We start from the raw sequence: 123,545 nt of genomic DNA, 5'->3' as shown, positions 1-123,545 counted from the left end.
AAATAAATTACATACATTCTTCTTTTTATGTCAATTAATTTAATTAAAGAAAAATTGTTTTGGACACTCTGTATAAATAATTATCTTAAAGTTTATATTACTGCTTAATTACCTTTCAAATGAGCTAGCACACGACCCCTATTCTCATTAAAAAAATAGTCGATTACGTCATCACGCCCAGATGGATGACGTCACTAGTATGTTATATATGTCAAAAAATAATATTTTAAAATTCGAATAACTTTTTTTATTTAACACTTTTTTCTAATTCTGTAAATAAACCAGTATACAGGGGGGTCAAAATATAGTGAATAACCCTGTACAATATATATTTTTTGCTAATCATTATTCTATTTGGCAAAGCAAAGAGTCTTTGATTTTATAACTCAGTATCTGCTTCCTCAGTTTTATTTTGTCATAAATTTCTATCGGGTTATATCAATCACCTTTATCGATATGTCCTGCCTCACCCCTCATCCCGGGCTTCATTTGATCTTCATCTCTTACTTTTTCCAGGAACTTATAAATAAGCTATTGTTCGTATTTTCATATTACATATATCCTTGTAGAGCTTATTTGTAATCTTAACATAATATGCTCTTTCATTTTCGCATTTGCCTATTTCCCTTAATAGGTATTTTCTTCAAAGGCCTGCTAGTGCTAATGCTAACTATAACTACTATAAAAAGTTTTTCAAATTTAGATGAAAAATTATGCTTAAATAATGTTAATAATGCGCAGAGTGTGCAATACATCCATGCTTCTCTATGAGTGTTCCTCAACAAACGTTTGTTCCTCAAATTTGAACCACAGCGCAGCCGCAATTTAAAGTTACTCACATTGGCATTCACAGATCACTTACTCTCTTGGCATTGGGCTATTGGACACTGGGCACACAATCCATAATTCAATTATCAGTTTCAAATCTGAACATGACGAACTATCACAAATTAATCTTATGTGGAGTATATTTATTATTAATTTCTACCTTTCTTGTATACTTTACTTTTTTAACATTTATGATTATACAAAAGTAAATTATTAATTAAAAATCTTAAGACCAAATTTATTAAGTAAAATTTAAACTAAATTTTAGTGTCAAAAGTTTAAAATAGGGCTTATCATCGACTTTCTTTTGTTTCGAGCTTCTGTCATATATCATATCTATATATCTATATATCATTTCATTTCTAGTTTATCTATGTACATATATGAATATTATACACAGATTATACAACATATGACAGAAGCTCGAAACAAACGATTCTCATACCCGCTTTACACCAACAATAAATTGATCAAGAAATTGACGAATTTATTCAAGGCCAAATTTGACGTGTAGAAAATGTATGGTTTGTGCAGTTTGTGGTACAAAGCATGATACTATAAATAACAAGATAGTATCTTCCCGTAGCACAAATACGTCAGAGTTTGCGCATCTCATGACATAACTGGAGACCGGAACTTGAATTCTTGGTGTTAGGTTATAGTCCAGGCTGTATCGTCATCCTCGTTAGGTAACATATTCCGATTCGATTTGGTTGCTCAAACTTACTTAAAAAGAGTTCCTTATAACAAATACAAAGAGTGCCGGGAGGTGCCGCGGTCGGAAAATTATTGTTTAAACATTTTTTTTAAACAAATTAAAAAAAAAACAATTTTTTTACTTCGTATAATTTTCTTAGATTCTTTGGGTCATTATGAGCCAAAAATGCCTCTTTTAATTTTTCTCTAAAATTGACTGTTGTTGAGTTATACTCGATTTAAAATTTGAAAAAAAATCGGTTAAAAATTATTATTATGAAAGTCAAAAAGTGACTGAATCAAAGTTGAAACCCTCCCCCCCTACAGGAACCTGAAGAAATTTTTGTCATTATTTTAGTACTGAGCTGTTATTTTTAATTGTTAACCATGAGCGCTAAGTGAGGCGGCCGACAATGTGAGTGCAAGTGAGATGCACCATTAGACGGCCGGAATGGTGTATCTCTTTCGCACGCACTATTGACGGCCGCCTATATGCAGTTAGCGCTCATTGTTAATAATTAAAAATAACACCTTAGTAACAAAATAATGACAAACATTTCTTCAAGATCTTGTAGGGTGAACTTTAAACTTTGATTTGGGCCCGGTCTTTTCACCTCCGAATAAATATGCTCTTATCTGGCAGTTAGCTATCTGGAGGATAAATATTTATTCGCCAGATAAAAAGTACCCGTCTTTTCACGTCAATTTATGTTCCAGTTAGTTATCCGGTAGATAAGCTTAAAAGTAAGTTTGGATTCCGAACACACCTTCAGCTTTAACTTAACCTAACATAATTAGATTCAAAGTATTTCAAAGATGATTTTATCGATTTTATTTCCATTTTGGAAGAAGGAATGAAGGAAATGTAAGTAAATCAAAGAATTACAACTTAAAAAATAGGTATACAAAGTCATAAGGTTTAGAAATACATTTCCATATTTTAATCAGACAACAATATTGTTTTAGAAGGAAAACATTGATTATGCTGAAATAGTTTACTGGAGAGCTTGAACAAGAGGTAAATCCATTTTAAATTAGAGGAAAACTGTTGATTTGTATGTAAAATAGAAGACAAAGACAAGTTTAAATAAAGACAAGCTAGCTAATGAAATAGATGCAGTGGTAATTTTGTTTACATAATTATATATGTACATATTATATGATTATTAATATTAGGTTTGTTCTAGCAAACAGTCAAACTAGTCAGAAACCGTCAGCAATTAGTTGCTCAGTGAGACAACATAATACAGTCACCAGTGCTATCCCCTATCTACTCGCGCTGGTCGACTATTCGCTGATGGTTTCAAACCGTTTGAAACTGATGCTAGAACAAACCTAATGACTGTTCAATGATGTAAAAATTTGTTAATGTGGGGAAAACTTTTATTTAAATTCAATACTATATTTCTGTAAATATCATGCAATATGGCAAAACTTGATGTTACGTCTGAATTTAGCCATAATGAGATTATTTGCTTGATATGCTATTTAGTAACATTTCTTCAAGTTGGTATAGTTTGGTATGTGTATGATGAAGGTAAAACCCCCTTTGTCCCACATGTCCCCTTTTAACTTACAGTAGAACCCTAATTATCCGTGCTATGATTTTCTATTACTCAAGTTGCATTTTTGAGGTTTTATCAACATAGCGTCATTGTAAATCACTTAACGGAAACTCTATATGACGAAAGAGAGACTCATAATGAAAGATTTATTTTTTCTGTTATCTTTTTATGGTAGGTACATAATATTATAATATGTATGTGTATACATACTTATTATACATAAGAAATACATGTTCGGATTATCAGTGCCACCTTCGGTCCCGAGGAGCACGGATAATCTGGATTCTACTGTATTAGGTAGGCCAGAACTTGATATATTACTTGATTTCTTATGTTGATTACTTTTCGTTTTTGGGTTGACAAAACATGATTTAAACTTTCAAAATGCCCTCCTGAAAAATTAGGCTAGATGGACATATCAATCATTGTCAAAACGCTACAGATTTATAATCCATCCAACTGGTATATTGAATAGTAAACTAGGGATAAACCAACTATGTATATCAAAACACAATATTTTAAAGATTGGATAATTTACATGGTAAATTGAAGAATCCCAATAACAAGAATAAAACCTAATTTTAATATTTGTTATGGGTCATTCCACGAACATACGCTTGTTTTGGATTACTTCGACAAAGAATATTTTACGTTGCAAAATAAGAAGAACAAAAGTAAATTGCAAATTACATTGTTATTTATTGGAATAATTATTAGTGCCATTTACTTTCGTACTTCTTAGGTTGCACAGTAAAATATTCGTTGTCGAAATAATCCAAAACAGGCGTATGTTCGTGGAATGGCCCATAGTAGATATCTTTCACTTTTCTAAATAAAAAAAATTGGTTACAGATATGACAAACACCTAGAAGATGGAATCCTGTGTTCTCAAAGAAAAAGCTAGTTCCAGAAATAAGCTACCAATAATAAACTAGAGAATGTATTACAAGAAAGAACAACGCTAATACCCAACATAGCTCAATTGCTTCAGATAGAAAAAGAGGAGGAAAGGGTAGAACACAAGCGTGCCAGAGAAAATTAAAGGGCAGAAGAGACACAAAAATTCATTGATTTATTAAATTTAATAATTAAATTATACAAAGGACAATTAAATAAAGAATAAAAAATTATACATGTATATTAATGATCCTTCTATTTCCCCATAAAGCTTGTTACTGACCAGGAGGTATACTATAATAGATATATTACATCTCATATTGCTCACTATAATAATGAGTGAGCCTGCATAAACGGAACCATAATATACATTAGGTATAGTTCCGGGTATGCAGCCTCACTCATTACTATAGTGAGTGATATGAGATATATTTTAGTATAGTTCCCTGTGCGTGACAAGCTTAACACAAAAATTTTTATAAGGTTATCAAACATCATAACTTCAGTAAATTCAATAATTTAGCTTATTCCTGGTCTATACTTAGCAATTCATTTTCAAAATTGTCTTCATTTTCATCTCTCTCTATGTTATAAATATATTGCTTCAGTGTAGGACAACTGAATCAATGTAATCATTTTGTTTTCTGCTATATACAAAAAGGGATGTATTTGCGGACTCATTAAAAAAGTAACAACCCATTGCTATGATCTGAATTTAAACAGCAATAATACAGAATTACTTATATTTGGCACAAAAAAATATTAGTAAGAAGGTACCTATTTAAAACATATCCGGGGAGTATTACGAAATTCTCAGAATATAAAATCAGTCTTCCTATACTCTATTTTTTTTAGAATTTCATGATACACCCAGTATGTTTTGGATACTTAACAACAGCTTTTTTTTCAAGGTAGGTATCATCTACTGTTTCTGAGAACCATGTGCATACATAATTCTAGTTACTACCTACATATATCAATACCTTTCATTTTGGAATCGTAAAATATTTGGCAATTCAAAGAAATGATGGGATAAGAAACTATTCTATTTTTATTTTTTACAACTTGTTTTTCTTTGTAAATGAATATAGTTGGGTAGGTATACAATAATACATACCTATTATAATTTTTTCAAATTATAACCCATCTTTAATTTAATATCTAATAACTCTGCTTAAAAAATTACAGTAGGTAGGTATGTATAAAAACAAAATAACATAAAATTTGTGATTGAGAATTTTTAGAAAGAACAAAATTTTACTTTTGCAATAAATTCAATCAGACCCTCAAGATTTTAGGTTATATTTTTAGTTTCCTGGTAATCAGAAACCATGAAATATACGAAAATCAAAGTTTATCTGCCAGATAACTTCTTATTCGGTACTTTATTCGGCAGTTAAATATTTGATATTTAACGTCAATTTATCTGCCGGATAACTTTATTCCAGAGTGAAAAGACGCTACTTTTTTTATCTGTCAGATAAACTTCCCGTTAACTATTTATCCGGAGGTGAAAAGACCGGGCCTTGGTCACTTTCTAACTTTCAGGCCCGGTCTTTTCACCTCCGAATAAATATGCTCTTATCTGGCAGTTAGCTATCTGGAGGATAAATATTTATTCGCCAGATAAAATGTACCCGTCTTTTCACGTCAATTTATGTTCCAGTTAGTTATCCGGTAGATAAGCTTAAAAGTAAGTTTGGATTCTGAACACACCTGATTTTTGTGTTTATTTTTATAATTTCAGCTTTAACTTAACCTAACATATAATCAAGACCAAGATGATTTTCTCGATTTTATTTCCATTTTGGAAGAAGGAAATGTAAGTAAATCAAAGAATTACAACTTAAAATAAGAAGTATATAAAGTCATAGTCATAAGGTTTAGAAATACATTTCCATATTTTAATCAAACAATATTGTTTTAGAAAGAAAACATTGATTATGGTGAAAAAGTTTACTGGAGAACTTGAACAAGAGGTAAATAAATTTTAAATTAGTGGAAAACTGTTGATTTGTATGTAAAGAAGACAAAGACAAGTTTAAATAAAGACAAGCTAGCTAATGAAACATGAATGAAACAGATGCAGTGGTAATTTTGTTTACATAATTAATAATTTTAACATATTATTAATATCTATTAACTGTTCAATGATGTAAAAATTTGTTAATGTGGGGAAAACTTTTATTTAAATTCAATACTATATTTCTGTAGTGGTAAGGCAAAAATTTGATTTTATGTCTGATTTTAGCCAGAATGAGATTATTTGCTTGATATGCTATTTAGTAAAATTTCTTCAAGATGGTGGAGTTTGGTATGTGTATGATGAAGGTAAAAACCCCTTTGTTCCACATATCTTTTGTATAAAAGTTATGTCCCCTTTTAACTTACTTAGTAGAACCCCGATTATCTGGGTGGGCTTTCTATTACTCAAGTTGCATTTTTGAGGTTTTATCAAAATAGCGTCATCGTAAATCACTTGACTCTATATGACGAAAGAGAGACTCATAATGAAAGATTTATTTTTTTCTGTTATCTCTTTATAGTAGGTACATAATAATATCTATGTATACACATACATATTATGTATGTGTATACGTACGTATTATACATAATATGAAATACATGTTCGGATTATCCGTGCTTTTCAATTATCAGTGCCACCTTCGGTCCCGAGGAGCACGGATAATCGGGGTTCTACTGTATTAGGTAGGCCAGAACTTGATATATTACTTGATTTCTTATGTTGATTACTTTTCGTTTTTGGGTTGGCAAAACATGATTCAAACTTTCAAAATGCTCTCCTGAAAAATTAGGCTAGATGGACATATCAATCATCGTCAAAACGCTACAGATTTATAATCCATCCAACTGGTATATTGAATAGTAAACTAGGGAAATAACCAACTAAGTATATCAAAACACAATATTTTTAAAGATTGGATAATTTACATTACATGGTAACTTGAAGAATCCCAATAACAAGAATAAAACCTAATTTTAATATTTGTTAGTAGATACCTTTCACTTTTCTAAATAAAAAAATTAGTTACAGATATGACAAACATCTAGAAGATTCAATCCTGCGTTCTTAAAGAAAAAAGCTAGTTCCAGTAGTAAGCTACCAATAATAAACTAGAGAATGTATTACAAGAAAGAACAACGCTAATACTAAACATACCTCAATTGCTTCAGATAGAAAAAGAGGACGAAAAGGTACAACACAAGCGTGCTAGAGAAAATGAAAGGGCAGAAGAGAGACACAAAAATTCATTGATTTATTAAATTTAAAAATTTAATTATACAAAGGACAATTAAATAAAGAATAAAAAAATGATACATGTATATTATTGATCCTTCTATTTCCCCATAAAGCATGTTACTGACCAGGAGGTATACTATGATAGATATATTACATCTCATAGTGCTCACTATAATAATGAGTGAGCCTGCATAAACGGAACCATAATATACATTATAGTTCCATGTATGCAGCCTCACTCGTTACTATAGTGAGTGATATGAGATATATTTTAGTATAGATCCCCGTGCATGACAAGCTTAACACAAAAATTTTTATAAGGTTATCAAACATCTTCAGTAAATTCAATAATTTAGCTTATTCCTGGTCTATACTTAGCAATTCATTTTCAAAATTGTCTTCATTTTCATTTCTCTCTCTATGTTATAAATATATTGCTTTAGTGTAAGATAGGACAATTGAATCAATTTAATTGTTTTGTTTTCTGCTATATACAAAAAGGGCGATATGTATTTCTGGACTCATCAGTGGACAATCAGAATCTCCAAGTAACAACCCATTGCTATGATCTGAATTTAAACAGCAATAATACAGAATTATTTATATTTGGCACAAAAAATATTACGCTACTTACATTCAATACCACGTATGAGGATTTTTAGGTGAAACGAGTTAGAGGTTGATTCTGAGTATATTGCGCACACTTTACTGAATGATTCTAATCACAAGTATGAGAAATAATGTTTTCTCATACTTGGGAATATACTCAGAATCAACCTCTAACTCGTTTCACCTAAAAATCTTCATACGTGGTATTAGAATGTAGGTAGCGATTAGTAAGAAGGTACCTATTTAAAACATATCCAGGGAGTATTACGAAATTGTCAGAATATAAAATCAGTCTTCCTATATTCTATAGATTTATTGAAAATTTTGAGAATTTCATGATACACCCAGTATGTTTTGGATACTTAACTCTGCAGCTTTTTTTTCAAGGTAGGTATCTACTGTTTTGGAGCATACTTAATTCTAGTTACTATATCAATACCTTTCATTTTGGAATCGTAAAATATTTGGCAATTCAAAGAAATCATTATTTTAAAAATGAGAAAACTAAACAATTTTTTAACAAAACTAGAGGTAAAACTTTTACCAATTTCATGTTTCACAGATTATTCTAGTGGGTAACTTTAAGATAGATACTTATGCAAGATGGGATAAAAAACCATTTTATTTTTTACAACTTGTTTTCCTTTGTAAATGAATATAGTTGAGTAGGTATACAATAATACATAACTATTATAATTTTTTCAAATTATAACCCATCTTTAATTTAATATCTAATAACTCGGCTTAAAAAATTACACTAGGTAGGTATGTATAAAAACAAAATAACATAAAATTTGTGATTGAGAATTTTTAGAAAGAACAAAATTTTACTTTTGCAATAAATTCAATCAGACCTACAAGATTTTAGGTTATATTTTTAGTTTCGTGGCAATCAGAAACCATGAAATATACGAAAATCAAAGTTTATCTTCCAGATAACTTCTTATTCGGTACTTTATTCGGCAGTTAAATATTTGATATTTAACGTCAATTTATCTGCCGGATAACTTTATTCCAGAGTGAAAAGACGCTACTTTTTTTATCTGTCAGATAAACTTCCCGTTAACTATTTATTCGGAGGTGAAAAGACCGGGCCTCATAGTAATAATTTTTAACTAGGTTATTTAATGTTATTTAATGTTATTTAATGTTATTTAATGTTATTTAATGTTATTTTTTTTTTGTTTTATAAAAAATTTTGGAAAATAAAAAGTAAGTTTCAAGCGCGTATGACGTAAGAAACATATGTTTAACATCACAATCACAGATAGAGCACGATAGAGTTGACAAACACAGATGCAGATGATGTCAAACTTAAATGATTGTCAAAATGTGAAGAAATGTTTGGTTTGGATTAGAATAGAAACGGAAAACAATATGAAATGAACTAATGAAATGGCAGAAGATAAATTATTTGTGTCTTTTGCATGCCAAAGATGTTCTCAATCATTAAGATTAGATGAATCACTGAACTCTTTTAGTGAACATACCTCAGCAGAATTAAATTGTAAGTTGTATGTCCTTTGTTTGTACCCTTAAAAATAGCATTTATATTTCGTAGTGCCCATATATTCCAACCCTGAAGTTGATTTGGAGTCGCAGGCTACCAGTTTTGATCATTATGTACCTCCATGTAGGTTATCAGACTCTGGCAATGGAGCCAATGGGTTTATGCTAATATCTGATGAAAATGAGGTAGATTTGATCAGTCACCAATTCAAGGTAAGTTCAAACATAGTACATAATACATAATCATTTAAAACGTAAAGTTTATTATATAATCCCCAAAATAATAGATAATTTATTTCTAAATACAGCAGTAGGGAATAAGTAACGAATATAATACTCTCCTAGAAGAAGAGTTGAAATGGGAGAAATTGCCAGAGACTGCACTTGGGAGAAAATGGGAAAGATGTAGGAACGGAGCAATTTATCTTATGCATCCAGGCTTAATAAAATTTGGATGCTTTTGATTTGCAAATTGTTTTTTTTTCACACAATCTTCATTCTTAATATATTAAATCGTTAACTTTATAATTTTAAAACTTAAAACGGTACAAAAGGTATTTTAAAACGTAAATAGGTACCTATGAAAACTTCAATATTAAAAGTATTTTTATTATTACATGTAAATAAAATTTTATGAACGAAAACTTTTAGTTTATAAATTCGCAAAAGTGTGTGTTATTGCGTTGCCGCTCCTGCAATACTCAGATCAGATTTGTCGATGTATTCTTATGTAGTTTTTTCTTCTGAATGCAAATCTGAAAACTGCATTTCGATATCTCTAACCGTCTTCGAGATAATCGACCTCAAACTCTAAAATGTGACGTCACAATCCATTTATCTTCTGCCGACACACTACACCTCAGCTGAAATCATTGCTATTAAGTAGGCTAGTTTTTTAATCTCGATTTGTTAAGCAAAGCATAGGTTATTTACATTATTTGAGTTTGACACTTCGTGAATGTCAAACTAAATTAAGTATTAATAAAATATCAATGACATTTGATAGCGAATTTAATTAGGTATTATATAAAATAAATAAGATGTACAAAAATACAGAGTATATTTTAAATGCAATAATTTATTAACCGCTTTAACCTTTCAGTGCTAATGTGAAGTATTTTGACATAAGTGCTAATGTCCGTCTCTGGGACTGTATGTTTATACATGCCCTAGTACTGTAAATTTTACAAATTTTTAAAATTTAATTACTTTAAAGGTCTTATTAAATACTTTTTTATTTAAAATAAGTGAGAAAAAAACCCTAACATCTTAATATAAACAAAAAATTTGCTGAGTTATTTTTAAACTAAAGATGAAATTATCCACTTATAATAACCACACTTAAGCAATTCTAATAATATGAAGTAACTTAAAACTTAAAAAAGTCAATCTTTTTCCGAACATTCCACACATATACCCTTTATGTGTTCTAAGCACATAAATTTATTACACGAGTAACAACTGTACTTTGTTTTTCGACTTATCGTAGTTCATTTCTATTTCTAAAAAGTAAAAAAATAATATTTTATTCACTAAAAATACAACGCTAAATGTTACAATCCTTACCTTTAGTACAGCCGCAAAAGCTAACATCCGTCTCTGAGACCGAAATCTTGTGTAACGAACGAACTATGTATCTATGTTCAACAATATTTTAATACTAACAACGGTTAGGTAAAATATGAAGCTATTGAATGACCTAGCCTGAATATCGGAATAGATCGTTAATTATCGGTATGAATAGGTTAGCTCCATCTATGAGACCATGCGTTAGCACTGAAAGGTTAAAAAAGTTTATACGAGTATACGCCTTCCCCTTTAATGATAAATGGACTGTTCCATTTATTATGAAATGAAAATTGTTATTATAGTCAGTTCGTTAAACTCGACACAACTGGCTAGTGATTTTAGTAGGTAATTTATTTTTTTGCCAAATTGGCTAAATTATTGACTAAAATCACTAGCCAGTTGTGTCTGAGATTAGCGAACCGACTACATGAAATAATATTGTTTGGAATAAAAAATTATGGTCTGATATGTGCAATTACATCCTTCTAATGGAAAAAGAAGAAAATTTTTCTCAAATTATGGATACCAACAGCATTTTTATTTATATCTCTTTTATTTTTAATTTGACGAAGAAAAGTTATTCTTTATAAAAAAAGCTCTTCATGGTCTAAGATTTATGATGCAACCATCATATATAAAATTTTATTAATTTTATACGAGGTATATAAAAAATATGAATTTCGATCAAGAGTAAAGTGCCTTTATAGTTCATAACATTTAAATTAGAATGATATAATTGCACATTAAAACATAATTATTAATTCTAAACAAGTTTTCAGAATAGCAATTTTCCATATTAGGAATTAAAATACGTAAATAAACAAAGTTTTCGTTATGATAATGCTCGCATTTTCAGCTTGTAACTTTGAATTTATTTATTTATTTTATGGATATACCATTTTTACAAATTAACGTCAACCTTTACAAATCATAGGTTGCGTAAAAATAACAAACCAAAATTCAATTAAATTAGTAGCTTATGTTATTAAGTAATGCTTAAAATCTCAACTGATTTCTTAAATGTTGTCGTAGATATTCCAAATAACTCTAAACTATTGCTATGCTCATTGACAGTTCGTAAAATTCTTGTAATGTGATCATAGTGTGGAATCATAGTGTGAATTTGACCATAGTGTGGAATGGAATGTTGAAAGTCTCAGTGTTACGAGTTCTTCTAGTATTAACATTAAACTTATTAAACTTAGTAACTCTGGATCTGGATCTTGAACATATCCATTTATAATCTTAGAAAGGAAACATAAATCCGCTTCAAACCTTCTATGATGTAGTGACGAGATATTCATATTGACAGTATAGATAGATAGATAGATAAATTTATTGATCTTTTTGTATCATTTACATGACATAAGACAAGTCACAAACATGGTATGCTTATAGTACAATAAGTAGGTTATTAAAAAATACTACACTAAAGTAAACTAAAGTTATCTTATTAAAAACATTAATGGTAACAAACATTTAGTAGAGAACAAGATTACGAGACTGATAAAATATTGTTAAAAGTATAAAAATATCAGAATCAGTTGCTAGCTATTGTTCCAGCCAATGAATTCGTCTAGAGAATAAAAACAATGTTCAGTTAAAAACAACTTTAACTTGGTTTTGAACTTGTTAAAATGCAATATTTCTTTTATTGAATTTGGAAGCAAACTAAAAAATTGTCCTCCGGCATACATTGGAGACTTTTTTAGTTGAAATCGGTTGAATTTGTTTAGGTGGATATCACTTTTATTTCTCGTGTGGTAATTATGGACATCACTATTTATTTGAAACTTATTCTTGTTAAGAAAAGTGTAGGTTAATAGTTTGAAAAGATAGATGCATGTGCAGGTCATAATATTATTCTTTTTAAATGTATCTCTACAAGATTCGTTGTAATCTAAGTTAAAAATTAGGCGAATGAATCGCTTTTGAAGGACGAATATTCGCCCAATTTCCGTAACTCTGTCCCACACAATTATATTGCAGCTGATGGCGGAGTATACAAATGCATAGTACAAGTAAGTAGGTAATATTGATAAAAATTTGATTTCAAACTATTGAAAGCAAAGTAGAGTTTATTTAGTTTTTTACAGAGAGAGTCAATTTGATGATTAAAATTTAATTTGGAATCTAATTCCATTCCAAGGAATTTAGTGTGTTCGACAGTCTCAAATTTGCAATTATTTAATGTTAAGGTTATATTGTCACCTTCCTTAAGTGGAGATGTGAATTGGATAAAAATGGTCTTACTTTCATTTATAAGAAGGTGATTTATTTGACACCAATGAATGAATTCATTCATGGTTATTTGTATTTTCTTATGCAACTCGTCTAAACCATCAGCTACAATTACAATTGTTGTGTCGTCTGCATATATAAAAACACGTCCATTTGTTATACTTAAAGGTAGGTCATTTATGTAGAGAAGAAATAAAAGTGGTCCTAATACTCCACCTTGCGGAGTTCCAATAGGAGTACTAAACTCATCAGACAACTCATCATCAACCTGCACCTTGAGTGCTCTACCAGACACATATGAGTTAATCCAAGATTGAATTGGACCCCGAATACCCATTGCTTCAAGTTTTATTGATAAGTAGTGTTACGTTTTTTAGGAAATATTACGCGAATTGACTTTTAATTATTATTAAATAAATAAAAGACTTACTTGAAATTGTTTATTTATAACACTTACAATTAACACTTATTTAACAACAATATCTAATTTATTTTACACTTTCTAACATTTAATTTATTTACAAATACGACTTATCTACTTTAAAAATACATACATTTCAGCAACCCGATCAAACAATAAAACAATATATCGCGTCGAATATATTAACTGACTGACTGCTGCTTAAAAATCATCCGCTTATATAGATACGGCTCTGCTTTGTTAACAGTCAGGAAGGCCCGAGGCGGGTCCACGCCTATCATCGGGGAAACTTCTGGATTAGCGGAGAAAATACTCGTCGATGACGTGTCGCTGTTGTTTGTTGACTACTAGGGGCAGGGCCGGCCTCAGTTAGAAATTCGTCACATTGCCCCCTCCTTAAAAGATGGTTCCTCCTGGAACCTTGTCAGGACTGGAACTGGATGCTGGTATCGGCAACTGGACCCTCTTTTACAACTCCCAGTTGTATAAAAGTGACAGGGGACGGTCTTCTTTCCGCACCAGTAACTATGCGGATTGCAACAGACTAACACCTGGACCTCGGTGTCTTGGAAAATTTCTTCTACCATATTTCGGATAACTCTCCAGTCTAATTGGCTGCATTCTAACTTTGGTATGGCTAACTTTTGCACGTCGGACTCCAACACGTGCTCTCTCAATTGAATTAATGCATCCCATACATCTTGGTAGGTAGGTTGGTCACGGACAGTGTCTTTTGTTACCAGATAGAATAGGTAACGTGATGCATCTTGGAGTTTCAATGCTTTGCCAGGAGCTGGCAGTTGGCATTGAAGTTCTGCAACTCGACCAAACTTCCTTCGGAAGGCGGATGCCAACCCTCGTGCGTCTTTGATACTGGCCGGGATGGTATGGGCCAGCGAATAGTCATCGGGAAGTGCGAGAAGATCTCGCTTTTCTTCAGTGGTAACACCATGTCTTGCTTTACCGGTACCTCCGTAGGTACCCATGAACTCTTCAAAGGTAAGGTCAGGTATTTCTCGAACTTGGTTGACTTCCACTTCCTCATCTACGTCGTGGTCTCCCTCGTACGGCGCCAACCGATTATGGTGGACTATCATCGGCTTTCCCCTAGGAATCTTGCTTATTCGGTAGATAACGTCATTGATTTTCTTGACAATGAGGTACGGACCTTCCCAGAACTGCTGCAACTTGGGAGAACAACCTGTTCGCTTCTTTGGATTATAAAGCCAGACTTTGTCGTTCTCCTTGAAACATCCCTTCTCAACTTGGGTATCGTATCGTTTCTTCATTCGGTCGCTAGCGATCTGAAGATTAGAACGGACCAACTCATGTATATCGTCCATTCTTCTTCGTAATTCATTCACGTAATCCTCACCAGCAACATCTTCTCCAGGTCGACATCCAAACTCTAGATCACAGGGTAGACGCATCTCACGTCCAAATAGGACTTTTGCTGGTGTTTGGCCAGTTGATTCATTAACAGCAGATCTATAGGCCATTGCGAAGAACGGAAGGTACTGGTCCCAGTCTCGTTGATGATTGGACACCATCTTTGTCAAATACTTGCCGACTGTCCTATTCATACGCTCCACCATTCCATCCGATTGCGGGTGATAGGCCGTGGTTCTTGTCTTCTTCATGCCTAGTTTATCACAGATTCCTTGAAATAGATCGCTCTCAAAGTTTCTTCCTTGGTCACTATGGATCTCCAGAGGTACTCCGAATCGGCTGATACAGTCTCTGATTAGCACATCTGCAATAGTGGCGGCCTTCTGGTCTGGAATTGCGTAGATCTCAACCCATTTCGTGAAGTAATCCATTACCACCAACATGTATTTGCATCCATTGTCACTTTCTGGAAATGGCCCGGCAATATCCAAAGCTATTCTTTCAAACGGACTTCCAACATTGTATTGTCTCATAGGAGCCTTTCTTTGCCAGTAGGGTCCGTTACTTGTAGCACAGGTAGTACATTTCTTACACCAGTCCTTCACATCGTCGGAACTATTCATCCAATAAAATCGTTCCCGAATTCTCTGAAGGGTCTTCTTTACACCAAAATGCCCTCCTGATGGACTGTCGTGTAACTGACGAAGTACTTCGGCTACTCTGCTCTTTGGAATCACCAACTGTGTTCTCCTCACTGAACCATCATCATTTTCTATTACTCGTTTAAGCAAACTGTCTTCCAAGATAAATGAGTCCCACTGGGCCCAATACGTCTTAACTACTGAGCCTAGGCTTGATATTTCTTGCCAAGATGGTCGACGATTTTCTTCTTTCCATTTTCGAATCTTCTGTAAAACTGGATCTTTTTCTTGTTCTTCCTTGATCTTGGTAGGCGTCCACTCGTCGTTGACCACTGTTGTTCTTAGTACTGCTGCTTCCTTCGACTCTGTTTTGTTGCAATGGGAACATTCTGCTGGACACGGTCTTCTAGATAGAGAATCGGCGTTTCTGTGGCTAACTCCGGCCCGATGCTCGATCTTGAAATCATATTCTTGAAGTCGTTCAATCCATCTGGCTATCTGACCCTCTGGATTCTTAAACTGCATTAACCATTTAAGGGCGGCATGGTCGGTTCGGATTAGAAACTTCCTTCCGTAGAGGTATTGATAGAAGTGTTCCACTGATTTTACTACTGCTAGAAGTTCTCTTCTCGTGACGCAATAATTTCGTTCAGGTTTTGAAAGCACTTTACTAAAATATCCAAGGACTCGTTCCTGTCCTCCTTGGATCTGCGACAGCACTCCTCCAATTCCCACATTACTTGCATCCGTATCTAAGATGAACTCTCCTTCTGGCAGTGGATACCCTAATATTTGCTCTGTAATTAAATGCCTCTTCAAAGTTTCAAAGGCCGTTTGGCAGTCTCCATCCCAGCAATAATCTCTTGCTTCCTCTGTAAGTCGCGTTAATGGCTTAGCGATATCTGCAAACTTCTTAATGAACCTCCGGTAGTAAGTACATAGTCCCAGAAAACTTCTCACTTGATGTTTATCAGTTGGTTCAGGCCATTCCTTAATGGAATCGATTTTTCCTTTGTTCACGGCCACTCCTTCTTTGCTGACTATATGGCCTAAATAATTGACTTTACTTTGAAATAGCTGGCATTTCTTGGGATTTAACATTAACTGGGCAGCTTTAAGTCGATTAAAAACGTCTTCTAAATTCTTCAGGTGGTCTTCAAACGTCTCCCCCAAAACGATTATGTCGTCTAAATACACCAGGCATGTTTTCCAAGATAACCCTCTCAACACATTTTCCATCAGCCTCTCAAATGTCGCAGGAGCATTACAGAGTCCAAACGGCATAACGTTGAATTCCCATAATCCAGATCCTGTCGTAAAGGCCGTCTTCTCTTTGTCCACTGGATCCATTTCTACCTGCCAATATCCAGACTTCAAGTCCAACGTAGAAAACAATTTACTTCCAGCTAATGTGTCCAACGTGTCGTCGATCCGAGGCAGAGGATAACTATCTTTCTTGGTAACATTGTTCAACAAACGGTAGTCCACACAGAACCTCGTAGTTCCATCTTTCTTCTTGACCAGGACCACCGGAGAGACCCATGGGCTCGTAGAAGTTTCTATCACCCCGTCTTTCTTCATTTCTTGAACAATCCTTTCAGCTTCCTCTCTCTTCGCCTGTGGTAATCGTCGAGCTGATTGACGAATTGGCCTAGCGGTACCAGTGTCAATTTTATGTTTGACAACTGTCGTTCTTCCTGTCTTTCCTCCTTTCGGTACGAATATGTCACGATATTGCCTAAGAAATTCCCTTAATTTCCTTTTCTCCACTTGATTCAGAGATTGGCCTGCAACTGCAACCATTTGGTCGAACTTGTCGTTGGAATTATCTGATGTTGTTGTCTGACGGATTATGGACGTCACGGGTACACAAGTTCCTACTTTTGTCTCCTTCTTGATGGTCACCGGGTAGTCATTGACATTAATCAATCTCACGGGAATTTCTTTAGCAGAAGTAACCAATTCCATCCCACTTCTGACACCATTTTGTTACGTTTTTTAGGAAATATTACGCGAATTTACTTTTAATTATTATTAAATAAATAAAAGACTTACTTGAAATTGTTTATTTATAACACTTACAATTAACACTTATTTAACAACAATATCTAATTTATTTTACACTTTCTAACATTTAATTTATTTACAAATACGACTTATCTACTTTAAAAATACATACATTTCAGCAACCCGATCAAACAATAAAACAATATATCGCGTCGAATATATTAACTGACTGACTGCTGCTTAAAAATCATCCGCTTATATAGATACGGCTCTGCTTCGAGAACAGTCAGGAAGGCCCGAGGCGGGTCCACGCCTATCATCGGGGAAACTTCTGGATTAGCGGAGACAATACTCGTCGATGACGTGTCGCTGTTGTTTGTTGACTACTAGGGGCAGGGCCGGCCTCAGTTAGAAATTCGTCACAGTAGTTATGGTTAATCGTGTCAAATGCACGGGTTAGGTCGAAATATATTATCATATGTGTGTTGCTGTCTAATAAAACCAATTTTGTAAGCACATACTCTCAAGAATTTATTTTGAACTCTCTCGATACTGTAGATTTCACTATTATATGAAGGAGACCAAATGAGAGAACCATATTCTAAAACTGATCGAATTAAACTAAAGTATAACATTTTTAAAGTTTGGGTTTAAATTAAACCTGGGTGAATTAAAAATGGGTTTGTTCCAACACAATGAAAAACTGTCACATAACATTTTGTTATACTTTTGAATCACAATGTTGTTTATTCATTTCTAAAAATATACACTTATTAAAATTAAAAATATTAATATTTTATTTTCTACAAAAAAATATGGTAGGAAGAAGTAGGATTTGATTTGTAATTTTATAAAGTGAAAAAATTTAAGGCCTATAGTTTAAGGGGCTATCCTAGTGTAAAAGTACGAAATTCATATACTTTTTTGGAAATTTTTAAAATAAAATACTTTACCAATTGTTTTGAAAAGGACATCGCACACATCTTATGGAAAATATAATGTCACTCAAATTCAATAAAATTTACGAATAGATTGGTTTTAAATTAACGATCAAATCTTATCATTGCGCCAACTCTTAATTATGATTAATTACGGCGCAAATTGCAATTAAAGTTTATCAAAATCATATTTTGGGAGTTCATAAAAATGTCAGATACAATCACTATTACTCAGGGTGCTATTCAAAGCAGCTTAAACCCAGCGGGTCCTAAAAGCGGATTAGTGAAACTATTTATACTTTCCTACTTCTCACCAAATATTTAATTATTACATAGGCGTTCGTTAAAAATTATCAATGGTGAGTGGTTCGCCTGTTTAAATGTTGTGGAATACTAATCAATTTTTTATTATTTATGTATGGTAAGTATACATAAAATCTGTAACTAATTTCGATTAAATAATGCATTCATTAGTGAGTGGTTCGTCTGTGTAAATGTTGTGCAATACTAATCATTTTTTATTATTTATGTATGGTAAGTATACATAAAATCTGTAACTAATTTCGATTAAATAATGCATTTCATTTCCCCACCACCATTGAGGTAAAATGCAAGGCGCGTTTTTTTGCATGGTTTCCCCATTAGGCCTAATCCATGTTGTCATTAATTATTAAAAATATATATAAAAAAATTGAAAACCAAGTTGTGGTATTCAAAGAGTCAACAATTACTGATTCAAGTGCACGTCTCTATTAGGAGCGTCTAAGACAGAATGTAATAACTGTGTTGATGGATACCTTACATTTGCGTCATGCCTTGCATACCCTAGATACCCTAATACACTTGCAACATGAGCACAGCATCCAACAGTTCGTGCACCAATTTTGCAAGTGCAGTAGTAGCCGTCGATTGGTATATTGTCACCGTCATTTTCTAGATGGAGTGGTTGAAAAGCTATCCATAATTGATGTTTAGTCGCCTGACGAAATCTAGAGTAAATACGAGCTCTAAGAAGACCCTGTTCTTCTAAAAGTGCTTGAAATGTAAAATGTTCAATGTTTTCTCTCTGTAATTTATCTTGAATGTAACTGGGTGCAAGTTTTACTTGGTAGATTCCAATAGTCAAATCTCTAATCTGTTGTAACGACAAAATGGGAAATTCTGGTAAAATAAGTTCATCTAAATTCACCCATGCATCGTCTTGAATACGTTGTAAGTCCAAACGGTCAACTTCAACACGAGATTTTACGACATTTTCATATGCAGCCAATTCCTGCATTGTTTCTGCCAATTCTGCAGTTGCACCTTGCATTTGAATAGGTGGAAAATATTTATTAATTAAACTGCACCCAATTTTTAAAAATATTCTAATATTAGGCACATGATGGACCGGTATTAATCCACAAAACAATTTAAAAATACTTTTTAAATGTCCATTCCGAGCTTCAACTATCCATCTTGTTTTAGTAATTAATCGCGCTTTATTAGCATCTTCAGTAGACAACTGTCTTTGTCCTCTTGGTAGAAGTGGTGGCATATGACCTTCTAGGCCTAAATAATTTAACAAATGAATAGAATCACGATAGCCTCTATCTACAATTACAATATCATTTGGTTGCAGCCAGTTACGCAAGTTATTTACTTCGTCTTGTTCCTCATCTTCAAGGTGATGTTGTAAAATTGCAGCATCGTTATTTCTTGAATCAGAAAAATAGGGGCCTTGTACGTCCAAAATATATCCGTCAGGTCCGACTATTAAAACCGGTTTGATTAAATGAAAACCCTTATGTAGACAGTAAGTTTGGCGAAGACTTCGAAAATTAGACGATTTGGGAATTTTGAGATAGGTTCCATCTATGTAAATAATGGCTTGAGGATTGTCAGGATTCGGATTGTACAAAAAGTTAGCAAAATCTGTAACATGGGTTCTAATAAATTCTTGGCGACCAATTGCTTCTAAACCCAGATTTTCTCTAACAAATCGTTGACAAAGACTTGTACGTACTGCAGTTATTGTCAGACTAACGTTGGATCTGCTAGAATATGAGCACAAAATTTTTAATAAATCGTCACTTAAATTGTATTTTAACTTCATAAGAAATGTAATTAAATCCTTTTTAGTAATAACTCTAGTTCTATCATAAACTACGACCTCATCGCAATAAGTATAAAGATCTTGAAAATTATTTTTGCTTAAGTTTGTCAATGCTTTGAAGTCGTCCTCTTGAATACCCGTGTCTGTCTCGAAACGATTAGTAGTATTTTCAATTGCTGTCAGACGTAACGCTTGAAACCACTCTGAAACTTCTTTAGGACTTAAGCTAACATTAAGCATATTACCACGCAAATTCTCTATTATATTATGATCTAGCATACTGTCATCAGTTATGTGATCACTGCAACATAAAGCACCCTTTGCTACAAAAATCTCTCGTTTCATGTAGATATCTACTCTAGCTTCTAATGACAAACGTTCAAGATTTCTAGCTCTATCACATACAAAACATAAATTATTTCTTTGTAATACACACTTGAATCTACAAGCATTCACATTATCATCATTACCTTGTTCAATTTCTTCAATGATGTATCTGTAGCAGTTTATGTGAATCACAATCCCAATATCAAAATTGGCTTCCGGTAGATTGTTGTTCATGCGGCGACCCAATGCAATCTCCTGAAATATTGGTGGAAGATTATCTAAGTTCTCAACTCGACGAAAACCTCTAGCACGAACTCGAACATCACAAATATAACACTGCATTTTCACTAATTAAAATAGTTAATAGTAGAACAACAGTTCGACAAAAACTAACCATTTGGCGGAACGTAACGACCCTTTATAATAATTACTAGTTTACAATAATTACCAGATAAAGTTGACTAGTGACAAAAACTTTTGATTCTTTCTAAAGCAAACGATTTGCCTAATTTTCTTTTAATTGATCGATAATGTTAAAACACAGTATAATGCAATTTAAGTCGTAATTCAATAGTGTTAATTAAATAAAATTCTGTTAAATTCTCATTAGTGCGTTAAATACCCTTGTTTTACGGTGCGTCACTGGAAGTGCGTTGTCATTTATGATTTACAAGGTAAGAGGCTTAATAATCTTAGAAGATTTATGAACTCCCGATAATTTGGATATCTTAAAATATTTTTTCTCTCTAACTTATGTACCTACCCATTTGATTTCAGATTAATTTATATCAATTCCTGCTCTTATTACTGAAAATTCAGAGTTGGCGCAATGATAATAAGTGACCGTTACATTGAAACGAATCTATTCATGTAAGTTTTATTGAATTTGAGTGACATTATATTTTCCATAAGATGTGTGCGGTGTCCTTTGCATGAGCATTTACTATAAAAAAAAAGTACATACATCGAAAACAATTTTCATAAAAAAATATTACAAATTAAACGATTTATGAGCCATCTACTGGCACCGTGAAAATAAAAACATAGCTCCACTGCTACAGTGATTGAGACTAATACTGCCGTCCTAAGCCAAAAGGGCGTATCTCAAAATTTTTAGATTTTGATATTATGGTTCTTAACTCGCGAGTAGTCGCGCCGTTAGATAGAATCTGATATTTTATCCTTTCTCGCGATAACTTGATGAAAAATTTTGCAATTTTGAAAAAATTTCGTAAGTGCCTCGAGGAAGGGTGTAGTAATGCGTAGGAATTTTTTTTCTTCTTGTTCTTCTTTTTGTGGAATTTATGGCTTTGGAAAGAGCCAATTAGATTTAATAATAATTGTTAGAAATAATATTTCTAACATAACAAGTAAATAAAAATACTATAAAATAAAAATTTGTTGTAAATTCGTATTTTGATATAGAATCTAACATGCGACTATTCACGTTACAAGTGAGCGCAACTACTCCCGGGTTTAGGACCCCAAATACAATGTTTACCTATTTCCTAAGCGAAAAAGACGCATTGTAACTCCATAGTGCCTAAAAATTGGTAATAAAATTAGACGCATCTATAGTAGTACATACTTGTAATAAAAAACCGATAAATCGCAATAACTCAACTTAAAATATTAAGATGCGTCTTTTGGCTTAGGACGGCAGAATAGTGATCTTGATACATAAAATTTCAAAGTTATTATTGAAATATAAGTTATTTTCTATACCATCAACTAGGGGTTTTTTAATCGGATGAAAAATGTCAATTTGGCAGTTTTTGAAACTGAAAATGTTTTAGCTAATTTTAAAAAATTTTCAACACTTCGTCATTTTTCCAAATTTTAATATTTTTCAAAAATCCTAGTTGATGGTATAGGAAATAACTTTATTTCAATAATCACTTTGAAATTTTATGTTTCCGGATCTCTATTGGTCCCAATCACTGCAGCAGTGGAGCTATGTTTTTATTTTCACGGTGTCAGTATATGGCGCATAAATCGTTTAATTTGTAATATTTTTTTATGAAAATTGTTTTAAATGTACTTCTTTTTATAATAAATGCTCATGCAAATTTTCAAAAAAAAATCGCTCAGTGCTTTTTATTTTAAAAATTCCCAAAAAAAAGTATATGAATTTCGTACTTTTGCACTAGGATAGCCCCTTAAGGCTAAGTATTGTATGAACACAACCACATGGCATTTAGATAAAAAAAATATCAAAAGTGCTTCACTCAAGTGAGGTTGTTAACATTTGTGTTCGACGCCATGTTGAATACAAATATAGGGAAGAATTCTTCTATTAGCTTCTATATTCGTTGGAATAAGTAAGGGCTATTTTTATATTGTGCCATTTTGATTTTTATTTTTACACAGTGCAGTAAAACCTCGATATAACAGACTAATTGAGGGAACGAGGTATCCGTTAAAGTCAAAAGTCTGTTATATAAAAATAAGCTTAAAATAAATTGAATTTTTTTTGAAATATTTAAGTTCTATTTAATTGTTTCTGACATTCGTTGTTCTTTTGAAGTCTGCAGTGTTTTATAATCAACTCTCTAAAATTACTAAAATACATATAATATAGTTGAACTTTATTGTCTGATTGACATTAGATCATTGAAATCCAACCTTACCTCTGTTAACTTCATTTTTGGCACTGTTCTTTTGAATTTTTCGCCATCTTCACTTCCATCCTTATTTTTATGTTCATAACTTCATCTATTTTTTTATATCAACCTTTCGGCTATTTTATATCAACCCTTCTAAATCTATGTCTGCATCTTGTCCATTAAACAAATTTTTCCAACCATTTTTTTAATGTTTGCTCTTTTACCTCTTTCCATGCAGCAGCAAAATTAAAAATTAATTACACTTTTATAAGAAATAACTTTTTTATAACAAAACGTTTTTATTATTTATAGGAGAGAATATAAAATAATTTGACGATATAAAATGCTTAAAATTCCAAAAATTACACTATAATAAAAAGTACTTTTTATAATAACACGGTTTTGTTATATACAGGATACATGTTTCGAAAGAATAAAATACGAATTTTTAGTAGGTGTATTAACTGTTAAAATTATAATTCCAAAAATTACACTAGTATAAAAAGTACTTTTTATAATACCACGGTTGTTTAAAATGGTATACAGTAGAACCCTGATTATCCGTGTGCGGATTATCCGGGCTGCGGATTATCCATGCTATGATTTTCTATTACTTAAATTGCATTTTTGAGGTTTTATCAAAATAGCGTCACTGTAAATCACTCGACGGAAACTATACGCGGAGAGGGAGACTCATAATGAAAGATTTATTTTTTCTGTTGTCTTTTTATGGTAGGGCTATATGTATGGATATACGTACATATGTATTACAATAAGAAATAAATGTTCAAATTATCCGTGCTTTTCAATTATCCGTGCCAACGTCTGGTCCCGAGGGGCACGGATAATCGGGGTTTTAGTGTATATAATATTTATATATAATAATTAACTTATAAAATATGAATTTTAAGTTTATCAACTTTTAATTATTTATTAAAAAAAATAAAAAAAGATACGCAACAGCTGTGTTTGAACTAGGAAACTCTCGATCTGCAGTCTAATGCCACTGACCCACCATCAATTTGTAGATATCGATTTATTAACATACTTTAAAATATCATTGCATTAGTCACATTTTTAAAATAGTTTGGAATAAACAAAATCGATTTATCCATACAGGGTGATTGATTATTGGCGTAAAGCTCCGTAGATCCGTTATAGTAATAGATAGCAATAAAAGTTAATAACAAAAATTGTAGCCAATTTTGATTACAGATTGATAATCAGTAATCGTAAATTGTCAGTTTTAGACAATTCAGTCATGGCTTACCTAAAATTTGGAAAGATTTAGACCCGTAATTAATAATTTGCTCTGAAAAAATATCTCGAAAACTAATAAATTCAGACATAGGGAATGTTATATAAAAATTAAAGTACTGTAATGGTACTTTTAGATAGTGATATAAAATACAGGGTGTTCGATTTAAAATTACTGAGATAATAATGTACTTGCGTTTTGACTCACCCTGTATTCAATATAAAGAAAATTAGCACTACCTATCATTTATGAAAATTTTGACAATAATTAAAAAAATATGGCATCAATAAACTATTGCTGTTGTGCTTATTTTTATTTATACAGGGAGTTAAACTTGTTACGATTTTCATATAAAATTGGTTATAACTTTGTAAATACCCTGTATAACATACCAAACCTTTATATTTTTGTAATGGAGAAATTACGAAGATTTCGAATATAAAATAAAATATGGAGTGTTCTATTTAAAAAAACATAACTTTGATCTGCCCCTATGTTATCGAACACCCTGTAACATTCTAACTAATTTTGAAGCTCAAAGTTGGCTACAATTTTTGTTATTAACTTTTATCGCTATCCATTACGATAACGGATATTCGGAGCTTTACCTCACTAATCAATCACCCTATATAATAGCATTTAAATATTACATTGTTAGCTAGTTCTAAGCTATTCTGAAGATTTCAGGTACCTAGGTAGCCTAGAACTATTTTTAAAATGGATTACAAAATTTTTCAGAGTCCGTGACGCACACCAAGCCAAGTATATAAAAACGTTTTAATATAGAGGGATAATCAGATTTTCTTCACATGCCAATCCTATTACAGTGATCATTTTATTAGAAAGAAGTAGTGATGAGTACATATGACGTCATATTATATTTGGATGGAGGTCATATTATATATATATCACAAGGAAAAAAGTTCCTGTACTGGCTGTATACCATAAATCACAAAAAATAAAAACCTTAAACTTGTAAAAGGTATATTTAAAATCCCTAAAAAGGGCTGTATCACAACAAAACATTTTCGGAATCAATATTCCATCATCAGTGTTATCACAGGTTTACATGCTTTAAGCGATCAAAATGTACGGGTAAAAACCCTTAAATTGATATTAAACAGTTGGGGTTACATTATATTATCTGATTTTAAAGGATGTTAAAAATATTTTCAGATTAACCCCTGGCATCACATGACATCAACCATATTGGTTGGGAAATTGCAGTAGAACCTTACATGGCAGAGTTTAGGTGACAACTCTGAGTTGTCATGTGATGCCAGGTTGATGTCATGTGATACCAGAGGTTAATCTGAAAATATTTTTAACATCCTTTAAAATCAGATAATATAATGTAACCCCAACTGTTTAATATCAATTTAAGGGTTTTACCCGTACATTTTGGTGGCTTAAAGCATGTAAACCTGTGATATCACTGATGATGGAATATTGATTCCGAAAACCTTTTTGTTGTGATACAGTCCTTTTTAGGGATTTTAAATATACCTTTTACAAGCTAAGGTTTTTATTTTTGTCATAGTATATGTTGTTAAATAAATGTCAAATTATTGCTTTCAAATTATATTTCATTTATTTCTAATAAATAAATAATAAAATTCCTTTATTCAATTTTAAAAATATGGTCTGATTTTAAACCAAGAGGAGTGATTCAAATTTACCGCGCTGTAATGCTTGTTTGTAATTGGTTCAACCTCAGGCAAGTTTACTGCACTGTTATGAAATTTTGACACTAATGACATTTATGAAATTTTGACACTACTGGAATTTCCTGGGTTAATTAAGTTATATCAGTGATTTTTTGTTTTTACATTATTCCTTTAATTTTTAGATTTTTAGTCTACTTTTATATAACAAACACTTGTTTTTAGAACTCTTTAGCGATATATTAGTATAATATAATATATATGGATTTCCGTCAAAGGCCGATATGATCAACCAAAAAGAAGATGTATTTGGTGATTTTTCTAGTGACTTTCTTGGGTGTGAATCTCCCTTTTTAATTTACTCCTGCTGGTTTAAAAACAAACCATAGTTTAATATAATGTGCCTATATAATATAAATTGTTTAAAATATAAATAATAAAATTATTATCCCGGATATAAAAAAATAAAATGAAGTTTATTAAATGTCATTAAATGTTTACATATCGACAAAAATACCGAACAGACTGCTTGACTTGTGGCATTATGCTTTTATAAGATTAGATTAATGTGCACTGTACACTAAGTTATATTGTAAGCATTCAACATATGCTAATAGCCGTTCATGGTTGATGAGGCTTTATTTAAATAAAAAAAAAATGAAATATTTAAAATCTTCATCTCTCCTTCAATTTTTTCGTAAAATCTAACTTTACATAATATTAACAAATCAACATGTCTATTAATCAATATATTTTTAAGTATTAAGTTTAGTTTTACCCCTCTGTGGCGCAGTGGTAAGAGCGCCTACCTTTGAAACGAAAGGTCGGGAGTTCGAATCCTACCAGGGGCAGAAATTTTTCATTTTTTATAAACTAATAAATGAAAAATAGTTTCTGTCCTTGTGGGATCGGTACTCACCGGAGGGACCGCAGACGTTCGGAAACAATTAGCGTCTCTTTGCAAAGACAATGACGTCGACTTTGCAAAGTAACAAGACACTTACTCAACACACACACTACACATTACTCCCCTGACTTAGTAATAAGTTATACAATTACGTGGCTAAAGGTTCTAGTTCTAAACCAAAGCCAGAATCAGAGAAAAAAAAAAGTTTAGTTTAATAAATTGTAGCATTAAGTAACATAACGATATCAACAAATTTTTTTAGGTACAGGCAGCTCTGTTTGATACACTTTCTGGAAATTCCAATATTGATCATCCTCTGTGTGATGAGTGTACTGATAACCTCATCGAAATTTTGGATCAACAACTTCAAATTGCACAAGAGGATTATGATGATTACAGTAGATATTACAAAATGTAAGAATATTTTTCATTCAGTTGTTTTTAGATTTCTCTACTAGATAAGATTTTTTACTACATAATCAGAACTACAATAATTCTATAAACTATTTAACTAGATTCGAAAAGACTAGGAATACATTTTCGTAGTACACTCAACTCCCGATTAACCGGGATAAAGTAGGGTTAAGGCTTCCCGGATACGTAAGCTCGCGGTTAATCCGCAAAATACTATAAATTTAACAGGAAAGGGTATTACGAGTTTATCTTTATTTTTTAAAATATCACGCACTGTGCTATCGCCAACATTGTACTGGTTACACATATGTTTAACCGTGGATCCACGTTCAATATTTTGAACAATGTCCAACTTTTGTTGGATCGTCAAAACAACACGTTTACGCTTAGTAGCAGTAGCCATCGTACGCACACTCTGTGTCACACTCCACTGCTGTACTGATTGTGTGGGGTGGGCGGGGCGCGCGGGTGAGAGTGTGTCGACGTATCAGGAGGGATATGAGGGGAGGGGTCTATGACCTTGAGAGGGCCCGGCTGCCGGCTGGAGATGAGTGACTCGCCTACTGAGCTTCAAAGGACCGTCTCCAACTGCATTTTATATTTACGTATTTTTTCTGAAACGCGTCCCGGTTAAGCCGCATCACGGTTATTCCGATTACGGTTAATCGGGAGTTGAGTGTACTCATAATTATCACTAATTGTACTTTTACTGCTATTTCAATGCTTATTTTTTCTTATGGCTGGTTCTTCTTCGTCTTAGTTCAGACGAGATTAATGTTAATCTCTGGTACTTGGTCGATAGACGTTTGTACCATACCTTGTATTTTTTCATTGAACTCTATTAAACCTTAGAATGCCGATGACGCTTAAAGACGTCATACTGTTACTACAGTCAGGTGCACATGACGGCTTTAGGCGTCATATGTAGATATGCACAACATTCGTTTAGTATTAATATTTAGAGGTTAGTATTTGTTTGACTTTGACTGAAATGAGTTGCGTTTCTATTGAGTACGTAGATAAAAGTGTTTTTATAACGTCAATTTATATTGTGGATGAAACAATTCCAGGGCCATCTCAACCAAAACATTACAATGTAAACGCAACGAAAAATCGAGTTAGCACCAGGTCGGGTTAGGCATATTTTTAGTCTGGAATAGGATGTGTATGGTAGTCTCTTCTTCCATTCTACATTTTCTGCACCATGGGTTATTCACTGTACCTAGTTTGTAGAGGTGTTTTCTTAATCACCAATGTCCAACCACAATTTCATTGACATACTGTAAAAAACTTTAGAAAAACATTGTCAAAACTTTTTAGTTTAAAATACTTTAAAACTTAAAAAAAGGGGGTAAACCCCGTAGTTGGCTGTATACCTTCAATATAACAACGTGGAATGAAGTAAACACTTCTGTTGTATGAAGGCATATGAATTTATTAAAAATTCTTAAAAAAATTTATCCACAAGAGAGTGGCCAGTGCAAAACGTTTTCGGTCAAACTGACCATCATCAGTGTAAACGTCCAGTGTACAAGTAATTGTAACTAGCCACTTCAATAGGTGTAAAAACCTCTAAATATGGAATCAAATATATGGTATCCTAGATACAAATATTGCTTTTAATACCTTTTTTAATATTTTTATGTATCATTTTAACATAGATTTTCCTATTATAAATAAAAAGTCCAAATTAAATAGTAATAAATGGGTTAATAATGAGGTGAGACAATCAAGTTATCAATTGAAAAATTTGCATGCATTATCTAGGGCATTTCCAGAGTTGCGTGATTATTATAGACATAAAAAAAGAGAGCATCAAAAGCAACACCTCAGATAATCCTTCTAAAAGTGCTTGGAAAATTATATCTGATTTTTCAAAAGGTAAAAAAATGAGAGTAACATAACACTTTCAAACGGGGATAACTTAATTACAGATTCATTAGAAATAGCCAATAAATTTAACCTATTTTTTAAAAATGCCCCATGGGATGCAATTGCGACCATTCCAAACAAACCTGATAATACATATACTTGTAACAACACTGTTTTGGATGACCACTTTCTTCTACATCCGTACACTACAATAGAATTAAACAAATTATTAAACCAAAAACTAAAAAATAAAAAATCTCAGGCCCTTGATGAAATCCCTGGATTTTTAATAAAAGAGGTTGTTTCTTTTATAATATCGCCATTAACATATTTAGTTAATTTATCATTTTCAAATGGCAATTTTCCAGATTGTATAAAAACGGGAAAGGTGTTACCAATTCATAAAAAAGGTGACCCAAAACAAGTAAATAATTACCGTCCAATAACAATTTCTTCGGTATTTTCAAAAATTTTTGAATACAGTTGCATTCCTTTTATGATACTTTCACATCTTTAATAGATACTGGAGAGAGTCCTGTTGGGATATTTTGTGATCTTAGCAAGGCTTTCGACTGTGTCAATCACGAAATTTTATTTTATAAATTAAAAAATATCGGCATTTAAGGACGTGCGTTAAATTGGTTAACATCATATTTAACTGCACGTCGTCAATACGTCAGCTTAACAGAAAAAGGAAAATTATCAAATGCGACGCATAAATCCAACTATCTAGATATTGACATAGGTGTACCGCAAGGCTCAATTTTAGGACCTGTTCTCTTTCTTATTTATGTAAACGATGTTGTCTCGGTTAACTCGGATGGACATTTCACGATATTTGCAGACGACATAAATGTAATAGTCAATGGACCTGATACTTCTTTGAAGTCCAAATTTAATAGCTTACTGCCAGATCTTTACAACTGGTTCTGTAATAATTATTTATTGTTGAACACCCAAAAAACTCTTTTCATGCAGTTCCATAATAGGCAACGATGTATTAACCCAATTAACTTAAATATAAATAATAATGATATTGAACTTGTTTCATCATTAAAGTTCTTAGGACTTCATTTAGACGAATGTCTTAATTGGAGGAAACATTGTGATACACTGGCCGCAAAGTTAAACTCAGTAACGTTTTTGTTTCGAAATTTAAAACAAGTATTAACGGAGAAACAATTAATAATGCTTTATTGTGCCCAAGCCGAATCTCGTTTGAGATACGGGATTTGTTTTTGGGGATCAAGTTGCCATATCAATGAAGTCTTTTTTGCACAAAAAAGAATAATACGGACTATTGCTGGTATCCCTCATAAAACAAGTTGTAGGCAATACTTTCAAAATTTCAAAATATTGCCATTGGCCTGTATTTATATTCTGGAGACATATGTATGTATATATATTTAATAACCTCGAAAATTTTAAAACCAATGGGCAAATACATAACATGAATACTAGATATAAAGATACCTTGCGTGCCCCAATGTGTAGGGGAAATATATATTGCAGGTCCCCGAGTATAATGGGACAAAGACTATAATAGATTACCAACGCATATAAAATTGTGTAAGAGCCTGACAAGCTTTAAACTAAATTTAAAGGAATTTCTGATGACACACATTTTTTATTCGGTTGAAGAATTTCTTCAATTTTTAAATGTATTTTCATTGTTAGTTTGTGTAGTGAAATTGTTTATTTGTTTGTTATATTTACTTAATGTATTACTTTTGACTAATTCTATACAGACTCTGTCTGTCTAAAAGAAAATAAAGTATTTATTTATTTATTTAAATTGCATTATTGTTACATTCTATATTAAAAAGTAGTCGACATAAAGTCGATGTCTTAAGATTTTAAAGATCACATGTGAATGTATTTCATCCTTGCTCGAAAATTGCTGTACTCAAAGTGAGTACTCACTAGAACACAAGTACCTTGTGCAATTTTCGAGCAAGGATGAAATACATTCACATGTGATCTTTAAAGTCTTAAGACATCGACTTTATGTCGACTACTTTTTAATATAGAATGTAACAATAATGTAATGCAGAGGTTTTTACACCTATTGAAGTGGCTAGTTACAATTACTTGTACACTGGACGTTTACACTGATGATGGTCAGTTTGACCGAAAACGTTTTGTACTTCCACTCCCTTGTGGATAAATTTTAAGAATTTTTAATAAATTAATATGCCTACATACAACAGAAGTGTTTACTTCATTCCACGTTGTTAAAATACTTTATTTCAATACATATTTCAATTTGTATAAATATAACAAAAAAGGGAAACCCAGCTAAATATGCTTTTCGTATTATTTTGTAGGTTGCAAAGTGATAAAGACGAACCAAAACTATCTGATTTAGAAAAAGAATTAAGTGATTTAAAAGCTGAAGAAGTGAGATTATTGGACGAGTTGAGCGCCCTAGAACACGAGGAGGAAGAAACCAAAAAAGCTATTCAAGAACAAGAAGCCATTGCACAGAAAATAACTCAAGAAGAGGATAGGTATTGGAAAGAGTATACTAGACATAGAAGAGATTTTTTGGTGTTAGAAGAAGAAGCTAAAAGGTAAGTTTGTAAGTTAGATAGTATGTTAAATAATGTTCCTCTTTTTTTTTAGACATAATCAAGTCATATTCATTCACTTTTTTTCAGTTTGGAATGCCAGCTCAACTACACATCAAATCAATTAGACAAACTACAACGAACCAATGTTTTCAACGCAACGTTCCACATATGGCATAACGGCCATTTTGGGACAATAAATAACTTCAGATTGGGACGATTGCCATCCGCTCCTGTCGATTGGTCAGAAATTAACGCGGCCTGGGGTCAAACGGCGTTGTTGCTCTCATCTTTAGCCCGAAAAATCAATCTCACTTTTGAAAGGTTTCGATTAGTCCCATTTGGAAACCATTCACATATTGTGGTAAGAAAATATGTTTCTTCTATTCACTATTTTACTCTATAAATTATGATTGAGTAGCGTTATTTAAGTAACTTGATTTAGATTTTACTAACATGCTTTCTCTTGGTGGTAAATGTTTGAAAAAGTGGTCAAGTGGTCATGCCAGATCCTCATTGGACGTTGGCGATTATTCTGGTCCACATAACTTTGTTTACAGTGGTTCTAAAAAGTTCTAAAGATGCATCCCGCTCACTCTTTCTGATTTTTCAGCTAAGAGATTAATTCCCTCTGCTTCCTCTTAATTTCCCCGCATGATAATACTTCTTGTAGAATGTGGTATTTATCGATTCTCATTATATGGCCAAAATATGAAATGTTTTATGTTTTACTGTGCAGATCAGCTTTTGGTCTTGACCTATTCTTCGTAAAACATTTTCGTTGGTAACTCAAAGCATTCATGAGATATGCATCATTCTCCGGTAACGTCCCATTTGAAATGGTTTTATTTTCTTACTGCTTGTTTATCTTCTTCATCTTCATGTGTCATATCCTTTAAGAAGGTCGGCAATCATCATGGCAATTCACACTTTCGATACCGCTGCTCTGAACAGAAGTTCAGTTAAACCAAGCTTCAACTTATTTAACCAGCAGATGCGTCTTCTTCCACGACTCCTTCTACCCTGTATTCTTCCTTGTATTGCATGTCCTACATGTCCCAGATATTGCAATTTTCTAACTTTAATTGCATTCAAAACCTTTCTTTTCCCATTCTTCCCAACACCTCGATATTCCTGACTATCCACCCACTTATTTTTAATATCCTTCTGTAGGTCCATAACTTGAAGGATTCTAATCTGTCTGAAACATATTTCCTTAATGTCCAAGCTTCCAATCCTTAAAACAATACGGAGAACACATAGCATCTCAGAAGTCTTATCTTTAAAGAAATTGTAATATCCCTGATACTGAATAATTTTTTCAGTTCGGTGAAAGCATTTCTTGCCTGTCTTATTCTTGCTTTAATCTCTACTATGTATTCATTATTTTCATAAATTATGGTACCCAGATATACAGGGTGTTTGATAAATCATGGGCCATAGCTTACTCCTAGATTCCTGAGGTTAAAATAGGTCGATTTAAGCTAACTTACCTTAGTACAAAAGTTGATAATAACCAAAATACAGGGTGTCAAAGTTAAACTTTTATTTTATTTATTTTTGAATATTTCCTGACAGGCATGGGACAACAACGCGAAATTTGGTAAGTGGTGCTGGTACTGTACACCCTACTAAATTATGTTAAACAAACGTTTCTGGTTACTACCAGAGGCGTACGACGGGGGAACGTGAATGGTTGACCCTTCCCAAATTCTACGCCACTGGCGGAATTTCTATTTTAGTGCAATTTTTTGATTTTCCAATACTTTCAATGTAAATAATATACTCTTCAATCGTAACGATAAAGCCATTAGTTTTCGAGATATTTGAAGTTAAATATGAAGTTAAATAAGTGTGCCTTTTCATTTTTAACTTCAAATATCTCGAAAACTAATGACTTCATCGTTACGAATGAAGAGTATATTATTTGCATAGAAAATATTGGAGAATCTAAAAATTATGCTAAAATAGCAGTTTCGTCAGTGGCGTAGAATTTGGGAAGGGTCAGCCATTCACTTTCTCCTGTCGTACGCCTCTGGTATTAACCACAGACGATTATTTAACATAATTTAGTAGGCTGTACAGTACCTATACTTTCTGCCAAGTACTATAAGGATATGTCAAATAGTTTTATAGTACCGGGCACACATAGTTCTTAAAGTTTTAAATAAATAATAAATTATTAAAAAAAAAGAATACTTTAAAATAATTTGACATATCCGTGTGATACTTTGCAGAAAGTGTAGGCACTGTACACCCTACTAAATTATGTTAAATCATCGTTTCTGGCTACTACCAGAGGCGTACAACAGGGGAAAGTGAATGGCTGACCCTTCCCAAATTCTACGCCACTGATTTTTAGATTCTCCAATACTTTCTATGCAAATAATATAATTTTCATTCGTAACGATAAAGTCATTAGTTTTCGAGATATTGTAAGTTAAAAATGAAAAGACACATTTTTTTGATTAATGTATTATGCTCCTTCGTTTTTAGCTTCAAATATCTCGAAAAATAATGGCTTTATCGTTACAAATGAAGAGTATGTTTTTTACATAGAAAGTATTGGATAATCGGAAAATTGCACTAAAATAGCAATTCCGCCAGTGGCGTAGAATTTGGGAAGGGTCAACCATTCACGTTCCCCCGTCGTACGCCTCTGGTAGTAGCCAGAAATGTTTGTTTAACATAATTTAGTAGATTGTACAATACCAGCACCACTTAGCAAATTTCGTTTTGTTGTCCCATGCTTGTCAGGAAATATTCAAAAATAAATAAAATAAAAGTTTAACTTTGACACTCTGTATTTCGGTTATTATCAACTTTTGTACTAAGTTAAGTTAGCTTAAATAGACCTATTTTAACCTCAGGAATCTAAGGTTAAGCTATGGCCCATTCTTTACCAAACACCCTGTATGTATTGTTATATGTCTTGGCGCTGTTGGGCTTTTGTTATTACCATAAATTGTGTCTTTTTGTGTTTAGGGACAGTCTGTTTTCTTCGCTGACTTCTACCACTCTGTCAAATTGTAAATCTTCAAAACCTTCTGATAATAAAATAGTGTCGTCGGCAAACCGTGTATTATTGATTGGTCGACCATTTACTTAATTACTTAACTGTTATGTATTCTCAACTCTCCTATAGAGACCAAGGGTTGAGAGTACATAACAGATAAGTACTCGAAGTTTAACCCTCTCATTAGGGTTTTCGCTGATTAGGTAATACCATCGTTTTGGTTTTGTCTATATTGATTCATTCCGAAATTTCTTCATATTAATTTTTAGGGGGGGGGGTATGGTTTGAAATATTTAATTTTTTTTATTATTTCAAATAAAAGTGCACACTTTCAAGAATACTATCTGAAAATTTTAGATTGATCGGAGTAAAATTACCAGAGATGCAGCGTGTTGAATATCCCTACCTTCGACTCGCTTTGCCCGACTTCGCGCCACGCTTGAGCGTCTGAGAATCGTTAAACAACTGTTCGCCTTCTCTTTTGTAGATTACTCCGCGATTCAAAAAACATATTCCAATGTGCATCACTTAACGATTTGGCAGACAAATAAGAAGATGAAGGTGCAGTTGTCAAAACTTCAAACGCATTTTTCTCAAAACTGCTTTTTCAAATGCGGTGGACATTGTAACTGAAAAACTACTTGACCGATCTACCTGAAATTTTGCATAATTTAATTTAGACACTTCATGAGGTAACAACGTCGAGATATTTTTCGTTTTGAGTTTATTTTTTGTTCAAAAATAATAAATCTGTTGATTTTCACAAAATTTTTACCAAAAATTTCGTATTTTTGACTTCTGAGTCATGATAAAAATTCAAAAATTATTAAAAATAAAATATCTCGGCGTTGTTACCTCGTGAAACTCATAAGCTTATTAAATCTTTTTGAATTTTTTTTTCATATGATCCAGTGACGAGTTCTGATGTCCACCGCAAAATCCATATTTTTTTGAGCTGCCTGTCAAAATTTGTCACCAATTGCTTATGTTTCAATATATTGGATTTAATTTTTGAAGTTATACTTCTTTAGGCGCGATTGAGAGTAAAATTTTATAATTCTGCGTGCATGCGCACACAGACAGTATGTCGTTTAGTTGCTAAATCTTTCAAGTTATGTACAGTCCGTCTAATTTACTTACCGTTGCACGTCATTATCTACGCCAGAGATCTAAGTTGACATAGTTGCCAAAGTATAAAAAAATCCTGAATCCATTTTAAATCAAATAGATCACATAATTATTGTAAACGTGGATTATACAACAAAACAAATTAATATTAACTTTAAATTTCTGCAAGTCAATAAAGTATCTAGGCATGTTTCTAGATCAAAAGCTAACTTGGAAATTACACATCGAGTATATGCTTGACAAAAGCAATAAAGGTCTAAACTTTTTAAAATCCATTTCTAAAACTTGGTGGGGAGCTGATGTAGAAACAGCTTTACTATTTTACAAATCTTACATCAGATCTATTCTGGACTATGGATGTATACTTTATGGATCAGCAAGTAAACAAATTTTAAATAAAATTGATGTATTTCATCGTACTGTTCTACGTATCTGTATGGGAGCAATGAAGTCTACTCCAATAGCACCATTGCATGTTGAAGCTTTAGAACCTCCCTTGAATTTTAGAAGAGATTATCTGAGTGAAAAATTTGTTGTGAAAATTGCATGTATCAATAATTCCTTATATTCTAGCATAAGCTCACTAAACACAGATGATCTAACAAACAGTTACTGGACTCATAAAAATACACCAACCCTGTGTACAGCCTTTAGAACCATGTGCAACAATAAGTATATCAACAACCTTGATACTAACGACTATTTCGCATTTTTTTATGAACCTGATATACATATACCTACATATTATAATAGTTCATTATTAGATTCATGCATCTTGAATTCCTGTATAGACAAATGGCCCAAAGCAACTGTAATCTATACAGATGCATCCAAAACATCGGAAGGGACCGGATGTGCTTTCTACATTCCATCTAAGTCAACAGAAAAAATGTTCAAATTACCTTCTAATTGCTCAATTTTTAGTGCAGAAGCAATTGCAATTCTTGAATCCTTGATATATTTCGATAGTCTAAATAATAATTCAGTGTTAATAATATCCGATTCATTGTCAGTTTTATTATCTCTCAAAAATTCAAAATTACCCAATTATAATTCTAATCCTTTCATTTACCAAATTAAGAACATGCTTGTCAAGCTTAAAAATAAAAATAAAACTACTAATTTTATTTGCTACTAATTTTATTTGGGTAAAAGCTCATGTTGGTATAAAATATAATGAGCATGTTGATTCTTTAGCTAAAGCTGCAATAACCTCTTCAGCTGAAATTGTACCAGAGGAGAGAATTTGTATTCCTGACACTTTTTGTATCTCTAAAAGAAATCAAATAGATCGTTGGAAAACTTATTGGCAAACTTTTTGTAACCACTCAACAACACAATATATTTATATACAACCACAAATTCCAAATTCGAGATGGTTTAAGAAATTTAGTAACATCCGTAAATATATAACAACCTTAATAAGATTGAGATTTGGTCATGCTTGTTATCCTACTCATCTTGCTAAAATCAAAATTTACAATTCAGACTTATGTGAAACATGTCAAGAACAAGGAGATCTTAATCATATCTTTTTCAACTGTTCCAAATATATTCAGCATACAGGAACTCTTTTAAGCATCTTGCAAACGCTGCAAATATTTCCTCCGTACCAAATAAATAACCTATTGGCTACTAATGACAAAAGAGTGTATGATTGTCTAATCAAATTTATACATAGTACAAATGTATGTCTGTAATCAATTTTAGCCAATCTCGTTAACCTTTTTTTTACCCAATTGTTTATTTTCCCTCCTTTTCCCTATTTATAGTAATGTCTTTTAGGAATTTTTAAGAGGTTTTTTTTTTCTTTTGACTATTTTGATCTGTTTGCAATAGTAGGTATAGATAGACACTTTTTTATTTAGTATTAAGTAAATTAGAATAATATGTTTTTCTTTTTAATAATTTGTATTAGGTTTAATAGTTTTTTTGTATTAGTATTAATTATTATCAAGTTGTATCTGGCTAAATAGCTAAGTGCTAAAGTCACAAAAAAAAAATTAATATTCAATGTAAATAAATAAAAACTTAAAAAATAGAGAACAAGAATTAAATTATAATCATTAAGATTTGCAGTGCAAATTTTTTGCACTGCATTGTTTAATTATTAAAAAACGGCTCCGAACTCTTGGGAGAAGCCGATAGGTTTCTTCGTATATGTCTACAATAACAACTAAAAAAGTTGTCAGATACCTCGATTATTCCAAGTCGTGATAAAATTAGGTAAAATTTATATTTTTATAGTAGAGGATTTTTTTATAGTAAAGTAAATAATAAAAACAATAAATATAATAGAACGGATACTTATAGTAAAGAATATAAACAAATATGAAGTGTCATCACCGCAACTGTCAAATAAATGTTACCAATTTATTCTAAAATGTCGCCTTCATTCGATTACAGTTACAGTGTGTTCCGAACAAATGTGCTTCATAAAAACGCTTTATAATCCATTTATACAAATTATATGAAACATTATTGTGTATTTCTTTAGGTTAACATTAATAGAAATCTTCAAATATTATTTCTACGCGTATATAATAAAATATGTCTAGTGGCTGTAATCCCAGTGTACTCGGCAAAATGATTATAAAAAAGAACACACCTACCGCCAAATATTTCGTGTTGGTATCATGCTACGTCACAGGCTATGACGCGGATGACGTGCAACGGTTAGTAAATTAGACGAAGTATATAAATATATCAGTGCAAGAAAAGGCGTGAAAAGAATATATTAGTGTTTTTAGTAAATATATTTATTATAATTTTTGTGTCTTTGGATTTGTCTTCCTCAGGAGTAAGATGAGTATTATTAAAACATTTTATTGTATATTTATTATACTTCACCTTGTCTGTTTGTTTCCGTGAATTGTCATTAGGTACGTCCGAACCGATACAGACACAGTCCTCGTAGCGTATCTGGTATAGCATTCGGCCAGAGATCGAGAGATCTTGACTTCGAATCCGGAGCAATCCTATACTTTTTGTTATTTTTTTGAAAGCGGTAAGCACAAAATTAGTTTGGTGTTTAAAAAAAATTAAAACAAACTGTTTAAAGTATATTTATTTTTAAGAAATCATATAATAGAAGTATAACTTCTTACGTGCGTACAAATTACACACACATTCTTTTTTTTAATATTCTTTGAATTGTACTTAATATGTTTATTTAATTTAAAAATAAATTAATTCTACCATAGCTTCGAAAAAAATTCACTAAAATGTGCTTGATATGTTGATTTCAAACCATACCCCCCCCCCCCTTAAGTCAGTCCCGATAAACTTTCAACAATAGAAGATTTATAAGGGAGAGTTATTTTTATTACTTTACCATCATTTTTAAAGACCATTAGGCTAATGAAGGCACTATATTTGTGAACCTCTGTATTAAGTTAAATAGTAGCGTAGAAAGGGAGTCCCACTGTTTCAACCCTTTTTGACCCTGGATTTCCTGTATGTAAAATGTCTAGGGCTCTCAGAAGCTTTTGAATGTTTTCCAAAACTTGTGTTCATTTCACTTTATTATTTGTTTTAGTCTCTAGAAGATGACAAAGAATTTCCATTGTACGGATCTGGAGGGTTTAAATTTTTATGGGATACGAAATTTGACAGTGGAATGGTAGCGTTTTTGGACTGCCTTCAACAATTTCAGGAGAAGGTAGAAACCTTAGAGAAGGGAAGTAAAGCTTTTTGCTTTCCATATCGAACCAACAAGGGTAAAATAGAAGATAAAGATGCCAGTTATTCCATAAAGTAAGTATATGAAAACTAATTCTACAAACTGTTCTTACAACATGGGGTTTGATACTAGAGGGTATTTAACGAGTTATGACCATTTTTATTTTGAAATCTCTATATAATAAACACATTGTATATAAAGAAGTAAAACAAATAATTATTCATTTTACATAATAAGGTAAACAATATGTTTTATTTTAATATCTAGTTTTTAAATTAAGTTGAACTGAAATAATTAACAAATATTCGTATTAGACCCTGGTCACAGTATAAAGAGGGACAGTAGAACCACTCTCCGAAAAATTGGAAGTAAAATCTTTAGTCGCGCATGGCGACCGTGCAATGTTCCCAGTCGCATTTGCCCCACTCTCGCATTGCTAGTCGCATAGAAACGTACGTGTTTTAACAGGGAAAACCCGTATCCACCACTGGTGAATTACCAATTGCGTACTGCCGGTATTACTTCTTGAGATCAAAGTGCCGACATGGAAGAGGTTTTACTGTCCCTCTTTATACTGTGCCCTGGTGTACAGGATTTATATTAGCATTCAAAAAATAAGAACAATTCATATCGATTTAATTTTTAAAGGTCTTACACAAACATTATTGTTTATAGTAGAATAACTATGTGACATTGATGTCACAATGTAGGGCACTCGTTTCGAGAAAGACCTAGTCAGCTATTTTGATATTATGAATATTTCACGGTCGCAATGGTGTCGTCATCATAACAAAACAATAAAGAGTTTATTTATAGATATGGAGAAAGTAAAGGGATCAATCATTCTTTATTTATCATTCATTATTCAGACATCAAGTAGTTAGAATATAGACTTCGTCCGCCAACTAGTTACTATCGTATATAGTGATTAAATAAACATAGTATGAGTCATTAGTGTATTCCTGATATCCAACCCCTAGCAGAGGGACGTTCATCTCCCTTACTATAATATATATTATATTATATTGGGCCCACACAAAAAAATCATGATTACCAACTTCATGGAACTTCATTTATTCAATTATTCATGTCGAATCGGACATCTTTTCTAATACGGAAAATTTTAGGAAGGGGGCGGAGAGAAAACGCATGAAATTATCAACTTTGAAGGATCCAACAACTGGAGTACTCTTAAATATCGGATTATTTCATTTATAGAGATTCTGGCCAAGAGAAACCTACAAGAATAAAAATTACATCGGGAATTTTTTTCGATAATTTCCCGTCGTCAAGTATTACGTCAGATGCCCTTTGTTGCTACGCAAAAATGAACATTCAGTGACATTAATAACAATAAATATTTTACAATTTGTCAAATAGAGCACCATGAACAGGTTTAGCAAATATTCAGGCGAATATATCAATAAAGTATTAGTTAAAATGATTTAAAAAACAGTTTTATTCAGGAAATAATCTTACCAAATTACACTCGAGCTCTTAAAAATTACCGTTTTGTTTTGCTTTCGTGAAACTTAATTTCATGACCCGAAGGGGAGCTGTGAAAACTGTCAAAGTGTCACTCGGGTTACAAATCGATAATTTTAGAGCTCTCATGTAATTACTACTGCTTATTTCATTCATAGGAGATTCTGACCAATAGAAAGCTACAGAAATAAAAATTAAAGTGATTATTTTTTGATGATTTTAACTTCCAATCCTATAGTAAGATATTTGATCACGTGTTTAATTCTGTCCAATCAGATTAAAATTATACTGAGAATTATGTACTGTAGAAAATTACCGATAGAATTTTTTTAAGTAGATTGTTTCTGTTTAATGGCAACCAGTTTCCTAGTTTTGACAACTGTCACATTTAAGAAAATATCCATAATATACGTATTAAAAAATAATCTTACGAATATCACACGACAGTAAGAATAAATAAGAAAATAATGCTTCATTTTTACTCAAATTTGTTGTCATTGGGCAATAGCCACTCGAGCCCTGCGGGCTCTCGTGTCTATTGCCAGACAACAAATTTTCGAAAAACTGTCGCATTATTTTCAATTTATTCTCACTCGTGATACTATACCCGATTATTTCATTCATGGGAAATTCTGACCAATAGAAAGCTACATAAATCTAAATTAAATCGATAATTTTTGATAATTTCCTGTCGTCAAGTATATTACGTCAGATGCCCTTCGTTGCTACGAAAAAATACATTCAGTGACATTAATGACAATTAATGTTTTAAAAATTATAGAAGTGAGGACTTTCAACCGTCAGATTAATATTTATAACAACTGTGTGTTTAATTGTACTAATTTGTACTTACATAAATAAATTACAATAAAATTTTGGTGTTTAACAGTTTTATTCATGAAATAATCGCAACAAATTGCACTCGATCTCTAAAATGAATATAGAATTTTAGAGCTCTTGTGCAATTACCACTGATAATTTTTGATAATATTCCGTCGTCAAGTATTGCGTCAGATGCCCTGCATTACTACGCAAAAATGAACATTCAGTGACATTAATGACAAATAATGTTTTACAACTTGTCACAGAGAATAATAAGAAATTGTAGGGGAACCTAAGCAGGGATTTTTGCAGTTACTCGAGCGCGTCAAATTATCATATGGGGAGAAACCTGGTGCCCTGCAGATGTACCTCTACCATATATTGGCTCTTAATGCAGGGGAGTTCGTTAAGGGGGGCCGAAAAAAATCTATCCCTAGAAAAACTAGAAATCGTTAGATTAAGATAAGGTAAGTAAGTTAAGTACATGCAAAACAGCGTATGTTTAAAAAATCTGACGATGTGAGCGGCGCATAAGGAAATGGGTGAGTCCCAAAGTTTCACAAGAAAAAAGCGAATATTTCGCGAAATAAATGTCAGATCAAAAAACTAAAAATAAGTACTCAATATTTTTCAAAAATCTATCGAATGATACCAAACACGACTTCCCACGGAGAGGGGTGGGGGGTAAATTTAATATTTTAAATACGAATCCCGCGATATTTCGCGAAATGAACATGAGATCGAAAAACTGAAAAATACACTTATGTATTCAATATTTTTGAAAAAAATCTATCTAATGGCACCAAACACGACCCCCCACGGAGGTGGGGTCGGGGATTACTTTAAAATCTTAAATGGGAGCCCTGATTTTTTATTGCAGATTTGGATTCCTTACGTAAAAATAAGTAACTTTTATTCGAAACATTTTTTCAAATTATGGATAAATGGCGCTATAATCTAAAAGACGATTGTTAGAAATGGAAAATTAAATTAAAAATGGACAAGTCCCCGCTAAAATGGAAAACTTCACTTAACTTTTTTTGGTTTTAGGACCTACTCTTCACAACCCAATAATAGATCCCCAAAGCGCTCGAGTGACTGCACATTTAGCATACTTTGCTCCCCTACCAAAACAGGTTTAGCAAATATTCAGGTGAAGATATCAATAAAACATTAGTTAAAATGATTTAAAAAGATAGTTTTATTCATGAAATAATCTCAGCGAATTACCCTCGATCTCTAAAAGTATTATCGACTTGTTGTATTATCGACTATCACAACCCAAAAATTGCCATTTTTTATGAATCTGTAATGGTAATGGGTAGTCTAACATAATGCAAGAGTATTATAACTTAACATTAATATTGTTTAATAATGTCTTATATTAAATTTTGAGTTATAATACTCTTTCATTATGTTAGACTACCCATTACCATTACAGATTCATAAAAAACAAAAAATGGCAATTTTTGAGTTGTGATAGTCTTGCATTGATGGTGCGATAATTTCACTCCCCTTCGTGTCGTGAAATTAAAACTGTCAAAGTGTCACTCGGGAAGCAAATCGATAATTTTAGAGCTCTCTTGCAATTACTACTGATAATATTATGTACCAGTAAATTTTAAGTATTTTTATCAAACAATCCTGCTAAAATCAGCTGTGAGGGTATACATTTTATGACTCCATCACTTTGCTGTGTTTGGTGGGGCGCACGCATCATAAAGAGTCATAGAATGTATACCCTCGCAGCTGATTTTAGCAGGATTATTTGATAAAAATACTTAAAATTTATTGGTAATATTGTCCGACAAATTTTTAAGAGTACTCTAGTTGTTGGACCCTCTAAAGTTGACGAATTCATTCTCTTTCATTTTTATGAAGCATTTTTTGTACCTACCTAAACTCATTATTTTCCAATATATTTTTAGTTTTCTTCAAATTCCGGGAATGCCTTCAATTTATATAAGTATATATAAATAGTATACGAATGTATATTTTACCCTATATACGAATATTCGTCATTGATTTCTGTCAAACTTAATTTGAAAACAACAACATATTGTTTACCTTATTAAGTAAAATGAATTTATTATTTATTACTTCTTTATATACAGTGTATTTAATGAAAAAATATGTTTCTCTACGGCCGTTTAATAATATACTTATTATTCGCTATTTTTGAATAGATAATAACACCCATTACTTTACCCGTGAGTAATAATTCATTACCCACGGGCTGAAGTTACTCGCGGGTCATTACTCACGGGTTGAAGTTAGATTCAAGTGGTGCATGGCACTTTTAATATACCTATTAGCAAATAAAATTACTTAAACTTGTTTATTTAATAAAATATTCATTGTAATTTATATGAATAATTAAATTTGAAAAATGTTTAAAGGATTTTAAACTTTAACAATGGGGTTAGTATATTTTTTACGTTTAAATTTCAATATTTGACATTTTAAGATTGACGTTATAAAAAGGTAAACAATAAACAATCGATATTAATTTCGTAAAAGGACTTACGGATATGAAATTCATATCAATGAATTCTGTTTTACTTACTGTTCATTGTACAATAGATTTTAATTGAGAGCACACGTTATTTTTCATGTAATTGCCTTAAAATATGTCTTATTTTTAAAAGCCACCGCCATTCCATGACATAATGACAACTGTTTATTGTTTCATAAGCTCAACGAGTGTAATTCTAACAGTGTTGCCATAGTTATATAAAATATATTTTCTTATGAAAAATAAAATATTTCGTTTTAAATAATGTTAGTAGTTGATAATTATATTTTTCTACTAATCCAAATAAAAAAGGTCGTAGAAAAAGTATAGTATTCTACTTGCATGTAATGGCTATTACTCACTCTGATGAATTACGACACTCGCCAACGGCTCGTGTCGCAAACTTCATCATCGTGAGTAATAGCCATCATTACATGCTCGTTGAATAATATACTATTATATTCATTCTTTATAAATACAGGCTGTTTATTTGATAGCGATATCAAAATGAAAATGGTCATAACTCGTTAAATACCCTTTATATTATATAGTATACTGTGAAACTTCATATTGTAAGAAGTAGTATATGGGCCATTCCACGAACATACGCCTGTTTTGGATTACTTCGACAACGAATATTTTACTGTGCAACATAAGAAGTACGAAAGTAAATGGCGCTAATAATTATTCCAATAAACAACAATGTAATTTGCAATTTACTTTCGTTCTTCTTATTTTGCACAGTAAAATATTCGTTGTCGAAGTAATCCAAAACAGGCGTATGTTCGTGGAATAGGGTATAATATAGTTGATCCAAAAGATGGCATAACCCAGACATCCAAAGTGAAAGTTATCCTTCAACACCAAATTGTTCTATATGGTCCACACAATGTCCAGAAAAAAGTCACACCATTTTGAGAGTCGGGTTTGGGGGGAGAGGGGGGAGAAATCGGTAAATTCGTAGTTTTTTAAGTTTTTCGCCAATATTTCTAAAACTGTGCGGTTTAACATGAACAACCCTCTATACAAAATTGTTCTACATTAAATTTGAAATAAAAAAGGCCCTATGCATAATCTTTCTAAAATGAATGGTTCCAAAGTTACGGAGGTAGTATAGTATAACTGGTCCAAAAAAAGGCCTAGCCCAAACATCCAAAGTAAAAGTTTTCCTCCAACACCAAAATGTTTTATATGGTCCACATATTGTTCAGAAAAATGTTACACCATTTTGAGCGTCCGGTTTGGTAGGGAGATGAGAGAGAAGCCGCTAAATTAGTAGTTTTTTAAGTTTTTCGTCAATATTTCTAAAACTATGCTTTAGCGTAATCAATGTTGTATACAAAAATGTTCTACATGAAATTTAAAACAAAAAATGTTGTATACATAATTGTTATAAAATCAACGGTTCCAGAGTTACGGAGGGTGAAAAGTCGAGGTTTTCGATACTTTTTATATTTTTTGGGCAATATTTATGATATAACTATACCAAAAACCCAGATATCCAAAGTGAAAGTTATCCTCCAACACCAAATTGTTCTATATGGTCCACATAATGTTCAGAAAAAAGTCACACCATTTTGAGCGTCGCGTTTGGGGGGGAGAAATCGGTGAATATAAAAAGTATCGAGAACCTCCACTTTCCACCCTCCGTAACTCTGGAACCGTTGATTTTATAACAATTATGTATAGAACCTTTTTTGTTTTAAATTACATGTAGAACATTTTTCTATAGAACATTCCATACGCTAAAGCATAGTTTTAGAAATATTGACGAAAAACGTAAAAAAACTACTAATTTACCGACTTCTCCCCCATCTCTCTCCAAACCGGACGCTCAAAATTGTGTGACTTTTTACTGAACAATTTGTGGACCATAGAACAATTTGGTGTTGAAGGAAAACTTTTACTTTGGATGTCTGGGTTAGGCCTTTTTTTGGACCAATTATACTATACTACCTCCGTAACTTTGGAACCGTTCATTTTAGAAGGGTTATGCATAGGGCCTTTTTTATTTCAAATTTAATGTAGAACAATTTTGTGTAGAGGGTTGTTCATGCTAAACCGCTTAGCTTTAGAAATATTGAGACGAAAAACATAAAAAACTAGGAATTTGCAGATTTCTCTCCCCTCTCCCCCCCTCCCCCAAACGCGACGCTCAAAATGGTGTGACTTTTTTCTGAATATTATGTGGACCATATAGAACAATTTGGTGTTGGAGGATAACTTTCACTTTGGATGTCTGGGTTTGAGTCTAACTATACCATACTAAAGAGGGATTATGAGAGGAATCTAAATATGAGAAAATGTACACGGTGTCCTATTCAAAAAATTGTATGTTTGCTATACCACGTAGTTATTAATCACTCTGTAGAATTCGGAATATTTTCTAAGCCTGGAGAATATCATTGCCTACATTTTTTTCTAAATAACTTTTTTGGATATTCTGCACCATAATGAATTATCGACCAATGTCGCACTAAAAACTCATGCTGTATAGTGTATACAGTAACCGCCACGCTACTAGACACACGGGTACATTGAGGTAGTACAGCCCTGGACCCTTCACTGGAACTAAAATTGGAAATAAGATTGGCCTGGGCATCGTTCGGAAAACTGTCTTATATTCTAAAGAACAGAAAATACCCTCAATGCCTAAAAACAAGAGTATTCAATCAATGTATACTCAGTGTTCTAATATATGGCTCTCAGACATGGACGTTTACAAAAGAAAATATGGAAAAAATGGCAAAGACAGAAAGATCCATGGAAAGACAAATTCTGAACATTAAACTATCAGACAGGAAAAGAAACGAATGGATCCGTAACATAACAAAGGTGAAAGATGTCTCAACCCAAGTAACAAAGCTTAAATGGAAGTTCGCCGGACACACCCTACGGCAGAAGGATAAAAGATGGACTAAGGGTCGATTTCTCATACCTGCCTTAATCTATGGTTCAGTTGACCGCAGTTCACCGGTGAACTTCGGTTTTATTTGGAATGCATTTCTCATGGCACGTTCATGTCAGTGCATGTTCTACAGCTTTCGAGAAATGCCAATAGATGGCAAAAGGTAAAAAACTATCGCCATCTTTTATGACTATTTTTATGCTGTTTTTGAATAAAGTTAAATTTAAGTAGGACGAAGTAGTTTTCAATCCTAATAGTAAATTATTAATATTGAAAATATTAAAATATTACTAAAAGATTTTTAAATTGAAAACTTATTGGTACACTTTCCTGGTGACACCTCCAAGACTTCTACAATTTGCAAGTCAAATGGATGCTGCAGTGAAGACGAGAGGGAAGGAATTCTACACTATGCAATGCACATCCCCCGTCTGCAGCTGGTAAAGTTCCAACGGAAAAATGCACCTAGTTACTCTACGGAGTAATACGACTATAAAATAAAAAATGTATACCATTTTTATTCAGTTGCAATGGGAAGGCAAAACAATCTTACTTTTCAATTAGAATACGGAGTGCAGTCCATTCTAATTGAAAAGTAAGATTGTTTTGCCTTCCCATTGCAACTGAATAAAAATGGTATACATTTTTTATTTTATAGTCGTATTACTCCGTAGAGTAACTAGGTGCATTTTTCCGTTGGAACTTTACCAGCTGCAGACGGGGGATGTGAATTGCATAGTGTAGAATTCCTTCCCTCTCGTCTTCACTGCAGCATCCATTTGACTTGCAAATTGTAGAAGTCTTGGAGGTGTCACCAGGAAAGTGTACCAATAAGTTTTCAATTTAAAAATCTTTTAGTAATATTTTAATATTTTCAATATTAATAATTTACTATTAGGATTGAAAACTACTTCGTCTTTCAATGCCAGATGGCGCTAGCCACCTACTATCATCACTTCAGTTGCAATGGGTGGGAAAACCTGTCGATACGAATCAGTTAAAATATGGAGAACAGTGCCTACGTTCCTTCCGATGAAGGCTCCAATAAGAGCCGAAAATCGCGATTCAAGGGACTGGACTGCACTCCGTATTCTAATTGAAAAGTAAGATTGTTTTGCCTTCCCATTGCAACTGAATAAAAATGGTATACATTTTTTATTTTATAGTCGTATTACTCCGTAGAGTAACTAGGTGCATTTTTCCGTTGGAACTTTACCAGCTGCAGACGGGGGATGTGAATTGCATAGTGTAGAATTCCTTCCCTCTCGTCTTCACTGCAGCATCCATTTGACTTGCAAATTGTAGAAGTCTTGGAGGTGTCACCAGGAAAGTGTACCAATAAGTCTTCAATTTAAAAATCTTTTAGTAATATTTTAATATTTTCAATATTAATAATTTACTATTAGGATTGAAAACGACTTCGTCTTTCAATGCCAGATGGCGCTAGCCACCTACTATCATCACTTCAGTTGCAATGGGTGGGAAAACCTCTCGATACGAATCAGTTAAAATATGGAGAACAGTGCCTACGTTCCTTCCGATGAAGGCTCCAATAAGAGCCGAAAATCGCGATTCAAGGGACTGGACTGCACTCCGTATTCTAATTGAAAAGTAAGATTGTTTTGCCTTCCCATTGCAACTGAATAAAAATGGTATACATTTTTTATTTTAAATTTAAGTATTTATAGTCAAATAATCATTTTAATAATTATAAATGTTATAAAAACAAAAATAATGTTATCGTTTATAGTTAGGCTTAATATAACAAAATAGGATATATTTATATTATGACAGCGTTTCGTGTTAATACAACGCATGCGTAATCCATGAAATCATCTGAACTGGGTTCAGAAATCTTTGAACGGCCGAATTCCAGCTTTCAAGCATCGTTCAAGTTTAAACTGTCATCGGTTGAACGTGAATTGAGAAAGACGATTTTGACTTTAAACTGACGTTCACTAAAAGTTCAGGTTAAACTGGAGTTGAACTCGATATGAGAAATTGGCCCTAAGATGATTATACATTGGAGACCGTAAAACCACAAACGAAAAAAGGGAAGGCCACAGATGCGATGGTCAGATGACCTGAAGAAACACACTGGGTCAAAATGGATGCCAATTGCCCAAGATAGAGAGGCATGGAAGAAGGAAGAGGATGCCTATATCCAGGGATGAAAGTTTGGGGCTGATTAGATATATAGATAGTTGTTGTTGTATTAAAGTTGTAAAAGTTATTAAGTATTATAATATTTTTAGTGTTTGAATAAAGTTTTTTAAAAGCAGAGTAATAATAGTATAAATTAATGTTTTTTTTTGTTGGAAAAACAATTATTTTGAATAGTTTCATTACTAACCGAAATTTTTTACTATGAACCGATTTCCATGAGATTTTGGAATTAGGCTTATCTTACACTTAACTTCAAAAGTGATATTGACCCGAACTGCGTTTTTTATTTTTAAGGGGTGAAAACAACCCCTTAATAGAAAAATTTACATTGAGCCATTTTATCGCCAGAAAACGTGTTTAATAATAAAGAGTGACATTGTGAAGTGTTTCCTAACACAATAACCTCATGTTAAACTCATTTTCATCCCCTTGAAAACCGTACAACACTTGCAAACAACCCCTAAATCGAAAAAAATTACAAAAAATTAATTTAGTATGACATAAAAAGATTTAAATATAGAGTAAATGATATTTTACGTTCTTTATCTTAATTATCATATTGTTAACTCGTTTCAACCCTTAAAACAACCCCTAAATAGAAAAAATTAATTTGGTTTGACAAGAAGACTTAAATATAGGGTAAATAATATTTTACGTTCTCTATCTTAATTATCTAATTGATAACCCCTCTCAACTCTTAAAATCAACTCCTCGATTAAAAATTGTATAAAAAATTTCTTTTGATAAACTAAAAAGGATTTAAATATCGTTCCACGTTCTCGAAAAAGCTAGCTGGAAAATCATATGCTCAAGCTCTTTCACCCTTAAAACTACCCCTAAATTAAAACATTGAATATGTATGATTATACATTTAAAAATGTTTAGTTTACTAAGTAGAAAAAATACAATTAGTTTTTGGGCCATAACTACTTCAATTTTGAAGCTATCACAACTTATAAAAAACCATTTTGAAGGTAATTAAAAGAGCTACAACTTTTTTCATTATAATATGTAGCGAAAACCTTTTATTTTGAAACGGTGAAGGGTCAGAGGGCTCGAGAGAGACTGTGGTTACGCTTACCGCGCGCTTTTTAATTAATCATATCTTCGTCAATTTTTGTGTGATAGGAAAAACAAACAAACCAAAATTTTTGTCAAAAAAAACCTATTTTTTTATTATTACACTTTTTTACGTATCTTTCACTATTTTTGAGATATTATGAAAAGAAGGTGCTTTTTTTAAATTCGAATTTTTTTTTTCTTAAAATCGTGATTTGTTCAAAAAATATGTGTTCCAAAGCAGCAAAATTGCTAGAAAGAATCTATCAAACTCTTTATATTAAAGCTGATTCTAGACGGAATACGATTAATTTTAATTTTGGTGGAAATGGCATTTATGAAATCCATTGATTTAAAAAAAAAACCATTAGATGTTCCTCTTTTTTTTTTATTACAACTCACTCATTTTACATACAAAAGACTTTTAACAGTGCTCATTTTAAAGCTTATTTTAAGTACTATAAAATCCTTTCTCATTAGCACTGTCCACAATCTGGTGGAAATGACACTTATGAAATCCATTGATTTAAAAAAAAAACCATTAGATGTTCCTCTTTTTTTCATTACAGCTCACTCATTTTACATACAAAAGACTTTAACAGTGCTCATTTTAAAGCTTATTTTAAGTACTATAAAATCCTTTCTCATTAGCATGCATAAAATGTATTCGCCATCTGCTAGATGGCATTGAATACATCGATTAAATTTCACACAAAATAAAAAACGGCTTTGATCTTCAATATCTCGCTTAATATTGCACTTAGGACACTCTTTAAAAAAAAACAAATTGTTCATTTTTTTACCTGCTACAATTTTGTTCATTATGATATTATCGTTAAAATGCATATTTTTGGAGATATTTGCAAAAAACTGTTGAAAATCGTGAGAAAATTCCGAATTTTCAATTGCCAATAACTTGAAAAGTATTGGGTTTTTGAAAAAACTTTATACAACATTTTTTGCTTAAAATTAGGTCTTATATCGATATCTGAGGTTATTTAAAAAAAAATTCCACCACCGAAAAGGGGTGGCAACCACCCCCAGGATGAAAATGGAGTTCGGGTCAATATCACTTTTGAAATTAAGGGTAGGATAAGCCTAATTCCAAAATTTCATGTAAATCGGTTCATAGTAAAAAAATTCTGAGCCAAAAAGCTTCAATGACTGCACTATACAGTCTCATTACATGGCAGACATAAAAGTCACAGGTGAGAACGGTCCGGATTAGCCCATGCCTAGAAATTAGGTACCAGTGTGTCTACTAGCGTGGCGCTTACTGTATATTATAGCTTATTTATCTTTTATTTGTTTTTTTTTAGAATTCAATTAAATTCGGAGGAACAGTGGACCAAAGCTTTGAAATTTATGCTGACTAATCTAAAATGGGGCCTGGCCTGGGTCTCTTCTCAGTTCAAAAGCGATGGAGAAGAAATTCAATCTGACAATTAGAAATACAATTTAGAACTTACAATTTTACTGAATGTTATCTGTCTAGTTACGAATTTTATGCAATATATGATTGATTTAAGGATAAGATTATTTAAGTATATTGTATTTTTGTTAAAATATGATAAGTCTCATGTACATAACTCAGCGTATGTCTTTTATGATTGTTAATTTTCCAATTTAGTAAATTAATTTCATCTTTTTTAAAAAAAACCAGTTTTCTTAAATACCTCTATTCTATTCTATTCTATTGTAGCAACAGAAATAAAATACACTGAGCAGCAAAATTAACGCAGCACCTTAAAAATGGGACAATTTTGATGTCTCGAATTTTCTAAACCTGTTGTCCGATTTGAGTGATTTTTTGAGTGTGTTATATAGGCTTATTCTTTAAGAATATCGATGTAGTACTACTGTTGCTGGACACGTAAATGTCATTGTATACCGGGTGTAACAGTCATACTGTATTTTTTCCTTAAAGTTCGGAACACCCTATGGAATATTATATAGCAGATATACTAGATTATATATATTAATATATATTATATATTAATATATAATATAACACAGCCGATATACCAGAGTCTCATAATACTACGATCGCTTCCTTTGCTGATGACGTAGCAATACTAGCTGTAAATGAAGATCACATACAAGCCTCACAAGACCTGCAACACCATCTGGACATACTCGGTGAATGGTACAAAAAATGGCGAACAAAAGTTAACAAATCGAAATCATCTCAAATAACGTTTTCCAACCGCCACAACACATGCCCAACTGTAAGAATGGAAAATGAACGAATACCAACAGTAACAGACGCTAAATACCTTGGCCTCCATCTTGACCAACGTCTTAATTGGAAGAAACATATCCAGACCAAAAGAAGACAACTAGACTTGAAATTCCGGCAAATGTATTGGCTCCTTGGACGCAGATCAAAACTCAACATCCAAAACAAAATTCTTCTGTACAAAGCAATACTCAAACCTATTTGGTACTACGGACTACACCTCTGGGGCTGTGCAAATATCATCCAAAGATTTCAGTCTAAAGTTCTAAGATCAATAGTGGATGCACCATGGTACGTAACTAATCAAACACTTCACGAAGACTTAAATATACCTCAAAAATGAATAACCATGTTCAATTTCGTTGCAAAACGAAAATACAGCCGCACCATATTCTAGTCCAATCAGAGAGTGTAGCAAGCACCTCTACCGGTTTCGAAACTTATTAGTCTCTCATCAGGAGGCACATATGCTGCTCTCCCCGATCCAACCAAAACAAACCCCGGCGTGCAGTCCCGAATTGCAACGAACGAAATGGCATAGATGCCCTAGCGGCAACTGCTAGCAAAAGACTAAGTTTTCACTCCAATGGCATACAGAACAACATAATGTTACTCTACACCCCACCAGACTGAAAACAATGGGAACCTTCTCTGGTTACACCTCCGAGGCTTCTACAATTTGCAAGCCATACGGATGCTGAGACTAAGGAAGATGAGGGAATTTTACAATTTATAATTCACGTCCCATCTGCTCAGCGCGGTAAAGTTCCAACGAGAATGGTTCCCTTCGTACTCCAATGAGAGTAAACATGTTTTCTTGTTTTTAAACTTGTTTTCAGTCTGGTGGGGTGTAGAGTAACATTATGTTGTTCTGTATGCCATTGGAGTGAAAACTTAGTCTTTTGCTAGCAGTTGCCGCTAGGGCATCTATGCCATTTCGTTCGTTGCACTCCGGGACTGCACGCCGGGGTTTGTTTTGGTTGGATCGGGGAGAGCAGCATATGTGCCTCCTGATGAGAGACTAATAAGTTTCGAAACCGGTAGAGGTGCTTGCTGCACTCTCTGATTGGACTAGAATATGGTGCGGCTGTATTTTCGTTTTGCAACGAAATTGAAAATGGTTATTCATTTTTGATTTACATGTTTACTCTGATTGGAGTACGAAGGGAACCATTCTCGTTGGAACTTTACCGCGCTGAGCAAATGGGACGTGAATTATAAATTGTAAAATTCCCTCATCTTCCTTAGTCTCAGCATCCGTATGGCTTGCAAATTGTAGAAGCCTCGGAGGTGTAACCAGAGAAGGTTCCCATTGTTTTCATTCTGGTGGGGTGTAGAGTAACATTATGTTGTTCTGTATGCCATTGGAGTGAAAACTTAGACTTAAATATACCTTTCATCAGAGAAGAAATCCATCGAGCCACGGAGTCACAAAATGAGCGTACCATTCACCATGACAATGAGTTAGTAAGGTAATTATTCCATAATGGCCCTGCCACAAGTAGACTAGATAGAACCTGGCCTCAGGACCTATTTTAAAACTTAAACATAAATAGAATAAGATGAGACATCATTGGAAGTCTCTTCTTCATGCCCAAAAACATGGAACAAATTTACTTAATACTCTTTTAATGATGTAGATTGTAAATAAACATAATTACATAAAAAAGTTATTTTAGAATCAAAACATTACAAATGATAAGATAATTAGCGTTAATTACTACTCGTTAATTTAGTTAATAAAATATATTTATAACCTACGTATCGAACATTAGGTTCGGGTTGATGTGACGATATCTGGTACATGAATGAATACTACCGACGATCGCGTAAATTAGGAATTACATTTATTAATATGAAACGGACATATAAGGAGAGGAAAGCTCGCTCAGCTCGTCAGCGGAAAAGACATGTAGGGAAATACAATCAACGCTCGTAAAAAGATAGGTAAAAGGAAAACCGTCGGATTCGTTCAGCTCACCAAAACGACCGCGGAAAATGGTCGGGATAACTCACCTCTTATACCTCGTTGCTGTTTATTATTCTTCGATCAACGCTCCAAGAATAATAATCAACTAGGCCCTTCGTTCCGACTTCTATATCGTCCGACACGGTACAAAAACACGTTTTACTTAATTCATTGGCGTACTCTAGACGATAAAATTATATTATCGTCACAGTATAAATAATTAACATTACATTACATAGTTTCCCAGCTTTAGACATCTGTGACAGGAGTATCTTATAGAATTCTACTGTCAGAGTGACAGTTGTCATACTCATCTGATACGTCTAAAGGCGGGAAACAATGTAATGTTATTTTTTAAAAATTGATATTTAAAAAAAATATATATAAAAAAATATATAAAAAAATCAAAAAAAAATAAATAAATATTAAAAAACAATAAAAAAAAGCAAAAAAAATCACAAAGAAGGCCTAAACCTCCGCGAGGTTGAATCGGGTTTAGGTCTTAGCGCTGAAAAAAAATATTTTAATATCAATTAGTGGTTTAGTATAAGTATTTAGTAATAGTGTTTAATATTAGTATGTATTTTTAATGTAATGTATGTAATTATGTTTGTAATTATTAATACAGTCGGAAAAATGAAAGAATACCCATGAAAGAACATATAAAACACGCTGTATTTTCCTGTCACCGTGTCACAAAGAAAATTGTCCAGTGCAAGTATGTACATGTAACAATAATTATTACATGTATGTGCGCTGGCCAATTTTTTGTGTGACACGGTGACAGGAAAATACAGCGTGTTTTATATGTTCGTTCATGGGTATTCTTTCATTTTTCCTACTGTATATAATGTATATTAGTTAAAATTAGGAAATTGTGTCTATGAAAATAAAAAAAAATTGAGCTGGCCAATTGTTTCAAACCAAGGTCATAAATCTAAACACACACACACACACACATTTTTTTACGTTTATAACGACAAGTTCCACCTCCACTGGTCTCATCTCTTTTTGTCACGCAGTGTATTATGTTTTCCATCTTTTGCGTTATTTTGCCGGTTATTAGCGGGCTCATCACTGTATAAAATATTTAAATTAAAACTAAATTATAGCCATAGGCTTTCTTAACATTTTGTTTTTTGATTTATTTGTTTGTGTTGGATAATAAAAAAGTTAGGTACGTTAACAACTAGCCATGTTTTTCATCAATAAATCCACATTTTCTGCTTAGTTTAATAAACAAGCCTAAAGTAGGCTATGAGAAATTTATCAATTTGATAAATGTCAAATTGTTAACAGTAAAAAAAGTGTCTGGTTTGTTGAGAAAATTAGTAGATTTATTATTTAAAGTTTCAATTAGGTCCGTAATTTGTTTCTTGTTTGGTGGAAATGGAACGTGCTACAAGGAATTAGACCCGTGATGAGTGGGTTCAAGCTAAAAAAAAAAAGAATGTGTGTGTACGTTGTACGCACGTAAAATGTTATACTTCTATTATTATAATATAATCTAACTTCATATTATGATTTGAACAAAATCAAAATACCTATCTACTTAAACAGTTTTTTTGTATTATATTTAAATATTAAACTAATTTTAAAAAGAACAAAAAGAATACCAAAAATTAAAAAAAAAAGGATATGACTTTGTCTGGGATTTGAACAAGGGACCTCCCGATCCCTAGGCGAATGCTCTACCGATCAGCTACCACCGCTTTTGTATTTAGTTGATCATTTCTGGGACATAATTACAATCACGGTGACAGATACATTAATTGAAAATAAACATGTTCAATAATACTTATTAGGAGGAAGACAAATCCACAGACATAAAAATTATAATAAATATATTTACTAAAAACACTAATAATATATTCTTTTCACGCACACCTTATTTGCGCTACATAACTTAAGGGGGAAGTCTACTGTGACAAGGGAAAACACAGGCCGATTTTCCGGATTTTTTTTTCTAACAAAATGTGAATCGTACATTAAATTAAATTAAACCGTCATCTTTATTATATATTCCAGTATTTGTAAAAAAAATTTCAAGTCGAAATATTCAAAATGGCCGTCGTGGCACTCCTTCAAGCGCAGGTCCGTTTTTTTAGGTGCCCAAACGATGTACATGAAATCTCACGTCTGGGTGATCTGAAACAAAAAACAAAATATAGTTATCATCTACATAGTATTGACTCTCGTCTGACGGAGGATTTTTTTTGATATCGTTTGTTTAAATGTTATAAACAATAATATGGGCCATTCCACGAACATACGCCTGTTTTGGATTACTTCGACAACGAATATTTTACTGTGAACATAAGAAGTACGAACGTAAATGGCGCTAATAATTATTCCAATAAACAACAATGTAATTTGCAATTTACTTTCGTTCTTCTTGTTTTGAACAGTAAAATATTCGTTGTCGAAGTAATCCAAAACAGGCGTATGTTCGTGGAATAGGGTATAACATCAAATTTGGGCAAAAAAATAGAAAAAAATTTCAAGAATTTTTTTTTGGCGCCAAAATTTTTTATCGAAAAATCCTCCGTCAGACGAGTGTCAATACTATGTAGATGATAACCATATTTTGTTTTTTGTTTCAGATCACCCAGACGTGAGATTTCATGTACACCGTTTGGGCACCCAAAGAAAACGGACCTGCGCTTGAAGGAGTGCCACGACGGCCATTTTGAATATTTCGATGTGAAAATTTTTTACAAATACTTGAATATATAGTAAAGATGACGGTTTAATTTAATTTAATGTGCGAGTCATATTTTGTTAGAAAAAAAATCCGGAAAATCGGCCTGTTTTTTATCTTGTCACAGTAGACTTCCCCTTTAAAAGATGTAGCGACTAATACCATACTGTCGGTGTGCGCATGCGCCAGGGAATGTAAAAATTCACCATCGTGACTAAAGAAGTATAACTTCAAAAATATATTCTTTTACATATAATGAAAACGTTATACAGGTTATAACATATTAGTAACAAAAATAAATTACAAAAAATAAAAACCTTATCTTGTAAAAGGTATATTTAAAATCCCTAAAAAGGGCTATATCACAACAAAACGTTTTCGGAATCAATATTCCATCATCAGTGTTATCACAGGTTTACATGCTTTAAGCGATCAAAATGTACGGGTAAAAACCCTTGAGTTGTTTTTAAACAGTTGAGATTACTTTGTTGTCCGATTTTAAAGGATGTTAAAAATATTTCCAGATTAACCCCTGGCATCACATGACATCAACCATATTGGTTGGAAAATTTGTAGGTAGGACCTTACATGGCAGAGTTTGGGTGACCTAAACTCTGCCACCTAAACTCTGCCATGTAAGGTCCTACCTACAAATTTTCCAACCAATATGATTGATGTCATGTGATGCCAGAGGTTAATCTGAAAATATTTTTAATATCCTTTAAAATCGGATAATATAATGTAACTTCAACTGTTTAAACACAACTCAAGGGTTTTTACCCTTATATTTTGGTGGCTTAAAGCATGTAAACCTGTGATAACACTGATGATGGAATATTGATTTAGAAAACGTTTTGTTGTGATATAGCCCTTTTTAGGGATTTTAAATATACCTTTTACAAGATAAGGTTTTTATTTTTTGTGATTTATGGTATACAGCCAGTTACAGGAATTTTTCCTTCTAATATTTTTAAAAATAAATTAATACAATACGCGTCAGTAGCGCGTGTTTCCGCCTCTACTTCTAATCACATCGACTAGACACATTCGCAGTTAGGTTTGCTTTGGTATTTCAATATTATTCCAAATCTCGAGAGCTACTGTTTCTGCTTCTTGTAGAGTTCTAGGAGGAGAAAAACGCTGTCGTATTCTTCTGCAAATTATGTCCCTCTGGGTTAAGATCTGGACTATGTGGTGGCCAATTCAAAGTCCTAAGATTTACTTATTGTAAATATTCGGTTACCCTTCGTACAACGCGAGGTCTTGCATTATCGTGCATTAGCAAAAACATGTTACCAATATAAGGAGCGAAAAATACAACGTGTTCAGATCAAACATCGCTTATGTACCTGTCACTGTTTAAAGAACTTCCACGTAAAGGAACAAGATTTGTCCGCGCTGTTAAATAAACTCCTCCCCAAACCATAATAGACCCTCCATTAAATAAAGTCTTTGTATCCTCCGTTTCACGGTCACCTTTCGGTACAGACTCTTACGAAGAACAGTGTTGTCAAGAGATATATTTTAAGCAATTGATATTTTTCTGTTCTAGGAAATAAACATCAGCATTAATATCGTATAAATATCTTTCATAGTACCTATCTATGAATTAGTTAAATAATAAAACCCACAGATTTTCAAATCAAGATGTTTTGGACTTCTGGAATATTCTATTTAGACGGACTTTAAGGCCGATGCCACATTATGCGTTTTGACCGGATGCGTTTCCGACGCATCCGGTGAAAACGCATAGTGTGACAGATCGGTCCGGTTGCGTTGGAAGCGGATGCGTTTTGAGTCATCGGTACGCGCTTACTACCTGCACCAGACTAAACGCATAGTGTGACAGGTCGGTCCGGTTGCGTTGGAAACGGATGCGTTTTCACCGCATCCGTTCAAAACGCATAATGTGGCATCGGCCTAAGTTCGTCTACTTAAAACCGGCAACACTGAGCTGCAAGGTTCCATATAAGCTTTATATGGGGATGTGCTGCTCGCAAAGTGACTGCGAAACGCGGGATAGGCATGTTGCACTGGACATAACGCTCATTTGATCGTCGGATTACTCTTAAGAGCACAGGCGCAAATATTTTACGACTATCCCTACTTTCTCTTTCTTTACACGGCAAAATACGTGTAGTAAAATTCTCACTGGTATGGATATGTACATAAACATTACTTGACAATGACATTGTCACCATTAACTTAGAGATGACTTTTGAATATTCTGGGATAACTGTTACTTGCATAATCGCTTAATTATTAATTCAGTTAATTAATATTATAATTTTTTAACTAACTCTGTATTCAGTGATTATAATAATTTATATATTATGCAATCAAAACTAATACTCAATCGAGAAAAGAGGGAAAGTGATAAAGTGATTTTTTTGATAATATATTATTACAATGGAACGTTTAGATTTTTGAACATATTTAACAACAAAATACTTGGATCACAGAATATATCTTGGTGTTTTCTCTGCTTGGAATCTTCCATAAAAAATAAACAATAAATAACTTTTTATTAATGTCACTTCTCAAATCAATAATTATTTTTCAAATACACTATCAATATTATTTAATAAACAATTCAAAATATTCCTGAAGCCGTGTCAAATATTTATTAGCCTTGTTCGTCATTGTCTTGTCACCACATTCTGTTCGACTGAGTGTGCTGTATGACAAAGATAGCCAATGTTCGATTTGGAAAATATTACCACGGACATGGTGTTCATTTTTTTCGAATCCTGGAAAAACTAATAAATATTATTGAAAAATTTAAACGCAGAATGAAAGACTAAATTATTACCGAAGGCCGAAAGTCCCTCAGAATAAATAAAAAGTTTCTTTTGATTGAGATACAGTCAAACCTGCCATATCCGGATCAACGTGGCGACAGGCCGATCCGGATATGAAAAAATCCGGATATCAAGACCACTACTTCTTTTACAGTCTCTGAAACGTTTTCTCCTTCATACATTCCAGTAATTAACGCCGTCAATAACTTTCGTCGATAGACACGTTTTATAGATTCTATAATACATTATTTCGCCATCTTTTAGTTCTTCTTTTAGTGCGTTGTCTAACAGCAGGACTGCCTTTCTCGGTAGATTTTGGTAGATCCGGACGGCGCAGAACCGTCCGGATATGACAGGTCCGGATATGGCAGGTTGTACTGTATTTGGAATTAAAAATCATACTAAATTTTCTCTTAGTTTTTCATCCCTGTAACTTTTAAAATAAATATTATAGAAGTTTTCATTCCGCGTTTAAATTTTTCAAAAATAGTTATTAGTTTTCTCAGGATTCGAAAAAAATGAATCCCATTTAAATAGCATTGATCGGAAGACAGTAGTCGGTCGTCCTACCTATCTGCAGAGGTCGGTCCTAGGACCATTGCTCTGGAATATATAACGATATACTGGAGATAAACCTAGGAGAGGGAATACAGGCATTTCGAAGACTTCGAAAATGGGCTCCTAAAGGACAGGACCAACACAGCCCTTAAACTATTTAGGATATGGCTAGAGGAGAGAGAACTGACGCTACATGCCACACAGAAGATGGAGACTATAATCTTAAAAAGCCCAAGAGTGAGAGAACATAACCTTCACTTTGGAAGGACAAAGTATCCTACCTGTCAAGAAAGTCAAATATCTGGTCGTAATACTGGACACCAAACAGAACTTTGGTAAACACGTAATATATATCGAGAAAAAAGCCGATCAAAGAAAAGCAGCGCTAACAAAGATCATGCTAAACGTAGGAGGTTCAGGGACAGGTAAAAGAAGAATTCTTATGGAAGTGGTAAACCCTACCTTAGTACACCCCGGTCGCTTTTCCTTATTCTTCTTCCCCATTCATTTCTGTCCATCGTGTCCTCTAATTAACCATTGCAGTCTTCGTTCTTGAATATTTTTTGAGACTCTAGTCACCCCTGTCCTTTCTCTAATCAAGTCGTTCCTGATTATGTCGCTTCTAGTCTTACCCAGCATCCACCGTAACATTTAAATTTCAGCTTCCTAAGCAACCCCTAAAATGACGATCCACGAAAATCAACTTTTATCTAAAATTGGTGGAACATGTTCAAAAATCAAATTTTATGCAAAAATGCGAAAAATCAATTTTGATGATTTTTGATGAGAGCCTGGAATGAGGAACAAATCCCGGAAGAGTGGTGTATTGGAATCGTTTGCCCGCTACACAAAAAGGGTGATCAACTGGAATGTAGAAACTATAGGGGAATAACCCTCCTTAATACAGCTTACAAAATATTTTCGAGTATCTTATATGGGCGCCTAAGTACGCAGCTAGCAGGTATTGCGTAAAAATGAGAGTTCTGGACAAATCTCAGAGAAAGGCACTGCTAAAGGGTCGTCTGTGCTTATAAGATAGCTTCGACAGTTGCCTTACAAGTGATAGCTGGGGTGCCACCAATTCATCCAATGGTGAGAGAAAGAGCAGTGACACACGGTATGAGTGAGAATGACATAGCAGGCGAAAGAGGGTTGACGAACACGGAGTGGTAAGAAAAGTGGGAAAACGAACATGGGGCTGAATGAATACTCATACGAACGTGAGAGACTGGGTAGAACACACTCCTAGGGAGTTCTTAACTAAAAAAGTTCTGAAATCTTCTTCTTCCTCATCATTTCCCATTTCAGGGGTCGCTTTTCCTTATTCTTCTTCCCCATTCATTTCTGTCCATCGTGTCCTCTAATTAACCATTGCAGTCTTCGTTCTTGAATATTTTTTGAGACTCTAGTCACCCCTGTCCTTTCTCTAATCAAGTCGTTCCTGATTATGTCGCTTCTAGTCTTACCCAGCATCCACCGTAACATTTAAATTTCAGCTTCCTAAGCAACCCCTAAAATGACGATCCACGAAAATCAACTTTTATCTAAAATTGGTGGAACATGTTCAAAAATCAAATTTTATGCAAAAATGCGAAAAATCAATTTTGATGATTTTTGATGAGAGCCTGGAATGAGGAACAAATCCCGGAAGAGTGGTGTATTGGAATCGTTTGCCCGCTACACAAAAAGGGTGATCAACTGGAATGTAGAAACTATAGGGGAATAACCCTCCTTAATACAGCTTACAAAATATTTTCGAGTATCTTATATGGTCGCCTAAGTGCACATTCAGAGGAGCTTCTTGGAGAATATCAAAGTGGTTTTAGGTCTGGTCGATCAACAACAGACCAAATCTTTGTGCTAAGACAAATACTGGAAAAAACCAATGAATTCAATATCGACACATACCATCTTTTCGTAGATTTTTAATCGGCCTATGATAGTGTCCGAAGAAATAAATTGTATGAAGCCATGGATGAATTCCACATCCCTGATAAACTGATAAGATTGGTTAAGGCTACCATGCGTAAAGTCGTTTGCAAAGTTGAAATGCAACAATCACAGGCGTTTGAAACGAATGTTGGGCTGCGACAGGGAGATGCGCTGGCGAAATATTTTTAATAAATCATCCCAAATTTTGGCATATGCCGATGACGTGGACCTAGTTGCCCGCACAACACGCAAACTAGAAGAAATGTACACCACCTTCTCAAATGCCTCAAAAAATATGGGCCTGAAAGTAAACGAGGAGAAAACTAAGATGATGGCATCAACACCCAACAATAGAGCCAGAAACATCGGTCACCAATTCACTGTTGATAACTCTACTTTGAAGTGGTGGATAAATTCACATAGGTACTTAGGCTCCCTGATCACCAAGGAGAACGTCATGACGGAAGAAATCAAGCGAAGGGTAATCCTAGCGAACAAATGCTATTTTGGACTGAGTGGACATATGAGAAGCAGAAACTTAAGCCAAAAAACAAAAATAACCATGACGACCTGCAGATGAAAACAAAAGGCAGATGAAAACCTTCTGCTTATATTTGAACGAAGGATCCGAGAGGAATATTCGGTGGCATCTGTGAAAATGGTATTTGGAGGAGGAGGTACAACTACGAGGTATACCACAGATATAAACATATATTTGGTGGTAAAGACTTAGTATCTCTTATAAGAATAGGAAGACTAAGATATGCAGGATATGTAGCAAGATCACAGCATAACAACCCTCCTAGAAAAATCCTTATGTCACAACTTGTGGGAAGTAGAATAGGGGTAGGCCAAAACTTAGATGGAAGGATGGTGTAGATGAGGATGGGAGAAAAATAGGCGCAGCAAACTGGCAACGGTTTGCAATGGATAGGACTGACTGGCGTAATAGACTTGGGAAGGTCGAGGCTCTTTCATAGGGCTGTAGCACCATTGATGACGATGATATCTTTGGTCGCTGTAAATATTTCACTTTGAAAATTTTACTGTATCATCTTTGAAGTATTTAGATAATAATGAGATCTGTCCGAAATGTTTAAAAAAATTAAAAGAGGAGTTGTTAATTTTTAAACATTTTGTCGTCAGATTTCGTTAGTTTCATGTTTACTTAAAAAAGTTGAGTAAGAAACTTTTTAGTTTGTAATTTTAACTAACACAGCATTAAAACATAAATCATGAAGAAGTTTTCTGGAAAATTTCAAGTCAAAATAGGCAATAGGAAAAAAGTTATGTGACTTTATAGACGAGTGGGACTCCCCCAAAAACGCTTATTTTTCGAGATATTGACCACAGTGACCACGGTGTGGTGGATGGCTAATTTTGGTCATACTTCATGTTTTTGATGCCGCTGAAGACGAAAGTGGTGTTTATTTTGAATTTTAAGTAGGGGAACATTGTCAAAATCGCAATTTTACCTTAAAAATAACAAAAAAATCACGTTTTTCTTAAAAATAAAGGTTGCACCATTTTTTTTTTCTATAAAACATTTTATTGTTTGTAATCTATATTTTAACATAAACTTGATTAAAAAGCTAAATTTTAAATTTTGTCACTCAAAATTTTCGATTAAACTTTGCAATACAGGAATCTGCGCCGTTTACTTTAAAAAATTCATAACTTTTATTACAATAATACTGAAAGTTTAAAACAGGTCCCATTGTCTTCAGAAATGTGAGAGATATGTACCTACCTACTATAAAAATTTCAGACATAATATTAAAATGGAACAGAGTTGTAGTGAGTCAACAGCAAAAAAAGGTGATTTAATTTTTTTTTATTTGTAGGGTGAAATCGGTGAAATTGCCATTTTGACAATGTTCCGCACACAAAAGTCAAAATAAACCCCATTTGCGTTTTCAGCACCATCAAAAACATAATGTATGACCATTTAACATTGAATCTACAATCAATCAGAAACAAGTCTAGTTAATTGGCTCTGCCAAAGCCATTTTTCAAAAAAAAGACCATTTAACACACCATCAGTATATTGAGAAATAAGCGTTTTTTGGGGTGTGCCGCTCGTCTATAAAGTCACATACCTTTTTTTCCATTGCATATTTTGACTTGAAATTTTCCAGAAAACTTCTTCATGACTTACCTATATTTTAATTCTGTGTTGGTTAAAATTATAAACTAAAACGTTTGTCACTCAACTTTTTTAAGCAAACATGAAACTAACGAAATCCGGCGACAAAATGTTTAAAAATGAATAACTCCTCTTTTAATTTTTTTAAACATTTCAGAAAAATCTATCTCATTGTTATACAGGGTGTCCCGAAAAGATTGGTCATAAATTATACCACAGATTCTGGGGTCAAAAATAAGTTGATTGAACCTCACTTACCTATATAAAATAGTGCACACAAAAAAAGTTGCAGCCCTTTAAAGTTACAAAATGAAAATCGATTTTTTTTCATATATCGAAAACTCTCAGAGATTTTTTATTGAAAATTGACATGTGACATTTTTATGGCAGCAACATCTTAAAAGAAAATTTAAGTAAAATTTGTGCACCCCATAAAATTTTTATGGGAGTTTTGTTCCCTTAAACCTCCCCAAACTTTTGTGTACGTTTCAATTAAATTATTATTGTGGCACCATTAGTTAAACACATTATTTTTAAAACTTTTTTGCTTTTTTGTACTTTTTCGATAAGCCAGTGTTTATCGAGATATTTTGAATATTTGTCCAATCCACCACATATTTGTATATGGTTAAGTACGATTATAGAGACCTGTTAATAATCTGAAAATTTATTTATAATTTACATTTTAGGTATATTTTGAAAAAGAAGCTACATCTCGATAAAAGGTGACTTATGAAAACAATACTAAGAGGCAAAAGTTTTAAAAACACTGTGTTTAACTAATGGTACCACAATAATAGTTTAATTGGAACGTACACAAATATTTGGGGGGTTTAAAGGAACAAAACCCCCATAAAATTTTTACGTAAATATATTGAAAAAGAAGCCGCATCTCAATAAAAACTGGTTTATCGAAAAAATACTAAGAGGCAAAAAAGTTTTAAAAACGTTGTGTTTAACTAATGGTACCACAATAATGAATTAATTGGAACGTACACAAAAGTTTGGGGGGGTTTAAGGGAACAAAATCCCCATAAATTTTTATGGGGTGGACAAATTTCACTATAATTTTGTTTTAAGATGTTCCTGCCATTAGAATGATACGTGTCCATTTTCAATAAAAAATCTCTAATAGTTTTCGATATATTGAAAAAAATCGATTTTCATTTTGTAACTTCAAAGGGCTGTAACTTTTTTTATGAGCACATTTGTACTCAGGTAAGTTAGGTTCAATCGAACTATTTTTGACCCCAGAATGTGTGGTATAATTTATGACCAATCTTTTCGGGACACCCTGTATAAATACACCAAAGATGATACAGTAAAATTTTTAAAAGGAAATATTTAAAGCGCCAAAGATACAGCGAGTTAAAGTTAAAAAATCATCAAAATTGATTTTTCGCCTTTTTTCCTAAAATTTTACTTTTGAACATGTTTCACCAATTCTACAGGGTGCTTGATTAGTGGGGTACAGCTCCGTAGATCCGTTATAGTAATTAGATAGCAATAAAAGTTAATAACAAAAATTGTAGTCATCTGAGCTTCACATTTCAAAATTAATTAGAATGTTACAAGGTGTTCGATAACATAGTGGCAGACCAAACTTATGTTTTTTAAATGGAACACCCTGTATTTTATTTTATATTCGAAATCTTGTTAACTTCTCCATTACAAAAATATAAAGGATTCTTGTTGTAGGTACATGGTATTTACAAAGTTATAACCAATTTGATATGAAAATCGTAACAAGTTCAACTCACTGTATACTCGTAAATAAAAATAAGCACAAAAGCAATGGATTATTGATGCCACATTTTTTACTTGTTCTCAAAATTTTCATAAATGATTGATATTGCTAATTTTCTTTATATTGAATACAGGGTGAGTCAAAACGCAATAGTACAATATTTTCTCAGTAATTTTAAATGAGACACCCTGTATTTTATATCACTATCGAAAAGTACCATTCATTACCGTAGGTACTTTAATTTTTATATAACATTCGTTATGTCTAAATTTATTAGTTTTCGAGATATTTTCATTTTTCAGAGCAAAATATTAATTAAGTACGGGTATAAATCTTTACAAATTTTAAGTAAGTCATGACTGAATTGTCTAGAACTAACAATTTACGATTATGCTTTTTCTCATGAGCATTTTTCAGTGCGTCACAGTTTTTCGATTTCTTTCTAACGCATTAAATTGTATATGACAGAAAAAAAGGCACGTCGGTGATTACTTTGGTAATTATTCTAGTTCGGTGATTATTCTAGTTGTCGATAGATGGCGCTATAATAGAAAAAAATTTATTTACTAATTATATAATATATCTACGAATATAATCTGTACAATTTATAAGACTATACAAATCAAAGAAAATACCATTTTATAAATGCAATAAAGACAATTGATTTGTTTTTATGTCCAATTGCAAATAAAATTTGACTAAAAACTGTCAGATTTAACTAAAATGTCATGTTAGAATAAATGTTATAAATGTATATTATCACGGATACTTACCTTTTTTTCTATCATTTGTGACGCACTGAAAAATCCTCATGAAAAGAACCATACATGATTATCAATCTGGTCATAAATGTAACAATGTAGCAAATAAAGAAAGAAAAATAATTTATTAGTAATAAATTTTACAAAGAAAAACACAACATACAACATTTTTGAAACAATTAAATACTACTTTTGTATGTAAGTGTAACAAATAAAGAAAGAAAAATAATTTATTATAATTTTATTATTATTATTTTATCATAGTTAAAAATTTTTCAAAAAAAAACACTAACACAACATACAACATTTTGTGAAAACAATTAAAAACTACTTTTGTATGTAAGTGTAACAAATAAAGAAAGAAAAATAATTTATTATAATTTTATTATTATTATTTTATCATAGTTAAAAATTTTTCAAAAAAAACACAAACACAAAATAAAACATTTTGAGAAAACAATTAAAAACTACTTTTGTATGTAAATGTAACAAATAAAGAACGAAAAATAATTTATCAGTACCTAAAAATACAAAAAAAACATAACACAAAATACAACATGTTTGAAAAAATTGAAAGCTAATTTTAAGAGCAAACAGTAGCGGTCAACAGGTAGCAACAAACGCGTTCCAAGATTGCGGCTCTAATTTTGAATATTTTGTCGAGATACTTGGTACACATATTCGTAATCGTAATATAATAAAGAATGGCGGTACAGAGCCCAATTTCAGAAATATGTTAGTACATATGTGGAAATTACTCTATAACTAAATAAAATATTAAAAAAAGGAGCCTGTACCGCCATTAAGAAAGACAAAAAAATACACTTTCTTCAAATAAACTTTTTTATCCCGTGCTTAGATTTTGTGTCACATTGGAACTACTAAAAATCGATTTTTTTATAACAAGAAATCTAACGTCAACATTTCGCGCCTATATGTATAAAAATTATTGTTTTTGATATGGTTTGTTTTTTAACCAAGAGGAGTGATTCAAATTTACCGCGCTGTATTGCTTGTTTGTAATTGGTCCAACCGCTGGCAAGTTTACTCCATTGTTATAAAATTTTGACACTAATGACATTTATAAAATTTTGACACTAGTGACATTTCATAGTTTAATTAAGTTATATCGGCGATTTTTGTGTTTTCAGTGTTATTCCTTTAATTTTTAGATTGTTAGTCTGCTCTTATATAAAAAGCAGTTTTTTTTGGAACTCAGCGACGTATTAATTTAATATAATATTTATGGATTACCGTTGAGGACCGACTAGATCAACCAAAAAATAAGATGTATTTGGTTATTATTCTAGTGACTTTCTTGTGTGTGAATCTGTCTTTTTAGTTTACTCCTCCTGGTTAAAAAATAACCTATAGTATAAACGTCACTGTCAGTGTCGAATTACTGACGCACTGTTGCCTCACTTTTGAAAGTTACGCGGAACTTTCGCAATCTTGGACCGCGTTTTTTGCTACCTGTTGATCGCTACTGTGTGCTCTTAATAAAATATTTTAAATATTTAATTACATAAGTTGTTCAAAATGACCTCCTAACACATTTATGCATGCCTGTATAAAAACGGTCATTGAATGAGTTACTTGCACTACGAAGCATTTGTAAATTAACCCTTCGAAATAAACTTTGTATTCTATTTTTCATCTCATCTCTTGTTGTTGGAGGCATTTTATAACCTTCATTCTTAAAGTAACTAGAAAAAATCAGTCCAGTTTATTAAATTCTGGTAATCAGGATGGCCACGCTACACGGTCCATTGAAAAATGAAAATATTTCGAAAACTAATTTTAGACATAGGGAATGCTGTATACAAGTACGGTAGAGAATGTACGGACGTGTACGAATGTACGGTAGAGAATGTACGGTAGAGAATGTAAGAATGTACCGTAATGGTACTTTTCAATAGTGATATAAAATACAGGGCGTTCCGTGTTCCATTTAAAATTACTGAGAAAATAATGCACTTTCGTGTTAACTCACCCTGTATTACCTAGGTATAAAAAAATTAGCAATATCAATCATTTTTAAAAATTTTGACAATATACAGAGTGTCCCAAAAGTAGTGGAACGGTCGCATATTTCGCGAACTAAACATCGGATCGAAAAACAGAAAAATACGTGTTCAATCATTTTCAAAAATCTATCCAATGACACCAAACACCAACCCCCACTACACCCCCTGGAGGTGGGGTGGGGGGTAACTTTAAAATCTCAAATGGAAACCCCTAGTTTTTCTTGCAGGTTTGGATCCGTTACGTAAAAGTAAGTAACTTTTATTCAAGACATTTTTTCGAACTGTGGATAGGTGGCGCTACAATTGGGAAAAACGATTTATCCTGATATCATAGGTAAATTATAGAAACGGTCTAATATCTCGAGAAATACACTTCCAAATGAGAAACCAAAAAAAAGTTTTTAATACTTTTCGAAAACCTATCGAATAACACTAAACATGACCCTCCAACCCACCCCCTAGAGGTGGGGTGGGGGGTAACTTTAAAATCTTAAATACCAACCCCCACTTTTTCTTACAGATTCGGATTCGTCATGAAAAATTAAGCAACATTTATCCGAAACATTTTTTAGAATTGTTGATAGATGGCGCTTTAATTGGAAAAATACGATTTACTAGCGCCATCTATCAGCAATTTTAAAAAATGTTTCGAATAAATGTTGTTTAATTTTTCATGACGAATTCGAATCTGCAATAAAAAGAGGGGGTTGCTATTTAAGATTTTAAATTTACCCCCACCCCATCTCCAGGGGGTGGGTTAGAAGGTCATGTTTTGTGTTTATCGATAGGTTTTCGAAACATATTAAAAACCTGTTTTTGGTTTCTCATTTGAAAGTGTATTTCTCGAGATATTAGACCGTTTTTATAATTTACCTATGGTATCAGAATAAATCGTTTTTTCCAATTGTAGCGCCATCTATCCACAGTTCGAAAAAATGTCTTAGATAAAAGTTGCCTACTTTTACGTAACGAATCCAAATCTGCAAGAAAAACTAGGGGTTTCCATTTGAGATTTTAAAGTTACCCCCCACCCCACCTCCAGGGGGTGTAGTGGGGGTTGGTGTTTAGTGTCATTGGATAGATTTTTGAAAATGATTGAACACGTATTTTTCAGTTTTTCGATCCGATGTTTAGTTCGCGGAATATTCGACCGTTCCACTACTTTTGGGACACCCTATATATAAAAAGTATGGTATCAATAAAACCATTGCCGTTGTGCTTATTTTTATTTATACAGGGAATGAACTTGTTACGATTTTCATATAAAACTGGTTAAAACTTTTGTAGATACTCTGTATAACTAGTGTGACCAACTAGCCCGAAAAATCCGGGACATGGCCCGAATTACGAAGTCGTGTTCCGGCGTCCCGGACAAGGCTTCCGGGCCATCCGAATTTTCAACGTTTTGGTAAAATTTTATTTTGAAATTTTGAATACGTTATTCTTTTAAGAATTCACATCAAATTGAATTGGAGGGACGCAAAAAAGTCGACAATTTCTAGAATGTAATATGTACTAATTTTTTTCTTCTACGGCACTACAGCCCAAATTGAGCCTTGGCCTCCTTTATTTTTTGCCTCCACCCTTGTTTGTCTGTGGCTGCTCTTCTCCATACATGGACTCCTAAAAGTGCTTGTCCGTCGCTGTTTACTGTGTCTTCCCAGAGCTTTCTTGGCTTTCCAACCAGTCTTTTTCCCAGCATTCTAGCGTTCAGTGCTCTTTGTAATACTAGTATCACATCAAAAATTTCCTTTTTTGAGAACGATTTCCGGATTGTAAGTCGAAACGTCAAAAACCAAAAAAAAATGTAATTATCATTACAACCAATTGTCGCTTAATCCCAACAAAAATATTGTCAACATAAAAATGTTAAATAATCAATAAAATGATGGTATTAAAGTTCTATATTAAAAAAAAATGGCCCGATTTTCATTGAAATGTCCCGGATTTTAGGTATTTTTTTCAGCTTTGTCCCGAGTTCGACTGAATTGGAGTTGGTCACACTATGTATAACATATACCAATCCTTTATATTTTTGTGATGAAGAAGTTAACAGGATTTCGAATATAAAATAAAATAGAGAGTGTTCCATTAAAAAAAAACATAAGTTTGGTCTGCCACTCTGTTATCGAACACCCTGTAACATTCTAACTAATTTTGTAATGTGAAGCTCAAAGTTGGCTACAATGTTTGTTATTAATTTTTATTGCTATCTATTACTATAGCGGATTTATGGAGCTTTACCCCACTAATCAATCATCCTGTAAATAAAAATAAACTTCATATTATGGATTCAGCGACCTCGGAAACATAAAGAATGACAAAAATTTGCCATTCACCTATCATGCATGATAGCTAAATGGCAAGTGACCATGGTCGTTTTTTCGATTTCTAAGCATCAAATTAGGGATGTGCCGCTCGTCTGTGGTTCATTTTTTAAATAGGAGGAGTAATTCAAATTTACCGTTCCGTAATGCTTACTTGCGATTGGTCCAATCGCGAGCAAGCTTAGAGCCTACTCCACTAATTATGAAATTTTGACATTTATAAAATTTTGACACTAATGACATTTAAAAAACAGTAACGATCAACAGGTAGCAACAAACGCGTTCCAAGATTGCGGCTCTAATTTTGAATATTTTGTCGAGATATTTGGCACACATATTCGTAATATAATAAAGAATGGCGGTACAGAGCCCAATTTCAGAAATATGTTAGTATGTGGAAATTACTCTATAACTAAAAAAAATATTGAAAAAAGGAGCCTGTACCGCCATTAAGAAAAACAAAAAAATACACTTTCTTCAAATAAACTTTTTTATCCCGTGCCATAGCCACCTTTACTTTACAAGCCATGAAGAGAAAAAGGCAACGTCGCAATTGATGACGTCGGTAGTCTGACTTTCGGACTACCGCTTTCGAAACTACGATTTTAAAGTACAAATTCTGGTAAAATTTATAGTATTTTTTTAGTCGAACAAGAAAATATTATTAATTAAAAGTTTGTACAAAATAATATTAAAAGTAATTCCTTGTAAGTAACGTTTATTATACAGGGTGAGTCATGAGGAACTGTACATACTCCTACCTCGTGTAGAGGCTCCTATGGGGAATAACAAATGACCATTAAAAAGTGTCTGCTCCCATTGTTTAATAATATACAGGGCGAGTTTCGCATTTTGACAGAAATTTGTATTCGTCATAATTTTTGAACGGTCAGATCGATGTGTCTCGTATTTTGGTCAATCGTTACACTATTACCACCTTATCAACTGATTTATTCGAACTAGAAAAAAATCAGGTCCGGCTTCAAAAAAATTTGTTCGTTTGGGTCTTAGAAAAAATTTCACCCTGTATACGCTTTTTGAAAACTATAATACGAATTTTACAAATTAGACAAATAGGCAATTAAAATGACATATTCATTTTTTCCCCACACGATTACTTAATTTTTTTTTATAAAAAAATCAAATTTGAGTATGAATTAAAAGTTTGGTAAAGTGAACCATAGATTTAAAAAAAAATAACTTTTATTACAAAAATTAATTTTTTTTTAACAAATATTTAATTTATGTTACCACCCAATCAACTGATTTATACAAACTAGAAAAAGATCAGGCCCGGATTTAAAAAATTAGTTCGTTTTGGTCTTAGAAAAAATTTCACCCTGTATACGCTTTTTGAAAACTCTAATATGAATTTTACAAATTAGTCAAATAGGCAATTAAAATGGCATATTTATTTTTTCCCCACACGATTACTTAATTTTTTATAAAAAAATCAAATTTGACACTGAATAATTAAAAGTTTGGTAGAGTGAACCATAGATTTTAAAAAATTAACTTTTATTACAAAAATTAATTTTTTTTGAACAAATATTTAACTTATGTTACCACCCAATCAACTGATTTATACAAACTAGAAAAAATCAGGCCCGGATTTAAAAAATTAGTTCGTTTTGGTCTTAGAAAAAATTTCACCCTGTATACTCTTTCTGAAAACTCTAATATGAATTTTACAAATTAGACAAATAGGCAATTAAAATGGCATATTTATTTTTTTCTCCACACGATTACTTAATTTTTTATTAAAAAATCAAATTTGTCAAAATCGGAATTTTAACCTAAAACTGAAAAAAAAATTAAATCACGGTTTACCTCGCTACAACTCTGTTCCATTTTAATATTTTTTTTTCTGAAATTTTACAGCACATATCTCTTACCATTGTGAATATGAAAATTGTTGTAGACTTTCCGTCTTCTTCTCATAAAAGTTATAAATTTTTAAAAATAAAAGGTGCAGATTCGTGAATTGCAAAGTTAAATCGCAAAAATTAAGTGAAAAAAATGTAAGATTTATCTATTTGATCACGTCTATGTTAAACTATAGAGTCCAAAGAGAAGTGTTATGGGTTTTAGATCTAGACGTGGTATAGAAAAAAAAATGGTGAAGTTTTTAATTTTGAGAAAAACGTTGTTTAATTTTTTTTATTTTTATGGCAAAATTCCGATTTTGACAAATTTGACTTTTTAATAAAAAATTAAGTAATCGTGTGGGGAAAAAATAAGTAAGCCATTTTAATTGCCTATTTGTTTAATTTGTAAAATTCATACTAGAGTTTTCAAAAAGCGTATACAGGGTGAAATTTTTTCTAAGACCAAAACGAACTAATTTTTTAAATCCGGGCCTGATTTTTTTCTAGTTTGAATAAATCAGTTGATTGGGTAGTAACATAAATTAAATATTTGTTCAAAAAAAAATTAATTTTTGTAATAAAAGTTAATTTTTTTAAATCTGGTTTCTAGTAAATATTGTTCACTTTACCAAACTTTTAATTATTCATAGTCAAATTTGATTTTTTTATAAAAAAATAAGTAATCGTGTGGGGAAAAAAATAAATATGCCATCTTAATTGTCTATTTGCCTAATTTGTAAAGTTCATATAAGAGTTTTCAAAAAGCGTATACAGGGTGAAATTTTTTTTAAGACCGAAACGAACAAATTTTTTAAATCCGGGCCTGATTTTTTCTAGTTTGTATAAATCAGTTGATTTGGGTGGTAACATAAGTTAAATATTTGTTCAAAAAAAATTAATTTTTGTAATAAAAGTTATTTTTTTTTAATTTATGGTTCACTTTACCAAACTTGTAATTCATACTCAAATTTGATTTTTTTTATAAAAAATTAAGTAATCGTGTGGGGAAAAAAATAAATGTCATTTTAATTGCCTTGTTGTCTAATTTGTAAAATTCATATTATAGTTTTCAAAAAGCGTATACAAGGTGAAATTTTTTCTAAGGCCCAAACGAACTAATTTTTTTGAAGCCGCACCTGATTTTTTTCTAGTTTGAATAAATCAGTTGATTAGGTGTAAAGATTGACCAAAATAAGAGACACATCGATCTGACCGTTCAAAAATTATGACGAATACAAATTTGTGTCCAAATGCGAAACTCGCCCTATATATTATTACACAATGGGAGCAGACACTTTTTAATGGTCATTTGTTATATGTACAGTTCCTCATGACTCACGGATGAATATAAACGGGATTCATTTTTTTTCGAATCCTAAGAAAACTACATAGTAAGTATTTTTCAAAAATTTAAACGCGGAATGAAAGATTACGTTAGGACCGAGGGCCGAAAGTCCCTGAAAACTTCTATGTTTATTTAATAAGTTATAGGGGTGAAAAACTAAGAAAATTTAGTGTGATTTTTAGTTTCAAATATGTCATTAAAAAATACTTTTTATTTATTCTAAGGGACTTTCGGCCCTCGGTAATAAAGTAATCTTTCATTCTGCGTTTAAATTTTTCAAAAATACTTATTAGTTTTCTCAGGATTCGAAAAAAATGATTCCATTTAAAATACAGGCGTCAAAATTGTGCATTTTGTTCCTTTCCACTTAAAGTTTGTCGCACTTATTTAGAAACACCCTGAATTGATAAAGAACAAATCTAGTTGTTAAACATAAGCGAATTAATAAAAAAAAAAACAGAATGTTAAGAAAACCGCAGTCTATAGTTGGGTTTTAATTTCAGTATTTTATAAATGCCCGATACACCATAAAAATTTAACTGGTTAGCAACAATATTATTACAGCGGTATTGTAAAAGAATTAGGCTATAACATATTAAAAAAATCACTTAAATCTGTCAACAGGTTAAGGAAATAAACATTAAAAATGACAAAATTTTTAAGTGGACGGATTTCTATATGCACGCAAGTTTATATAAAAATATATTATATTGAACTAAAATCATCTTAATAACATACCTTTTAATGTTCTTTATAATTTGGAGCACGAAATATTGTAAAATATTTCAGTTTCTCTGTAAATACAGTGAAAATTATTTAAAGACAAATGAGAACTGTTAGAATTAATCGGTCTACCAATAGATGTTGCCAAATTTCAACTTTATGGCTTGTTAAGTAAAGGTGGCTATGCCCGTGCCTAGATTTTGTGTCACATTGGAACTACTAAATATCGATTTTTTTATAACAAGAAATCGAACGTCACTGACTTGGCAACATTTCGCGCCTATGTGTATAAAAATTATTGTTTTTGATAGATTATAAAACGCAAAGATTATAAACGTCACTGTCAGTGTCGAATTACCGACGCACTGTTGCCTTACTTTTGAAAGTTCGCAGAACTTTCGCAATCTCGAACCGCGTTTGTTGTTACCTGTTGATCGCTACTGTGTGCTCTTAAGTTATATCGCCGATTTTTTGCGTTTCCTCCGTTATTTCTTTAATTTTTAGATTGTTAGTATACTTTTATATAAAGAAGTTGTTTTTAGAACTCTTTAGCGTCGTTTAGTATAATATAATATTTATGGATTACCGTCGAAGGCCGAATATGATCAACCAAAAAAGAAGATGGATCTGGTTATTTTTCTAGTGACATTATTGGGTGTGAATTTGTCTGCTAAGTTTACTCCTCCTATTTAAAAAATGAACCATAGTAGGTCTGAAACAAAAATGTTATACAAAATGGGTGATAAAATACTGTCTTCGGGCATCCCTTCCTGGACATCTTTCGGTCAGCTGAAACTTGAACAGTTCTATTAGTTAAATATTGTCGTAGTGTCGTAGGATTTTTCTATGTCCAGGATGACCATTCCTTTCACAATCCTTAGTTAATTTTCCTCATATTTCAAGTAACATTTCATCAAGTCCGTCCCTGCACAAGACTTCAGATTGGCGACTTTTGTTTATAAGATTTTTTAATGGTCTTTGTTTCTAACAGGACAACTCAGCATATTTTTGACATTGACCTTTCAACAAATAAAGAATATTTCAGGTCAATAATCTGATGTTAAAAATAATTTAACAGTTTGAATTTAAATTAAACCGCTTTCATCTTAAGATAAGATGTTTCTATCGCTTTGTTATTGGTTAAAAAGAGAAAGGGTATCTCACTCGGCACCAGCTGACCGTGGCGGATTATAATTGGTTAACGTTCTCGAACATTAGTTGACATTCTGTCCTACTCTGCAAATGGTTTTTCGAAGTATACAAGAAAGAGAAATCCGAATGGGTATTTCTAATTTTTACTAGTTTATTTCCAGTCCCGTTGTGTAAATTTCAATTTCAAGAGGTGCAGGCCTGCAGGCAGAGGTGATTCAAGTCAAGTCAAGTTGACTGTCCAAGTGAAGTGTCCAGCAATATTTTATGAGCTTTCTGTTACTTCACCGGCTCATAAGGGATAAGATTGGTTACAAAGCAGCGATGAAAGTTTTATTAGTTACTTTGGCTTTTGTAGCCGTTTTAGCCTATGTAAGAAGCGATGATTCGTCGAAGAAAGGCCCAAAAGTCACCGATAAGGTAAGATTTAAAAAAATTCTATTTTTAATTTATGCCTACACAATTTTACTTAAAAAATGACTATGCCAAACTTTTGATTGTGTAAATCACGATATTTTGATAAAAACTAAATGCCTAGGAAATTCCAGGTATTCTTTGAATTGGTTCAAATCTTAGTTAGGTACTTTGAGAATAGGAAACAACTGGTTTAGAGCAGATGAGACTGACTCTAGTTTTAAAAACATTATATGTGGGGTGCCACAAGGATCAGTAATGAGTCCTCTACTTTTCTTTATAAATAACATCACTAATTTACAAATCAATGTAAAATTTTTCTTTTTGTTGATGATACTACCCAGTATCACTTTGAGCAACTCTTTATGCAACTATAGCTTCTGATCTTACAATAAAAACCTAGTCCGATTCTAATTTACTCTCTTTTTATGTGGATAAGACAGTGGTATTATCGTTCAAAGAAGCTCTTCAACCCTTGCTTCTTAATAACAGCCAGATCAGTACCATTGATTCTGTAAAATTTCTTGGTACAGTACAACCTGCCATATCCGGACCTGTCATATCCGGACCTGTCATATCCGGACCTCCCCATATCCGGACAGTTCTGCGCCGTCCGGATCTAACGAAATCTACCGAGAAAGACAGTCCTGCTGTTGGACAACGCACTAAAAGAAGAACTAAAGGATGGTGAAATAATGTATTATAGAATCTATAAAACGTGTCTATCGACGAAAGTTATTGACGGCATTGATTACTGGAATGTATGAAGGAGAAAACGTTTCAGAGACTATAAAAGAAGTAGTGGTCTTGATATCCGGATTTTTTCATATCCGGATCTGTCTGCCGCCACATTGATCCAGATATGACAGGTTTTACTGTATTTTTATAGACACCAGCCTTAAATGACTATCAATTTGTTAAGTAAGGTGTCCAGTCTCCAATAGACGCTGTAGGCTGTGTACAGCATCATGCCGTAGGAAAATTGTTACATTGTAGTTACTTTTAATAAACTTTGAAGGACAAAAACTATCTTACAACTGAAAATAGTTAAAAATGAGTAATTCTAAAACAAAATCAAATTACTAGTAAAGTAACCACCAACTTAGCCGGTTATCTCCAATAGATGCTGTAGGCCGTAGGCTGTGTAAAGCGTGTATTGGAGACCATTGACTAAGAAACTAGCCTCAGCTTGCTATGCAATAAGATCTGTTATGAAGGAAATCAATTTAGCATCTTCTAAATTCTAAAGTATGTTATTTTGGAAGATCGTCTCATGGTCTTCCTTTTTGGGGTTCTAGTACAGCTGCCCAATCTGATGTCATTTTTAAATTACAAAAAAGAGCAATACCATATCTGTTTGGCCTCAGAAGAACAACACTTTGCAGAAACTACTTTAAAGATCACAGGATTTTAACAGTTCCTTCTTTATATATTTTAGAAACTGTTTGCTTAATTCGTTAACATCTACATGTCTTTCCAGCAAGACCAAATCATGACTATTCTACAAGAGATTCTACCTTTGACGTCTATTTACCTATGTAAACCAAACTTATGTTTTTTTAAATGGAACACCCTATATTTTATTTTAAATTCGAAATCCTGTTAACTTCTCCATCACAAAAATATAAAGGTTTGTTATGTTACACAGGGTATTTACAAAGTTATAACCAATTTTATATGAAAATCGTAACAAGTTCAACTCCCTGTATAAATAAAAATAAGCAAAACAACAATGGTTTATTAATGCCATATTTTTTAACGTATTGTCAAAATTTTCAACAATGGTTGATATTGCTAATTTTCTTTATATCAAATACAGGGTGAGTCAAAACGCTAGTACATTATTTTCTCAGTAATTTTAAATGGAACACCCTGTATTTTATATCACTATTGAAAAGTACCATTACCGTACTTTCATTTTTAGATAACATTCCCTATGTCTAAATTTATTAGTTTTTGAGATATTTTCATTTTTCAATGGACCAGTAGCGTGGCCACCCAAATCACCAGAATTTAATAAACTGGACTGATTTTTTTGGGGTTACGTTAATAATGAAGTTTATAAAATACCTCCGACAACAAGGGATGAGATGAAAAATAGAATACAAAGTGTATTTCGATGTGTTAATTTACAAATGCTCCGTAGAGTAAGTAGCTCATTCAATGATCGTTTTTAGGCGTACATAAATGTGTTGGAGATAATTTTGAACACCTTATATAATTAAATATTATAAATATTTTATTAAAAGTAGCTTTTAATTTTTTCAAACATGTTTTTTTGCAAAATGTATTACTGATAAATTATGTTTCATTCTTTATTTGTTACATTGTTACATTTACATACAAAAGTAGTGTTTAATTGTCTTCACAAAATATTGTATTTTGTGTTTGTGTGTTTTTTTGTAAAATTTATTACTAATTTTCTTTGTTTATTTGTTGCATTTACATAAAAAGATAGTTTTTAATTGTTTCAAAAATGTTGGATGTAGTGGTTGTGTTTTTGTTTGTAAAATGTATTATATACTAATAAATTATTTTTATTTCTTTATTTGCTACAGTGTTACATTGATTACCGGATTGATAATCGGTAATCTTCAATTGTCAATTCAGTCATGGCTTACTTAAAATTTAGATAAATTTAAACACCTAAAATAATTTGCTCTGAAAAATGAAAATATCTCGAAAACTAATAAATTTGGGCATAGGGAATGTTATGTAAAAATTAAAGTACGCTAATGTTACTTTTCAATAATGATATAAAATACAGGGTGTTCCATTTAACATTACTGAGAAAATAATGTACTTGCGTTTTGACTCACCCTGTATTTGATATAAAGAAAATTAGCAATATCAATAATTCTTAAAAATTTTGACAATAAATAAAAAAATATGGCATTGATAAACCATTGCTGTTGTGCTTATTTTAATTTATACAGGGAGTTAAACTTCTTACGATTTTCATACAAAATTAATTATAACTTTGTAAATACCCTGTATAACATTACAAACCTTTATATTTTTGTGATGGAGAAGTTAACAGGATTTCGAATATACAGTAGAACCTCGATTATCCGTCAGGGCACCGGACCAAGGGTATGACGGATAATCGAAAAGACAGTTAACAGAACATTAAAAAAGTTAAAAATTGATAATACAACTTTCAAATTTTATTTGTTTGTTTTGTTTAATAATACAATAAGAGGAATTTGTGTTCGTGTTAATATTGTCGAATTTGGTATTGTTTGGTCCTGTTTGTTTTACTGATACTTCACATTTTGTAAGGGCTACTTTATTGGATTCTTCTTGTCAAGAATACCACTCGATAAATGGTTGCATGTGCGATGCAGCTTCTCTAGCTTCTTTAGGCAAATCTTTGTTAATTTTAAAACCATCATCGACATTGCCACTGTCAAATTCCAAGTTTGTCTCAGCTTCTGAAGCTGCTTTGTCAGCCTCTGTTTTGCCATTTCAACGATTCCATTATCTGTCAGCAATCGATAGCCGCTTGCGTCCTCATTACAAATTAACCATCCCTTTAAGTCATCTTTAGGCAACGAAAACAAAACAGTTGATTCAGCCATAACTTCATTCGTTACCGCATTGTACATTTCACCAAATTTCGTTTGAATTATCGCAATGCTAAAAAAAATGAATTGATGACTCAAATTTTTTCTTATGTACGGACCCTGACGGTTAACAGAGGTGACGGTTAATGGAGAGGCGGATAATCGAGGTTCCACTGTAAAATAAAATATAGGGTGTTCCATTTAAAAAAACATAAGTTAGGTCTGCCACTGTGTTATCGAACACCCTGTAACATTCTAACTAATTTTGTAATGTGAAGCTCAAAGGTGGCTAAAATTTTTGTTATTAACTTTTATTGCTATCTATTACTATAGCGGAGCTATTGAGCTTTACCCTACTAATCAATCACCCTGTATAATATATTCTGCAAAAAAAACTACACCAACAACCATCTCCTTTTACAACTTACTGCAACACCTTTACATAAGTTCCGTAAAATGACAAAAGCCTGAAAGACTGAAATACGATCTAAAAGACTGTATTATTCAGTAAAAGAGTCTCTTAACACATTGTGTGCAGATGTCTGATCCTAAGACTTATACTCTGAACGGACAAAAAAAAACATATTAAAAATATGTATAATCAATGGCATACATGTGCCCTGTCCGCAGATTGGTGAAGGCATTATGTGGCTCACATGTATGCCATCCGCACGGAATGTGTTAATGAATAACTAAGAAATTACAGTATTTTTCATTCCACGAATATACGACTGTTTTGGATTATCGCGACAACGAATGTTTCAGTATGCAACATAAGAAGTACGAAAGTAAATGGCTCTAATAATTATTCCAATAAACAGCAATGTAATTTGCAATTTATTTTTGTTCTTCATATTTTGCACAATAAAATATTGTCGTATACAGTCGTATATTGTGGAATAGGGTATACCTTTATGCATAAGTAATTAAAGTATTTTTTGTTGTATTGTTATTGTTATTTTCTGACCCTTTCTATTTATCATTCTAAAATAGGTTTGGTTTGATATCACCATCGGTGGAGAGCCCTTAGGTCGTATTGAAATTGGATTGTTTGGAAAAACAGTGCCAAGGACAGTAAAGAATTTCAGAGAATTAGCAACTAAACCAGCCGGTGAAGGATACAAAGGCAGTAAATTCCACAGGGTTATTAGAGATTTCATGATTCAAGGTGGTGACTTCACTAAAGGAGATGGTACTGGAGGTAAGTTGAAGAACAACAATGTCAGAATATGACTACAAACTGGAATTGCATTTTTGATTATAGCTTAAAACATCTATTCATTTTACCCTTTATTTTTTTGCGTTTACTTTTTTGTAATTGCCCTTATTGGTTTCACAATTTTTTCCTACACTTTCTGCTAATCTTTGTTCTTGTACTTTCTTGAAATTTAAGAAAGACAAAATATCATTTTTGTGAAAATTAATAGGTCTGTTCCAACCAACAGTCAAACTAGTCAGAAATCGTCAGCAAACAGTTGGCCAGTGCGAGAACATAATGCAGTCATAAGTGCTATCCCCTCTACTCGTATTGGTCGACTATTCGCTGATAGTTTCTGACTGGTTTGACCGCTAGTTGGAACAAGCCTATTAATTTTAAGTAGTTACCTAGGATCGATATTCGCTGTGTGCAAGTACTTGGAGGGGGTACGAGAAACTATCGTGCGTGAATAGCACAGAAATTTCGTAACTTTCTTAAATAATTCTTATTGTCAATTGAAATTGTCAAATTGACGTATTTTTCATATCTACTGTCAATGAAGAAGAAAAATTATATGTTGCTCCACAATATTGGTATGATATGCAATTATTATATATGCTTTTTCTCATGAGGATCTTTCAGTGCGTCACAGTTTTTCGATTTCTTTCTAACGCATTAAATTGCATGTGACAGAAAAAACGCACGTTGGTGATTACATTTGGTCGGTGACATTTATAACATTTATTCTAGTTTCTAGTTATTTCTAGTTAGACTATAATCGAAAAAAACATTATTTACTAATTATATAATATATCTACGAATATAATCTGTATTTTTATAAGACTCTACAAATCAAAGAAAATACCATTTTATAGATGCAATAAACAAAATTGATTTGATTTTATGCCAAATTGCAAATAAAATGTGACAACTGTCAGATTTAACTAAAATGTCATGTCACTAAAATGTATATTATCACGGACTTACCTTTTTTCTATCATTTGTGACGCACTGAAAAATGCGCATGAAAAGAAGCATAAAAGTAAATTTAATTAATTGTATTTTGCTTGTAATAGTGCATTTTAATAATTAATTTTATTTACTACATACAATTGTTTACCTTTTAATAACATACATAATTCTTATAATTTTTTGGGATCTACCCAAACAGCACAAGTACATCCCTAGGACTTACCCGGGACGTACCTCTAGGACATTCGTACGTCCAGAGGACGTACGTTTCAGATCCTGGGACATCCTCGGGATGTACCGAGGACGTCCGATGTTACAAAATCATCCGTACCCAGGACATCCGACCAAACCCTCCTTAGGACGTCCGAGCAAGCCTTCCTTGGGACGTCCGAGTAAGCCTTCCTTGGGACGTCTGAGTAAGCCTTCCTTAGGACGTCCGAGTAAACCCTCCCTGGGACGGCCGACCAAACCCTCCTTGGGACGGCCTACCAAGTTTTTATAAAATGTTTTCAGAAATTTTAAATATGGCATGTAACTACTATAAGAGCGTAAGCGCAAAATTTCGCACCAATGTTGTTAAATGCATTCATTTTTTCGAATCCTGATAAATATTTTTGAAAAATTTAAACACAGAATGAAAGGTTACATTATTACAGAGGGCCGAAAGTCCCTTAGAATAAACAAAGTTTCTTTTGAATGAGATATTTGATATTAAAAATCATACTAAATTTTCTGTTTTTCAACCCCTGTAACTTGTTAAAATAAACATTATAGAAGTTTTCAGGAACTTTCGGCCCTTGATAATATAGGGCTTTCCATTCCCAGTCATTTGTTTCAAGCTTCTGTCATGTCTTATAGTCCATACAAAATTACGACAGCAGCTCAAAACAAAAGATAATCGATGAAAAGCCTTATAATATAATGTTTCATTCAGTTTTTAAATTTTACAAAAATACTTTTTCAGGATTAAAAAAAATTAATGTATTTAAATATATGTGCATTGGCACACAATTTTGCGCTTAAGCTCTTAAATAATGTCGAAAAGGTAATATTAAATTATTTTATAGTGAATTTACTTATATGTAAATTTTAAAGATGAAATCTGCATTTAAAATGAAAAAAAAAACATATATTTCAAACAAGTTTTTATTAAAATTTAACAAATAATAGTATTCATCTTAAACCATATTTTTATTTTCTTTGGCTGTCAGCCTCTCCTTTCCCCTTTTCATGTAGCTTCTGATGGCTTCCTCTGTTTTTTTTTTATTTGGCGAAATGCCACTTTTGTCAGCTGCAGCTAAAATTGAAAAGTAAACACTATAAAAAATATATTTAAAATAATTAATTTTTACATACAATATAAGTACAGTGGAACCCCGATAACCCGGAAATCCGGCTAACCCGGACAGATTTTCATCAGGCAAAACAAACATTTTTTCATTTTGACTGAGTTTTTTACCAAGAAATAAACAATACTGTATAGAACTATACGTGACTGTACGTAATTTAGATGTACTGTGCATATGTATTTCAAGTTTTTGCATTTATAATGTGTATTTGTTTATTATTTATATGTATTTTACTAATTTTTACCATATTCTCCGGCTAACCCGGATTTTCGATAACCCGGATTGGCCGCGGTTCCGTTTAATCCGACTTATCGAGGTTCCACTGTACTGTCTATCGATTGGTCTTTTTAAATTACAGTTTTATTACATTTTTAGTTCAGTTTACTATATTATATTGCTGAAAATATATGATCATATATTTTCAGCAATATAATATAGTAAGTTTACTATATTATATTGCTGAAAATATATGATCATATATTTTCAGCAATATAATATAGTAAACTGAACTAAAAATGTAATAAAACTGTAATTTAAAAAGACCAATCGATAGATCTCCTTCCGGCAGGGGTATATGAGGGAGTATCACTAAGCCACAAGCCCTTATCACTTGCCGTACTGCTCCCTCACATAGGTCGATAAGCCTTATGAATTTTAAACAGACATGTTAGCCTTTTTGTTTTCCGTTCAATAGGCTGGAGATTTAACTCGCATTCATCATCACGGCAAAATGATGTGCGGCCAACCGTTTGACCCGCTAGGCTATCCAATCGACTGATTGCTGAAAATACTATATTATATTGCTGAAAATAAGAGGTTTCCTATTTTTAAATAAATTTTATAAATTACAATTAACAGTTATTGAAAAATAAAAGTACAATCAAATAGTGTTGCATTGTTTTTGATTATAATATGAATTAAATATGTGAGTTCATCTAGGCACATATTTTTAAAATAGCTTTTTAAATGGTAGTTATTGTGATATAATACTCACATACAAACAGCTTTCCCACCATCGTACTTTCAAGGCTGCGTTTCCCCTTACGACCCAGCCAACTGTACTCGATAATGAGATTGTCTGACAATATAGTTGACATAACTCTTTTTATAAAATTGTAAGGGCTCGACCCGCCAAATTTTGATAATTCTTTTACCTATAATAGATACCAATTGAAAATAATAATCTTAATTAAACAATCTAGGTTCAACGTTCTAAATAAGTAATTGTGTGTAAAAACACTTACGGCATTGTTATAATTATAATCTTCAAGGAGGATTGTATCAAGTTGCAGAAAGTCTTCTTCTGACTTAATTGGGAATTGTATGTTATATTTAACAAATAATGATTCCGACGTTTCCAAATGTTCTGCTGGTCTCTGATTTTGTTTTATTTCGGTAACAATCTTGAGAACATCCGTTATCATTCCTCTTAGCATATGATTCTGGTTCTTCAGTTCCACTAAGACTTGATGCTCTAAAATAATATAAAACATATTACTAAATTAGAGAACTAATAAAAAGTAAGATATTATACCTTGTTGCAAGCAGCAGTGTGTAACCTGTTCTCCAGAAAACCCTAAAACAATTATTGTACATTGTTAATATCAAGCAACTTAATTTTTTGTCTTGTTTTCATTTCTTAAGTTTGTCTTTTTTAATTATATTACATTTTTATTAAAAAGAAATAAATCTTTCCAACAAGCAATTAAATTGTTTCCAACATTTCCTAAACATTGCATTTATATCTATTTCTAAGCTCTCTCATAATATGCATTAATTGATCACTCATTTTCTTAATAATAGGTGAAACTGTCCATTAGTTTGCACATAGTTAATATATTTGGATGCCTCAGAAGTCAAACGGTGTAAGTCAACTCTGCCTAAAAATGACTTATTGAAGTTTAACACACATTATACACTCGGAAAAATGAAAGAATACCCATGAACGAACATATAAAACACGCTGTATTTTCCTGTCACCGTGTCACAAAGAAAATTGCCCAGCGCAAGTACATGTAATAATAATTATTACATGTACTTGCACTGGCCAATTTTTTGAGTGACATGGTGATAGGAAAATACAGCGTGTTTTATATGTTCGTTCATGGGTATTCTTTCATTTTTCCTACTGTATATAATATTATTTCATTGTTTGTATTTATGAACATGTTATCCATATTATGATAAATAAAAAGGGTTTATTTGTTTTTAATAATTACTTATATTTCTGCAACTACATTGAGAAACATCTTAGTATCTCATTTAAAACACTTATTGACTTACACCAATTGGCTTCTGAGGCATCGATATCATGCATTCATGCTATTTATGTTCTAGTAATGCCCGTTTTGGGCCTAGTGAAGGTGACATCCCCAATGTTGGAATTGCGAAATAAAAATCATTGCATTATTTTACCCAAGTTATGCCCCTTAGTTTTTGTTATTTTGCCTTGATTCTAAATAATGGGGGCAAAATGAAAAACATCCTGGGCAAAACTTGCGCAAAATCATGTACTGATCTAAATTTTGAAATTTTAATGGCGAAACCACACTTCGCTGTGCTATTTGTTATGCAGCTGCGCTGTATGTGCCAAATATTTGTCCTTTGAAGTTGAAGTGTGTCAAAAACCGACAACTGGATGGATAGGCATATTTGCTATTCATGCTTATGCGCAATGCATGCAAATAAAGCAAATATTGACTAATGAACCCTCCACACTTCTTCCTGTGTGACCAAATAAGGCACATAACAAGTAACACATAACGAAGTGTGGCACCGCCATAACATAGGAGGTGCCAACGTCACCAAGTCAATAAATCAATGCCAAAATGTTATACCTGGCTCATTCATTGAAGGAATATCTTCTTTTTCTTCTGTGAAGGGAAGATCTATGACTTCAGAAATCTCTGTATCTAAAAAAACAATGATCGATGATACCTTAATTTACATTAGTTATAATTTATTACCTGGATACTGTTCTATTTTTGTTTTTTTAAATCTTGGAGCTTTTATGGGACACTCCAAATTACTTAGTGAATCATCTGAAGATGAGCTGCTGAACACTTTTGGAAATCTTTTCCTTTTTCCAATGTCTGGATCGGAATACAGATCACTGGCACTACAGTCTTCTGCTGATTTGGCCTTGACCCTTGCTCTCGCATAATTATCTAAAAAAAAATGTCCTTTGCATATTCTTATCCTTTGCATATTTTTAGCATTACGAATAAACTTTAATCACAAAAAAATACATTGTCTCAAACATTCATTATTAAAAGGTGAATTTCAAAACATAATTATAAATACATTCAAATTGACAATAATTGTAATCTTCTACAAAATTGAAAAAATCACCTTATTTATATCAACATGAAGAGACGGTTACTCAACCAAGAATAAAATCTATAGCTTTGAAAAATAAAAATTCTATTATGTGAAGACAGAGCTGGATGAAGGATAGTAGCATAAAAAAATATATATCTGATAAATAATTTCTCTCAACACAGTTTTGTTAATATCACCTCCCCCTACTGTCTTCAAATAAATTCTAGAAAAATCAGCAACACTACTATTATAGTACAATTTTGAATTAAAACCAATTTATTTAAGTACATTATGAACTTGAAACCAATTTTAATAAATTCATTGTTACACTCAAATTGAAATGATACATAAACATTATTTCATGTGAAAATTTGTTAGAACTTACCAAAAGTAGCATTTCGAAAGACTTTTACTTTGTGCTGCGACCAATTTGTGTCTAAAGCTTGTTTTTTTATAGCACTTGTCAGCTTCTCCTGCTTATATGGAGGCCAATAACACAAGTCCCCTCGAAGCCACAAAGTTGGAACAGCTTCTACCGACATATCCTCAAGAAACTGTACAATAGTCCAAGTCTGCTCTTCCATAATTCCCTCAAAAATATATTAAGTTGGTTTAATATGAAAAATTAAATTAAAGGTACGTTTCTGACATCAACTCCAGGTGGCAGTTAGAGTTGTCACCATGACGATGTCACTACTTTGCACTAATAATTTGTATACTTATTAGCAACTGCTGCCTGGCAGAACGTCAGTTGCTAATAAATATACAAATTAATAGTGCAAAGTAATGACTTCGTCATGGTGATAACTCTTAACTGCCGAGTGCAGTTGCCTTCTACTGCCTGCAGTCGATGACAGAATCGTACCAACACTCTACCAGAAGTCTGGTATGTGATCTTGTAATATTTCTTGTTTTCATTAGGTCCAGTTAATTAATTTAAGAATGAAAAACATTTTATCACGTTAGAGCGTTAACCTATACTTCATTTTTGAATTTATGCAGAAGACACAAACAAATGTTTTAAAAATCGTAAAACTAATACATATTGCTAAAAATTAAAAATTGCAGGAATATTCTCATTCACAATATCTAGTAATTAAAGTATGGTCAGACAGTTTGAGCAGAAGACCTGAGAACGGAGTTAACAGATTAACACTGTTAGAACTTTTCTACCAAATAGACATTAGCAAGACAACCAATGCAGTGCGGCAACATAGCACCTGTTACACCTTGTTTTTTGTATTCAAACAACCAAAGGTGGCTATATCAAATAACTGTAGAAGCCAAGTAATATACTGATTACAAAAAAAAATTGTACCGTCCACGCAACAAATTTCATATATCTGACATAAGATAATCCACCACACTCAAGCTGACGATTTACTATTTTGTTTTCACTTTACCTATACTAAATTCACAATCAAGATGCACTAGAAATAAACAAACCACGACACTTCAGTGTTACTACGAGCACTCCCAAATCATGATTTACAAAGTAAATGCATTGTATAAATCCCAAATCATGATTTACAAAGTTTATAAATTGTAAATCATAATTCGAGAGTGCTTCTGGTAACATTGAAGTTTCGTGGTTTGTTTATTTGTAGTGCATCTTGATTGTGATTTTAGTATGTTGGTTTTATTAGGAAAAAAGTTACAATACATTTAAGTACAATGAAGTAAAGGAAAAATTAAATTAGTGGTATCAGTTGTAAATCGAACACATTTGCTTTTTACTTCTTCCATATCGAACATCTCTAAGGGGCCTAATGAAGCTGCAGAATAAATACCAAGCGATGAAGATTGGCATGGTTCTTTGTAAATATCATCTACTATAAGAAATTTTTTTGCAAGTATTTTATAAACTCTATTTTCAGTTAAAATAATGTTTTCTATTATACCAATGCTTCCATTTAAAAAACAGCAACAATTGTCAGGTTCACTTGTACACAATGTAAAGGTTTTTAAAGCTAGTTTCTTAAATTGTTTTAATATGACAACATTTATATGTGTTGGGCCATCATTATGTTCTTTTAAGAAAGATGGAAATTCTACAACTTTAGTAAATAAATTGTTTTGGTGATTTTTTTCACTATGTCTTTTAATAATTTGAGCTAAAGGCTTATCTGGTTTACGTAGATTTTTCAAAATTGATTGCAAATAATTTTCAAAGTTCCAACAGCCAAATTCATCTAATGGGCCAAACCTTTTGACATCATCTACTAAATGCAGCAAATTATGAACATTATGTGAGACATGTTCAGATCCATATAAATAAATAAAAGTTTTTACAAAATAAACTAGAAGATCTGAGGCATAGTCCAAGAGCTGAAAATGGTTTCTGCTAGATAAAATTGTTACAGCAATATGTAAACTTAAAAAATTTTGGTATCTATCAGCATTTATTTGACCCCTTAGAACCACAGGTCCCGTATATAATAAAAACTGCCTAAACTCTGTTGCTTTCCATCTTCTGACATCAGATAGACTCCTTGGCTTTCTATTAAATTCCATAGGTACTTGACTTGCCACATGCACTAAGCGATCTGATATAGTTCTAATATGATGGAAAGATAATTTTGTTCTTGGTTTACCATGACACCATAGTAAAACTAATATTTTCTTAACTACTCCTAGAGAAATGAGATGCATTGGATCTAAAGGAAAATTGTCAACCATATTAAGCAGTGGGATGTTTTCTAAAACTGAGGTTCCACTATGATGAGATTCTTGAGTTTTCGCACGAAAGTCCTGATCTGTACGTAAATTAAGTCCTGTTACGTCAGGAAAACAAATTCTATTATTTATGAATTCACCTTCTATTGTACATTTGCTACATGAAGCATAACCAGAATGACCCTTTGTGTATGTAATAAAAGCTTTTGCTGGTACATCACAAACAATAGAATTAATTTTTATAGAAAATGTTTGACCATCTATTTCAATACCATTATTTATAAGGTAAATAAGGCTTGATACAAAGCTGTCTAAAAAAATATTAGCCTCTGCAGGCTTCTCATAGCCATGATAAATACCAATCATTTCTACAAATGTTGTTCCTTTCAACTTACACAGAACAGCGGCGGCTCGTGGCCTAAAAAAGTGGTGAAGATGAGGAAAGTCTACCGGACCCAAAAGAAATTTCGGTATACTTATACCTATGACGCGCCCAAATCTCATTAAAAATTCTTTAAAAAATGTTTAGAGTTTAGGGCCCTAACAACTTGAAAACTTTTTTATGGCACTTATATTAGAGACGAGGATGAAGAGCTACTTAAACAAAAAAGCAGTATGTATTAGATAGATTAATAAAACTGACTCAATTAATTTTTATAAATCAAGTCGAGTCTTTGATCGTTTATGGAAGCAAATCTATCAATGATATCTTCGTAGAAAGGATGCTTGTGCATAAGTTTATATAATAGTTCTCTATGAGTGCGATAACAGTCAAACTAAAAGTTTTTAGCCTTTTTAAGCATGAAAAACTTCTCTTTCTACAGATACGGTATTCGATGGAATTGTCAGAATTAAACAAAACAAATTATAGGCTTCTGTAACAATGTCTTTAATTGGTTGTAATTTTATAACCATTTTTTGCAAATTACCATTTTTTTAATTTCCGTCAGCATAAAAAAGGCAGAGCTCTCTTTTAAGTTTTTGAATTTTAGTAAATATTTGCCAAAAACTCAAAATAAATTTTGAAAAGCGTCGGAAGGAATGATCAAACTGTATGACCCAAACTTTGTTGTATCTGCTAAGCTTATTCATCACAATCACAATTCACAAAGAATTTTAATTCATCACAATCCTGAAAATGTACATCCATTTCCATTAAAATATACATATATATTAAATAAAAAAATTGGGTAGAATTTGCATTCGTACTCATACCTTCATCACACCTATAGATCTTTTCAAAGTATTAATAACGGTCATTCTGCTTGCTTTGTCAAAAACAGAATTAAAAAATTATTCGCTTCTTTTATCACGTATTAATTGACGAGTCCTTTTTATCAAGTACGTTTTTTTTTAAGAAAGTCATATAAAATATCTGTTATAATATGAAAAATGTCGATAAAAACTGCTAAAAATGTAAACTCAAAATCATTTAAATCTCATAAAAAGCCTTTAGACAGCTGAACTGATTTTCGGTCTTCCATATTCCGAAAAAAAAACGAATACTGCCCATCATAGCACGCATCCAACTAAAATTTTACTAGGTGAATACGGCGGAGTTATTTTTAAATTCATCTGCACTTGCTACTTTGGGTACTACCAGTGCCGATATGATGACTTCACGTTGCCATGACAACCGTTGACGCTTGTGCAGCCGAGAACCGAAATTTCAACTACGGCTTCATCTAGCTCTGCTCGAGTCATAGAAGTCAAATGACACAGGTCAGTATCTGACCGTCAAGGACCTACAGTTTTAATTTTTGGATTACATATTGAAATTCTTTTTGAATTACATATTAAAATTCATTTTTAATTTTTGGAGTAATTAAAAAAAATAGGTTTGTAATTAATTTCAGGATTTAGATATAATAATGCTACTTATATTTTTTAATTTTTTTTTGTCTCAATTTGATTATATTTTTTGGTGAAGATCACCTTCACCTACTTCACCTGGCCGGCCGCCGCTGACACAGAATAGGGTACACCTGACTACCACTACTCTTTGCTAAAGGTAAACCATCAATATTAATAACAAGTTCAAAAATATTTTTGTCTTTCAATAAATTAATATTCTGAATGTATAACGTTTCTAAACAAGACTTTAACTAAAGTGATGATATTCTCCAGGTAGGACAGTTTTTGTTTGAATTTCTCTACACGTTTTTAATAATGTTCTTGCATCAGTAGGAAGTTCTGGAAAGTAATTTGTAAAGTATTTCAATAAATCATTAATGGCTGTGTGAGTTATTTTGTGACGCAAAGCCCAATCCACTAAAAAATCTTTAGGTTTTACAGAATCTTCAGTTCTCTGTGGGTCAGTTGAATGAACATTCTGAAGCACATTGTTGGACGGTTTCTCAGAAACATTGGATATTTCATGGCTCTCAATAATGATGTCTTCCTTCTCTCTACAATTAGTGACTGGAACAGGTCTACTTCGTTTATTTAGATGTAAAGAAGTAGTGTTGTTCTTTCTTTTTGCCTGCATGTAATACTTTTGCATTGTACTTATATAAAATTAACTATAGAAATTTACCAAGAATTCACACTGATTCCAAGGAGGATATGAATATCTAAGTACCGCCAAAAGTTGAAGTATCTAAGTACGGCCAAAACATACAAAAAGAACAAAACTTAAAAATAAAATTTTGCACAGCTAACAAATAATAGGCAATATGTATTTTGCAAATTCAAGGAAAACCGAATATAAAAATAACTTTAGAAGTTACCAAGAATTCACACTACAGATCTCAAAGAGGATAGGAATGTCTAATTACCGCCAAAAATTGATATCACCAAAACATACAAAACAAACAAGACCTATAGAAATAAAAATATGCTCAACTAGCAGATAAAACGCAGTAAGTATCTTGCAAAGAAAACCAAGTATAAAAATAACTTTAGCAATTTACCAAAAATACACGCTGATGATCCCAACGAGGAAAGGAATATCTAATTACCGCCAAAACATACACAACTAACAAGATCTAAAAATAAAATTTTGCTCAGCTAGCAGATAAAACGCAATATCTTGCAAAAAAACCGAATATAAAAGTAACTTCAAAAACTTACCAAGAATTCAAGCTAATAATATCTAATTTAATTACCGCCAATTTCGCCAAGTTGATATTTAGTGACCAACCAAAGCAAATGATGAAATCAAACAGAAAACAGAAAGAAACAGAAACACCCACGCACGCCTGCCTACACCTCCTTGATCGTTGACATTGGCATTGACAGGCATTCACTGCAACCATCCAACCGAAACAAATTAAAATAACTAAAATATTGATGAGAGGCGAGAGGTATGTAATTAATTAATTTCTGGATTATTAAAAAATTAAATGAAGTCCTAAAAACGTTATCACATTTGAAATAAAACCAGAAAAAAGGTTGGTAAATTTTTCTATACACGATACGGAGCCGTTCAGCTCTGAGACTGACATTTTTCCTGTATCGGTCTGGATTCGTAATTCCTAGGGACCTCTGTAATCGTACTTCCTGGAAACGTCTGTATATGTAATTCCTGGGGACGTCCGATTAAGGTCCCAGTACATTCTGACTATGTGGGACCTGAAACAGACGTCCTGGGGACGTCCGTAAACGTACTTCCTGGGAACGTCCGGATTTCTAATTCCTGGGAACGTCCGATTGAGGTCCCCGGACATTCGGACTTAAGTGGGACCTGAAACAGACGTCCTCGGGAAGTACTGTGCTATCTGGGTATGGCCTTGACAATTATCCAGCAACCAGGACTAATATAATTGGCCAATATAATTAAAAGTGCTAAAAATGTTACTGAGCTATGAAACCAGGTGTCGCTCTTCCGAACTTGCACAGTCCCAATTCCAGAGCAATGGGGAAATGCATGAGAGATGAATGTACACCTGGTTCCAAAAAAAACTGATACGACTCTTGAAGCGTATTTTGTAGAAAATTGAGCAGTGTATTTTTAAGGATAAATACTTAATATTTACATACTGTCAATGTCACTGCCAAATCTTAAAATTTGTCAGATAGCTTATTCTGTTCCACGGTTATTATTATTATTAATCTTTATTATTAATACTTTCTCCGCAACTGAGGGTATCTTATCAACTGTATTGTTTTTAAATAATAGATGATAAAATAAAAATATTGACAGCTTAAAAATGTGAACATTATTGCATTGTGTGTAGCCTAAGTTTGGGCTGAAAACTGAAATATATTACATTTTTACAAAATTTTGGAATATGTTTACTTACGTAGACCAATTTTAACAGTTGTGTTCAATACAGATTTCAATCCTCTACAAATAGTTTCTAATGTCTTTTGATGTCAAATAATTAGGGAAGCTGGAATTCAACAGTTTAGAATTTTACATTGAGTTAATGCAAAATTGTGACGCATGTCAAAATTCTCAATGTATTTTAATTGTATTCATTTTTTTCGAATCCTGAGAAAACGAATAAATATTTTTGAAAAGTTTAAACTCAGAATGAAAGACTACATTATTACCGACGGCTGAAAGTCCCTGAAAACTTCTATAATATTTATTTTAATAAGTTACAGGGCTGAATTGAATATTAATTTGTTTTGTTGTATAATCCACGTTTACAATAATTATGTGATCTATTTGTTGTAAAAACTATCATTTATATACTCCTTATAAAATACAGGAATTCAAAATAATATAAAAATTTAGACCTTAATAATTATTAGTACAATTTATGAATTAACATAATATGTAATCAGTTGTTTGTTTATTTTATTATTTGTCTGTCATAATAAATATAATGTCAGATCAATCAAATACACTGCTCAACATGATCAAATCTTACTAAGAGTCGTATCAGTTTTTTTAGGAACCGGCTGTACATAGTAGAATTAGGGTTGGATAGTTGAAGTGGAAGGAAGTGAGTAGTGTGTTTTGTGACAGAAAAATTCCAATGAAGCTAAAGGGAAAATTCTACAGTGATGAGCGCACTAATAACCGGCAAAATAGCACAAAAGATGGAAAACGTATTAAGTTGTGAGATAAAAAGAAATAAAACTAGTCGAGCTGGGAAATTTAGCGATATTAACCTATTATTTATATTATATTGATTGTTTCCCACCTTTAGATGTATCGGACGAGTTTCGCAACTACCACTGTCACTTTTCGTTGACATACTCCTCTGATACGTGTAAAGGTGGGAAACAATCAATATAATGTAAATTTAAAGGTTAATATCGCTAAATTTCCCAGCTCAACTAGTTTAATTTCTTTTTATCTCGAAACTTAATACGTTTTACATCTTTTGCGCTATTTTGCTGGTTATTAGCGCGCTCATCATTGTATAAAGCAGCCATAAGACTGGCTATGATGTACGGAACTGAATATAGGGTAGTCAAAAAGAAAGAGAGATGAGAAATGAGAATGCTTAGATGAATGAATGGAGTGACAAGGAAGGATAAGATTAGGATGAGTATATTAGGAGAAGTCTAGGAGTGGCACCAATTGATTCCATAATCAAAGAGCATAGATTAAGATGGTTTGATCATATTCAATGTCAAGATGTCAATCACCCAATATGAAGAATTGCTGAACTGTGGGTTCCTGAAATGAAGGGGAGGCCGGGCCCCCATAGGGATAAAGACAGAGAGAATGATGATGACAAATATCATTATTTTGTAGTTTTATTACACAGTTTGATACTTCTATCGTTTTTTAACTAACTGATTGAACTGAATAATCTTATCTATCTTATTGGAACATACTCGGCATAATTTGGTGTGTAGCTTTTTAGTAGGATTGGAGCAAGAAAATATTAATTGCAATAAAAAAACCATGAAATCCTTTATAAAAGGTATATTTGTTAAAATCCCTATACAGGGCTACATCATAAAAAAACAGAACTAGTTTTCAATCGGTTGACTGATCATCATCAGTGTTTCTTGAATCATACATGCTAACCACCAAAGTAAAAATATTAGGGTAAAAACCCTTTAAAATTAATCCGTTATAGGAACATATAAAATTGATGTGATTTTACATATGGATGTACAAAATATTCAATGTTTCACGCCCTAGGTACCATTGAGCTAAATATGACTTGTTCACATCATGGCTGTGTAGAAGCAAGTTGCTTCTACAGAGCCATGCTTCGTGTAGACATGGAGACTTGCTTCTACACAGCCATGATGTGAACAAGTCATATTTAGCTCAATGGTACCTAGGGTGTGAAACATTGGATATTTTGTACATCCATATGTAAAATCACATCAATTTTATATGTTGCTATGACGGATTATTTTAAAGGGTTTTTACCCTAATATTTTTACTTTGGTGGTTAGCATGTATGATTCAAGAAACACTGATGATGATCGGTCAACCGATTGAAAACTAGTTCTGTTTGTTTTATGATGTAGCCCTGTATAGGGATTTTAACAAATATACCTTTTATAAAGGATTTCATGGTTTTTTGTAATAAATAGTATACAGCCAACTACAGGAAAAGTTTTTCCTCGTGGATTTTTATTAATTGCAATGTTTTAGATAGAATAGAATTTGTTAGAATATTTGATAAAATGTTGTAGATAGAATAAAAAAGACATTAATTCATCTTATCACATTTTTATTGGGTCATTTACATTAATTACATTTGTCACATTTTTATTGGGTCATTTACATTAATTAATTGATTACTGTAATTATTCAATTACAGTTTGTTAACATTTAAATCATTTATGTGTTCTAGTAAATCGAAAGTATTAAAATATTTTTGGAAATAACAGAAATTCAATTAAAACAATGAAAATTTTGTTGTTGTTTAGTTTCTTTTAGTTATTGCTCTTATAATGTAAAAAAAGATAAATCCATGGTTTTACCTCATTGTATTGAAAATTTTGAAATAAACCTGGAAGAACAAATAAACAAACAACAAAGTAAGCAACACATACACTAGTAGTGTTGCATTCATTAGTGGATATAATTTTGACATCTTTCTGAAACCTTTATTCATGCTACTCACTCATGTCTCTCAAATTTTCATTGAAACAGTCTAAAAATAAATGAAACATGCAATTTTAAGGATTTGAGACATTTGCAGTAGAAGTTTGTCACTAACCACACGTATTGAAGTGCTACATCTGGTCCTTTGTTCTATGGATGTGAAACCTGGACAACAAAAATGTCGCTGAAAACGAATATGACGTCAAAAGTGATCTCAGGAGTACCTGGTGCCCAGGATACATACTGTGTACCTCGTCTTGTGGAGTTTTCGACAAATTCATTAAAAATTAGTCAAAAATCATTACTCGTGGGTTTTTAGGGCCGCTAACGACGAATATGACATCGGAAGTAATTTCCGGAGTACCTGGTGCCTAGGGTACCTACTGTTTACCTCGTCTTGTGGAGTTTTCGGCAAACAATTTATTAAAAAATTAGTCAAAAATAATTACTTGGATGTTTTTGGGTTCGCTAACGATGAATACGACATCGGAAGCGATCTCCGGAATACCTGGAGCCCAGGGTACCTACATCTTATGGAGTTTTCGGCAAATTCATTAAACAATTAGCCAAAAATCATTACTTGGGGGTTTTTGGGTCGCTGACGACGAATATGACATCGGCAGTGCTCTACGGAGTACTTCACTGTTTACCTAGTTTTCTGGAGTTTTTGGCAAATTCATTAAAAAATTAGTCAAAATTCATTACTCAGGGGTTTTTGGGGTCTCTGACGACGAATATGACATCGGAAGTGATCTCTGGTGCACCTGGTGCCCAGGGTACCTACTGTTTATCTGGTGACTAATAATTTTTGACTAATTTTTTAATGAATTTGCCGAAAACTCCAGAAAACGAGGTAAAAAGTAGGTACCCTGGGTACCAGGTACTCCGTAGATCACTTCCGATGTCGTATTCGTCGTCAGCTACCCAAAAACCCCCCGAGTATTGAGCTAATTTTTTAATGAATTTGCCGAAAACTCCATAAGAACTAGGTACCCTGGGCACCAGATATTCCGGAGATCGCTTCCGATGTCATATTCGTCGTTAGCGACCCCAAATACCCCCGGGTACTATCCGTTGCAAGATAATTCGGATGGAATTCCGACAAAGTATGTACGTTTTGTACATATTTTGTTGGAATTCCATCCGAATTATCTTACAACGGATAGTAATTATTTTTGACTAATTTTTTAATAAATTTTTTGCCGAAAACTCCACAAGAGAGGTAAACATTAGGTACCCTGGACACCAGGTACTCCGAAAATCACTTCCGATGTCATATTCGTCGTTAGCGGCCCCAAAAACCCCCGAGTAATTCTTTTTGACTAATTTTTAATGAATTTACCGAAAACTTCACAAGAAGAGGTAAACAGTAGGTACACTGGGCACCAGGTACTCCGGAGATCACTTTTGACGTCATATTCGTTTTCAGCTACCCCAAAAACCCCCGAGTAACTAAATTGAACTCATTTCCGCCGATAATTGACCACTCCTGAATTTTTTTTATTGTCTGTTTGAGATGCACTTAGAATTTTTGAGAATTATTATCCAAATAATACCAAATCATATTATAGAGCACCGAAATTGAAAAATGAATTACTTACTAATAAGTACGGGTACTAATTATTATGTATTTTGAAAGAAAAAAATATGAAGCACTTCATTTTATAATATAAAAGCTATACTTACTGAAATGGAAGGTTGTAAGTGACATGATAATATCTATTATAATATAATATATTACGATTATATTCATATTATGAAAGTAAACTTGAATTCAGGATTTGATTATACATATATTATTGGACTATATTGGAAAACAAAAAATTTAATTCATATACCCATGTTAGAAATTTTATTTAGAAAATTAGTTCATATTAAACAGTAAATACTTTTGTTTAGTAACAAAAAATAAAAGACAGATGGCCATAAACAAAAAACAAGAAATAAATGTAATTATATATGTTAAAAAGAAACCTATCAAACCTGTCGGGATTCTGGCCTGTCGGGATTTTGGCCTGTCGGGATTCTGGCGTGTCGGGATTTTGGCGGTCGGGATTGTGGCTGTCGGGATTTTGGGGTAGACCCGTTTCATATAGCTGTCGACCGAGAAACATTTCATCAGCTTGTTAATACGACGATAGCCAGCGCTTGAAAACAAGCATGGCACATGAAGAAGAAATCCCATTTTTTAAGACATTGATATTGATAAGTCCTTAATCTGCTCTACTTTCTAAAAGACACAAGAAACACAAATGACTTGAATAACCTCCCTGTAGTTCTAGAAATAGTTTAACATCCTTAAATTACCACATTTCCATACATATCAATTGTCATTCAGAAACAATACTTCTTTTTTTACATCTCATAGTTTTCTATGGCTTGCCCCAAATATAAAATAGACATTGCTGGAAGCTTACTTTGATTTGATTATTAAGAAAAAACCCCATATACCTATAAAAATCTTCCATTCATTTGAACAATGTGTTACTTCAAGTTCCTCAAGACTGCTAATGTACAAAAGCATACATTTATTCCACAGAAAAATGTTTGTCAAAATCTTGAAAACACTCATTGAGAAATGATTCCACTAATTCGGCATTCTCCATGGAAAAATTCAGGTCTGTTATAATACCAACTCATTTAGATAATTTATAATAGTAATAAAAGCGATATTTCAAAAAATTATAAAAAAAACTTTATAAACGTTAAATAAAAAAGTAACATTAAGATAAAAATTATTTATAGTTATCAATCACGACGAAAATAAGTGAGATAAAAGTGAAACAATAAACTGTATTCAAGTTTTTATTTTAGATATTACAATAATAAATATTTAATAACTTTAATAATAATAAACAAGCTGAAAATGCGAGCATTATCATAACGAAAACTTTGTTTATATACGTATTTAAATTCATAATATAGAAAATTGGTATTGCGAAAAGCTGTTCAGAATTAAAAATTATGTTTTAATGTGCAAATATATCATTCTAATTTAAATGTTGTGAACTATAAAGATACTTTACTCGAAATTAATATTTTTTTACATACCTCGTATAAAATTAATAAAATTTGATTCATGATGGTTGTATCATAAATCTTAGACCAAGAAGAGATTTTTATGAAGAATAACTTTTCTTCGTCAAATTAAAAATACAAGAGTTAAACTGAAAATGATGTTGGTATCCATAATTTGAGAAAATTCGTCAAATATTTTTTTCCATTAGAAGGATGTATGTAATTTCATCTATCAGAACATACTTTTTTTATTCCAAACCACATTTTAAATAACAATTTTCCAATATTGTAAAATAAATAATACATACATGATGAAGATACTTTTTACTGATGAACTTTACTTGGATCTACAGACCGAGCGAGTCTCGTAAATTCCACGGCTTTGCGCCACGCTTCACGCAACCGTATTTGCGTACTTGTGTTTCGGGTTGTGTGGTCTATAATCGTTTCTACTGATTCATTATTAATATAGTATAATATGTATTATTGCTTTCAAAATATACTCAAATTGTATTTTTATACATTCATTACACATATTATTTTATATAATAATTAAATTCACTATAAAATGTCATTTATATTTTATTAATAGCTAAATAATTTAAAATTTAGTTTGACATTCACGAAGTGTCAAACTCAAATGTAAATAATAACATTTGCTTTGCAAACAAATTCAGATTAAAAAAAGTAGCCTACTTCCTAATCAAAGATTTCAGCTGACGTTTAGTGCGTGGTAGGAAATAACCGGATTGTGACGTCACATTTTAGATTTTGAGGTCGATTATCTCGAAGATGGTTAGAGATATCGAAATGCCGTTTTCAGATTTGGATTCAGAAGACAAAATTACATAAGAATCCATGGACACATCTGCTCTAAGTATTGCAGGAGCGGCAACGCAATAACACACAGACTTTTGCAAATTTATAAACCAAAAGTTTTCGTTGAAAATAAGAGTATTAACCCTTTCAGTGCTACATTTTTTGAAGACATGCCCAGGTGGCCACTTTCTACTGGCAATGGAAGTTTGAATGTGCATGTGTCACGGATCCGTGCCACAAGCACTGTCATGAACACTCAGCCTGGCACGATTCCGTGCCATGCGCAGTGAAAGGTTAATAGTTTATAGAATATTTATTTACAGCAAGCCCAATTCTATAAAAAAGAAATTACATTTTTCTTACAATAACAGTACAATATAACATTAAATTGAATTAAAATAACAAACAAGACATAAGTGGTTTTAAAATTACAAAATATTATTTAACGACGTTCTACACTTTCGGCAAAGAATTAAGGATTTTCATGAAATTTTAGTATGTTATAGTTTACTTCAAAAAACTAAGACTTGATTTTTTAAAAATTGTTTTACCGTGCCGTTTAATTACTATTAAGGGTCAAAGTTAAGTTTTAACATGGGCTCTTATGGAAATTCTTAAAAAGTTAATAACTTTTGACCCAAATTTACGATTTTTAATTATTTGTGCTTAAATTAAAGGTTTTTTGGTAAGGAATAACATAGTAAAAAATGGGGATTGTTTACCGTCCCATTTATTTTTTATTTAAATTAATTCCGTAATTTATTCCGTAATTTATTATAATTTATTTTTATAAAGTATTCAATACTGAAACATATGATTTGAGTATTCTGCTATAAATGCATTGTTACCAACTTTCGCTTGCATATAAGTTTCCCCTTCTTTCCTCTGAGATGCATACCCCGCAACGAAGGTGTAGAACGTCGTTAAATAACAGTAACAGTACAATGTAATAAAAACCAAAATACAAATTAATAATGACGCATGTTTTATTTAAATATGTATTAAGCGACTATTATGAGTGGTGGAGTTGTTAAAAAGGTGTAAACCATAAAAAGGGTTAGTTAGCTTAGGTATGAATGAAAAGGAAAAGAGTGGACATTGTAAATACAGAGTGGTGAACTCTGAAAATCTTCAAACGCCTATCTCTTAAATGGATGGTCCGAATTATACAAAAACCGGGATACCAATATTCTGCAATATGGAGATTTTTAAATTTTATGCTTGCATTGTTGCCAGATTTACAATTTTTCTGATATCATTAGTCACTTTGGTTTTTTAAATACAACACCGATATCGTGGCTGCAAAGTATGTTCCTTATTTTTACAAATATAGCCCAGGCTCGTTCTATTCGACTTTTAATTTCTACGTTTGAACCCCAGCTCTCAATAATATTACTGCCGAGATACATGATTTTCTCTACTCTGTCCTGTAGGGCATCTCCAACTTTTATACTGTCATCTTGTACATAATTTTGTTTGCTAACTATCACATAATATTTAGTTTTCTTAACGTTGAGTTTTAATCTATACTCATACTGATCACAGGTCTGGTTTATTTTGTTCATTATAGTTTAAAGGCTTTCTCCTCAGTTAGCCAGCATTAGTTGAGATTATCTTGGTCGCGGTTACACCATTCACAAAAATGTCTTCTGTTGTCTCCTTTAAAGCTTTCCTTTTCTCTGAATGCAAGTTAAAGAGTAAACTCGATACTACACACAGCCTTTGCCCCACTCCTCTTTTTATATTTATTTCATTTAACAGTTTTCGTTTAACTTTTATTCTTGCCACTTGATGCCAGTATAGATTTATAATTATTCATAAATCTGTATCGTCCAGTCCAGCTGTTTTTTTATTATGTCGGTCCTTGTTAAAGTCCCTTTCAAAATTAATTGCGCAAATGTATACATTTTGATTTATATCTCCCCATCGCTGTATCAGCATTCAAAATGAATGCATGAATAATGTAAATGCCCTAAACGAAAATATTGTAGAAGCTATTCGAGAGGCTTAAGTAAAATGCTGCCCTAAAAGACGCCAAGACGAAAAAATAACCATTGAAACAAAGCAACCAATGGAAACTAGAAGAAAAATCAAAGGAAACGAAAGCATTGACGAAGAACTGCGAAAAATAAACAAAGAAGTACAAAAGCTATAAGGAAAGATTTAAGGAAATTAAAAATGGAAAAGTCCAGCGAACTATAGAAGAGAATAAAAGTCTGAAAGTCCTGGGAATACGGCTAAACAATGGAAAATGCGAAATACATAAACTAAGGAACAAAGAAGGAGTACCCACATCAAATAGAGAAGAACTACTACACATAGTTGAAGACTTCTATCAAGAACTATACACAAGCCAAAGAGAAGACCAAAAGAATTTGGAAGCTGCTGCATCACGCAAAATTATCAACCAGGGTTCAGAGCTCATGCCAGAGATCACACTAAGCGAAATCCGGGACGCAATGAAAAAGATGAAAAACAATAAAGCGCCAGGAGAAGATGGAGTCGTAATAGAAGCTATAAAGATGGGTGGACGTGCCCTTCTCAACCAAATAAAAATTTTGTTTAACCTTTGTCTAACAGATTGTTGCATACCGGAAACATGGAACAATGCAGTAACAATTTTACTATACAAGAAAGGAGACAAGGCGAAACTAGAAAACTATAGACCAATCAGCTTATTGAACCACATCTATAAAATGTTTACCCGAATCATTACGACAAGACTAGAAAAAAAGTTACATTTCTACCAACCCCGAGAACAAGCTGGATTCCGCTGAAAATTCGGAACAAAAGATCACCTACAAAACAGTAAAAACTGTAATAGAAAAGTCGATAGAATATAACAGACCACTGGTACTTATCTTCGTAGACTTTCACAAAGCCTTCGACACTGTGGAATTAGACAGCATTATAACTGCTCTGAACAATAGTAGCATAGATTACCGGTTTACAAAGTTAGTGCAAACATTACACCAAACCGCCACAATGCGTGTAAAACTACATGATACTACCAGATAAATTCATATCAAGCGAGGTGCGAGACAGGGGGACACTCTCTCACCTAAATTATTTATAGCGGTCCTCGAATACACCTTTAAAATGCTAAAGTGGGAAAATAGAGGAATAAAAATAGATGGAGAAATGCTCAATCACCTGCGTTTTGCCGACGATATAGTACTTACTACCGAAGATCTGGGTATCTTCTTCTTTGAGTGCCTCTCCTATCGGAGATTGGATATCATTAGGGCGATTCTAATTTTATTTACTGCTGTTTTGAACAATTCGTTAGTGGTACAGCCAAACCACTATCTCAAATTTCTCATCCAGGACATTCTTCTACGGCCTGGATTTCTTCGTCCTTGGATTTTTCCTTGCATTATGTTTTGTAGGAATGTGTACTTTTGTCCCCTCATCAGGTGGCCTAAGTATTCAAGTTTTCTCTTTTTTATATTCAGTAGAACTTCTGGCTTGTTATTTATTCTGCGTATTACTTCTTCATTTGTAATTTTATCCACCCAACTTATTCTTAGTATACGGCGGTAGCACCACATCTCAAAGCTTTCAAGATTTTTAATATTCCTCTGTTTAAGAGTCCATGACTCAACACCGTAGAGCAAAGTACTGAATACATAGCATTTTAACATTCTAGTTCGTAGATGAATACTAATATCACGATTACAAAATAATTTTTTCATTTTTATAAAAGTAGACCTGGCAATTTCAATACGTCTTTTTATCTCGTGATTTTGGTCACCTGTTTCATTGATAAGGGTTCCCAAGTATTTGTATTCGTTTACTTTTTCAAGTTGGGTACCGTTTATTGTGATACTAGTGTCATTTATTGGATTCTTACTGAAGGTCATATATTTGGTTTTTTTGACGTTCATCCTTATGCCGTAGTTATTACATATCTCATTCATACTTTCAACTAGATGTTGTAGATCTGGGTGAAGCACAACAAATGCTACTAGAATTAGAAAACGTATCTTCAACAATAGGTCTAAAAATGAACATCAGTAAGACCAAATTTGTGACAAATTTAGTTCCCAGCGAACACCTAACCATCCAAAATCAAGGGGTAGAATTGACAGAAAAGTACATATATCTCGGTCATGAAATCAGAATAGGCAAGGACAATCAGACTTGCGAATTTCAACGACGAATAACACTTGCTTGGGCGGTGTATGGTTCACTAAGAGACATCTTTAAGGCAAGCCGCACACCAAAGAAACATGAAACGAAAAACATGAAACATGAAACGAAAAACATGTTTCATGAAAAGAAAACACTGCTAAACAAATCTCAAAGTCCGCCTACCAATGAAACGAGTATGATTCATGCTCATGACACATTTTTATTTTCGGAGAGTTTCATAAATGGCCGGACATATATTTGTTTAGCAGTGGTTTATTTCCATGAAACGTAATTTACGTTTCATGTTTCTTTGATGTGCGGCCTGCCTAAGAGCAACATCCCAACAGCTATGAAACGGAAGACATTTGACCAAAGCGTTCTTCCTATTATGACATACGGAGCAGAAACTCTCACGATCACAAAAACAACAGCACTAAAAATGCGAGTGGCACAAAGGCGCATGGAAAGATCGATTCTCGGCGTGACAAAAAAAGACAAAATAAGGAACCAAGACTTAAGGAAAAGAACAGGTATCACTGATGTCGTTGAACGTATAGCCAAGCTGAAATGGAATTGGGCAGGTCACATAGCGCGACTGAAAGACTCAAGATGGACCAGAAAACTAATTGACTGGCGCCCAAGAGAAGACAAACGCAGCAGAGGACGACCACCAACACGCTGGATGGACGACATTACCCGAATATCCAAGAAATGGCAACAAGAAGCACAGAACCGTGAAGAGTGGCGAAGATGGGAGAGACCTATGTCCAGCAGTGGACAGAAGAGGTTACACGATGATGATGATGATGATGATGATGATTGCTGTATCAGTACTTGGAGACTGAACAAAGCTTCTCTCGTACCCAACTCAGCTTTAAATCAGAATTGAGTATTGCTAATTTTCTCATCTAATATTCATTGTGCAGATGAAATTTTTCACGTCTTTTTCTTAATGTTCAATTTCATTCCATTCTTTTCTATGAAATTGTGTTTTCACACGTCTTACCCTGTTAAATTGTGTTTTCGCTTGCCTGATTATTGCGTGGATCCTTTTGTATACGCTTTTATCTTTATTTCTGACTTCTCTTCTTCGGTCCATGAGTCTCAGTATTTCTTCTGTCATTCATCCTTGTTTTCTTCTTGTTTTTACTGCACTTAATTTTGTTTCGTTAACTGTATTGAATATATCTTTAATTCTTTTCCAGTTTTTCTCTTTGCTTGATGAGAACTTTATTTGACGCTTTGAGATCCAAAGTGGCCTAACCCACACCAAAACTCGTTTATTACATTTAAGTTGCATAAAAATGTTAATAAAGTAAAAAAGTTAAAGTTGTATAAAATTGTAAGATTTTTCATATTATAATTATTAACTCCTCAACAAATATTGGGACCGTGTAAATTCGGAAAAACCGACACCTGGTTTCATAGCTCAGCAACTTTTTTCGCACTTTTAATTGTATTGGCCAATTGCATTAGTTCTGGTTGCTGGATAATTGTCAAGGCCACAGCCCAAAAAAGTTATAAGAAGAAAAATTAAGACTGAGGTTATGTTATTAAAAGGTAAACAATTGTATGTAGTACACTTTTTAAGGTGGCCGGTTAATTTTGGCCCAGAGTGTATTTGCTTAAGTTGTAGTCCAGGGTAATAAGGTTTTTTCCATGACACTCGAGTAGCCAGGGTACTGAAGCGTTTTTTCTACAGGTAATACATATAAGAACAAATTGTAACTATTTCCTGCGTAGGATCTGGCGGCCATTTTTATTTATAAACAATTAAGTGTCAAAAAATGGCATTTTTCCCTTTTTTTTTCAAATCAATGGAAAACAGTGAAACTTATGGTTTTTTTAGTACAAATATCTTTGAGATTATGGAAAAATCTTTAAAATGACGTATTACAAAGTTTGATATACTCATTTATTGTTAATATAATTGCGAAAAAAGGTCGGAATTGCAAAAAAAATTAATTTCGCAATATCTATTGTAAAAATTAGTGTACAGCTTTAAAATGTTTGTCATATAAGGGTTCTTTGGTGCTTAATATGTGATAAAAATTTCAAAGCGATTCATTCAATTGTTTAAATTTTATTCAAATTGTTTATCCCAGAGAGCATTTTTTTACAATAACATAAGTCAGAAAAAAATGACGTTAGAACCATTCCAATGTATTCGATTGACTGTCGGAAGAGAAGCACGTGAATGTGACTCTGTTCTGTAGTGAAACGAAATCAGCATAAAAGCGGTAAGCCGTTCTTTTATTTGAATATAATTTATTAGTATCTGCAATTAGTATACAATAGAAAAACAATAACAACAAAAGTTGAGAGCAGGTCTTGTCTCCGCAGAGTGGGACTGGACAGGCCTGCTATCGCTATGTATGTTTTTATCGTTTTTATCGCATGTGTTATAAATAAAAATAAAATAGGCCAGTCCTTCAAACAATAATTATTAAATTAGTCAAATTGTTTATTTATATGAATTATTGTAAATATGGCTTACAACCAGCAGCCTGTGCTTGACACACAGGAACCAATGGCAGAAGCCAACCAAAATATGATTATGCAAGTGAACCAGGCGCTTTTTGAAGAAAATTATAAAAGGTCGCAAAACGAACAGACTCTATTTAATGCTTGGAAAGCTGCCGAGAGCCACAAAACCAAATTGTGTGATACAGTAAGCATACTTGAAAGAGAACTAGCACAGTTAAAATCTCAATATACAGAGTTGGCAGCAAAAGTTAATTTAACTGAAAAAGAAAATGAAATAGAATATTTAACAGATGAAGAAGAGCTCGCTAAGGAGACAGAGTGGATTAGGGTTCAATCAAGAGCCAGTAAGAAACGTAAGATGGATACTTCACCATACATCTCACCACAAAAACATAGCTCCAAAGAAACTGCAGTTAGGAAAGCCAAAATGCCTCCACCTGTGGTAGTGGAAGGCTTCAAAGAATATGAAGTCCTATATAACTTCCTTAAATCGAAGATAACAAACTTTACTACTAAACTGGTGAATAGTGAAGTGATAAAAGTTAATGTACAAGACGGTGAAGAGTACAGAAAATTAATAAAAGCTTTAAGAGAGGAAAATATCCAATATCACTCATACGAAAACAAACAAGAAAGACCGATAAAAGTTATAGTAAAGAGATTACATCACACTTGCTCGTCCCAAAAAATTGTTGAAGATCTGCAAAAAAGAGGCTATAAAGCCATAGACGCAGTTAAAAAGCTAAAGTGGCAAACCAAAAAGCCATTAGACATGTTTATGTTAACCTTCAGACCAGACGAAGATATCAACAAAATATATGGGATAACGGACATCCTAGGAACAAAAGTTGAAATTCAGCCTTTTAAAAATTCCAAACTAATACCGCAATGCAAACGATGTCAAGCATATGGTCACACATGGAAGTTCTGTGCTAGAGGGCCAAGGTGTGTTAAATGCACAAAGAAACATCTTACTAAAGATCGCGACAAACCTGAAAATGTTAAACCAAAATGTGTCCATTGTGGCGAAAACCATCCTGCCAACTACCGAGGATGTATCGTCGCAAAGGAAATGCAGAAAATAAAAAACAGAGGTCTGAAAAAGACGAATTTGCCACACCCTCCAGACAGAAGGTCAACTGAAACCAAGTCAAATGCTGGTGAAAGAAAACAAGCACAGAAAGTTACTAGTAATAAGACGTATAGTGCGGTAACAAAAGGTCACAATGAAAATTATCAGAATGATAAATACCAAAAAACAACAGAGATTGAAAAAGAAACAGAACAAACCCTACAAATGATATTACAGGAGTTGAAAAAATTAAATGAAAGGGTCACTTCCCTGGAATATAGAGCTCAAGGTGCTATTCCAAAGGTAAGAAATGGCTAGTGATCTTAGAATTGTCGCATGGAATGCCAACGGGTTGCTTAATCATCAACAAGAACTACAAGCAATCCTTGACATCGAAAAAATTGATTTGTTTCTTGTCTCTGAAACGCATTTCACAAATCAATCCTACATCAAATTTAAAGGATATAAGGTATATCATACAATACACCCTGACAATGCGGCCAAAGGAGGCAGTGCAATCATCATAAAGGATAATATATGTCATCATGAAGAGTTGGAATATAAAACTGAACATATTCAAGCCACTACAGTACACATAAAAACTAAAACTTTTAAAATAAATATAAGTTCAATATACTGCCCACCTAAACATTCCATTAAAAAAGAGCAGTATAATGAATTCTTGAAAAGATTAGGGGAAAGGTTCATTATTGGAGGTGACTTCAATGCAAAGAACACACACTGGGGCTCTAGAATCACTACTACTAAGGGAAAGGAGCTTTTGTTAGCCATTAAAGAACAGAGGTGTGAAGCACTATCAACTGGTAGACCAACCTACTGGCCTACGGATAGAAACAAGACCCCTGATTTAATAGACTTCTTTATTATTAAGAATATTTCAACTAATTTCATAGACATTGATGACTGTTGGGACTTAAATTCTGATCATTCCCCTATAGTACTAACCATGAGTGACAGGATTATTAAAAAACAAAGTAACCCCACATTAACAAATAAATGGACGGATTGGGATAGTTTTAAGCTAAGCCTTGAAGAGAGAATAAATCTAAGTGTACCAATACAAAACGCAGAGCAATTAGATAAAGAAGCAGAATTGTTGGTGAACAATATCCAGCAAGCAGCATGGGAAAACACTCCTACGCTGAAACCTAGGGTAAAAGGAAATAATTATCCAAAGGAAATAAGGAACATGATAATTGAAAAAAGAAAACTGAGAAGAATCTGGCAACAAACAAGGTCTCCTCAAGATAAGACTAAACTAAATCGTGCAAGTCAACAACTCACAAGAACTATCCTACAATTAAAGAATGACTCGATTAATTCTTACTTACAGGAGCTAACAGATGACGGTAGTACAGATTATTCCTTATGGAAAGCTACTAAAAGACTGAAAAGACCTATTATGCACTCTCCTCCTATTAAACTAGAAAATGGTAACTGGGCCAGAAGTGGTGCACAAAAAGCAGAGCTATTTGCCATACATCTTGAAAATACATTCAAACCAAATGAACCTCAAGGGGATGAAGAAAGATGGGAGGAACCTGTTCAATTAGAGGAAGAAATTCGGCTAACTACACCAAAAGAAGTACTTGAAGAAATAAGGGAAAATATTAATCCGAAGAAAGCTCCGGGCTATGATCTAATTACGGGTGAGCTGTTGAAAAATCTTCCCCGAAGAGCTATCGTAAAATTAACAAACCTCTTTAACGGTGCATTCAGATTAAAATATGTACCAATGATATGGAAGATGGCGGAAGTCATTATGATTCCTAAACCGGGAAAACCAGCACATGAGGTTTCGTCATACAGACCGATATCTCTGCTTCCTGTAATATCGAAGCTGTTTGAGAAACTGCTCCTTAAGCGAATAAAACCAATTATTGAAGCAAGGAATTTGATACCGACACATCAATTCGGATTTAGAAATAAGCATTCAACAATTGACCAGGTGCACAGAATCACAAATATTATCGAAAGATCCCTAGAAGAAAAGAAAGTCTTCAACTGTATTTCTTGATGCTGCACAGGCTTTTGATAAAGTCTGGCATGAAGGTTTAACATACAAACTAAAATGTTTTTTACCTATACAGTACTCAAAACTTTTACAGTCATACATAAAAGGACGACATTTTAGAATTAAGCAAGAAGACTGTTTTTCAGACTTAAAAGAAATTAGAGCAGGTGTACCACAAGGCAGTGTGTTGGGTCCGGTCCTATACCTACTATACACGTGTGATATACCTGTACTGGAAAACAACACAGTTGCCACCTTTGCTGATGATACAGCTATTCACGCAGTAGGGACGACAAGTGAAGAGGCGACCAACAAGGTCCAAATAGCAGTTAACCAAATATATAAGTGGACACAAAAATGGAGAATCAGGCTAAATGAAGCTAAATCTGTCCATGTTAATTTCACCAACAAAAAAATACAATATATACCAGTTATAATCAGCAATATCCAAGTACCATATGCAGATACTGCTAAGTATTTGGGTATAACATTAGATGCAAAACTACGCTGGAAGGTGCACGTTAAGAAAAAAAGGGAAGAACTAAATATAAGATATAAAAAAATGTATTGGCTAATTGGAAGAAACTCCACACTGTCGATGCATAATAAGTTACTAATTTACAAATAAATATTGAGACCTGTATGGACTTATGGATGCCCACTATGGGGGTGTACTAGACCAAGTAATATAACAGTAATACAAAGATTCCAGAACAAAATACTAAGAAATATTGTAGATGCTCCTTGGTATGTTACAAACAGTGATCTCCATAAGGACCTAGGAATGGAAACTGTGGAAATAATCATCAAGAAGATGGCAGGAAGTCACGAGCAACGACTTCACATGCACGAGAATATTGAGGCAATCCAGCTCCTCGATACTACTGGGCAAGTTAGAAGACTGAAGAGGACAAAACCTTATGAACTAGTTTAAGTGATAGGTGATAGTGAAAAGCAGAGCATAGTGCTTGTGCGCGTTATTGTGTATGCTAGAATAGTGCACTATCTTGTTAGGTTAGATAAGAGACGCTATAGGGCAAGCTCTTAATTTTAAGGAACAGTAATAATTTAGGTTAGATTAAAATTGCTCATTGGTCAAGTATGACCAGATTGTAATTGTAATAATCATCATCGTAGTGATGATTATGGGAAAAAAAAAAAGAACCATTCCACAGATGTCAAATCAAAGAGCATGAGCTATATTTTCAACTTGTTTTAAAAAAAGCAAATAAAAAATGCATTTATTAGTAATAAATAATTATGCAAAAGTATCGTAAATCTTTCCTTATAAACTTTTTATTTTGTTATATAAGAAATTATATATATTTATTACAATTTTTTATCAATTAAGATATAAATAACATTACTTGGTAGTTGTGCACTTAAAACAGGGTAAAAAAGTTAATTTTTTTGGAAAAAGTTATTCAAAAAGTTTATAAGGAAAGATTTACGATACTTTTGCATAATTATTTATTACTAATAAATGCATTTTTTATTCGCTTTTTTTAAACCAAGTTGAAAATATAGTTCATGCTCTTCCATTTGACACCTGTGGAATGGTTCTAACGTCATTTTTTTCTGACTTATGTTAGGGCAAAAAAATGCTCACTGAGATAAACAATTCGAATAAAATTTAAACAATTGAATGAATCGCTTTGAAATTTTTATCACATATTAAGCACCAAAGAACCCTCATTTGACAAAAATTTCAAACCTGTATACTAATTTTTACAGCAGTTATTGCGAAAATATTTTTTTTTGCAATTCCGACCTATTTTCGCAATTATATTAACAATAAATGAGTATATCAAACTTTGTAATATGTCATTTTAAAGCTTTTTCCATAATCTCAAAGATATTTGTACTAAAAAAATCATAAGTTCCACTGTTTTCCATTGATTTGAAAAAGAAAGGGAAAAATGCCATTTTTGACAGTTAATTGTTTATAAATAAAAATGGCCCCCAGATCCTACGCAGGAAATAGTTACAATTTGTTCCTATAGGTATTACTTGTCGAAAAAACGCTTCAGTACCCTGGCTGCTCGAGTGTCACGAACAGGGTATATTTTTGTCTTATTACCCTGGCCTATTGTTGTTAGTTCTGAAAGCTAGTGTTATTCCTTTCTTTTTTATGTTTCTGGCTATTTTTATTGTCATCTTGCCAGTATATGTGATAGAGCAGAAGGTACTGGGTTCTTTCTGTAGTGGTGGATAGACTAATAGGGCTTTCTTATTAATATTAATATTTATTTATTGACGGAAAACTCCATTTTACAATTAAAATTAAAAGTCAAAATTAAACATTGAACACAAGTTAACTTACATTACTTACAATTAAACTAACGACATCAAAAAATTAAAATCAAATTAAAATTATGGAGTTTTTGGTTTAAAATTTTGTTAATTGTTTGTTCGTTATAGCAGTTGTTTACTGCTATTTGCTTAATGATGTTCAGTTCTGTCTCGAAGTTATTTTTTGACATTTTCTCATAGGCATCTTTCAGTGCGTCACAGTTTTTCGATTTCTTTCTAACGCATTAAATTGTATGTGACAGAAAAAAGGCACGCCCATGATTACAGACATTTATAACATTTATTCTAGTTGTCGATAGATGGCGCTATATTCGAAAAAAAAAATTATTTACGAATTATATAATATATCTACGAATATAATCTGTACAATTTATAAGACTATACAAATCAAAGAAAATACCATTTTATAAATGCAATAAACACAATTGATTTGTTTTTATGCCAAATTGCAAATAAAATGTGACAACTATCAGATTTAACTAAAACGTCATGTTAGAATAAATGTTATAAATGTGTATTATCACGGACTTACCTTTTTTTCTATCATTTGTGACGCACTGAAAAATGCCCATGAAAAGGACCATGAATGCCCCTATGGTATGCTGCTAATTTGTGTTGTGTAGGATGGGATGATGAATTGTGTATAGTTGTGTCAGTATGGGTAGATTTATGATAAACGGAGAACTTATGTTTGTTGTATAGTCTGGTAATTGTTACGTTTAGAAAGTTTATGGACTTATTCTGTTCTGTTTCTATTGTAAACTTAATATCAAGCTGGTTCATAAATATATCTGACAGCAATGGGCTTAGAGGATTACCCATAATAAGTCCTGCACTGTTGTTTGTGTATATTTGATTATTGAATTCAAAATAGTCTTGATTTATGCAAATTTCAAGAAGGTGTAAAATTTCAGATGCAATGATTGGATTTGTACTATTATGGTCTAAAAGATTTTTAACTAGGAAAAAACATACAAATCCGATCATTGCATCTGAAATTTTACACCTTCTTGAAATTTGCATAAATCAAGACTATTTTGAATTCAATAATCAAATATACGCAAACAACAGTGGAATACTTATTATGGGTAATCCTCTAAGCCCATTGCTATCAGATATATTTATGAACCAGCTTGAAACAACAATTTCTAAACATCCCATATTTAAACCGTTCTTATATTGGTGGAGATACGTGGATGACATACTAGTATGCTTTACAGGAACTAACAGGCAACTTGACCAATTTCTATCATACATTAATTCACTTCATAGTAATATTAAGTTTACAATAGAAACAGAACAGAATAAGTTAATAAACTTTCTAGACGTAACAATTACCAGACTACACAACAAACATGAGTTCTCCGTTTATCATAAACCTACCCATACTAACACAACTATACACAATTCATCATCCCATCCTACACAACACAAATTAGCAGCATACCTTAGCATGATACATAGACTGACAGAAATTCCCATGTCAAAAAATAACTTCGAGACAGAACTGAACATCATTAAGCAAATAGCAGTAAACAACGGCTATAACGAACAAACAATTAACAAAATTTTTAACCAAAAACTCCATAAGAAAGTCCTGAAATTAGTCTGTTCACCACCACAGAAAGAACCCAGTACCATCTGCTCTATCACATATACTGGCAAGATGAACAATAGCCAGATACATAAAAAAGAAAGGAATAACACCAGCTTTCAGAACTAAGAACAACTTAAGCAAATATATTAAGAACAATAAGAGCCGAAAGAGAAAGCAACTACAGAGTGGTGTTTACAAACTAACTTGTGGTGACTGTCCGAAAACTTACATCGGTCAAACTGGCAGAACCTTTGACAAACGGATAGCAGAACACAAAAGGGCTTTCAACAATAGAAAAACAGACACTTCTACATACGCACTTCACCTTCTAGATCATAATCATTCTTTTAATGAAGAGTTTCAAATTCTGCATATTCAAAATAAAGGCCTTAAGCTATCTTTATTAGAATATATGGAAATTAATAAATTGAAAAATACACATATAATTCTGAATGACCAACTCGAGACAAACAGCTCCCCACTCCTCAACCCCTTAAGTTAAAGTCTTTAAAAAGGCAAACACATAGTAAACTAAATCACTTGAGAAAGGCACTCTGCCGAAACATCTGTAGTCACATAGTTATAATAAATTTTGTGGAAGTATAGAAAACAAAAGTTTTCAGTGTTTTATTGTTAGTAATTTTGTTTTCCAGGTCGCAGTATTTACGGAGAACGCTTCGCCGACGAAAACTTCAAACTGAAACATTTCGGTGCTGGTTGGCTGTCAATGGCTAATGCTGGAAAGGACACTAACGGTTCACAATTTTTCATCACCACGAAACAAACCTCATGGCTCGACGGACGTCACGTCGTGTTCGGTAAAATTTTGAAGGGAATGGATGTCATTAAGAAGATCGAAGCGACGGAAACTGATAGTCGTGATAAACCAAAACAAGATGTTGTTATCGCTGATTGCGGTGCTGTAGACGTAGATGAACCTTTTAGTGTGGAGAAGGCCGATGCTAGAGATTAAATCTTGTAAATAATTCCAGTAATTTTAGCTTTGTATGTACCTAATGTCCTTTTTTTTAAATAAATTAGGTAATTTTGTACTGTGCTTTTTATTTTATACTTATTTCCTACAATATCATATTTCACGAAAGTTTCGGATCTCTATCATATTTTAAAAACTGTATATCATAAGAGAAATCACACTATGATTTTTCGTCCCTCCCTCTAAAGGCTTTGACACACCTTGCAACGATCCAAGAATCCTGTATTCATCCCATTCACGTATTTCAAATTCCATCCTGCGTAAGTATGAGGTTTTAATTCAGCGTCTTACATTTATTAATACTTTCAAGCCCTCCGACACGGCTACCGTGTTCACACTGTTACGCTCGAAACACACACTAAATCAGGCCGCGCACTGAATCGGCATAGAGCGATCGGCTCGGCTAAGAGCAATCGGCAGATTTTGCTACACATGGAAATAAATGAGCCACCGCGCACCGCTTAAGAACGTTCGACTCGGAACGGTCAGATCGCTTCGGCTTCGGCGGAGAATGATAGCAGAGGCAAAACCCGCCGAATGGTCCGATGCCGTTGGCGCCGTTGTGTATGTTTTAGTAGTATTTTATGCATTGCAAGGTAATACACGTCTATATTTTTAAGAAACGCAAATTCCTATGTTTTATTAACTGCATCATATAAATCTTGATACTTATGTTGTTTTGATTTCAACGCCATTTCTTTCATAAGTACAAAAATACAATGTACCTACTAACTAAATAGAGTAGAATATTTTATTTCTATTCATTCTTTTAAGAAATTGTTTCACACAGAATGTTCAGTAAATAAATAAACAACAGTTTAATATTTATTGCTGCCAGACCTTTGGTACAAAACTGCTATATGGTAACATTATGACTGTGACTGATAAAAAGGAAATATGAAACGCAATGAAAAGTATGCGATAAAAGTAATATGTATAAATTCTTGTTTATTCTAAAATAGGGTATAATTATATTCGTGAACCTTTTGTTTAAATTAAATTAAATGTAAATATATCAAACAATACCACAAATAATAAAAATATACGACTTACACCGTCGTAATTAACAAAGTCTCCCTCATCCTTTTTCCAGTTTATGGATGTTCCCTTAGTACTAGATACATATATTTATCTATTAATACTTCAAAGTTTGACTGATTAATTGAAAATGTGCCAATTTCATTCTACTTATACAGTGCGCTGGAATAAGTGTTACCCTCCATATTAGCTTATTTATTTTCAGCACATAAGCAAAACGCTTGTACAGGTCGATTTTTTAAATATTCATAGTGTATTATAGCATCAATGTTTCGAATTTTACGCGATTCTTCTGCAGATGACAGTCATAACTTTGATTTTTGAAGTTATACTTCTTTAGGCGCGATTTCATTGAGGGTGAAGTTTTATTGATCTGCGCGCATGCGCACACCGACAGTATGGTATTAGTCGTTATACGGGGTCTGATTGGGTGTCGAAATAATCTGTCAATAATTGTTCAATATGGAGGTTATCGGTAAACAAAAATATTGTATATATTATTAGTTTTTATTGTTGTGAGGACAGAAATAAAATCAAATTTATAATTATAGTGACTTTTTAAATAGTTTTGAAAAGCCGCAGGTACGTAATTCTAAATGTTTCAGTTGTATTCCAATAAAAAATTATCTTCATACCTATCTATTTGGAAAATGTAAAAAAAATAATGTAGTTACCTATTAGTAGGCAATGCTTTAATTTACATAATCTGATTACGAACAAACTTTCTACAAATCTTCATCTAATATATCGTTTTCTTACTCTATATTTTGTTGTATTTTAATTCGACAAAAATCAAACTAATAATTTGATTCATATAAATAAACAAAATGTCAAAAAGTTTATGTGGTGTAAACGTTTAGGTTGTGTATATTCCCACATGACGTATACGCGAATGTAGTGTAGTAGGAAATCACTTCAACTCTCGTACGGCGCGGTAGACGTCAAGTGGGTTCAAGCCCCAAGCAAGTTGTTATTTTTTTTTATAGATTTTATGATTGTAAGTATATTATTATATATTTTTTTTTCAGAAAATACGTATTTAAAATTTTTGGCAACAATTATTGTTCAGAAATCATTTGTGGCATTTTTCAATGTGTTTGTGTGTGTTTTATTCTTTTATTTTTTTAATTTTTGGTATTGTTTTAATAAAAAATTTTATAAAGTAGTAGAGAAACTGTTTAAAGTATATTGATTTCGTTGAAATCATATAATAGAAGTATAACTTCTTACGTGCGTACAAAGTAAACACACATTCTTTTTTTTTTAAATAGGAAAATACATCATGTGTAAAAGCATTTAAAAAAGCATGTAAAAGCCTCATTTAAAAGCTTTTGAAATACTGATTACAAAAATGTATAATAATATATTTGAAATTAAAAATCATACTAAATTTTCTCTTCGTTTTCATCTCTGTAACTTATTAAAATAAACGTTATAGAAGTTGTTAGGGACTTTGGGCCTTCGGTAATAATGCAATCTTTCATTCTGCGTTTAATTTTTTCAAAAATTATTATTAGTTTTCTCAGGATTCAAACAATGGATGCATTTAAAAAGCATTGGACCTAAATTTTGCCGAATTGGATTTCGTTTTTGTAATTCATTGCACGCTAAGGCAATCATAACATCTTCTTCAGAATCTGATGAACTATTAGAACTCATTTTTAAAATGACTGAAGTCTATGTCACACTGTTGCTGACACGAAACTGCCGAGGTGACCGAGTCAGTGCGCAGTACACTTTGCCGATCGTACCGTTCCGAGCCTACCGCTCTATGCCGATTCAGTGCGTGGGCTCCTTAAGAATTTTAACCGTGCTATGGTTGAAATGTACATAGTGGCTCGAGCAATCATATGGAATCTTTCTCCCTTCAACGCTTGAAACGATCGGTGAAGGGAGAAATATTCCATATGATTGCTCGAGTCACTATGTACATTTCAACTATCGCACGGTCAAAACTCTTAGGCCGTACGCACATGGGTCGATCGAAGACACGTCTCGACGAAGGTCGCGCGTCTTGTACGAACCATGCGGCACAAGCGATTCTCCGCACACTAGTTGATTCAGTTTGCTCACATCTTCCAACCATGAAGAACGCATTTTTTATATAATATATCAACCAAAACGACTATTTCGATCTATGAAAAGTACGGTATTGTTACATTTTTAGTATAATTTGAATACAACGAGCATTATACTGAGGACATTATTCTACTTCCCCAACGAATTTTATATTAAACACCTAGAAACAGAAGTTCAATGTTTTCAGAATTTTATATTACAAACAATATATTTCCACAAAGTTAGTAGGTAAATAGTACTACAATCAACGAACATAAAATGCACCGATCTTTAAATAAAAATAAAATTTCATTCAGCGCAAAAAACAACAAAAAACGAAGGAAACAAATAAAATAAACTACCTATTATGACTGGAAATGTGTGTCTCAAAGCCAAGCGTCCACAGACCCGCATCGTACGCAACGGATTTTAGTTTGTCTTACAATGATTGCCGATACAGTCGAACCCGCTTATTAGAATCCCTGATATAGGAATATCCCGGTTTATGGAATATAAATTCCAGGTCCCGAAACGTTTTCATTTACTCCTTAATAAATTTATTCGTTTATTGGAATATGTTCTAATTACACAATACCTCTTAATAGAATATTTTTTACGTCATCCAATAAATTTTTTGTACAATTTACTAAAAATTTAAATTATTTTCGGTATTATGGTCTGTCGTCAAGGGCCTGTATAACACCTGTAGTGCTGGTTTATATTATTAGGGTTTCTTATTAAGTAGGTAATAAATATTTATTACTTTGGTACGAGTAAAAATTCGATCTTTAGCCGACAAAGTCATGGGTCATAAAGTAATTTTTATTTGTCTACAAAGTTCTATTATACAGACATAACCCCAAACACTTTTTACTGTTACAACACTGTTATAAATTGTTAGAAGCAGTTTATTTAGAATTCACCCAAAGAGTACCTCCTTGTTTGCAAGAAGTGAATCATGGCTTTGTTAAATTCGAAAAGAAAAGATTTTATTAACCCGGCGTGAGGTTGAAAAATTCATTTCTTGCCGCCAATACAACTTCGATTCAACCAATGGATTAAGGATGACCACAAGGATTAACAACAATAAAGCTATAATTACCGATGATTTCTAAAAAAAACAGTAATTTTATTATTTGCATTTTAATACGAAAATATTTACATATCTACATATTGCAAATATTTCAATTACTTTTCATATTAATTACTGTATTCATTCACATACATAATATATAATGTAATTTGGTATTTAATACATAGTATACGTAGTAGTAGTAGTAGTTATACTACATTCGCTCTCGCGAGATTTTTTTTGACACTGACGTTAGTAATTTCTTTTTTGAAAAATTCAGTTGTCAGAAGTGACTGGAAATTACTACAAAACCAACGCACCTGCTCATATCCAATATTATTAATAGTGTGTGTGTGTGTGTGTTTATGTTTTATTGGCACTGGTTTAAGCAACCAACTGGCCAGTCAATGTGTTTTGAATTCTCTCTTTTACAAAATATATGCTTAGTATCTAAATTTAAAACTATTAGTACTACTGTTTTTTTTACTCTGTTTTTTTTACTGTTTTTTTTATTATTTTTTTTATTATATTTTTTAACATTTTTTTTATTACATTTTTTATTTTTTTTTTTTTTTTTTATCGCGCTAAGACCTAAACCCGATTCAACCTCATAATAGTAAACAGACATAAAAATAACATAAACCTTACGCCAATCAATATTTATTTATTTAAACCATTATAATGTATTGATAGCAAATGAGAAAATTATTTATTGTACATACAAAATAAAAATATTTTGTAGAAATAAACTTCACAAAATTTTATGAGATTAGTAGACAGACACTCCCACTATTTCTAATAATTCTTCTTTTTTTAATGAAAGATTAAGTTGATTTTAGCAGTTAATAGTGTGAGGTAGGAATTTTTGTGTTGTACGTTTCCTATTCCGAATGTCTCAAAAAAAATCTCGCGAGAGCGAATGTAGTATACACTACTGTATAATTGACATCAAAAGACCTAAATCCATATATTATTATCATATATAAATTGGCATAGTATGTAAATACCATTATTACGTATATTCGCTATTCGACTAGCCACCAATGATCGGTTATTAGAATATCCCGGTTATAAGAATATTTTTGCCTGGCACGAAGGCTATTCCAATAAGCGGGTTCGACTGTAATGCGATCCGTACGATGTGGATCAGTGGACGCGGTTACATAAGTTTCTGTACAAGGCAAACTAAAATCCGATGCGGGTCTGTGGACGCTTGCCTCAAGACGAGGAGATTTGCAATCCTAAACGCTCCGTGTACGGAGCTCAATGCCACAACGAAGGAACTTTACTGGCGGGGAGAGACCTACGTGACTGGAATCGAGTCGAGTAGTTCGAGCGTCGCCCCATGTGCGAACGGCCTTAGTGTGTGAAACAAGCGTTATCAATCAGGTTCTACCGACACGGTTACCGTGTTTACTTTTCAACAATTTTCCAATGACTATAAATGGGCACATGAGACAAATATCTGATATTGACCCGGAGGTGAAAGAACGAAAGTTTTTTATAAACATGAACAACTGGACACTGAACAACTAAAATTACATGTTTAGGTCATAATTAACACCCTTAGGGCGCCACTAGGCTTTATGCCAACATTTTTAAAAACAGAATCGATACTCCTCTTTCGTTTCGAAAAATGGCATAAGGGAAAAAATCGTCGTAGCACAGGTGATTTTCTTTAAAAAAGAAAATTAAATTTCACGCAGATTTCCCGAGAAAGCTCCACAATTTTCACATATTTTACTCTCCTTGATTTCATCTTTCAGTACTCTCAAAGGCGTTTAAAAATTATAAGTCTGGATCCCGCGTACCAAAAACAGTTGATTAATAGCAAGCTGAAAATTTATGAATAGCTTAACGGTGTCTAGTCGGACAAACTTTGATGTATGGGAACACTGGAACAGGGGAAGTTTTCATTGTGGAACAGGTTAAAAATTTGGAACGTCAGACTACGATAACGTCCGTGTATTTTGTCCGACAGAACTTCGAATTGATTTGTTGCCCTTTCATTAAACTGTCATGCAAAAATCAGACTGCTATTTATCACCAGCGTAATTCATGGTATTTGACATGTTCTACGTGTCGGACTTATTAAAATGCCCAGTTGGTGATAAATAGCAGCCTGATTTTTGCATGAGAGTTTAATGAAAGGGTAACAAATCAATTAGAAGTTCTGTCCGACAAAATACATGGGACTTTTTCGTAATCTAATGTTCCAAATTTTTAACCTGTTCCACAATTAAAACTTCCCCTGTTCCAGTGTTCCTTTTTTTGGTACGCGGGATCCAGACCTATTAGGGATAAAATCGTGACTGAACTTTTGAAATCCGACAGTCTACAATGCTGTGAAGCCGTAGCTGCATTACATGCTAATCTTATCGATAACGTAATTTAATGTTGGTCATTAAAAATTAACATAAATTCTTATTCGTAAATGTAGATATGTTTTAAATAGTCCACTGAAAAGAATTTCAAACTCGGAAGGTCGAGACAATGGCTCGTATAAATAGAAATGAGCATGTAGTTTATACTCCAAATGTTGGAGTACATACTCCACTCTACAAGTTTAAAAATTAAATAGAGATTATCTACTCTACTCTTATGTACTGTGAGTAGAAACTCATCACATCAAAATATTTTTATTCATATGAAATGGAGTATAAACTTATACTTTATGCTCATACTCATGAGAACCGGTGGCGCCCAAAATCCCGACAGCCAAAATCCCGACGGCCAAAATACCGACACGCCAGAATCCCGACATACCACATTTTAGATATTTATTGTTTCCTTTTCAAATGCAATACTAAATCATATTACAGAGTATTGAAATTGAAAAATTAATTACTTACTAATAAGTACTAGTACTAATTATTATTATGTATTTTAAAAGAGAAAATTATTACAAACTTCATTTTATAATATAAAAGCTATACTTACTGAAATGGACGGTTGTAAGTGACATGATAATATCTATTATATGAAAGTAAACTTGAATTCAGGATTCGATTATATCTACATATATATATTATTCGACTATATATTGGCAAAAAAGTAATTTAATTCATATACTCATTTAG

The 123,545-nt window shown here is 32.6% G+C and overlaps 3 protein-coding genes and 2 long non-coding RNA genes across 8 annotated transcripts; 4 read left to right on the top strand and 1 right to left on the bottom strand.

Moving 5' to 3' along the window:
- The first annotated feature begins 2,103 nt into the window (after positions 1-2,103).
- LOC126883064 (uncharacterized) lies at positions 2,104-4,219 on the top strand. 2 transcript variants are annotated; one of them, XR_007697480.1, is made up of 3 exons: positions 2,104-2,389; positions 2,491-2,646; positions 3,942-4,219. It is a non-coding gene; the product is annotated as an uncharacterized LOC126883064 (long non-coding RNA). The 2 variants fall into 2 exon arrangements; XR_007697481.1 differs by having other exon boundaries at positions 2,105-2,389; positions 2,491-2,542.
- Positions 4,220-5,535: 1,316 nt separating this feature from the next.
- On the top strand, positions 5,536-7,323 carry LOC126883065 (uncharacterized). Of its 2 annotated transcripts, none has more exons than XR_007697483.1 (4): positions 5,536-5,679; positions 5,734-5,808; positions 5,914-5,965; positions 7,036-7,323. It is a non-coding gene; the product is annotated as an uncharacterized LOC126883065 (long non-coding RNA). The 2 variants fall into 2 exon arrangements; XR_007697482.1 differs by having other exon boundaries at positions 5,914-6,077.
- A 1,720-nt stretch (positions 7,324-9,043) lies between these two features.
- LOC126883063 (beclin-1-like protein) lies at positions 9,044-52,725 on the top strand. Its single transcript, XM_050648274.1, has 7 exons — positions 9,044-9,364; positions 9,419-9,579; positions 27,692-27,843; positions 32,043-32,288; positions 32,376-32,649; positions 39,968-40,185; positions 52,386-52,725. Exons 1-7 carry the CDS (start codon positions 9,253-9,255, stop codon positions 52,513-52,515), a joined length of 1,293 nt encoding a protein of 430 aa, XP_050504231.1. The 5' UTR covers positions 9,044-9,252; the 3' UTR covers positions 52,516-52,725.
- Positions 52,726-77,154: 24,429 nt separating this feature from the next.
- Positions 77,155-116,355, top strand: LOC126883062 (peptidyl-prolyl cis-trans isomerase 5). The gene is made up of 3 exons (XM_050648273.1): positions 77,155-77,779; positions 82,333-82,540; positions 115,957-116,355. Exons 1-3 carry the CDS (start codon positions 77,627-77,629, stop codon positions 116,274-116,276), a joined length of 681 nt encoding a protein of 226 aa, XP_050504230.1. The 5' UTR covers positions 77,155-77,626; the 3' UTR covers positions 116,277-116,355.
- Positions 84,640-94,051, bottom strand: LOC126883061 (uncharacterized). 2 transcript variants are annotated; one of them, XM_050648271.1, is made up of 8 exons: positions 93,928-94,051; positions 88,565-88,769; positions 87,825-88,025; positions 87,696-87,770; positions 86,393-86,434; positions 86,103-86,332; positions 85,853-86,012; positions 84,640-84,806 (listed from the first exon to the last, which is right to left on the bottom strand). In XM_050648271.1, exons 2-8 carry the CDS (start codon positions 88,761-88,763, stop codon positions 84,688-84,690), a joined length of 1,026 nt encoding a protein of 341 aa, XP_050504228.1. In that variant the 5' UTR covers positions 88,764-88,769; positions 93,928-94,051; the 3' UTR covers positions 84,640-84,687. The 2 variants fall into 2 exon arrangements, with proteins under 2 accessions (XP_050504228.1, XP_050504229.1); XM_050648272.1 differs by lacking the exon at positions 93,928-94,051 and having other exon boundaries at positions 88,565-89,741.
- Positions 116,356-123,545: the final 7,190 nt, after the last annotated feature.

This window comes from Diabrotica virgifera, chromosome 4, assembly GCF_917563875.1.
Source record: "Diabrotica virgifera virgifera chromosome 4, PGI_DIABVI_V3a".
NCBI classification, from domain to species: Eukaryota; Metazoa; Arthropoda; class Insecta; order Coleoptera; family Chrysomelidae; genus Diabrotica; species Diabrotica virgifera.
This window is presented reverse-complemented; position numbering and strand designations above follow the sequence as displayed.

Bases quoted from the DNA above. Each gene is read 5' to 3' on its own strand.
- LOC126883061 (XM_050648271.1), bottom strand. From the start codon at position 88,763: ATGGAAGAGCAGACTTGGACTATTGTACAGTTTCTTGAGGATATGTCG. The intron at 88,026-88,564 runs GTAAGTTCTAAC...ATTTTTTTTTAG, and splicing joins CTTTCGAAATGCTACTTTTG to ATAATTATGCGAGAGCAAGG. The intron at 87,771-87,824 runs GTAATAAATTAT...TTGTTTTTTTAG, and splicing joins AAAAATAGAACAGTATCCAG to ATACAGAGATTTCTGAAGTC.
- LOC126883063 (XM_050648274.1), top strand. From the start codon at position 9,253: ATGGCAGAAGATAAATTATTTGTGTCTTTTGCATGCCAAAGATGTTCT. The intron at 9,365-9,418 runs GTAAGTTGTATG...TATATTTCGTAG, and splicing joins TACCTCAGCAGAATTAAATT to TGCCCATATATTCCAACCCT. The intron at 32,289-32,375 runs GTAAGTTTGTAA...ACTTTTTTTCAG, and splicing joins TTAGAAGAAGAAGCTAAAAG to TTTGGAATGCCAGCTCAACT.
- LOC126883062 (XM_050648273.1), top strand. From the start codon at position 77,627: ATGAGCTTTCTGTTACTTCACCGGCTCATAAGGGATAAGATTGGTTAC. The intron at 77,780-82,332 runs GTAAGATTTAAA...ATTCTAAAATAG, and splicing joins GCCCAAAAGTCACCGATAAG to GTTTGGTTTGATATCACCAT. The intron at 82,541-115,956 runs GTAAGTTGAAGA...TTTGTTTTCCAG, and splicing joins TAAAGGAGATGGTACTGGAG to GTCGCAGTATTTACGGAGAA.